The sequence below is a fragment of the Myotis myotis genome, unplaced genomic scaffold (genome assembly GCF_014108235.1).
Source record: "Myotis myotis isolate mMyoMyo1 unplaced genomic scaffold, mMyoMyo1.p scaffold_m19_p_18, whole genome shotgun sequence".
Classification (NCBI taxonomy): Eukaryota; Metazoa; Chordata; class Mammalia; order Chiroptera; family Vespertilionidae; genus Myotis; species Myotis myotis.
This window is the reverse complement of record NW_023416322.1, coordinates 16,107,499-16,251,677: the sequence shown is the minus strand read 5'-3', so window position 1 is coordinate 16,251,677 and position 144,179 is coordinate 16,107,499. Positions and strand designations below refer to the sequence as shown.

Sequence of the window (144,179 nt, the reverse complement as noted above, 5' to 3'; positions counted from 1 at the left end):
CGGAATATATACTCAAACATTTGGTTATGATTAGCTTCCACTAGCATACAATAAAAATTCATTCAAAGAACTAGGGTGCGTGCTGAGCACAAGACTGATAGTTCTTTAAAGTTCTGTTCTATTATTAAATTTCTTCTGCTTCCATATTAAACTTCAATTAAATAGTCTCATTGGTTCATTGGAGTAGGTTTCCATTCAAAATGAACATTTGTCAGCAGATGCCTTTATAAACAGCTGTGGTTTTCTTTGGGTATATACAGCGTCATTATCCAGACCATCTGGCCATTTTGCTGATGGTGTTTCTTATTTAGTCCCTCTCTCTGACATATAGTTTATTAACTTTAATCTCCTTGATTTCTTTACAGAGAACTCTCTCACACCTCATAGAACAAAAAAAGGTAAACTGACAATTAAAAAGGTTACAGAAGATGAATAGACCTTCCTAAGGGTCACTCTATAAAATGGTTACTTTTCTTCTTTCTCTTTTTATTATAAAAATGTAGCCTGGTTATAGAGAAAGGTCAACTTAATAACAGAGCAAACTGCATTAATATTTTTAAAAGAAATTCTTTCCAAATTTAAATATTTTCTGGGATTTATTTGTTTGATTTATTGTTTCTTTGATTTTAGAAACCGTGGCCACTTCTCAAATGATTAAGAAACAACAGCTTTATTTTTTCAGTGCTTATCATGCTAGCTCATGCTTTTCTTACCAGTGTTTTTATTCAGAATGGCATAACAGTGGGGAAAAAAGAGAGGAGAATGAAGGTGTTTGCTTTAAAAGCTCCATCCATGAGTAGCATAGGAACCTAAGAGTTGTACCCTTTTGAAATTCAGATAAAATAAGTAAATATTTTAAATGCAGGAAGGTATAAAGAAGTAGAATTCACCTTAATGTGAACCCAATATACAACAAGTATGTTGGTAGTCAAAGAAAAATGTGTGTGTGTGTATGGGGGGGAGGGAGAGGATGTAAGTCACATTCTTATCATCCTCTTAATATGAATACATAAATTATTATTAAATTTTTATATTAAAATATAAAGTTTTTAGCAAAATTATATTAGAAAGCAAATAACCAGCAGGGGAGGTGAATTAGACAGAGGTGGTAGTCATTCTCATTAACAAGCAACATTATGACAAGTTGGTTTGCAGCATCAAAACTGTCCACTTAAGTTTCTTTTTTCTTAATGATCAGAGGTGCCCCGTTATCTCCAGTCTTTATTGTGTTTTGTGAAGTCCATCACAGAATAAGAACTTTTTTTTTTTAATATATATTTTATTGATTTTTTACAGAGAGGAAGGGAGAGAGATAGAGAGTTAGAAACATCGATGAGAGAGAAACATCGATCAGCTGCCTCCTGCACATCTCCTACTGGGGATGTGCCTGCAACCCAGGTACATGCCCTTGACCGGAATCGAACCTGGGACCTTTCAGTCTGCAGGCCGACGCTCTATCCACTGAGCCAAACCGGTTTCGGCCACAGAATAAGAACTTTTGACTTCCAAAATCAAGTCCACAGCTTTATCTCCCCAAATCCTCCATATCAAAACCATGTGCTATCTTGGGATTGTCTTTCTAGATGTGAAGGCTCATCATAGATTTGCTGTGATGATCTCTAACATAAAATCTTTTGTAAGCCAAGCAACTATGGTATCTGCTGCGGTTTGTCCACAAAAGTATGCTGGAAATTTTACATTGAAATAGTGACAAATTCGACATGTAAAAAGTGTTATCTTGTTATTGATGTTAAAAAAAAATGAACAGAAATTTAATGAAAGATAAGGTGATATGGAGCCAATGGTAATTTATATCTTCTCTTCAGACAATAGATCTTAAGTGGAAAACTTTTCATTCATTAGGGATATTACTCTGCATGGCCCTGAATGTTCTCTAGGAAAGGCTCTCTGATAGAAGAGAAATCATGAGCTAGGGGACTAACATGCCAACTTTTCAAATGGATGGGTCCATCTAGACTCTTCGTGATACTGTGATTTAGGATAAGAAACATATACATGATCTTTGTCTGGTTTCTGGAACTGAGCTCCTAAAACCCTTGGAATTTCTTAAATGGTGAGAACGCCAACCATGTCTTTTGTTGTGTTAATGAGTGACCTTTGGAAAATACTTAAAATAGGGCTGGTTGCCAGGAGAACCAACCTGTGATTGCAAGGTTGGGACTATCGGTTCCACCCCCAAATCTCCAGGAAGTTGGAGGGGATACAGATTTGGTTTAATCACCAGTGGTCAATGATTTAATCAGTCTTGCATACATAATGAAGCCTCCATAAAGAAACCACAAGGACGGGCTTCAGGGAGTTTCTGGGCTGGTGAACACATGGAGATTTGAGGAGAGGACATAAAAAACTGTGCCCTTTCTCCAGACCTTTCCTATGCATCACTTCCATCTGGCCGTTCCTGAATTATATCCATTTATGATAAGTAACCTAGTGAGTAAACTTGCTTCCTGAGTCCTGTGAGCTGCTCTAGCAAATTAACTGAACTCAAGCAGGGGGCTCATGGGAACCGATGATTTATAGTCAGAACCATAGGAGACAACTTAGGCTTGCAACTGATTTCTGAAGTAGAGGGCAGTCCTGTGGGACTGAGCCCTTAACCAGTGGAATCAGATGCTTTCTCCAGGTAGGGTCAGAATTGAGTCAAACTGTAGGTCACCCAGCTGGTGTTGAGAATTTTTGATGGTGTAGGAAACCCTCCCACCACCAGAATTGGAGTCAGAATCGTCACTCCTTACAGATCTTTTCTAATTCCCTTATTCTGTCAGTGGCTCACAATTCTTTAGTCCTGCAGGTTTCAAATTGTGCTATAATTTTTAATCCTTTTAATTTCAGTTGCAATTAGTTAACAATTCCTAATGAATCTTGTCATTGTGTCATGCATTGCCCTTTCCTAACTTTGCTTTCCAAACCTCACATCTGAGTCCTACCTAATTGCTGAATCCTCCTCCTACTGCAATATGCGCCTCCCCCATCCACCGGTGAATGCCTGAAGCTGCAGATAGTACCACACTCTATATAGAAAGTACTATTTGTTATATACCTTTGATAAAGTTTAAACTACTCTTGTGCTTTGGGGAGCATTAATAAGTACTTGAACACAAATACTGCAATACCTTGACAGTTGATCTAATAACCGAGATAGCTATTAGGTGTCTAACAGGCAGGTAAAGTGTACAGCATGAACACGATGCACAAAGGGATGATTCACTTTGGCATGGAGCAGGACTTTATGAGATTTCATCACACTACTCAGAATAGTGCACAATTTAAAACTAGTAAATTGTTTATTTCTGGAATTTTCCACTTAATATTTTCAGTTCACAGTTGATTACAAATAACTGAAACCATGGAAAGCAAAACCGTGGATAAGGGGACTACTATGCTGATAAAATGCTAATTTATCACATCACCCTGTACTCAAGAACCTTCAATAGTCTCCTGTTGTGTGATGGCAAGTTTTATTTCTTTGCCTAGCCATCCACATTCTCCTAAATTTGTCCCCAAATAATCTACAGCCATTGCTTCCATCTCCTCACAGTGAAGTTTTGCTCTGTATTCAAGCTCCACTTGTCAGCCATTCCCACTGTGTTCTCTAAGGTGACCTCACACGATCCCTTGTTCTCTGACTGTTGGGTTTGGCCTACAGGGAGTACTATTAAGGATTTTAGTGTAAAAGACACTTGCCTTTAAAATAGATCCCAAATAAAATTGGGTTTTCTCTATCCTAACCAGAATCACAGTGAATTATATAGAATTTCAGAGTAAAAAGAGTTCATAAAATTGATATATCACAACCCTCTTCCAAAGCAAAGCACCCTTTAGAGTGTCCCTAGCTTATGTTCTCTCTTTTCCAAGAATTTCCTTGCAGCCTTCAGCAGCTTTCACTTTTAGAAAGTTCTTTTTTATATCAAACTTTCAATCTCTTCAGAGTTATATTCACTGTCCCTATCTCCTACTATAGACCTTTAAAGCTAAAAGTCCAATTTCGCTCCTTACTTCAAACATTTTATGATAGCTATTACTTTGCCTTCTCTTCCCGAAGCTGGAAATTTTTAAAGTTGTGTCTGAATGTATTTTTAAGCTCCACAGAGCATGTTGACTCAGTCTTCCTTCTGGTGCTCATATGAGAACACTAGTTTGGTAGGTGCCCTTGCTACTGTGTTAGGTGCCTGAACCCTCTGTCATTTGTGAGCTCCTTAGAATCAGGGGCTATGTCATTGATCTTTGTATTCCCAGTGCCTTGCCCAGTTATTTCATTTTATTAATTTTTAAACAAATAAATCGATGAATCCAGTTACTCCTCTTTTAATGCTTTGAGTGTACACCTTCCTCTCAGAAACAAATGCAGCAGTTCAGATGACATCTGCGCAGTGTAGAAAGGACTGAAGCCGAACTTGTTCAGGATGGAATATCATACTCCCTGTAATGCAGTTTGAGATTACATTAGCATCTTCCCGCAACCATACCCACTCTTGACTCACGTGAAATGTATCTTAAATTAAGTTCAAGTTCTTTTTTTTTTTTTTTTTTACATATTATATCCAAATGATAACCTTCCTAATATGTATTGGTGCAGGAGCTTTTCTTTTTCTTATCCAAATGTAAGAATTGATTTTATCTATGTTAAATTTATTCTTGCTGAATCTATCAAACCATTCTTTTAGATCATCTTGGATTCAGATACTATAATTCATTATATTTGTTATCCCTCCTACTTTTTTCTTTGCTAATTATGAGCAAGTCTTTATGATTCTTTCCCCAATGTATTGATAAAGGTATCAATTTATTCATTCATTTATTCAGTGACTATTAATTGAGCATTTAATAAATGCAAGCACTATTCTAAGTGCTGAGGATTCAGTGGTGAGCAAAAGATGGTCTCAGCCCTCATAAAGCTTATATTCTAAGGAGGTAGTTTTCCAATGTTAGCATATATCAGAATAACTGGGAAGGCTTATTAAAATATAGATTGTTATACATATAGATGTTAAATATAGAATGTTAAAATATAGATTATTAAAATAGTGCCCACCCCCAAGGTTTCTGACTTACTAGGTATAATGTGTGTGCGAAGTGAGATTTTGCATTTCTAATAAATTTCTAATAAATTTTTAGATGATGATGATGCTGTGGCGTCAGGGCCCACACTTTGAGAACCCCGGTTCTAAGGAGAGATATACTTTTAAATACTGGCCTGGCCAGTATGACTTAGTGGATTGAGCTGTGTACCAAGAGGGCATGGTTCAATTCCCGGTCAGGGCACTTGCCCAGGTTTCAGGTTTGATCCCCAGTAGGGGGCATGCTGAAAGCAGCCAATCAATGTTTCTCTCTCATCAGTGTTTCTATCTCTCTCTCCCTCTAACTTCTCTCTCTAAAAAAACAGCAAAAACATATTTTAAAACTGACTTACTTGTAAACAAATATGAGTTCAAGAACTGAGAATAGATCCTTGCTTATAGAATATCCCAAGGTTTCTTTCATTTTATATGGTATTTGTAAATATAACAAAAATAGTAGGTTGACAATTAATTATGGTAAAAGCAATTATCTACTACATTGGGGAGGGGTCAAGGGCATACTAATAAAATAGTCAAACTGCTCTTGGATAAATCATTCAGTTAATTTGATTGAAATTATTTAATTTTATTAACAAGAATGCTTTTTTAGAAATGACTATTGTATTAGATTAGATAATAATCTCTCAAGTGTTTTTGTTCAGAAACTAGTAAATCTCAAACATTCTACTAATATAACTATGAATAAATAAATGAGGATCAGAATGACGAGTGATTTTCAGATAAGTGATCCATTGATAAGTGGCAGAATCTGGACTTGAACTCAGATCTCCAAAGGGGTACAGATTCAGCTGTATATTTAGAGCAGTGAAGGCTTATTTCTAAGTCATTATCAGTCTCCGAGTTGAATATGTGAGTTGCCTAAAGTTTGAGCACTGGCGTTTCTTAGTTGATGAGCTTCCACCCATGAACCAAGAGGTCACTGGTTGCTTCTCGGTCAGGGCACATGCCCGGGTTTTGGGCTTGATCCCCAGTAGAGGGGGTGTGGGAGGCAGCTGATCAATTATGGTTCACTCTCATCAATGTTTCTTCTATCTATTCCTCTCCCTTCCTCTCTCTCTAAAAATTCAACAAAAACATAATTTAAAAATAAGTAAAGTTTGACCACTTACTTTCACAAGCGCAATAAGGCTTAAGCAGCTGGTGAGATATGGAGAATGATACCTCTGAATCCCTTGGGAATTTCCCTAAACCTCAGATCCTTAACTATTTTTTGTCAGAAAGCCAAAGAATTGAACAAACTCCTGTTAACAGCTGGGATTTGGCCGACTGATTTAATGAAAATTCAAGGGCTGGCCCACCCAGATAGGATCAGTTTGGCCCAGCTAAAATGTGCTCCGTCTCTGCGGACTGCCCAGCTAGAAGAGGTCACCGAAGAGATGCGTGGTGATTTTTAAAGGTTGCAACACAGGGTCCTTCCTATTGCCTGCATTTAGGTGCCATGCGTCCAAAGTGATGATATCATAGACCTACCACAATGGTTTGTTTGAACCATCCAGTGTGCTGTTCTGGGGACAAGCCTAATAATTTGTAAATCAGCTTACTAACCAATGACCTAAAACCTGCCTACACACTGTCAAAACTTCTAACATTCATTCGTTCATCAGATGACTATTTCAGTTCTCAAACACCAAATGATTTGGCTTTCTTTATGTCAATTCTCACATTTTTTTGAAGTAGAAATATTGTAAGTTTTTGTGGTTTTAGTCCTTGCCTATTTTGAGCCTGCTAATAGCTCTCCCTCCATTATTTCACAGATAATTTATCTACCTCAGTAGTCTCTTAAGTTCCACAAGGATGAGGCTACTTACTTTATATTGTTTAAATTAAAGTGAAGTGAAATCAATGTTATGTTAAAACTGTCACACACGTAACTAAATGACTGTAAGAGTCTGGATGGTTGTATACATTCAGAGGGGGAAGAAGTGGTTTATATGCGCAGTGACAAAGTAGGCTGCTATGGACTGAATTGTGTTCCCCCTAAATTCGTATATTGAAGCCTGCCTCCCACCCCCCAATGTGATAGTATTTGGAGGTGGAACCTTTGATAGATAATTAGGTTTAGATTAGTTCATGAGGGGTGAGCCCTCATGATGAGATTCGATCCCTTATAAGTGTAGACACCAGAGAATTTGCTCTCTTTCTCTCTCTCTCTCCCTGACCTGTGAGGATACAGCAAGAAGGCAACTGTCTATACGCCGGGAAGAGAGCCCTCATCAAAACTAACTATGCTGGCACCTTGATCTTGTGCTTCTAGCCTCGAGAACTGTAAGAAAATAAGTGTTTGTTTTTTAAGCCACCCAGTCTGTGACATTTTATTATGGCAGGCCAAGATGACTAAGACACAAAGTTCTTTAAATTAAACTTTTAGATGAATTAAACCAGGGTTCCTCAAACTACGGCCCGTGGGCCACATGCAGCCCGCCAAAAACATTTATCCAGCCCGCCGGGTGTTTTTGCCGCCGCTGCCTGTTCTGCTTAGCAGCCAACTCGTCTCGGGCCCGCAGTGCGCATGTGTGGAATGTCTGAGGGACAGTGAACTGGCCCCCTGTTTAAAAAGTTTGAGGACCTCTGAATTAAACCATCTCAACTAATAACACTCTTAGAATTTTTCTGCAAATAAAACAGACTTCATTTTTTTAAGAGCCTAATTGTTCTTGAACTTTGGACAGTATGAAGACATGATCTGATTGTTAATTTTTATTGTATATCATTGCAGATACAATCTTTAGAAATAAACAAGATGACTCAAAAAGCAGTGTCCAAACTCACTAGCAGTGAAAAAACAGTGGGAAAACATGCATCCCTTCTCCTTTCTTCTGCAAGAAAATCATTGACATCCAGAACAATGCCCAGAATCATAACTAATTAACTTGGACATGCCATTCTTGAAGTATATAATTGAAATGCTCTAAGTACTCCCCTGAACTACAGCTGTGTCTTGACAGAACACGATAGGAAACTAAGTTGTGTAAAAGATTCCAAGGGCTTAGGAAGATATTGATTGGCAGAGAACCAAACAAAGCCATCCTCTGAGTCAGTCAGATGTTCAGATTTCCAGTAAAGGTCCCACAAACAGCTACCCCGAGTGCATTGACAGTCAACTGCCAAAACAACAGCTCCTCTGTTTTCCAAAGCAGTACTTGTGTACAATCTATAAACAAACTCTCAGAGATGTTGTACATCTGGACAACACAGTTGCAAAGTTAAATTTGGTTGGAAAAAAAGCTATACCCCTGGTTTTAATTTGGGTGGAATTTTGATCAGGGAAAGAATCCTATTGTGGGCACTTCTAACGTTTCTGTGGACATGTGCAACAATGCTACGAACTGCCAAACAAGAGAAGGTTCTGATAAATAAAAGTGACACTTGGAATGAAGTCAAGGAAAGATAGAAGGCTTTGTTTCATGGGCTGTTTAGCAACATGGACAAGCAACATTCATTGTCACTTATAGACTTGGGGTTTTAAGATTCATCTTACAGAAATAACGTTCTTCGTATGCATGCTCCTAAAACTTAGGTAGGCTGCTACCAAGGGGGTGATGCTGCCTGGTCCATAAAAAGCACTGAGCTGTTCCTCCTGCTTCACAGAACAGTGGCCAGTTTCTCACTGTTAGAAAGGAGTAGCCACCATTTCCAAAGAAGTCCAGATCATCACAGGGGTGGGCAAACTTTTTGACTCGAGGGCCACAATGGGTTCTGAAACTGGACCGGAGGGCCGGAACAAAAGCATGGATGGAGTGTTTGTGTGAACTAATATAAATTCAAAGTAAACATCATTACATAAAAGGGTACGGTCTTTTTTTTCAATAGTTTTATTCATTTCAAACGGCCGGATCCGGCCCGCGGGCCGTAGTTTGCCCACGGCTGCACCTTCACTAATCCACAGCATCTGGAGCATGAAAACTATCCACTGAATCCTTCTCTTATTCCTCATATCGTTGAGGTCCATTTTTTTAAATCCAGTGTCTCCAAAGCAATGATATCAGAAAACCAAATATCTCTTTCCACCCCAATCCTTTCTAAGTGAAAAAATTAGCATATTCATAATGATAGGACTCACTGGGGAATATTTGTAATTGAGGAGAAAAAGGAAAGTGAATAACTTTCATGATATTGCATAAATGAACCCATATAAAAATCAGATTCTCCCTACCACGCTCTTAATCTTTCCTACTTCTCCCCTGAGTAGGCCATGGTCCACTTCATAATACAGCTGCCTTCTATTCTGTTGTTGCAATGGACTCTTGATAGTTTCCATCTGCAGTTAGGACCACCTCTGAAGTCATAAGTTCAGATTACTGTCCGGGGAAGAGTGGGAGGAACCTTTAACACTCAACTACTAGGTGTCACCCCTGAACACCTATCTTAGCAGCTTTCATCACCATTCTGACATGTGGCTAGGCTAACGTGTTTCAATAACATGGGCTCAAGATGTTGGCTTTTTAAATTTGAGTAAAGCCAACACACAAAATTCAAAGTTATAAATAGATGCATTTGAGAAACTTCATTTTTACAAGAGTTGAAATTTTGGCCAAAGAATTACCATAATTTTCCTAAATAATGACAGCTCCCAGTGTTAAATGTACTAGTGTATAGAACCTGTTTTTTTATTTGTTTGTTTGTTTTTAATTTACCTGCAACTGTACAGGAAGACAAAAATATCACCTTTTATATTACATCAATATTTCATACTCTTTAAGTATATTGATTCATGTTATTTTAATAACAATTTTATAAACAATATAGAGCAAGACTGGTGCCAATTTTGTGGTTGTATAATCTGAGAAAAAGTAAATGACTAGTATAAGTTCTCATTGATTGGGAATTAAAGTCAAAACTCAAATTTCAATTTCAAGACCTGTGTGCTTTCTGCTACATAGTGTCTACCTCTGAATATTTGCAACCTAATACCACATTGTTATTTAAAGATTAAGGATCAGAATCCCAAGTATTAAGGATTATGAATACTAACTCATACTAAAAATAATGGAGTATGTATAACCATTATATAATGGTTATACATACACCATGTTGAGTGTTAAATATCATCACACTGTCTGTTTTTTTACCTCTATATATCTTAACTAGACCTTAAGCATAAGCACTGGCTTCATCCCCATGTGGGAAATATGAAAACCTATAGATTTTCTGGTGAATTAGGAGGAAATATTTGCTGTTAATCTCACATCAACCTGGAAACCATTTCTAATAACTGGGCTTCTTAATCAGCTATAACCCTAAACCCATGTTCCAGATCTCTCGCCTCTTGTCCAAGTTTCTGTCTTACTTTAATGCCAGGCACTTTGGTTCCTACAGTTTGAGGGACTTTTCTTGTCCTGATAGGCCTGTATCTTCAAACAGCACTCATGACTCCACGGCCAAGCACTTTCACTGTGACAGCAAGACGACCTCAATGCAGGTGTTAACTGCCTGCTGGAATCAGGAGGGCTACTTGGTGAAAATACCATGGATTTTTTAGTCTGGCCATCCTGGGTTTGAATCACTCACTCCTCACTTTTAGTCATTAGCTTTAATCTCCACAACAACTCCATGAAATAGGTTTCAATTCCCAGTTTACCAATTATGAAACTAAGGTAAGTCACTTAACTTCCTGAAGTCTGTTTCCCAATTCATAAAGTACTATCATTACTATTATTATTTAACCAGGGCTACTCTAATGTTGACCAGAAAGTGAACTGCCTTCCATCATTGCTTTCTGGGCTTCATAGATTCCCTACAGGTCCCACAGCATGTATCATGTCTCCAGATCCCCTTTCTTCTTGGTCAGCTCTACTTTATGACAATCTGGACTTCCAGAGACCCCAATACAAATTGACAGAACAAAGTATAGAAGTTTTGATGAGCACTCTCTTGGCATAAGTCAGAACAGCAAGTACATGTTATATACAGTGTGAAATCTGAAACAGTTATCCACTTACATTCATTTCAGACTTCTGTATATCATTGCCTCCTCTTTGTACTTGAAATGGACACGTTTGCTTTACCTTGCCTTATTTTCTGCCATCGTACTTATCAGTCATTGCTCTCTAGCATTATGCTATAGACCTGTTTGTTTATTGTCTGATTCCTTCTCATAAACAAAGGCTCCTCCTCATGAAAGGATGGTTGTCTGTTTTGTTCACCTCTTTTCTCCTGGCATATAGAGGAGTACTTGGAACACAATAATTCCTCAATAAAGTTTGTGAATGGAGGGAGGAAGGGAGGGAGGGAGGGAGAGAGGGAAAGGGAAGGAGGGAAGGAAGGACAGATGGGGAGGAGGGAGTATGCTTGGGGTAAGGTTGGAAAGATAAACATTTTAATAATTTTGATGATAATGATATCTAAGACTTATTGAGTGCTACTCTGTTCTAGCCTAAAATTAATAAGTGTTAATTAATCTAATGATGCAAATACATATTATCAGGTAGGTCAGATTGGGAAATTGAGAGACAAAAAGGTTAAGTAACCTGTTCATGGTCACACAACTCTTAATAGTGGACTTAGCATTCAAACCCAGGAAATTTAACTCCAGATTCTGTGTTCTTCATCTCCACAATGTATTGTTTCTTTTTAGTAGTATATTATTAATTCACAGAATATTGCTATTGCTGTTAAAGCAAGTGACTTAACAAAGTGACTCTAAGACGTTCTCAGCATGGTTATTGAATTCTATAAACTCAAAAAATCCTTTTTCTTTTGGCAAATTTACAGTGAACACTTGAGATAAGAGGACTTGGAGAAAGAGAGAGAGAGATCAAGCTGAATGACACATTTCTTGTCCAGACACGATATAAACTAATAAATCACAAACAATTCAGAGGACATCCTCATGCAACTCTGAGGGTATTTCAAGGAACCTCCCCATCTGGAATCGGTGCTGATTCTTTTCATATTGTATTTCCCTAAGGATGACTCACAGGAAATTGAGGTTTCAGAAATATGTTGTGTTTTTTTATGGCATGTTTCTACCTTCACTGCAGAAGTTTTAAAGATAGTGATTTTGTGGTTGTGTTTTTCCCCATTATGTTTAAAGAAAATAACTCACTTTTTCAATTATTTTTTACAACTTCTCTAATCATAAAAACATTTACGCTTCTGTGACAATAATAATGATTGATGGTGATGATAATCCTGTTGACTGTGGTAAAAATATTCCAATAACTGAGGGTAAAAAGATTACAACAACAATAACTCCTGGATAATAGATAAAATTGCAGTTAAAAAAATAGTTTCTGGATAACTGTTTTTTATAGAGCTATGCTACATATTGTGAAGGGTATAAAGATACATGGTCTGCTGGAATAGTTGGAGGTAGACCAGTTGTCTCCAGCAGTGTGTAAAGGTGATAGTCATGAAAGCAGACACAAGGTGCAGTGATCATATATTCACTCGGAAATTATTGATTTCAACTGGAGGCTCACTAGAGCCCTATGGAAAGGCAGCATTTGAAATAGGTCTTACCAGATTGTATAGACTTTGTAAAAAAAACAAAACACAATGAAGAGTAAAGAAGATACTTGTAAAAGTGGAGAAGGTGGAGGAGGGTGCGTGGAGAAAGCAGCCAGCTTAGAGGTCTTTCTGTCCCACTTTACCCTCCCTCCCTCCCTCCCTTCCTTCCTTCCTTCCTTCCACACCTTATACACCACTAAATATGTAAAGAACCAAAGAAGAGGTTCACAGATTTCTCCTCAGTACCTAGGGTGATGCCTGGTGCATGTGATACTCAATAAATATTGTTGAAAAAATTGGGTATATTGGGTATAAATGGGAGCTGAGATAGGTGAACAATTCTAATTTGTGGATTAAGGGAAAAAATTGCTATATCACCTACCACATGGAAGTCAGTTAAAGAAACAATTACGAGCCACCTATTGTGTAACTGCAAGAGATAAAAGGATGACTCTTAATAGACTCTGAGACATCTAGGACAGGAACCATGTTTTTATTCATTGATAGACATTTTATTTAGTACCTATGCTGTGTCAAATGCTGCATTAAGGATTGTGGCACAAAAATAAGAGATACAGTCCCTGCCAATGCTGTGCTTATGATTTATGGGGAAGAAAGTTAAATTAATGGGTATGCTGCTGCTGATTATTAGATAATATCTACTGTACTATGCTAGGCAGTACAAATATATTATCTGGTGTACCCACCCTCTGAGGCAGATATTACCACCATTTTACAGAGGAGGATATGAAGCTTAGATAGGCAAAGCAACTTGCACAAGAACAGATAAATAGCTTGTATAAATGGTAGAGTTGAGATTAAAATTTTCAGACTCCCAAACATGTGCTCTTAACTGTTCATTACAAACTTTAGTGGTTGGGAACAGTCACTTCCCAGATTGGTGCCTATGTTGAGCCTTAAAAGATGATGAGGAGTTTATAAGGAAGAGAAGGAGTGCGAAGGATATTTGAGGCAAGTAAACTAGTGGTTTATAAAGACTGGGGCACATGATGATTTGGGAAAAGCTCTGAAGATATGGTTAGAGAAACAGAAATGAGCATTATATAGGAAGCTGGATAGGTAGGCTCAAGCCATGGCTCACCAACTTTGCTGAACATTAGAATCAACTGGGAAATGTCTAAAAAATATAAAAGACTGGGCACCTGTCCAGACCAGGTGAAACGAAGTCTCTAGTGGCAGGGTCGGAATCCATATTTTTGAAAGGTCCTCTGGTGATTCTAGCACAGTGCTAGGGTACAACCATTGAGCTGAAGTGGTAGGAAGCACTGAAGGACTTTAAGCAAGAAGTGTGGTAGAAGGGTTAGAAGGGCCTAGGGCACAGGCAGGGAAGTCCGATAAAAGGGGGCTAATGAGTAGTGATGAGGGCCAGTTAGGGGCTATGGAAGGAAGTGAGGGGCGTTATGTGACAGATGACTAGGGAGTAAGTAGAACACTCGGGTTTAGTAAGTATAACACTCGGGTTTTGGTATCCATTGGGATGCCCAGGCTGGATAAGGTAGGAAGGTGACTCTTCAATTTCTAGCTGGAATGACTGTGTGGAAATTAATGCCATTTATTGAAATAGCAAATACAGGAGGAAGGGCCAGTTTAGGGAAAAGATGCTGAAGCCAAAAGCCTGTGAATGAGACTAACAGGAAACAGAAAAGTTACAGAAAAGCCAGGGGATGTGACACCACAAAGGCCAGGAGAAGAGGAGCAAGTTGCCCATATGCCAAATGCCTCTGCAGTGGGGAACAACATGATTTTATAGAATTCATTGGACCTAGAATATTCTGTATGTCTAAACAGATTCCTGCTCTGGATTTATAAAAGGAATGGGGATCAGAGCAGTCTGAGAAGTGCCAGTTATACAGTCAGTGTCCCCAGCTCCAGGCTCATCCTTCTACACTCTGCTTTGTGACCCCTGGGCTGAGCTCTGCAGACCACACTGACTTTGCAGCTGCTCCGTATGAGACTCTATCAACAAGCAGCAAGCACTGGAGGGAGGCTGCAAGGCTGCAGGAGGAACAAGCCACACTGTGTTCCTCCTGAGGGCAGGCACTCTGAACATCACTTCATATTGTTCCTTCACCCCCCATAGCAGTAGCCAAAATTTGTTTCTAGGTTTTCCTACACTTGCAGAATCAGCTTTAGCAGGTCTTCTCTTAGAAACACCATCGAGAATGTTCTGATGCCCCCTCTCCAGAGTGGAGTCCCATGCCCAGAGGGCCCTTTCTCTGGGCTCAGATATACCAGCACTAGCTACGCATCATCTCCTTCTCTAATGTCTGCATTTCGGGTCCAGAGAGTCCCTCCCTATGTTTTAATAATTCCAACCTCTTCCCTTTGTTACCTCAGCCCGAGGGGTGGTAGCTACATTCTATAATAGATATCTTAGTGTTCTACTGCCAAGCTTTTCTTTACCTATGTACGAACTTTATAACTAGTTAACAGTTCTTTATATGTAATTTTCTTGGTTCAAATAGTAGTGTTGTGTCTGTTGCCTGAATGAACCCTTACATAGAAATTGGTTCTAGGAGTCAACTTAGGAATCAGATCCTCAGTTATTTTTGGATTAGTTGGTCATGTTCTTGAGCTTGAATGTAGTATTGAGTTCCTTGCCCATCGGAAATAGGACTCTGATAGCCCATGGCACGTAGTCTCATTACAGTTAATCAAGTCGCTACCTGTGATTGATTGCGATGAAGTATTTACTGAAACAAGTGCCTTGGGAAATGGGGACTCAAGTTGTTATTACACTTGACTCTTATGGGAACAAGGACACCTACAAGGAGTGTGGAATGAGAGGATTTTAGTGAGTGCATTGTTTACAGAATGGAAATGATAAACAGGTCTTTAAACTTTCATCTCAAGTCATGGTCAGAGAACACATCACATGCAAACTGTACACAAATACTCTAACTGCACCCTCCCAGGAGGGCCCAGAAGACAATCCTTTCACTAAGCTTTTGAGAAACACAGACATATAAAAAGTACCTGCAACTTTGTAAAGATCTGTGATGATTCTCTTCAGTAAGAGAATGCCTAAACTGCCAAAAGCAGAGACCAACACTCAGTATCATTAAAGCATCATTCCCAGAATACACCCAACTACCTGGTAACAGACTCATGACATTGAACTCCTTCCCACATAGCTACAGATTTGTCCTCACTGGTATAAACACATATTCTGGACATGGATTTTCTTTGCTATCCATCATGCTTTTCCTAGAACCACCACCATTCATGAACATACAGAAGGGTTGTGTTTGTTTGTTTGTTTGTTTTTCATCTGTCATGGTATTCCACACGGAATTTCTACAAAAAAAGGAAAAAAAGAAACTCAATTTTCCAAGGGGGAAAAAAAAGGTAGCAGTGAACGCATACCTATTGGATTAATTGATTTTGCAATATTCCCTCATCACTCCGAAGCACTGGCTTAATATAATGTTGGAATAGCACATGGAAAACTCAGCAGTGGCATCAGCTGGAAGGCACTGCTTTGAAAGGAATGGGGCTTTACCTTGCAGGATACAGTGTGTGATTTGTATCAGAGTCACTTTAGGGTGCCATAGCCAGAATACACAGATCTGGGAATCAAGGGATGGAAGTTGGAGTGACTCCTCTCATTGTTCCACTGAACAAGCCACTCACAGAGTTACAGAGTTTTTTTTATTCTTTTCCCTATAACTTTGAGAACTGATGGTTTAGGAATTTGGTTCCTAAGCAAAATATTCTTCCACCAGAGGAACAATGGTTCCACTGAATTGGAAGGTCAGACTGTCACTTCACCATTTTAGGTGCCTTGTGCCACTGAATCAACAGACACAAGCCAACATTACTGGCTGGGAGGCTGGGGTGATTGAACTCAATTTCTATGATGAAATTAGATTGTTCTACAAAGGGGGCATGAAAGAGTATGTCTGGGACATAGAAAATTCTTGGAACACCTCTTAGTAATTTTAAGTCCAATCATAAAAGTTAATGGAAAACTATTACAATAATGGAAGACAAATTAACTAAGGATTTAGATCTTTCAGGAATGAATTTAATCCCTTAACCAGGGAAAGAACCTTGACCAGCTGAGCTGAATCAGTGGAAATATGGAATGGATATTAGAAGAAGGAAGAATAGAGTATTTGAATGGGACCATGACTGAATTCAAGGAATGATATGTAGAGCCCCCAAATGAATACACTAGTTATTAGACTTTGTATCTTTTCCTTTTGAGGAGAGGATGATAATGTCTCCAATTGTAAGAAAGATAGTTGTGTGCTCATAGGCGGGGGGGGGGGGGGGGGGGGGGGGCATCTTTAGATGTATAAAAGTGAAAATGTGTGTAGAAGGTGGAGTGGATGCTAAGCAGCCAGAGGGGTAGACTGTGTCAGTTACTGCCCCTCAGCTCCAAATCCACACTTGCACAGTCTGCTCTGTGATGCTGGGCAAGGGCCTCCATGAACCACATTTCTGCTTTGTCATGTGGCTCTGTTAGGCTCTGCCAATAGAGGGCACCAGAGGTAAATTATGAAATTACTAGTAGGTAAAGAAATGGAAGAGAGTTGCTCTTCCTGGCCGCTTCCTGTGGGCTATTTATCTGCTTGTCATTTCCGTGAGAGTTACCCCAGAAAAACTTCCTTATCCCAGAGTGGGAGTTCCTTCAAAGAGCAGTAGCTGTCTCTTGGAGACTCACAGAACCAGCTCCCTCGTGCCTCCCCTCAGAAACTTCAACTGCCAAGCAGCTCCTCCTCAATGGAGTTTCTTTTTCAGGTTTCTAAGTTTTAAGAATTTCATCATTATCCTTTTAGGTGTCAGTGCTGGGGTGGTGGCAGTGATTCCTTATAAAGTTCTCTTTTTACACTTTCTTTTTCTTTTTCTTTTTTTACCTGATTTTGAGAATCATATAATATGTTAACTTCAACATGCAACTACATTCCAATATAATTATATTGAATGTAAAGAAACAGATCTTACAAGACCAAAATAACCCACAGGCTATGAGGTTGGTTTTACTTTTTTGTTTAAACAAATGTTTACCACGATGGTTTATCAAGTAAGGCAAATGCGTGAATATAAAAGCAGCAGTTTGCAACATAACCACACCTAGAACCCAGAGAGGGTGAATTAGACAGAAAGGTATTCATTCTAATTAAACAATACAGACAAGTTGGTTTGCAGCATCAAAAGTGTCCATTTAAGTTTCCTTTATCTTTTTTGTTTTGTTTTTAAGTATATATTTATTGATTTCAGGAAGGGAGGGGGGAGAGAGAGAAAGAAACATTAACGATGGGAAAGAATCATTGATTGCCTGCCTCCTGAATGACTCCTACTGGGGATGGAGCCTGCAACCCTGGCATGTGCCCTGACTGGGAATTGAACCGTAACGTTCTGGTTCGTAGGTCAACGCTCAGCCACTGAGCCATGCAGGCTGGAAGAAGTTTCCTTTATCTTAACGATCAGAGGTCCCACATTGTCTCCAGTCTCTTCGCTGTGTTTTGTATGAGCTGCATCATAGAATGGGAACTTTTTGGACTTCCAACAATGGCAGAGCACATTATCTTCCAGGTCAAAAGCATCTATGATGTTGGGGTTGTCTTTCTGAATGTAAAGGTTAACCATAGCTTTGCAGAGATGATCTTTAGCATAAAATCTTTTTTATCCTTTTTTTATTGTTTAAAGTATGACAAATAGTAGTACATATGTCTCCTTTTTTTCCATTTGACCTTCCCCCAGCCTCCCCTACCCCCCGGCACATGCCCTCACCCTCCTCCCAGTGTCTTGCATCCATTGGTTGTGCTTATATGCATGCATACAAGTCCTTCGGTTGATCTCTTACACCCCCCAACCCTCACCAGCCTTCCCGCTGTAGTTTGACAGTCTGTTCGATGCTTCTCTGCCTCTGTATCTATTTTTGTTCATTAGTTTATAATGTTTTTTATTATCCATAAATGAGTGAGATCATGTGGTATTTTTCTTTCACTGACTGGCTTATTTCACTTAGCATAATGCTCTCCAGTTCCATTCATGCTGTTGCAAGTGGTAAGAATTCCTTCTTTTTTATAGCTGCATAGTATTCCATCGTGTAGATGTACCACAGTTTTCTAATCCACTCATCTGCTGATGGGCATTTAGGCTGTTTCCAGATCTTAGCTATTGTAAGTTGTGGTGCTATGAACATAAGGGTGTATATATCCTTTATGATTGATGTTGGGGTTGTCTTTCTGAATGTGAAGGTTAACCATAGAGTTGCTGAGATGATCTTTAACATAAAGTCTTTTGTAAGCTAGATAACCAATTGCAGCTGTCCCAGCACAATGGTGACTGCTGTGATCCATTCAGCTGAACGCTGGAGGTTAGACTCATGGTCTCATCACTTGCAAGGCATATGGACAGGGCACTGAATACAAACAGACCAGCGGGACAGACCGAGTCAAGGTGCAAAAGCACCCTTTCATTTTCGTATTTATCCACTTTATTAGATAAAAATTTGTATTGAGTTTTCTTTGCTCTTGTTTTTTTGTCTCTTGAATGGGCCTCTACTGATATGAAACCTTAGAAAGTCTGCACTGAATTCTACTAGGAAGGGCAGGGAAATATGGAAAGGAAAATAAGATAAGGGAAGCTGAGAGCGAGGAAGACCCATATTGGGATAAATTAGAATAGCTGGGAGAGAGAAAGAAACTCGGGGCCTGGGGTAAACATTCTGTGATTTTTTTTAAAAAGACTTTGAGGAAGGAGGCAGATGTATCTAGTTTTGCTGCATGAAATCCCTCTCTGTGCCCTTTCATCCAAGACTGCAGAAGAGATTATATTACAGTTCATCTTGGCCATTTGGTTATGTATGTCGTCTCTATGCAGCACTTAGCTGAGCCGGAACAGATGAGACAGCTTTACAGTGGTTATAGTTTGGAGCTACTATGTGGGAATTGGACCTCATGTCTATTCTCTGCAGCATCCCAGGCACAATAATGACCCCAGAACTGAGCCAAGAGGGAACTTCCACTGTTATTCTGGCTCCTCCACTTTTGGAGCAAGGGGGCAGGGGTAGAGGCAGCATGGAGTGGAATGGTCCTCTGAACGCTAGAGGCACATTGCAAAAGCAGAATTATTTCAAGTCAGGGCTTCCATCGCGTGGTAATGGAGTACAGAGAATTTGACTGTTTAGTGTTATATGTGAGTTCAGTAAATTAACCAACTTCCAAAATGTGATGGAGATGTAAATTTTTCTGGTTAGTTTTTCACCCAGATTTCAACAGATTTATAATTTTCTTAAGAAATTGATCACCTCTGGAGAGAACGAGAAGGTTTTTGGCAAACATGTTTCAATTAATTAATTTCAAGATTTTCCTCCTGTTTTACCAACTGAAATGGACCTCATGAATGGGCAGCTAGTCTAACCAAACTTTGGATCCCTTAGTAGAGGACACTTGTTATAAAAAACTGACAGTCATGGAAGGAATAAAACACAGGATGTAAGTAAAGGTTGAGAAGTTCTATAATGGCAATTAAACCATGAGATTAGAAAAATACGGGAACTTCAGTAGAGTGTTGCAGTGTCCAGAGCTAGGAATTTTCCAAAGCCATAAAAATCTCAGTTTTGGGGTAGCTAGCATGACCATCTTTAAAAGAGACTATGGTTGAGTAGAGGGTTTATAATTACACATCAAAAAAGACAGCCCTGGCCGGTGTTTCTCAGTGGTTAGAGTGTTGGCCCCAGCACCAATGTTGCAGGTTCAATTCCAGGCTATCATCCAAAAGACCCTCGCATTTCTCAATATCTAAACTATGTCATGAGCTATGCTTGCTATAGGAACTGAAAAGGATTCCTGACTGCAAAGATCAAGGTGCCAAGTGCAAAGACCAAGGTGCCGAGTGCAAAGACCAAGGTGCTGAGTGCAAAGAGCAAGATGGCCATGAACCATAATGTACAGAAAGGACCATGTGCATAAAGGGCCAAGTGGAACAGAAGACTAACTATCATGTCTAAAAGGGTTTAATCACTCCAGCCACAGCCTATAAGTACAGAAGGCTCCTCCGAGTCAGGAAGAAGTCACCCTTCTCCATTCCTTGATCAAAGAATAAAGTTCCTGCTCTGCTTTTCCAAACTCAGTCTAAGGCTGAGGGTGAAAATTGGGCTCCTTCTTGATGTAGGGCCGGATTAAAGAAGCAGCAGGAAAGCTTCACTACATGGTCTGTGTTGAGTGGTCCTTATATGTCTGGAAGAGCCAGAGCTACCCTCCAACAGCTCTACTTCAGACCTGCTAAAAGAGTAGGAATTTGGGCTCTGGAAGGATCTGGGTTATTCTCCATGGGTAGTTCCCCTGAGGCATTTTTGTAAAAAAGCATTGCTGGCACCCCCTGAGACTGGTGTACCACAGGAGTACCATGACTCAGCAGCAGGGCTTTCTGGAATTAGCTTAGTATCGCGGGAAGCCAGCTGCTGTGGAGTCTGACAGATCTGACAGTGGTATGTGGCTCTCTTGGTGCATTTTAGGCATTCATTCGTTATTACTATCCTGGTGGTAGCTATTGAATGATGAGAATGTAATCCTGGGTGAGGAGAGGCAAGAATATCTGTAGACACCCAGGCTTACCAAGGAACTTGACCTGTGGAATCTGATGCTCATTTGTAAACGACTTTTGAAGAAAATATTCAACCCAACAGGCTTTGGGGACAACCTACCCTGGTGAAGGCCCCTTCCAAGCCTCTGAAGCATAACAAAAATTAATAACTGTGACAATTTTTTCCTGCACATCATTTTTAAAAATCTATATCAGCTCCTTTAAAAGTCTGCTACATCTACTTCTTCCACCTGCCTGACTCCCTCTCTTCTCTACCCCACTTCCAAATGTATATTGTTGTAGATGCACAAAGTAATACAAAGCACCTGTCTTCAAGGAACTATAATTCAACACCTGAAGAAAATATGCATTATTTAAATTATGTGTGGACTCCCAAGTAAAGAAAAACATATTCTCTGTGAGAAAATTAGAAGATATTCCTATCTCAGAGCATCATCACAGGACACATATCAGTAGACCAAGATTGTTTAAGATCTTTTCCCTTTTCTCTCTGTAGACCTCAAATATAAACATCTCTTATTTCCAGTGACCCGTGGCTTATACACAGGAAACTCAATCAATCTTGACTCTGTTCTTTGGACAAGGTTTGAGGGGTCATTACTAAGTATACTCAGCTCTTAAGGTAGACTCAAGACTGATAGAGCTTTAGGATGGAGTCACAAATATTTAATCAACTACAGTTATTTTTAGCTAGCCAATGTTTTCCATTCAACAGCATTGGATCAACCTTTGGTTTCTCCCTAAAATTTCAGAAAGATTTATGAAAGCCTTATAACTCTGGAACTCTATGAGCAAATATGAGTTGTTTCACTCAATCAGATAGATTATTAGGGATTTGCCTCTTACTCTTACCTAAACATTTATTGGACTGTGTAACTTAAGCCAGACCTGTGTGGTTGCTCTAATGTCATTTATTAAATATAAGTGCATACTTGCCAGATGCTGTACAGCTGTAATGAGCATACAGGTATTTACAGGGAGAAGAGTTAAAGCATTGAGAAGCTCTGAGAATTTAAATAAGTTAGAGCAAGCACAGAAATCAATGTAAAAATTGTGAAAGTTTGCTTTAGCTTCTGAATAAGGCCCCTGGCCATTTCATTATGACAGTCTAAGAGGAAACAAATATTGAAGTCTGGATCAGCCCAAAGCAAACCCAAAAGGAATTAATGTACCCCTGGCATCCTCCTTCCAAGATCATATCATTTTCCCCCGTAAGTCAAGATTTCTGCTGCCCCCAGGCCTTACCCCATGTGGTCTCCCACCTTGGCCAGCTCCTATCCTCTGGGCTGGAATTACTTTCCAGGCTATGACAGAATTTCTGTCTGCTCTCCCTTTCCCTTTTCCTTTTCCTTGGAATCTTAGTAGATTCTTTAATGGGCTTTTCAAGTGTTAGTGGATTATTACTATATATGTTTCTCTCTGCTCCACTCAATAGTTTTGGGGAAGTATATAATTTTTTTCTTGAATATGATATCTATAATAATAAAAGGATAATATGCTAATTAGACCAGATGTCCTTCCGGGCATCATTCTGGGCGTCATTCCAGACATCCTTCCAGATGAAGCCGGGGTTGGAGGGAAACAGCCCAGGTCCCAGGTGCTGGAGGGAAGCCGGTGCCAGCAGCCAGGGGAAGGAAGGCCTACTCTTGCATGAATTTTCATGCATCGGGCCTCTAGTAAATATAAGCACAATGCACTATGTATGTTTTTATATGGCTTGTTTTTTTTCATATAGGCTTAGTACTATAAATTTGGGGTATATGATACGTGCTTGTTAAATAATGATTTTTTATATTTAACATTCAAATGTGTACTTTCATATTTTCCCATATATTTGCAATGCTTTAATATTTATAATATTCACATCATATTTGACTGAACTTTTCTACTTATAATCTACTAAGAATATACTTTATTTCCAGTTTTTTACTAATAGCATTGTAGCAACAGTTCAACTTTGAGCCTCACCTGAAATTTAGGTGGGTCTAGTCGTGTCTTGCTCACTGGTGTTCTGTGCCCAACAGAAGCCTGTCTGGATGGGGGCCTGGAAGAGAGGTGCAGCATGATGATTTTAGCATAGCAGTAGAATGCCAGGATCAGAAAGGAATACTGACTTCAGTTCAGCTTGTTGGCTGTCACTCAAAATCTATACCCAGCTCAGCCAGTGTTGCTCAGTGGTAGAGCATTGACCCATGAACCAGGAGGTCAGCATTCGATTCCCAGTCAGGGCACATGTCCTGGTTTCAAGCTTGATTCTAAGTAAAAGCCAGGCAGAAGGCAGCTGATTGATGATTCTCTCTCATCATTGATATTTCTTTCTATCTCTCCTTTCCCTTCCTCTCTCTAAAATCAATAAAAAAGAATCCATACCCAATCAAAATGTGGACTCATTTTTGTAGATGGGAAGTAAAGGGCTGTAAGTAAAAACTAACATAATTTTTAAAAAATTCAATTTCTCAGTAAACTATTGAGGTCTTGAAGTAAAATTACTTTTTGGGATATTCTCCATTTTGCTACCAAAAAGTGTCACAACTTAAAGAAAGAGTCACAGATGAGTGTTTCATAAAAGCAGCAGAGGTAACACCTAATGAGAGAGAGTGGTGCCCAGTGAGAGACACATAAAGCAAAGACGAGGCTCTCTTGGACACTTGTTTGTGGGCACATGGGAGACACCTCTGGGAATAGCATTTGCCAGAAGGTGAAGAAAAGACCCCAAGAATTTCAAGTTCTTACTAATGATGGGACCCCATTAGCTCCTGTGGTCTAATGGTGACTGGGGAATCTGGTTACATAATCAACACTTCTAAAACATCTTTGTATTTACCTATTTTTTTTCTCCCTAAAATTATTTCCCCGGGCTAATATCCCAGAAGTGAGAAGAATGTGTAAGCCCTGGGGTCACATTATGTCTCTCATGAAAATACATTTACTTCTGGGGTTTTCAAGAGACAGTTCCTGTAGGAGACCAATGGGAAATATATTTTGGGGTAAATGAGACTTCTGAAACCACTAATATTCCACGCTATATCAATCTTCATATTCTTCATTCTCAGAGGGCTGGCACTAATTAAAGTCTCCCCTTACTAACTTTAATGGATCAAAGGAAGAAATATGGCTTCTGAATAGATGTAATTGGATATGCTGTAATTACACCAACTTATTTGAGATGGTTGCATTTAATTTCGTTTCAGAATCAGTAGACATATAGATTCACTTGAAAGATAGAGGTACATTTTATTTATAGTCAGCATCACCCTTGGGCTATCCCAGAACCTTCTCTGCCTCTGGGTCAGTCTTGACTTGTATAGTTTTTTCTTCTCTAATAATATAGTCCCTTGGGATCTGAAATGCCTTACTTGCAACTGAGCAATGAGATCAAGTAGAATATGATTCTTAGCAGCCAAAGAAAAACTCTACAAATAATCACAGAGATTTTAATCCATGCACTTTTTTAATTTAAATTCTTTATTGTTTAAAGTATTACATGAGTCTCGTTTTTCCCCCATTGACCTCTCTCTGGCCGCTGCCACTCCCCAGCACATGCCCTCATCCCCTATTGTCTGTGTCCATTGGTTTTGCTTATATGCGTGCATTCAAGTCCTTTGGTTGATCTCTTACCCTCCCTCCACCCGGTCCGCCACCAGCCACCCCTGTCTTCCCTCTGAGGTTTGAGGGTCTGTTCGATGCTTCTATGTCTCTGGATCTATTTTTGTTCGTCAGTTTATATGTTGTTCATTATATTCCACAAATTAGTGAGATTATGTGATATTTATCTTTCTCAGACTGGCTTATTTCACTTAGCATAATGCTCTCCATGTCCATCTACGCTGTTGTGAATGGTAAAAGTGCTTTCTTTTTTACAGCAGTGTAGTACTCCATTGTGTAGATGTACCGCAGGTTTTTAATCCACTCAACTGCTGATGGGCACTTGGACTGTTTTCTAATCTTAGATATTGTAAATTGTGATGCTATGAACATAGGGGTACATATATCCTTTCTGATTGGTGTTTTTGATTTCTTGGGATATATTCATAGAAGTGGGATTACTGAATCAAATGGGAGTTCCATTTTTAATTTTTTGAGGAAATGCTATACTGTTTTCCACAGTAGCTGCACCAGTCTGCTTTCCCACCAGCAATGCACGAGGGTTCCTTTTTCTCCACATCCTCGCCAGCACTTGTCATTTGTTGATTTGTTGATGATAACCATTCTGACAAGTGTAAGGTGCTTCCTCATTGTTTTGATTTGCATCTCTCAGATGATTAGTGATTTTGAGCATGTTTTCATATGTATCTTGGCCTTCTGTATGTCCACTTTTGAAAAGTGTCTATTTAGGTCCTTTGCCCATTTTTTAATTGGATTGTTTATCTTTTTGTTAAGTTGTATGAATTCCCTATAAATTTTGGAGAGTAAACGCTTATCAAATATAACATTGGCAAGTATGTTCTCCCATGCAGTAGGCTCTCTTGTTTTGTTGATGGTTTCTTTTGCTGTGCAGGAGATTTTAATTTTGATGTAGCCCCATTTGTTTACTTTCTCCTTAGTTTTCATTATCCTAGGAGCTGTATCAGTAAAGATATTGCTGTGACATATGTCTGATATTTTGCTGCCTATGGATTCTTCTGAGATTTGTATGGTATCCTGTCTTATGTTTAAGTTCTTCATCTATTTTGAGTTTATTTTTGTGTATGGTGTAAGTTGGTGATCTAGTTCCATTTTTATTGCATGTATCTGTCCAATTTTCCCAACACCATTTATTGAAGAGACTGTTTTGACTCCATTGTATGTTCTTGCCTCCTTTGTCAAATATTAATTGAATATAATTGTTTGGGTCAATCTCTGGGTTTTGTGTTCTGTTCCGTTGGTCTATATGTCTGTTCTTGTGCCAGTACCAGGCTGTTTTGAGAACAGTAGCTTTGTAATATAGCTTGATATCTGGTATTGTGATCCCTCCAACTTTGTTCTTCTTTCTCAGTATTGCTGTGGCTATTCTGGGTCTTTTTTTATTCCAGATGAATTTTTGGAGAGTTTGTTCTAGGTCTGTGAAATAGGCCATTAGTATTTTGATGGGGATTGCATTGAATCTATAGATTGTTTTGGGTAGTATGGACATTTTAATGATGTTGATTCTACAAATCCATGAATGTGTAATATTCTTCCATTTATTTATATCTTCCTCTATCTCTTTTTCAACATACTATAGTTTTCTGAGTACAAGTGTTTTATCTCCTTAGTTAAGTTTACTCCTAGATATCTTAATTTATTTGGTGCAGTGGTAAATGGGATTTTTTTGTTTGTTTGTTTCTCTTTTTGTGATTTCATTATTGGTGTATAATAAAGCCATAGATTTCTGGGGTAATTTTGTATCCTGCTACATTGCCAAATTCATTTATTAAGTCTAGTAGTTTTTGGATGGAGTCTGTAGGGTTTTCTATATACAATATCATGTCATCTGCAAATAATGACAGTTTTACTTCTTCTTTTACAATTTGGATGCCTTTTATTTCTTCTTGTCTGATCACTATAGCTAGCACTTCTAGTACTATGTCAAACAGGAGTAGTGAAAGTGGGCATCCCTGTCTTGTTCCTGTTCCTAGGGGAAATGGTTTTAGTTTTTGCCCATTGAGTATGATGTTGGCTGTAGGTTTGTCATATAAGGCTTTTATTATGTTGTGATATGACCCCTCATTCCCACTTGCTGAGAGTTTTTATCAAGAAAGGGTGCTAGATTTTGTCATGCTTTTTCTGCATCAATTGATATGATTATGTGATTTTTATCTCTCAATTTGTTTATGTGATGTATAACGTTTATTGATTTGTGGATATTGTACCAGCTTTGCATCCCCAGAATAAATCCCACTTGGTTATGTGTATGAACTTTTTAATGTAATGCTGGATCCCATTTGCAGAATTTTGTTGAGGATTTTAGCATCTGTGTTCATCAGGAATATTGGCCTGTAATTCTCTATCTTTGTAGTGTCTTTATCTGGTTTTGGGACTAGGGTAATGCTGGCTTCATAGAAAGAGCTTGGAAGTGTGCCTTCCTCTTGAATTTTTTGGAATAGCCTGAGGAGGATAGGTTTTAGTTCTTCTTTGAATGTCTGCAAAAACTTCCCTGTGAAGCCAACTGGACCAGGGCTTTTGTTTGCTGGAAGTTTTTTATTTTATTACTGCTTCAATCTCATCAGTAGTTATCTGTCTATTCAGGTTTTTTTATTCTTCCTGATTGAGTTTTGGAATATTGTATTTTTTTCAAAATATGTCCATTTCATCTATGTTGTTCGGTTTGTTGGAGTAGAATTATTCGTAGTATTCTTTTACAATCCTTTGTATGTCTGTGGGGTTGGTTGTTACTTTACCTCTGTCATTTCTACTTTTGTTTATTTGGGTCCTCTCTCTTTGTTTCTTGGTGAGCCTGACTAGAGGTTCATCAATCTTGTTCATCTTTTCAAAGAACTAGCTCTTGATTTTATTGATCTTTTGTATTGTTTTTTTGGTCTCTATATCATTTATTTCCCCTCTGATCTTTATTACTTCCTTCTGCTTACTCTGGGCTTTTCTTGTTGCTTTCTTTCTAATTCTTTAAGTTGTAGGGTTAGATAATTTATTACCAGTTTTTCTTGTTTTGTTTTGTTTGTTTTTTTAGGTAGGCCTGTAGAGCTATGCACTTCCCTCTCAGGACTGCTTTCACTGTGTTCCATAGGATTGACACTTTCCCTATCCAATCAGAGCAATGCAGCTGTATTCCCTCCCCACCATTAGCATTTTCACCCACCAATCAGAGTAGCTTCATTATGACCACTCAGGACACTGTTTTTTGGCCAACAAAGCTACAAGGATTTGGAGTGCGCATTTGCATAAGGACAACCAATCAGGGGTGAGGGCAGGGTCTTCTCTCTAAATAAGTTAGCTCCCCTGTGGCTCAGGGGGCACACTTTACCATTCCATCAAAAACTAAAGACTGTGTTTATGGGCTACAGCCATGGGCAAACTATGGCCCGCGGGCCGGATCCGGCCCGTTTGAAATGAATAAAACTATTGAAAAAAAAGACCGTACCCTTTTATGTAATGATGTTTACTTTGAATTCATATTAGTTCACACAAACACTCCATCCATGCTTTTGTTCCGGCCCTCCGGTCCAGTTTAAGAACCCACTGTGGCCCTCGAGTAAAAAAGTTTGCCCACCCCTGGCGCTAGAACATCAAAGACATCTCAGCAGAGCAGAGTTGTCTAGCAGGAGAGGAACCTTGCCCCAGGGCTCCCTCATCTCAGGGCCACCTCACAGCTATGCTGTTCCACAACACTGCTGTTTCATAATTGACCTGTAATACTAGCTGTGCCACAGCCATGCTGATGTCACAGCCATGCTGATGTCACAGCCATGCTGATGTCACAGCCATGCTGATGTCACAGCCATGCTGATGTCACAGCCATGCTGATGTCACAGCCATGCTGATGTCACAGCCATGCTGATGTCACAGCCATGCTGATGTCACAGCCATGCTGATGTCACAGCCATGCTGATGTCACAGCCATGCTGATGTCACAGCCATGCTGATGTCACAGCCATGCTGATGTCACAGCCATGCTGATGCCACAGCCATGCTGATGCCACAGCCATGCTGATGTCACAGCCATGCTGATGTCACAGCCATGCTGATGTCACAGCCATGCTGATGTCACAGCCATGCTGATGTCACAGCCATGCTGATGTCACAGCCATGCTGATGCCACAGCCATGCTGATGCCACAGCCATGCTGATGTCACAGCCATGCTGATGCCACAGCCATGCTGATGCCACAGCCATGCTGATGTCACAGCCATGCTGATGTCACAGCCATGCTGATGTCACAGCCATGCTGATGTCACAGCCATGCTGATGTCACAGCCATGCTGATGTCACAGCCATGCTGATGTCACAGCCATGCTGCTTCACAATTGAGTGTCTACACTGAATAAAGTTTCATTCTTCACCACACCCCCAATTGGGTACTCCTGTTGGCATTGAATTGATGCCAACAACCATAGTTGATATAAGTATTGTTAGAGCGTTAATGGTTTCCACTCAAAAGAAATGTTGAAGTTCTAACCCCTAGCATCCATAAATGTGACTTTATTTAGAAATTGGGTCTTTGCAAATGTAATCAAGTTAGGATAAGATCATTAGCGTAAATTCTTGACCCAATAGGACACCGCTATCCTTTATAAGAAGAGCAATTTGGAAGGCAGTCAGGTGAAGACAGAGACAGAGATTGGAGTTATTATACCACAAACCAAGGAGCACCTTGGTTTACCAGGAGCTGGAGGGGATGTGAAAGGATTTTTCCCTAGAGGCCTTGCAGGCAGCATGGCCCTGCCAACACCTTGATTTCAAGCTTCTTGCCTCCAGAATTGTGAGACAATACATTTATGTTGTTTTAAGCCACCAAGTATGTGATACTTTGTTATGGGAACCTTAGGAAACTATTACCAGTATCTCCCCAGATAATCTCTTGTACATCTAACCTCATTTTCATATTTGATTGGAGGAAAGAGGAAGAGCAATAAAATGACTCCAAATAGTTTCACCTCCTCCTTAATATAAAAATCTCATTACCCTTACTGGTTATATCGCATGTATTAGTTCTTCCATCGGTCTTCTGTGAATCTGAAGATGAAAGAGATCTGACCTCCTCCAAATCTAGCAGTTTCTTGACATCCATTGTTTTATGTCTTGCATTCTTTTTTTGGTATATATCTTAATGAAATTCCAATTAAAAACTGGTATGTATTATTTTTAAAGTGATACTAGACTATATCTGATTCCTTTTTTTTATTGATTTGACAGAGAAAGGGAGAGGGAGATAGATATTGAAACATCAATGATGAGAGAATCATTGATTGGCTGCCTCCTGCACACCCCTCACTAGGGATGGAGCCCATAATCAGGGCATATGTCCTGACTGGGAATTGAACCGTGACCTCCTGGTTGATATGTCAAACACTGCGCCACACCAGCCAGACTAGATCTGATTCTTTATAATATTTTCCATAGAACTTAATGTGTGACATCCAGCAAAAGAAAGATTTATCTGTTTTCAGGTAAATGAGAATGGCATTAATATGAGGTTCTGGGATTCTGGGATGGTAAAATGTGAGTGGAGCAGTCGGTTTAAATCTATGGTAAAATTTGGTACATTATATATATATTGGAATATGGGATGATGAATTTATAGATTCTTTAAAATAAAATTTGAGATATATATATATATATATATATATATATATGGTTAATTCTTTTGTCTTACTCAATCCAGTTATGACTTATTTTGACTTGTGGTTTTTATTGAGCTATCCACATTATTCACATAATTTCTTAATTATTTCAAGCAAATATCTTTAAAATGACTGGCCAAGAATTCTAGACTGTGCCCATGAAACAGAGGGCAACTCCCTGGCATTTACATTGTCATTATCACTATGCCTTGCCCATCTGAGCAAACTCACCCAAACAAAACTTAAACACCATTCTTGATGTGTTTTCTCTGCTAAGAGCAACTGTCACAATTTCACCTGAAAGCTAGAGAAGCATTTAACACTATAATATCTGGCTCTGCACATTTGTCAGAGTTTATGTTTAAGGTGCATACCAACCTCTCATAGTACAATTGACACACCCTTGTTTTTTTACATTGGACAAAAAGGAGTTGTAGATCTTTTTAGAATTGTATATCTAGTCATAGAAAATATTTCCTGATGATAAAGTATATGCATATAGCATGTAAGAAAGTCATACTTAAATATTGAGCAAGGCAGAATGCATTTCACTTATGGGAAATCAATATAAGCTATACCTCTAATGACCAGTTTTCCTTTCTTTTTAGAGATTTACATTTTTTAAGTACGTATAATGGTTATGAACTATCTGAGAAGATCTGTCCAAAAACTTTTTAATATATTTTCATTGATTTCAGAGAGGAAGGAAGTCGGAGAGAGAGACAGACACATCAATGATGAGAGAATCATTGATTAGCTGCTGCCTCCTGCATGCCTCTCACTGGGGACTTAACCCGCAGCCCAGGCATGTGTCCCGACCAGGAATCGAACTGTAACCTCCTGGTTCATAGGTTGATGCTCAACCACTGAGCCATGCCGGCTGGGCCAAGAATTATTTTATTAGTTCACATTGTGAAAAGCTTGAACTTCTACCTGAAACCAAAAATGATTTTCTTAAATATGCAATGACGTCCAGTTGGTTTAATCATGAGAATTGGTGTCTAACAGATCTGTGCATATATAGCCTTCTGCTTTCATTTTGAAGATTCATATACTTATAATTCCTCAACAATTGTCCCAGGGAATGCTGTCCAGAGGTTCCTCGAGGGGAAATAAAAAGAGTATAACATAGCAATTCCCCAATTATGTTTCATTCTACAGGATTATTAGCTATGGTAATAGGTATTATGCTCAAAGCTTCTGTGATCAAGTAAAGAAACTGATGGATTAAAACCATTTGTGATGGTTCAAAATATGTCCAAAAATAGCACTGTAGCTTCCTGCTTGCTCTCTTTCTCAGGCTACCCATTCTTTGGGAAGTGAGCTGCCGTGTTATGAGGACACTCAGCAGTGCTGTAGAGAGGTAGGTGTATGTCCTGAAGAACTGATTCCTCCTGCCAACAGCCATGTGATGGAGTCATCTTTGAAACAGATTCCCCTACGCCAGCCAAGCCTTTATATAACTGCAGCCCCAGCCAGCAGCTTGACTGCAACCTCTTGAAAGACCCTGAGCCAGTCTATGCAAGGCAGGTAAGTCATTCCTTGTCTTTAGAAACTTGATGAGATAACAAATGTTTGTTTTAGGTTGCTAAGTTTGGGGGTAATTACCTATCAACAATAGGACTTCTCAAAGCCTTTATAGTTTACTGATGTTAGTTGTGGATCTTTAAGTGAGTTGGATATACTCTATGATGTATCCCTTTTTGGTTTGTTTTGTTTTTTTTACCACAAAACATTCTTCCCCTCCCCCTCCTGCCCCCAAAGAATCCTGACGGGTAGTGTTTCACTAAATACTTTTGGGAAAGACTGATATAGAGCTTTGATTCTTCACAGTCATGTTAACAAGAGATCAGATTCACTTGGTTACGTAACAATTTCAGAGCAGTCAATTTAGAGAAATTTGGAAAAGCCCAGATGCACTAGACTGAGTGGTGCACCGAAGTGAAAAGCATTTCCAAATCTTTGATCTTCGGAGCATTTCCTGCAGTGTGCAGAGGGCATTGCTACACCTAATTGGCAGAAAATTATCAAGATTTGATTAAATAGATATTTTTCTGCAAAGAGCCGTTGCCAAAATAACTCATGGCAATTAGAGTCCCTCATTGTAATGCTGGTCATGTTCCACTGCCCATCGCAAGAAATTTTCAAACTATAAATGTTAAGCTTTTCTAATTCAGCCTTGCCATGTGGAGGGCATTCACAAATTAATAGGAAATGTACTTAATTCCTCCATGGAAACTCAGCCTCATTTTACTGCAGGAAATTGCTATTTGGATTTGGATGAGAATAGGACCTATTGACTACCTTATTGCAGGAAGCTTCTTCAGGGAACTAGGGGGAGAAAGGCTCAAAGAGGATTTACAGGAATCTCAGGGTAAAAGGGTTTTCAGAAAGGCTTGTTCTTAGGCCACTGACCCCCAAAATGCAGACTTAGCTAATGCAGGGTTGTGGCAAGCATAGCAGATGGAACTGCTTACTAGCTAACCACTTCCCCTGGTTATGATGGTTGCCCACAGATGGACACTGTAAGAATTTCAGACCACAATGTCAAAAATGGCTTTGATTCCATTTAATCTAATCATGGGAGCTCTCTAGTGCTTGAATTCAAGTCCATTCAGAAGGAACTGCAGGCAACTTACCTACTTCTCCTCATTCTTTGGTTTCATTTCCTTAGTTTGAACAAATTTTGGGCTAAATTGAAAAAGTTTCACTTTTCACTTTGGCTGCCTAGAAACTAAGAGCCATGGGGGGGTCCCAAAAAATGTATACACAGCTGATAGCTTTAGATTCTATTACATTTTGAAAATGAAATGTATTTTAATGAACACTGCCTTTATAATGTGTATACAATGAAATGTATTTTAATACACACTGCCTTTATAATGTGTATACATTTTTGGGGACACTGTGTGTGTGTGTGTGTGTGTGTGTGTGTGTGTGTGTGTGTGTGTGTGTGTATAATCGATTTTAGAGAGAGAGAAACATCAATGTAAGAGAGAAACATAGATCAATTGCCACCGTACCCAGGGATCGAACCTGCAGTACTTATATATGTGTCCTGACTGGGAATCAAACCAGCCACCTTTTGGTGTACAAAATGATGCTCCAACCAACTGAGCCACTTGGCCAGGGCTGCATTAACGTTTAGAATATTATTATCAACATTGACTGTGAAGACTTCACTTTGTCATTATTAATGTGCAGACTTCTAATGTCAGTAATTCCCACATTCATTTCCCTACAGGGGATTCCTGGCCTGAGTGCATTTGAGTATTCTAATTGCCCATTGAGGGTTTTCACTTGGGTGACTCCATAGGTGTCTTAAATTCAAAGTATCAATCTCCCCTTCAAACTTTCTCCTTTTTTTTCTGTAGCCCATGCCCCTAATGCTAACAAAAGGCCCCAGCATCCATCCAGTGCCCTGGTATGGTTCAGACTGAAATTCCTCTCTCAGGGACCCCACAGGTCCCCTGACTTTCTGCCATGCATCTCAGCTTTCCCCTCGGCACCTATTCCACACTTTTGCCAGAGTGATAAATCTAAAAGCACCAATCCATCCACATTATTCCCTATTTTAAAGTTGGAGATCATTACAGGCCAAGAGCTATACATGATCTTTCAGGCCCACCCATATGCAATGTCATGAGGGAAATTGGTATCATGGGGGAAACTGCCCTTCCCACAGTCGACATGCTGGGATTTTCTGGATGGAGTTGCAGGCTAGAGCTTAGCCACAGGTGCTAGCACTTGGAGGCCTCCTTACTAGGGCCTATTGAGGCACTTTTCTCCTCCCTGACTCAGCAGCTTTCTGCTGCTAGCCCCTCCCCCTTTTCTTTCTGCCTCAGCCTCCTGTCCATAAAAAGGCCAGAGCCTTTTGTTCAGGGCTCCCTGCAGTTAGCAGACTCCATGTGTGCTGCACGTCACTGCCCCACCCATGCCTGCCATCTCCTTGACAGCAGATGTTTATTTGGCTGAGTATATCTAGTGATTGGCACATTAAAGGCTCTTAAAAATACTGACTTAGTAAACCGTTTGTTTGCACATACAATGTAATCATTCAAGAGACTCATACACTTGGCTAATCTGCTTGTATATATCTAGGCCGTGGCAATATTAAAGTCAACTTTCTCAATGCATGTAGAAACCCCGAGTTGGTGCACCTGACTGAGAAACAAGATGGGTTCGTTAGATGTAACTCTGAAATATTTGGGCATGATAAAATTTGAATATGGACCAGACATTACCACTTACAGATGCCTGTTTAAAAAAAATTTTGTTGTTATAAATACTACCCTGAGGATATTTTTCTAGTGATTTTTAGAGGGAGTGGAAGGGAAAGGGAAAGACAGAGAAACATTGATGTGAGAGAAACACATCGATTGGTTGCCTCTCGCACACTCCCCCACCAGGGCTGGGGAACCTGCAAACGAGGTATGTGCCCTTGACCGGAATCGAACTCAGGACCCTTCAGTCAGCAGGCCATCCTCTACCCACTGAGCATACTAGCCGGGCTTATTTAATTTTTTAAATAAAAATACAGAAACAGCCTAAAACAGTCTAATGCCATAATATTTTAAAGTGTAAAGTGTTTTCAAAACAGTATAATACAAATCATCTACATATTACTCAGTATTAATGGGATAGTGTGAAAGGGATACTAGCTACAAAGTCAGGAATCAACTAAATGAAAACCAATGTTTATTCTATGAGTTAATTTCAAAATTATGCCATGTAAGTGACTAACATTCTCTGTTGGATACAATTCAAAATGTGCCTAATAATGGATTTCTTCCCAGACTCTTATAAATTTGTTTTAAGCGTGAAAAAGCTAAATTTTATTTGGCAAGGATAATAAATGTGCATTTTGCTCTTTACTAATAAAAGACATACATTTAGTACTATTGGCAAATTTGTTTTGCAATTAATTTCTAAACAGATTTTCAAGATTAGATTATGCTTGAAAAGCTCTGATAGTATATATTGTGAGCCAAAAGTTGGAAGTAAAAAATAATGAAACCCTTGCTCATAAGGAGTAAGAGTATATAATGACAAACTGCAAGTATGTCTAGTTAAAGAATTGGCTTTGACTTTTTTGGTCAGCTAATAGGAGAAATAATTGCTGTTTGTATCCTATTTACTACTAAGCCAGTAGAAGAGGACAGATAAATGTTTGTGGAACAGAGAAAATTTGGGATATGCATACACAAGAATTCTTCAGATGGTCACAATATTTAAATCCCTGTTTTCATCTTCATTCCTTTGTTCATCAAGTATTTTTTGATCATGTACTATATGTATTTTGCTAGTATCTGGAAATAACTTAGTAAATTAAAACCAATGAATTATATTCTAGTGGGAAAGACAGAAAAAAATCAAATAAGGAGAGTGATGAACATCTAATCGTGACCTAAGGAAAGGAGCAGAGTTTTTTAAAAGAATATTATAAAGGTACCTGAATTTATATCAGGGATGGCTTATCAGAGAAAGTGACACTTGAGCTGGGTTCTGAAGGATAAGTAGGAGTTTAAGTGAAAAAGGCTGAGGAGCAAAAGGAGAACAAGTATTCCATACAAAGCATCAGCATAACCTTGTGATAAATGAGAAATCCAGTGGGACCGCTATACAGAGGCGCTGGAGAGCAATACAAGATGAGTCTGGAAAGGATGGCATAAAGTAGACGAAAGGAAGGCCATGTGAAGGACTTTGTCTTACTCCTAAAAAAATGAAAAACTAATAGTGGACATAAAACTAAAGGGTGTCCGGCCAGTGTTGGCTCAGTGGTTAAGGGTTGACCCATGAACCAAGAGGTCACCAGTTCAATTGCTGGTCAGGGCACATGCCTGGGTTGCAGGCTCTATCCCCACTAGGGGGCATGAAGGAGGCAGCCGATCAATGATTCTCTCTCATCATCAATGTTTCTATCTCTCCCCCCTCCCTTCCTCTCTGAAATCAATAGAAATATTTTTTTAAAGAAGATCCTGCATGTATTTAGTGAGTGTAGTAATACCGCATCAAAAATATAGAAATTTTTGAATAAAGGAGCCACTCAGCATAGAAAGCAACGTCCTGCAGTTCTACTTAGTCAGAATCAGATCTCAATTCTCAGCAGCAAGCAGGAGACTCAGAAAATGCTGACTTTAATTACAAACTTTATTTGTCAATACAATTCACAGTTTATACATGGTGCAGTCCACCATATGAACTTTCAGAACAGTTACTGAGGAAATGGGTGTAGCTTTCTTTCTCAAAGAGCCTGACCTTCTAAAATTTCAGTTAGAATTTAAGTTTATAAAAGTACCTTTAACAAATTAACTGAATATTTACATTTTGTAGCTTAAATTTAAATTTTGGAAAATAAGCATCTATTAAGATTTTTTTAAAGATCCTGGGTTTATTATTAAGACTCTAATATGAATGCCAGTTATTTAGATATGCCCCCCACAATAGTAAAAGAAATGTTTTGCAATTATATTTAGGGAAATCATTTTCTTTCTGCATTTTCAAAAATTATATATACAATGTACAGCAGATCTAAGTATGAAAATAAAAGAAAGAGTAGCAATCTATTGGGTGCCTTTACCGAATTTCTTCCGAATTTTGGAAACATCCAAAAAGTTACAGGCTATGAAATGAAACTAAAAGGATTACTGGCCTTTCCTATCTAAACAAAAAGCTCTCAAGATTTAAATTGTGCTATAACAGCCTTTTCTCTAATGTCAGAGATGAATTATGCCTGCAATCTGCATTTTCCTTGTGCAAAATCACAGTGATCCCAGTTTCAACTTCAGTCACCACTCCAGAGATACACCCAGGGGAGGCCAGGCCTGTGCCCAGCCCTGCCGGCTGCTTCGCCTCCCCTTGTCTGGCAAATGTCACCCAATGAGAGAAATCATACAAGCTTTTCATACACCAAAAAGCAAATCGATACTGGCAGTATAATGTTTATTAGCAAGTGCTCATAACACATTGTTTTGCTCTCTTCATCAAAATAGTAATTCACATCAATTGTCTTAAATTGCCTCCAATAATATCCGTTTTTAACAGTTTTCTTCTGTCAGATCACATATATAGATATATATTTTTCTTCTTCCACCTTTAAAAATGCAGTTATTAATAAATGATAAATTCCAAATACTGCCAGGAAAAAAGAGACTGGGAACAGCCAAATTTACTGGCCTGGTAATCATTACACTGTGTATATGTACCACTGGTACCTGAGACAAATAAATACTCAGAGGGGCCATCTGTGCACCTCTTTTGCTGCAGTGCCTTTTACGCTAGGGTTTCTGAGTGTTGCTTCAATATCCATCTAATTTGGCATCTAGTCCTTCTTCGGGCATCACCACTTCAGTCATTTTACACGCTGTTTCCAGCAAGGAATGGCATTCAAATGGGAGTCGTGGGGTAAAGGACTGCAGGTGAGCCTAGGGGTGGGGCGGGGAAGGAGAAACCACATATTAACTAGAGAGGTTCTGTTTCTTCATAAGATAAGGCACTGACAGAAAATTTCTTAGGTAAAAGGCTGCATAAGAATTTCTTGCCATTTACAAAAAGAAACGTTGTCATCCACACATGGTCCGTATCTAGGCTCAGTTAGGTAGACCCTGAAAAGTTAAGGACTCATCCCTCGAAGCTACATTATGACCAGAAACAATTATAATTCATTCTGAAGCCTTATGGCACATTAGGAAAAAGGGAGAAAAACAGTCTGGGCACAGAAAGGCATCAGACATTGCTTGTTTTATTCCACTGGTCAAAGAAAATAGACCGTACAAGCATCATCAAAAAGATAGTGCTGGCTCGGAATTCCAAATTCTCTTGATGGTAGATGACCGTGATGGGTGTATCTATTTTCCCCCTTTTGGAGTTCATGCACAATTTTTAAAAATGCTACCAGCAACAGTCTTAAAGAGCATATAGAAGTCCTCACCTATGGCTATGCCTAAGGCTCTTCAAAGAGAGGGCTATTTAATGTTTTCAATAACGGCAATTTCCTCCCCTGCACAGTGTGGCGTCAGTCCGTTCAAATAGATGCTTTCAGTTTTCAATAAGGGAGGCAAGGCATCCCTCTCGGTGGCTAGGTGGTTCACGGACAGGGTCCTCCTACAAGGGGTCAGCTCCTGGGGGTGGTTCCCAGCCAGTTCTGCAGAGAGCTTCCGCTTAATGGAAGTGGCGCGCTGGAACTTGTCATATATCTCCACACTCAGCCGCCTCCTGGTTTCCTTGAACTCAGCCGTGACATTGGCTGTCCACTCGGCAGCATGGGCTCGGAACTCTCCCACCTGGAGCATAGAGGCAGAGACAAGACAAAGAGACACCAACATGAGGGTGAACAGTTCGTGTGCTTTATCTTCTGGCCGTTGGATCTGGAGGGAGGGTTGTTAAACAAAAGACTAGCCTGTTGTAATGCTGGAGGTCTGAGAAATGATGTTATAAGACAAGATGTGCTGACCAAAGTTTCATTTTATATAGTACGGCTCTAAAAAGGAATCTACTAGTATGAATATAAACTCTTTCAATGAAATTGTGCATGAATCCTGTCGTTGAAACTTCAGATAATGTAACAAAAACAATCTCTAACCTTTTAAAACTTCGGGAGTTTTATTTTTCTAATCTGTAATTCAGGAAGTACTTGGATGTAGAATAGGCAGTAGCAGCAGCAGGGCAGAATAAAAGCTTGGGTGTGAACCCAGGTGACCTGGCTGATTCTGAGAGCACGAAAGCTGTTTACTCGGGATACAAATTCAGGTTTTAGAGACCAGAAGTGGTGTGTGCAAAAGCTTCATATCCACCTCATACTGCTCATCTATGACATGTCTACTTCCTAAATAAGCAATAAAATATCTTATTTTTGTCTTCAGGGGAAGCGAGACTTGGCAGGGCCATTTTAGAGAAAGAGCAAGTCCAGGGAACCGTTCCTCCGTGAATGCTTGTGGAGTTGGTGAGGGTGCTCAGCCTGTCTGAGCTTGTTCCCTCAGCTGTAGAGCAGCATCGTCACGGTGCACACCTACCAGGATGCTGGGCTAATGGGCTTCACCCCTTGTAAGAGCCTGTGGAGTCATCACTGTGCACTTCTCTTTCAAGGGGTAAAGAAAAAACATTGTCCTGCTGGTCGGTGTGGCTAGTTGGTTGGAGCATATTCCCGGTCAGGGCACATACCTAGGTTGCGGTTCAATCCCCAGATGGGAGGCAACTGATTGATGTTTCTCTGACCTCTTTCTCTCTCTTCAGTAAAACATATCCTAGGGTGAGGATTAAAAAAAGAAAAATTTCCAAGGCCTAAGCTTGTGCACAACGTTTCCTCACAACTCTGTAAAATTGTCTGCACTCTTGTGACTTAAAAAGAACAGTGCCTAACCTCCTGGAAATTTTATAATCCTTTTCGTAGCCAACTAGACTTCAACAATCTAGACTACCTTCTGCAGGGACCTCCTATTGTGGAACAACCCTCCCGTCCTTCTGTTGCTGGCATCTCTGCCTTCAGCTTAAGGAGCCCCACAGAACTCATTTTCTAAGTGACATGGGCTCTTCGTTCCTTGGTGAGCACATAACTATAGCTCCGTTTTCTTTGTGTTGTTTTAGCCTCTGATGATTTTTGTCTTAAGCTTTGATATAGCTGCTGGCTTCTGCTATGGTCCGAATGTTAGTGTATGCTCCGATGGGAGGGCGGGGCCCTGCTGAATGGGATGAGTGCCCTTATAAAGGAGGCTCCGGAGAGCTCCCTAGCTCCTTCCACCTGGTGAGGACACAGCGAGGAGGCTCTGGCTATCAACTGGATCATGCTGGTGCTCTGATGCTGGACTTCCTGCCTCCAGAACTGTGAGAAATAAATGTTTGTTGTTTATAAGCTTACCCAGTCTGTGCTATTTTGCCATAGCAGCCTAGTCAAACTAAGCTGGTTTCTAAATATTTATTTACTGAAGATTTGAATTTTAAGGGAATATTCATGTGCCCTGACCAGAATGGCTCAGTTGGTTGGGTGTCATTCTGGACACCAACAGGTTGCAGGTTCAATTCCCAATTAGGGAGCACATGCAGGGGTTGCAGACTCGATCCTCCATAGGGGGCATACAGGAGGCAGCTGATCCATGTTTTGCTCTCACATGGATGTTTCTCTTTCTCCCTTTCCCTTCCTCTCTAAAAATCAAACATATTTTTAAAGAGGGGATATCCAGGTACATATATTTCAACATGATGTGTACATGCACTTGGGTAATCATAGATGTGTGTGTACACAAAAATGAAATGGAAACTGTTCAAATATCCTTAGAAGCTGGCACACAGCAGATCAGCTCTTCCTCATCTATCCATAATCACATATACACACACATTTGATGATACACTTTATTTTAAAGAGGTCTTTTATTTTCTACTTGTATTCTCTTAACAAGAAATAATTGCTTGTTGTCTGCATCTGGTTCTAAAAAGCAAAGCTGGAAAAATGAGAACTTCATGGCACACATAATTGGAAAGATCAAGGGAGCATGCAAAGAAAGAGGTGTTAAATTTATAGCAATTTAGCCTGAAGATTCTCACTGCTCCTGTAAGGGACCCTGTCCCACTGTACTTTGGCATAGAAGAGATTATTGAATGTTTTTTCCTACTTTTCAGGGACTCTGGTTAGAAAACCATAGGCAGTATCAATCAGTATTAAGAAACACTGAATCACTCCATACCCACTTATAAATACCCCCCAAACATTTGTATTGTTTTCTTGTTTACCTTGCTGTCTGCTTAGATTACCAGTTTTTGAGTCCAGAGTCTAGAGCAGTGGTTCTCAACCTTCTGGCCCTTTAAATACAGTCCCTCATGTTGTAACCCAACCATAAAATTATTTTCATTGCTACTTCATAACTGTAATGTTGCTACTGTTATGAATCGTAATGTAAATATCTGATATGCAGGATGGTCTTATGCGACCCCTGTGAAAGGGTCGTTTGACCGCCAAAGGGGTTGCGACCCACAGGTTGAGAACCGCTGGTCTGGAGCATAAGCAATGATGTGTCTGGTACTGAGAAGGCCCTTGGTAGAAAATTGTTGAATTGCACTGAATAAATAAATGCTGTCTATAGAATTTTAAAATAATACCTTTGCTATAAAAAGTTAAGTGATTCAGTTGTTTCTCTACCATAGCAGCCTGGTCAAACTAATTATTAAAGATTTATAATTGTAAATTGTGCTCAAATACCAAAAGAAAACCTGATTGATGTGGTCTTGAACAAAAGTTATCTTTGAACATGTTATTAAATTTTCCTAGTTTACTCAATAAGCAGACAGTCCTGACAGTGTGAAATTTGAAGTTTATAATTAATAATTAATGAAAAATTTTAAATCCCAACTAACCTTTATTAGCACCTTACCAATGATTTTTAAAAAAGGAATTAACCTGTTTTATTTGAAAATTCAGGATTTTCTCAATGTAAAAAGAACAAATGCTAATTATGACTATTATTTGCATTTTCTATGAACAGCTTTTCCTAATAGTAAGGTTAATATAATAAAGGGAACAGAAAAGAATATAAATTTTTGTTTAAATAGGACTCTGGCCCAGCCAGCATGGCTCAGTGGTTGAGCATCGACCTATGAATCAAGAGGTCACAGTTCAATTCCTGGTCAGGGCAGATGCCAGGGTGTCGGGCTCAATCCCCAGTGTGGGGTGTGCAGGAGGCAGCTAATCAATGATTCCCTGTCATCGTTGATGTTTCTGTCTTTCCCTCCTCCCTTCCTCTCTGAAATCAAAATATATATAAATAAATAAAATAGAGTGTGAAAAGTATAAGAACCAGCTACTATATTCAGTTTCCACCCACAAACAAGTGGTAAACCAAAAATAATCTCTGGCCTGGAAGACATCCATCTGAGTAAGCCCCTACATCAGGGCTTAAGTCCTGGGCACTATTAGACCGAAAATTAGGTCTACTGCATTGGTTTTATGTGGTTACCAGCCTTTTACCTCCATGTTCTGAAAGGCCACTGACATTCCCTGGCTCTGCCTCCCTTTTTTTTTGTTCATGGTCTCCTATCTTTTTACCTTAAATATACTTTGCTTATCCAGAATTCAAATGTGCATCTATTTATTTGAAGGTTTTCTATCTCCTCTAACTAGAATTTAAGTTTTATGTGTATCCTCAGCAACTGGAATACACCTTGTATGAAGCAGACTCATAAAATCTGTGAAATGCATAAACACATCACTGAAAATGCATGTTCTCTGTAATCTCACACCTCAATGAAAAATTAGCAACAGTGTTGGCACAATTGGTTTTCTTCTTCGTATACTAACCTTTCTTCCTCTTCAATTTTATTGTCATTATTTTTTCAAAAGTAGTCTTATAATAAACACATTGTTTTGCAAATGCTCTACTCCAACCAATTTTAGTCTTTTCCCCGTTAGTACCCATTATTCTACCTCAGAGTTGATGTCAGCGGCCTAGCATTGCACAGGATGATGGCTATAGCATGCTACTATTGGTGAACTTTTTGGTGGTTTCTGTTGTTGACATTGGGGTGTATTTATTTTTGCTATTGGTAATAAAACTTCAGTGGATATTCTTGCACCCATATCTTTGCTAACGTGTCCACGTATTACTAGAAGTAGAAATGCTGGTTCAAAAGACAGGAATATTTTCAGATTTTGAGTACACTGACATTTCTATCTAACTGTCACTGTTTTCTAACTCAGTGTTTGTAGTAGCCCCAATATTTCCTCCTTCTCTCCATGCTGATGCTTCCCACCCCTTAGTCACCTAGTAGTTGTCTCGGTTATCAGATTGACTGTTGTGATATAACAGTGCCTGTGTTCAAGTAGCCCTTATTTTACTACTAATGGTCCCAAAGGACATGAGTAGTTTAAACTTATCACAGGTATGTATATGTAGGAAAAAACTGTACATATAGGGCTCAGTCCTATCTGTGGTTCAGGCATCCACTGGGGGGTTTAAAACATATCCCTCAGGGACGAGGGAGGAGTGCTGTATTTGGTTAACACTTGAAAGAGCTTCAACTTTTCTTTAAAAAAAAATATTCTATTTTTATGCAGATCTCATCATTGTCTTTGATGTGAGCAGAATAACGTGGATAGAGTCTTTTCCCCAAGGGACATTGTCAAGAGAATCTGAAACAAAACTGAACATTTAGGATTTCATGGCTACTAAGTAATTTTCTTCACCAGAAATAAAACTAAGGAGGTTTATCTCATCTTTGACCAATGCTGTTTCCTGTACCTTTGTCAGTGGGATTTTAATTTACTTTTCTCAGATGCTTATATACCTTAATGACTTGAAGTTAAATATTAAAAGCAAGCGGGATAAATATCCCATGTTCATGGATTGGAAGAATCAACATAGTTAAAATGTCCATTTCACTCAAAACAATATACAGATTTAATGCAATCCCTAACAAAATCTCAATGTCATTTTTTAAAGAAATAGAATGAGAACTCATCAGATTTGTATGGAACCACAAAAGATTCAGAATAGCCAAAGCAATCCTGAAAGAAAAAAAAAAATGAAGCTGGAGGCATCATGCTATCTCAACTCAAAATATACTACAGAGCTGTGATAAGCAAAACATCATGGTATTGGCAGAGAAACAGATACACAGGTCAATGCAACAGAATAGTGGGCCCAGCTATAAAACCACACATATACGGACAGATAATTTTTGACAAAGGAGCCAGAAATGCACATTGGAGTCAAGATAGTCTCTTCAATAAATGGTGTTGGGAAAACTGAATTGCAGTTTGTCCCCACATACAAAAATTCAAATTAAATCAAAGACCAAAACATGAGATCCGAAACTATTAAGTCACATAGAAGAAAAAAAAAAGGTACCAAACTTATAGACCTGGGTGAGAGAGAACATTTTATGGGCTTGACCCCAAAGGCAAAGGAAGTAAAGGCAAAAATAAATGAATAGGACTATATCAAACTGAAGAGCTTCTGCAAAAGAAATGGACAACAAAACAAAAAGGCAGTCAAACAGATGGGAGATAATATTTGTGAACAGTAGCTCTGACAAAGGTTTAATTTCCAAAATATATTAAGAACTCATAAAACTCAACACCAAACAAATAATCCAATCAAAAAGTGGGCAGAGGACCTGAAAATACACCTCTCCCAAGAAGACATATAGCCAATAGATACATGAAAAGATGTTCAACCTCACTGGCAATTAGGGAAATGCAAATTAAAACTACAATGAGATACTACCTTATACCAGTTAGAGTGGCCATTATTAACAAGACAAGCAATGCAATAACAAGCATTGGAGAGGTTGTGGGGGAAAAGGAAACCCTCATTTACCCCTGGTGGCAATGTAGACTGATACAACCACTATGGAGAGGAGTCTGACAATTCCTCAAAAAAATTAAAAATAGAGCTACCATATGACCCAACAACCCCACTCCTGGGTATATACCCAGAAAACTCGAGATCATTTATACACACAGATATATGCACCCCTATGTTCATTGCAGCATTATTCACAGTGGCCAAGACACGGAAACAGCCAAAGTGCCCTGTAATAGAGGCCTGGATAAAGAAGACGTGGTACATATACACAATGGCGTACTACACGGCCCTAAGAAAGGATGAAATAGCGTCATTTACAACAACATCGATGGACCTGGAGAACATTATGCAAAGTGAAATAAGACAGAAAAGCTAAGAACTATATGATTTCACTCAGATGTGGAATATGAAACACAAACAGCGGTGTGATGTTGCCAGAGGGAGGGGATGAGGGGATACAGGGGTCCTCAAAGAGGTGACAGGAGATTTGACTTTGGGTGGTGGACACACAGTGCAATATAGAGATTTGTAACTTAGTAATCCACACATGCAACCTATATGTTCATGTTAACTAATGTCACCCCAATAAAATTTCAAAAAATTTTAAAAAATAAAAGCAAGTGATGAGTTGGAAACATTAAATCTGTACAAGTAATTTGAAGCCTACTTTGCATTCTACTTTCAGAGGTTGACTAGACTATAATTCTTGATAATTATCATTAATTCATTTTCTGAAGTATTGGCATTTCATTGTATTGTTGAACTGTGCTGTTAAAAAGAACAATTCAAACTATTCTCTTTACCGACCAGGTTAATAAAAAAACCCACTAAAATAATTACTAAGTGCCACATTATCCTGACAGAACAGTACATGATGTTTTCCTCTGGTATTCTGGAAAGTATATGTAATATTCATAAGGTCTTAATCTAAACTGCTTTTTTTAGTTAGCAATTTCTATACTTCTTAATGCCACACACAGTAACATAACTATTTAAAGATTAAGCACAATAGTTTTAATAAAAACAATACTATTAATACCATGATTTTAAATAATATCTTTTAAAATTTGAAAGTATTATGCACCATGTGGATACACAGTATGAGGCAAGGCTGCAAAATCAAACATCCACTTGTTGTAAATGCAACGTCTTAATTTTTGTCACTGTAGTAACACACTGTCATTGTGTCACTGAACATCCTTGAAATTCTCCCCACTGGTCTGGTATTGGAATTACTTTAACAATCCATTTTATGGAGCTCAGCGAACTTATACAGCAGCTTATTGTATTGTAAAGATGGGAATATTAAAATTCATGAAACAATATAAAATAATTTATATACTTTTTATGAAATTCCATGTACGCTTATGTAATTGAGTTATAGTAACTATTTGCTTGTCAGCACAATGGAAATTCTATGATTAGGGGTGGAGTTGAGGGGGTAATCATCTGTTGTTTCAGTTCTTAAATGTGTATAGCTATGAAAAATATATCACATCAAAAAGCTGAATTAAGGGGTGTGTTGACACCTTAAAACATTCTGCACAAAATATATTCATTATATATTGAATAAAATCCAAACGTTTAATGATATTTCCAAACTTACTCAGGAAACCTAGATTTAATAGTTCACCTATAACAAAAGGGCATTTTATGTTCACTGCAGGAATACATGACCTTAGCACTTAAAAAATGATTTTCTTTCCTCTCTCATTTTCCTTCCTAAACAAGTCAGCCCCACGACAGGGGGTAAGCAGAACAAGGGAGGCAGGGCTGTAGTGCCAGAGTGGACTGTCAGAGCTAGACCCGCACAGGGGCCTCCATACAGGGCATGGCAGCCCCGCCCCCCAAGAGAGGCCCAGCATATAGTGCTGAGGACCAAATGGGGGGAAGGGCATCCCTGCAGGGTAGGGGTGGTGGCAGAAGTGGCAGTTCAAGCCTGGCTACATACAAGGAGACTGAATATATATATATATATAATGAGAATAATATCAGTTACTGTAAGAGAAAGGAATTACAAATATAAAAATGCAGAAAACTAGAAGGGAATTGGAATTAGATACCAGTATGATCTCAAGGTTTTCAAGGTATGTAGATATAAATGTAGATGGAAATATTTATGTGCATGAATATAAAATATATTCCTTAGCTCTGTCTACTTGGAGTACCAGGGAGAAGTGACAACCCATTAGCAACAAGAGCCCATATCTTCATTTCTAAATACCACCATCCACTAAAAGAAACCATAATTCCTTGTAGAAACAAATAATTCCAGGGCTGGGGCAGAGAAATTGCTTGAATTGTTTCAGTTGAACCCAAAACATCATCTTGTGTCAAAAAGTAACAAATTGCCCCCCAAATTATGGGATATACCAAAAGACAGCTTGAAGGTCTCTCACTGGCGAAGCCTAGGGCAACTTGAAGATCAAAATAAATGATTATAACAGATTATAACCCATAGTTTTACAGCCAAAATCCATGAGTCTGTACTGATGAAATTAACTAAATAATAAAGTGAGAGTTCAATGAGGAAAGAATAACCATAAAATCATTAAGTACATCCCCACAAAGTATGCATTAATTTTACAGAGTATCTATACAGTGAATAAAATTAACTGCTTTTTCTTTTGAACTATTCACCCGGATTTTATCAAAGTATTTAAATCACGCATATTTATGCATAAAAATTGAGTTCAATAGGTAAACTGAAGGTGATTGTTTTCAAATTTAAAGCCATTAAGTCCAGTTTGTAATCATGAAATGTAAGCACACTGGAAATTCCATTGCAAGCAGGTGCCAGATATGTATTCTTTTATTCTATGAAAGTCAGAGGAAAAAGTCATTTTGGCACCTAAGGCTAAACCAGTCTCTGAGCAGGTGCACTCCCAGCAGTGGTGTCAGGACAAGCTACAGATGAGCAGCTGGGGAGTTCTGGAGTGTGAAGAAGAAGATGAGACATGCCTATAAGGATGTGAGAAAAGAACAAGTCTTCACTTTGTTGTTCTTTGTTGCCGTTATTTTCAGAGGTTCATGCATTGAGCTCTGGAAATGTGCTCTATCAGTTTAAAAATATCTTTATCATACTTAAACTTTGCAAATGGAATGTGGGAGAAAATATTCAATATGGTCTAAGCAGATCCAGGAAAATTAGACTTCCAACTTTGTTTTCAAAGGGGAAATTGCTTCCAGAGGTTTCTCTCAGAGTTAACTCTCCCATGTAGAATTGCACGGTTGTAGGTGGTCACCATATACAGAAAGCGTCTGAAATAATTGACAATCCACGTATAGCTGTTCACTTTGAAAAAGATGAAATGCAGGAAGGAGCAATAGCAATATAAGGGACAAAGACGTTCTCCAAGTACTGCTACAGATTGGGAAAGGAGTAAGTAATGTCAGTCTCCACATTTACTTCACTGCCTTTGCAATTAGCCTTTTACCCATCTCCTCTCTAACTCTTGGAAATGATATCAGTTAAGGACGATGAAATTCTGGGAGGAAAAACACAATCTACAGCACTAGCACATGAGCAGCAGCTTTGTTTTAAAAGATTACTGCCAGAGACTCTTAGTCTGTATTCTGTAATACAGACTATAATCTGTATTATATTCGTCTATAGCTGTGCTGCCTACTGCAGCGGCCACGGTCACACTGGCTATTAGGGACTTCAAGCGTGGCCAGTCTGATTTGAGATTTTTTTTTAAAGTGTAAAATATATTCCAGATATGGAAATTTTATTACAAAAGCAATGTAAAATATCTCAATTATAAATTTTATAGTATTCAAAATAATAGTTTAGATAGATGGGATAAAGTAAAATGCATTACTAAAATTAATTTCACCTGTTTCAGAACTTTTTTAATGGGGCTAATAAGAAAAGTTACAGACGTGGCTTGCACATTTGTGTTTTGCATTATATTTCTATTAGTTTGGTCCATAAAATGCCCTTCCATTGTACCATCTTTATTTTTATTTTTTAATCCTTACCTGAGGATATGTTTTTATTGATTTTTTTTTTATAGAGAGTAATGAGAAACATTGATCTGTTGCCTCCCATACATGATCTGACTGGAGATCAAACATATAACCTAGGAATGTGCCCTGACCGGAATCGAACCTGCAACTTTTTGGTGTATAGGATGATGCTCTAACCAATTAAGCCACCCAGCCAGGGCGTTTTTGCCATTTTTAAATTGAACCACACAGAATTATGCTTTTATGAATGTCTAATAAAAGCAACCACCAACTTACACCATACACAAAAATAAACTCAAAATGGATAAAGGACTTAAACGTAAGACAGGAAGCCATAAAAATCTTAGAAGAATCCATAGGCAGCAAAATATGATGCATATGTCATAGCAATATCTTTACCGATACAGATCCTAGGACAATGGAAATTAAGGAGAAAATAAATAAATGGGACTACATCAAAATAAAAAGCTGCATAGCAAAAGAAACCATCGACAAAACAAGAGAGGCCACTGCATGGGAGAACGTATTTGCCAATAATATATCCAATAAGGGGTTAATCTCCAAAATTTATAGGGAACTCATACAACTTAACAAAAGGAAGATAAACAATCCAATAAAAAAAAAAAAATGGGCATGGCCCTAACTGGTTTGGCTCAGTGGATAGAGCGTCGGCCTGGGAACTGAAGGGTATGTACCTTGGTTGCAGGCACATCCCCAGTAGGAGGTGTTCAGGAGGCAGCTGATGGATGTTTCTCTCTCATTCATGTTTCTAACTCTATCCCTCTCCCTTCCTCTTTAAAAAATCAATAAAATATATATTTTTAAAAAAATGGGCAAAAGACCTAAATAGACAATTTTCTAAAGTGGACATACAGAAGAGACATGAAAACATGCTCAAAGTCATTAATCATCTGAGAGAAGCAAATCAAAACGACAATGAGGTCCCATCTCACACCTGTCAGAATGGCTATCATCAACAAACAACAAGTGCTGGCGAGGATGTGAAGAAAAGGAACCCTTGTGCACTGCTGGTGTGGAAAACAGTATGGTGTTTCCTCAAAAAATTAAAAATGGAACTCCAATTTGACCCAGTCATCCCACTTCTAGGACTATATCCCAAGAAATCAGAAACACCAATCAAAAGGATATATGCACTCCTATGTTCATAGTAGCACAATTTACAATAGCTAAGATATGGAAACAGCCTAAGTGCCCATCAGCAGATGACTGGATTTAAGCAACTGATATACCTATACAATGGAATACTATGATGCTGTAAAGAAAAGATTCTTACAATTCGCAACAGCATGGATGGACCCAGAGAGCAGTATGCTAAGTTAAATAAGCCAGTCTGAAAAAGATAAATATCACATGATCTCACTCATTTTTGGAATATTATGAACACTATAAACTGATGAACAAAAATAGACCTAGAGACACAGAAGCATTGAACAGACCGTCCAACCTCAGAGAGGGTGGGGGTGGTTTAAGAGATAAAACAAAGACGTTGTATGCATGCATATAAGCATAACCAATGGGCACAGACAGTAGGGGGGTGAGGGCATGTGCTGGGAAATGGGAGTGGTCCAGGAGAGGTCAATAGGGAAAAAAGGAGACATATGTAATACTTTAAATAATAAAGAATTTAAATTATTTAAAAAAGAATAAAAGCATTATTGGAAAACAATGCGAAACCAAAAATCCCCCCCCCACACTTGATTCAACAAGTCAAAGAAGCAGAGAGGGTTCAATAATGCAATGTGTTCACTGCACACGAAGCAAGTGCTCAGGGCCACCTCTGCCAGACCCAGGAGAGCACTGCCAATTAGTTCTACAGAAACAGGACTTGCTCTGTCTTACACTCATGCCATTGAATTTCCATGAACTTGCCCAAACTCTAATGAGGCTGCCTAAGAAACAGGAAGACAAGACAGGAAATAAAAGAAGGAACGGTGGAAATACCAAGAAAGTGACAGCAAGGCAGGCTAGCTCAGCCTGGTGTCCTACAGGGGGATCAGACATGCCCTGAACCTGTCTCCCCAGCTGTGTCCAACTGATGGCTTACAGGTTTAGAATTTAGGGAAAAACAACTCCTCTAAGTGAAAGGATAAGACATAGGAGGCATCCATTGTGAGAGGAAAGTCAAAGAACTATATTTTAATATTTCTTCAGCAAATGCTTCTGACACTGTGTGGCAAGGCAGCATGACAGCAAACATGCGTCCAGCCCTCGCCTTCGGCATGGGAGCTGCCCAGAGCATCTTCTCAGATGACACAAATAATAAAGAGAGACAGCGAAATGGAACCCCTTCCCTTCCACACTCATCTCCTCAGGCAGGCTGACTTTCACATACAGCCCTTATGATATCACTTTATGCTTCAGAGGCACAATTTGGCCTACTTCTGTCTGTATCCATTTAACAGCTGTATTATAGTGGGTTTCTATTATACCTTGGTCTGGTTATTTTATGAAGCCTGTATTACACCGAGTAATAAAGTGGTAAGGAATATTCAGGAAGGTGAGAAGGCGGGGAGAAGCAATGACAAATTCAAATCCCTCTCCAGGCATCTTTCCAGAGTTACTTATTATTTTTGATATTGACTGCAAACCCAGCTTCATTATCGCTCACATTAAACCAGCGCCCACACTGGGGAGTGAGATGGAACTTTGCCTCAGTTTGATTATAACATCTTCAGGGCTCATCACAAAGCTCTCAAAGGCTGAAACTATTCCCAAGTTCCCCCCACTAGCCTCCTTATCTTCTTTTCCTCCAGAAGTAAAAGTTGGTTGCTTGTACATTTTGAATAATGGAAGGTAGAAAATTCCATGAAGAGAGATAAAAACAGTCAATTAACCAATTCATTTTTCTCTAGTTTAAAAATGTCCTCAAAGTGCTAGACTGTCCAATAGGGGACAAGCCACACATATACCCAGCTACCTGAGAGCTCTAGAAAATACGAGAACCTCATACTATTCATGGATGCCAAATGTGGATAGACAAATGGGATGTATTTTTAATAGTAAACAGGTTCCAAGAGGCAATGATGAGCCATGTACATCTAAAGTTGTTTCTGGCTCCATTGGAAATGTTAAATGAGGGATGCTTGCAAAGACTCACAAATAGACAGTAGGAGAATTAAGTTAAACATAGGACATTTTTCGAATATTAAATTCTAGAACTTTCACGTTTCTTAAGAATTTTTGAAACAACACTTTTGAGTTATGGGCTTTCAAATTATAAAACTTGTAATCAGGAGAGCCTACAGCTTATTTGTCAAGGTAGGGATTCTAGAGGCAACTTCAAAATACGTTTCCAACACTTCCTCTGTTTATGTTAAGGAAGTACTGTTTTATGAGATTCAGCTTTAGCATATTACTATGTAACAGTAACTATCATTTCTAATAATTCCATAGCGATAATGCTTATGAAATTGGGGAAGCTTTTTTGTAAAATTGAATCTGCTTATTTAAAATAAGAGCCCAGCTGGTGTGGCTCTCTCATCATTGGTGTTTCTACCTCTCTCTCCTTTTCCCTTTCTCTCTGAAATCAATAATATATATATATATATTTTAAAGCAGGTTGCTCTATTTTACTTCAACTCTCACCTGATGTTTCTATTTATATAAAACCACTAGCAATTCTTAAGATAAATGCAAATATTATTTCAAATAATATACAGGGTGTCCCAAAAAATGTATATGCACTTTAACAGCTGATAGCTCAATTTTATAAATGAAATGTATTTTAATAGCACTGTCTTTATGTGTATACATTTTTGGGACTCCTATATCTGCAGATAATATAGCTAAATTTATCAGAGATTTGGAAATTAAATTCAGCAAATATGAGCACAGTGCATAAAGTTTAAATCTCCCAGATGATGATGATGATGACAGTGATGTTAATTCTCTCCTTAAACTACAGAAACAATGTTTATGCAGTTTACTGAATTATGTGAGGACAGGAGAGATTATAATCTAGAACGGACAGCCCCTTAATCTTCGTGGTTTTAAACAAAGCTTAATTTCTCACTCCAGCTAACTGCCCATGCATGTCAGCAAGGCTACTGCTCATTGCGGTTACTGGGAGACCCAGGCTGACACAGCACCCTGATCTCCTATGGTCATTGTGCCAGAAGCAAGGAAGCTCTTGAGGGGCTCAAGGCGCAGTTCAGTTTTCTTCCCATTTTCTCATGTCAGTTCCGCCCACAAGTCATTGGCCAGAACTATTCGTATGGTGCACCAACCACAAGAGAAAGAGGAAATGCAATGCTAACAAGTCTGGAAGAAGAGAGAAATGGAAATAGTTCATGAGGAAGAACAAAGGTTCTCTGTCTTGATGAGAAGAGATTTTGTATATCTGTGTGTGTGTGTGTGTGTGTGTGTGTGTGTACATGCATATACATACACACATATTATTAATAGGAAGCTGTTCTTTGGTTCAAATCAGTTTGAGGCAGGAAGAACTAAATTTCCTTACTACAAATAGGGCGCCATCCACTGAACACTAATGAAATCCCCATACTTTGTTATAAAAGATGATCCAATAATTCCTGATTAAATGTCAATATTTCCCTCCTACTCTCAGCTCCAACTAACCACAAACAAACTAATACTCTTTTAGAAAGAGCCATCTATGAAGAGGAACTGAAAACATTCATTTTGTTGACCCATCTTTGTAAATACACTTGCTTGTGTTCTCATCAAACATAGGCTTAATTTTTTTTTTTTTTTTTTTTTGTGGTACAAAGTGATTGATTTTAGCTCAGAATATAGGCAAGCACAATACTCTGGCTTGCTGCAGAGAGTCCAAAAACAATTTTAAAAGCAAAGTTCATAGTGGCTGCTTTTTCAAACACAAATTCTCAGAACAGATGGCAGTCTCAAAACAGTCAAAAGAGAAACATAACATTATATCTTGATGTATTAACTCCCTATAATGTGCTCTCTAGCTAAAGAAAATGAAATTACTTATATAAAGTGCTTTGAGGCAAAAACTATTAACTTACTTTCCTATTATGAACAAATGAATCGAAAAAATGACTCTTGCCATTACCAAATATTGCATTCTGTGAAATACTTGAAGCAAAAAGAAGCCATAATTTATAAATAGTGAGAATTCAACTTAAAATCTAAAAGATAAGAAAGAAATCTTCCCACATGTGTTTATTTTTTTAAAGTACCAACTGAAATATTCTTTCTTGGCTTCATAAAATGAAAATACGAATGGATTCTACCTCAGTCACAATCAGACACCAGGAAATCTGTGGCTCTAATTCAGGAAAAGACTTAGGTAATCGCAATGGGTAGAGTTAAGAAACATTTCAGGCAGAAACTAGTTTTTAAGTCCACAGAACATCCAACATAATGAAAATTCCTATACCTACTTCTTTTCCTAGGCCATTCTGGACTCTCTGGGTTTGTGATGAACTTCCAGCAATAACATGCCCTAATGTTTTCTTGTTTGCATTTACTTATTTCAACCGGATAAGATTTTCAGACATGTAGGCACTCACAGCATTTGATACTCATGAAGAACAATATCCTATATAATAAAAGCCTAATATGCAAATCGGCAGACCGGCGGAATGACTGACGGAACGACCAGTCGCTCTGATGTGCATTGACCACCAGGGGGCAGATGCTCAATGCAGGAGCTGCCCCCAGCACACAGGGCAGCCAAGGTGGGTACCAGTTTGGGGGGGGGGGGCGATTACCCCGCCAAGGGAGGCGACCGGTGGTGACGGCAGAGGACGGGGCTGGCAAGCGGGCAGTGCCAGGCTCACCAAGGCGGGTGCGGGGGGGGGGGGGGGCCTGATTGCCCCACAGATCAGCCCTGATCACCAGCCAGCCTAGGGACCCTACCCATGCATGAATTTCGTGCACCGGGCCTCTAGTATGATGATATAGAGATGATAATCTTAGAACTTTACAGGATTAGGTGAACTGTGACAATATTTGATACTAATTTCTTCCGAAACCCATGAAGAAAAGAACAAGCATTTAGCACATCCCACTCCCTACCAACTGAATCTCCAAGCAGTCTCATAAAGGAGGTTCAATCTAATTTTTAAGAAAATGGAGACTCAGAAAAATTAGGTGTTTTAATGAAGTTTATAGAACTAGTAAATAGTTAAGATAGAATTATATCTCAGTGGCCTCCAAAGCCCAGGCGTTTATTCAGAAATCATAAAAATCATCTCTATTCATTTGAAAGAATATTAAAACTTTAGGTTTCAAGATTCACTGATTGTATGGTAACACAATTCGTGATCAAACTATTCATAAAGCTCTTCTTTGTAGCTACATAGTAACAGATGGGTTAGACTGGAGTACTTCTAACATGTTGATATTACTTATGTATAAAATAAAAAGAAGAAGAAAAGAATGACAATAACAACAACATGACCAATTCCTTTAGCCTTTGGAAGGCAGCATAGCAAAAAGTCTGGAAGGCTGGGCGGAGGGGTCGAGCCTTCTAGGATGATTACTGATCCTACCACTTACCACCTACCAGCTGAGTGAACTAAGCAAATCACCTGACTACCTCCTCGTGCTTCCATTTCCTTATTGGCAATTATTACTTGACCGCTGTGGACTTTACATCATTATCTCAATATTTTTAAAGAAATAAAGTCTATTCTAGAAGAAACGTATTTCTGTTTTACCGCTCTCAAATCCTATTTTTGGCGTGTATTTTGACTTTCCTAACATTTGACCCTCAGTGGTTCATAGTCCACAACATAATACTGAGACTATACAGAGACGTAACCTGGGGTCTTGGGTCTACAGAATGACGGTTCATAAAATTCACTTGGACATTAGACATGCACTCATGTGTGAGAGTTACTGTGGTCTTACAGCATAATATACGTCTTCTATATTATTTTATTTTTATTCTCCTTTCCTATTGCCTATTTACCAAATAAGTAACAACTTGCTGAGCCGAGTTTGGGACGGTAAAGGGAAGGAGCTTTCTCTTTCACCCAACACAGACCACTGGGTGAACAAAAGTCTGACTCCTCTGACCTGTTCCCCCCAGCGCAGAGGGATAGAAAACAGGGGCCCTTCCTGGGCGCTGAGCTCGCGGGTGGTGGCGGCAGCCCCCTTCCCGCCGGTGCTGCTCGCCTCCAGTTCCCCTTGGCCATCTTTCCCTGCTCTGGGGTGGGCCCGGGGCAGGCAGGTCTGAGCCTCCTGCCGCCCAGCCTTGGCCCCTCGGCCTGGCTTACGGCTCCTTCCGACCCTCCGGGCCCAGACAACTGGCCGGTCCTGGCGCAGCCGAGCCCAAAGCAATGGGAACCCCTCCGCGGTGTACCTTCGCAATGCAAGCAGCAGTGTCTTTCTGGAACCCGGAAGCCCCTGCTGGGGAACGGACCTCGGGGCCCTGCGTAGCCTGACCTGGGCTGTCATGGATACACTGGTGAAGGTGACGTCCGCATTCTAAACCACGAAAAAGCCCACCAGAGAGACACGGCGACTCCCTCTCAACACACTGAGATGAGTCTGTTGCCTCACATTTTTGCCCTTGTCACTGCACATGAAGACATCAGAAAACGACTCAAGAATTGAGAGAGAGAGAACTCTTTCCTAAAGAAAAGAGTAAGGTTTTTGGAAGAAAAGCTTACAGGCGCTCTATTAGATGAAGAAACAAGTTCTGTGGGATGGGAGCAAGTCCCAGTAAATAAGGTCTGTCGTGCATATCGAGAGGTTTGCATCGATAAAGATAATTTAAAGAGCAAATTGGATAAAATGAACAAAGACAACTCTGAATCTTGGAAAGTACTGAATGAACAGCTGCTGTCTAAGGAGGTAGAACTCCAGCTAAGAACAGCAGTGGAAACTCAGCAGGAGATGAGGCATTTAAATCCACCTTCATCAAACTGGGAGGTGGAAAAGTTGGGTTGTGACCTGAAGATCCATGGCTTGGAACAAGAACTAGAACTGATGAAGAAAGAATGTCAGTCTCAGAATCCTATCTAATAAAAGAGAAACATGGTAATTAGCGTAGACCGCTACCCTTCCCATTGGCTAATCAGGGCGATATGCAAATTAACTGCCAGCCAAGATGGCGGCTGGCAGCCAGGCAGCTTGAAGCGAACATGAGGCTTGCTTGCTTCAGTGATGGAGGAAACCAACGTTCCCCGTCTGCCTTGCTGGCCTCTGAGCTAGCAGTTTGAAACATTGTAACAAATATAGAAGCTAAACAAAACCCCAGAAACCTGCTTTCAGCCCGCCGGGATCTCAGAGCTGGAGTTATACATTGTTTTGATTATAGAACCCAAACAAACCAGATACCTGCTTTCAGCAGCAGAGGCCTCAGAGCTGGAGCCAGAGCTAAAGCTGGCCCAGAATAAAAAAGAAAAGAAAAAAAGGAGCAGTTGGGAGCTTCAGTCACCCGCCAGCCTGAAAACAGCCTTCAGCCCCTCACTCAGACTGGCCAAGCACCCCAGTGGGGACCCCCACCCTGAAGGGTGTGTGACCAGCTGCAAACAGCCATCATCCCCTCATCCAGGCTGGCCAGGCACCCCAGTGGGGACCCCCACCCTGATCCAGGACACCCTTCAGGGCAAACCAGCCAGCCCCACCCATGCATCAGGCCTCTATCCTATATAGTAAAAAGGTAATAGGCCTCCCAGCACCGGGATCAGCGGAGCCGCGAGGCCTCCCAGCACCAGGATCAGCGGAGCCAAGAGGCCTCCTGGCACCGGGATCAGCGTGACGGGGGCAGCGCCCAAACCCCCTGATCGCCCTGTGGCTCTGTGTATGACAGGGGGTGGGGCCACAACCTCCCTATCCGTCCTGCTCTGTTCGTGACAGGGGAAGGCACCCCAACCCCCTGATCAGCCCTGCTCTGTGCCTGAAACGGGGGAGCTCCCCAACCACCTGATCGCCCTGCGGCTCTGTGTGTGACAGGGTGCGGCGCCCCAATCCCGATCAGCCCTGCTCTGTGTGTGACGGGGTGCGGCGCCCCAATCCCCCCCTTCCCCCACGGGCCCTGCTCTGTGTGTGACAGGGTAGAGCCATAACCTCCCCATCGGCCCTGCCCTGAGTGTGAGAGTGGTGGTGCCCCAACCCCCCCTCCTCCCAACGGGCCCTGCTGTGTGTGTGATGGGGTAGAGCCATAACCTCCCCATCGGCCCTGCCCTGAGTGTGAGAGTGGCGGCGCCCCAATCCCCTGATCGGCCCTGCTCTGTGGGTGATAGAGGGCGGCGCCCCAACCCCCTGATCCGCCCTGCTCTGTGTGTGACAGGGGGCGGTGCCCCAACTCCCCTATCAGCCCTGCTCTGTGCATGACAGGGGGGAGCTCCCCAACCCCCTGATGGGCCCTGCTCTGTGCGTGACAGGGGGCAGCGCCCCAACCCCCTGATTGGCCCTGCTCTGTGCGTGACAGGGGGCAGCGCCCCAACCCCCTGATTGGCTCTGCTCTGTGCGTGACAGGGGGTGGCGCCACAACCTCCCCATAGACCCTGCCTTGAGTGTGACGGGGGCGGTGCCCCAACTCCCCAATCAGCCCTGCTCTGAGCCCGACTAGGGGCTGCACCTAGGGATTGGGCCTGCCCTCTGCCACCCGGGAGCAGGCCTAAGCCAGCAGGTCGTTATCTCCCGAGGGGTCCCAGACTGCGAGAGGGCACAGGCCGGGCTGAGGGACCCCCCCTCCCCCCAAGTGCACAAATTTTTGTGCACCGGGCCTCTAGCAGAGCTATAAAAAGCCAAACAAAGGGGTCAGGAAGGCAATCTGCAGAGCAGAGATCCCCAGAAACTAAGCATTTCAAGTGATGGCAAAATGTATACTGGGAGCTGGAGAGAGAAATGTCTAATTTACATCTGGTGACTCAAGTACAGGTTGAACTACTGAGAAAACTGAAAACCCCAACTGTGGTCAAGAAAGCCTGTGCCCCTGTAGGACTCAAGGAAGAGCTTGGTAAAGACAGCACAAAACTGCACTTGACGAATTTCACTGCAACATACAAATGACCCCCCCCCCCCCCCCCCCGCCGCCACACACACACACACACATCTTCCCATTTACCAGGAGACGTGAAGATTTTATCAGAGAAAGCAATTCTCCAATCACGGACAGATAACAAGACACGCATTCCTCACAACTTTTCAAACTTTCAGGAATACTACTCGTATGGCAGAAATTCTTTGGAAGACAATTCTTGGGTACTCCCAAGCCCTCATAAACCAAGTGAAACAGCATTTGGGAAGACTTTTAAAAATAAAACTTTGCCTTTACCCATCCTGCCACCCCCGCATAACTTGGATCAACGTAATCAAAACTGCCTTTATAAGAATCAATTCTGAAGAGATCTATGACTTGGTCATGGGGTTGCTGTACCTCCCACAAGGATACTCTTGAGAAATTATTTAATAAACTGAAAGCAGGTTTTGATTAAACTTTTGAAAATTTCTTCAATGTACACATTTGCACATACTGTAACATATTATGTAGTTGATTTTCCAGTATGAGAGCGCAACCCTCCAACTTCACATTTTGGCTAAGAATCAAAAATACACTCCTAATAAATTAATAAACTTGAGGTGTTTCAAAAAGACAAAAGAAAACAGAGGCCCTTTATATATGCCTTATTTTGAATAGCCCATAGTGACATGGCTTGCCTCTATTTTATTCTTACCTACTGTGCAAAAAAGAGTTATATGCATTAAAATATAAACCTGTGAAGTCTAATGATCATTGTATATTGTGCCCATAGTCCAACTCCAAATAATCATTCATGATTACTATCTCAACAAGAGAATAAGTAAATACTAAGGAAAAATTGGAACTAAAGAATAATTCTCCATCCCCCAAATATGTTAGAAATCAAAGCAACAACTACAAAGCCTGATGTGCTCTCTGAAGATTAAAGAAAAAAAGGGAGGAGGGGGAAATAAGTAAAAGCCAGCTATTTTAAGAACTAATCAAAGACTAAGTGCCTTTATATTCAAAACTCCGTTTTCCATCTCTAATGGAAAAGAAAAGCAAACGTTATAAAGATCCATACGAAAAGGAATTACCATGTAACCCTCTGATACAGAGATCAGCCCCAACTACCACAGGTGAAGACTTACTCCCAGAACCTAACACAGCACTCATGACAGAGTCCTTAGTATGTATCTTTTTAATGAATGAATAATTAGATGATTTAGGGATGAATTAGACCTTAAATAATCTCCTAACTGGCCTCCAAGCCTCCAGGCTTTCCCCTTTCCTGCTGCTTTGACACTGTCATTCCACAGCTCACCCCTCCATCTCCGCCTCACAACATCCATATGTACAATGTATTTGTGCCTAACAGTACCCTGGGTCAGGGCTGCTGCCTTGCTCAACTCCAGGGAGCACTATTCACAGCTTTCCACTTTTTGTGCTCCAAAGGATCCCACTTCCAGAAAATACACCATAAATGCTGCTCTTTGGGACTGTGCTTGATGCACTTGCCCAGAGAAGTATCTTAGGATGTACCCACTCCACTGCACAATTGCAGGGGACAACATTTACAGAAGTGACATCCCTGGAGCACAACCTCACTAAAAATTCCAATTACTTCATTTCTCTATTTTATGTTATTGTGTCAGCCTTTTCTTGGATTCCATTTCTTCCCCACAGTCTTTAGCCATTTGGATCCATTAGTTTAACTGTCTTTTCTTCAAGACCTCAACTCCTTTGACCTTCCAACAGACCCCTACTGTGAATCAATTTATTAGACAATGTTTTGCTGTAACAGTCCTTTATAGTCTCCACATTCACCCTCTTAAATGAAGGTGTTACTCCAACTTCCAAAGGTAGCTCTTTTGTGGACTTACTGTACAAATCTTCATTAGGTGAATTCATCTGTACTCACAACTTCCATTGTCATGTATGTCATGATCACCCCAGGCCCCCAAACTATTTCTCCAGCTCCCATCCTTCTGACATTCCAGGCATGCATATCCAATCATCTACACCCGAATTAGCCACCTAGACGTCCAACCATCCATCCATCAAAACATGTCCAAAATCTATCATTTTCTGTATTTTTTAATACCAGCCAAAGCTAGAATCATAAATGCCATCCTCTCTTTCTCTCTTTTTTATTGATTTCAGAGAGGAAGGGAGAGGGAGAGAGAGATAGAAACATCAATAATGAGAGTGAGTCATTGGTCAGGTGCCTCTTGCACGCCCCAAACTGCAACCCAGGCATATACCCTGACCTGGAATTGAACCTGACCTCCTGGTTCATAGGGTGACGCTCAACCACTGAGTCATGCCGGCTGTGCCTCCCTTTCTCTTTACTGCCCATAGCTAATGAATCACCAAACCCTATTCCTTCTGTCCCCCAAATACTTTGAAATCCCTACTTTCATCTCTGTGCCAGTGTGACCAGGCAACAGATCTTTATTCCATGCAATCATCTCCCAACTGATTTCCTGCATCCCGCTTTGTTTCTAAGCCATCTTCCTCACTGTTGACAAGGTCATTCATTCCTCTCACTTAAAGTCCTTCCATGACTCCCTAGGGTTTCAGAATAGTATTGTTTCAAATGACATCTAAAGCCTTTCATATTAAAAACACTTCTCCCATAAGAAATAATGATAAAGTGATGCACAACAACCTTCCCAGTGCCCAGCCACAACCGCTCCTTAACTGCCCATCTCCAGACACGATAGCCACCAAATCCTAGCTTCGTCACTGGAGTGACTTTCGGAGAAGACCAAATGCTCTCTGGCCAGGTAACTAGCGGAAGAAAACTATATCCCTCCATATTCTTGGGCTCCTTCATAGTGCAGGGGCCAAATATCAGTTCTTCAAGGCTTCTTGGCTAGTGCTTCACAAGCAAAGGGAGGTTTCCTAATATGACTGAGATAAGGCCAATGTCCTAAAGTGAGCGTCCGCATGTGCACGGACACCTCCAGACAACTGGTTAACAATTGATGCTGGGCTCGGCTGGCGTGGCTCAGTGGTTGAGCGCCAACCTATGAACCATGGTTCAATTCCCAGTTAGGACACATGCCCAGTTGCGGGCTCAATCCTCAGTGTGGGTGTGCAGGAGGCAGCCGATCAATGATTCTCTCTCATCGTTGACATTTCTCTCTCTCCCTCTCCCTTCCTCTCTGAAATCAAAAAAGCAGCGATGCTTGGCTATCCACCCACTATGGCCAGCTGTAGGGCAGGACACCAGCATGTTGTGATAGGGGCTGCGGTAGTGTTTGTCTCACAAATGGACAGGAGCATTGCAAACACTGTGGTATATGTACATCAATACAAGAACTGTACAAAAATCCAGGCCTTTCCCACGTGAGGAATGTAAATGGTAGCAAAAAGAACTATATTTATGCATAAGAAGGATGCCTGTTCCCTGCTTGCTTAGGAATTGACCTTCTGAATTTTGTGACCACATCTTACTTTTATTTCTCCTGCGTCAGATATTAGTATCACTGTATTATCCAGAATACCTAAATAATCGTTATTTTCTAAATGGAAACATCAGCTCCTCAAAAGAGGGTACATGGTTCTAGAAAAAGGTAGTCATATCAATTCTTATTGTTACACATGGACCTACTTTCCATTAGAGATTTAAAAATAATGAAACAAACACTTTACAGAAAGTCGTTTGTCTCCATGGAAAAAAAATATTGAGGTCATTACTATTTTCCTTGAGGAATGCACATCAATTGTAATTATATGTGACACTTCTAAAGCCTTGCAGTATCGTTCCCACTGATTATGTCCTCTCCAACTATGTCAGAGGGGTCAGCCACACCAACATGTTTTATTTCAGCATGTTCATCAGAAGCTATTTCTCCTTATTTCTAAACATAATATTTTCATTAAAATTAAGTCTTCATTGGAAACAATGTATTTTAACATAAAAACAGAAATAAGAGCACATATGATTGGTGCTATGTTTATACTTAAGCAATATATTATATTTGTTTTTAAACTATAACCTAACCAGATTATGCTACAAGATTATTTGTGGGGTTTTTTTTTAAATTACGTAAGACTGGGATTTATTATTTGTCAAAATCTTTTCATTCAAGGAAAGCATGTGTCTTAGCATTTTCAACTGGAGATTTAATGCTACTAGTATATATTACTTTGTATTTTCTTATGTTTTGTACTAGTTACATTTTTTAATAGGGAGGATTCCAAGTTATCAAAATGATCTGGCATTTTCATTCATCAAAATTAAAAACTAGAAATAACCTTGTTGCTTCTAAACATGTAGGGAGTATTTAAAAATTGGGGTATCTGGAACGATTTAGGTTAGAAGGTAAGAAATACAGACCAAAAGGTCATGTGGCATGGTTCATCTATGTGAAGATGACAACTAGGATGCATTTAGTTGGTTTTTATTTAATTATGCCCTTTAGTGAGTTATTTCAAAATGAAAATGATCTAATAATCTTATTTCAAGAGTTGTAGAAATTCTAGTAGTATTTCATTTATAAAACTTTGGTCCTGATGATTTATAGATAAATTATAAATTGTCATTCCCTCCCTTTCTTTACATTTTCTGTTAAATTTGTGACCTGATTTTGTCACTTCCCTAAACAGCATTTTACATTAGAAAACACGCGTCTGCCTGAATTGACAGTCCCATTTCAACTGGCTCAACTGTCTGTGCAGCTGCAGCTCCGGAGTATTCACATGAACTTGTTCATGGCCTTCACTCCCATGACCTTCCTACAGATGCAGCCACCAGAACGGATGTTACTCACAAGGCGAGGCAGAAGCCAAAAGGAAAAAACACTACTACTTTTCAGTGTTTAACAGCATGAAAACAAAGTGATACATCTCACTGGTTGCGAATCATGAAGATCACTCATAAGTAGGCACACAAACTTGTTTTTCATGTGAAATAAACCAATTTATGTAGAAATTTAAGTTTATTTCAAATAATGCTATTATGGCCTGAATTGCATTCTCCACAAATTCAGATGTTGAAGCCCAAAGTTCCAATGGGACTGTATTTGGAGATAAGGCCTTAAAGGACATGGTTAAGGTTAAATGAGGTCATAGTGTGGAGCTCCAATCCAACAGTCCTGGTGTCCTTATAAGAAGAAGAAAGCCACCCGTGCACTCTCTCCCCACGCATGTGCACAGAGGAAAGGCCGCATGAGGACACAGCAAGAAGGCACCATCTGCAAGCTGAGGAGAGAGACCTCCCAGGCACCAAACCTGCTGGCACCTCCAGCCTCCTGAATTGTGAGAAAACCCGTTTCTGACAGTTCAGCCACCCAGTCTGCGGTGTTTTGCAATGGCAGCTGGAGCACCAGTACAGATGGCTGTCTCATTACTCTGAAGAAGCTCTGTCCTATCCCCAAAGCACTGGTTTTTAACAGACAGCTTTTAAAACATTAATCAAATATTCCTGAATGTTTAATTAAACAGGGCAATGTGATGCAGATAAAATTTAGCCCTGTTCTATATGTGCCTTAGTGGCTTTCAAACTGTGATCCACAATATTATTAGTATGTACATATGTACATATGTATATAATATGTAGAAATGTATGTTTGTATATAATATGTAGAATGTTTATAATATGTGTATCAGATATATTTCACAGACTTACTTTTTCTTAACTATAAGAGATATATTTTGTACAGTTCTATTTTATTTAAAAGATAAAGGCATGTGCGTGTTTCTAAGAAACCATTTGAAAGAAAGCCAGTTTATGGCTAGATGTTTGAGAAGTTCTCCTTTTGGCTATGTCATCTAAAATAGTTCCTATTTACAATTTCTTTTTTTCCTTAGCATCTCAAGATCCTTCAAAGTACATTGAAAATACATTATAGTGAAAATAATCACAATTCATTCTCTTTCATCCTCTCTCTCTTTCTTATATTTTCTTTCTCTCTCTCACTCTCTCTCTCTCTATCTCTCTCTCTCTCTCTCTCTCACACACACACACACACACACACACACACACACAGAATGAGCTTGTCTAAGGCTAAGCCAAATAAGTTGATGTCCTATACTAGTGGTCGGCAAACTCATTCGTCAACAGAGCCAAATATCAACAGTACAACGATTGGAATTTCTTTTGCAAGCCAATTTTTTTAAACTTAAACTATATAGGTAGTTACATTGTTATTAACTTAATTAGGGTACCCCGAAGGCTTAGGAAGAGCCACACTCAAGGGGCTAAAGAGCCGCATGTGGCTCGCGAGCCGCAGTTTGCCGACCACTATAAGTAGAACTTTTCACATGATTTAAAGTAGAACGTCAAGCAAATATTGTCTTGCTGATTTGTTCCTAATAAAAAGACTGGTTTTATGGTGCAACTAAGATATAGATGAATGCATACAGACTGAACATGTGAATGCCCAACTGAGAAATGTAGCATCCATGAAGGGAACTACTGGATAACTTATATTCTTTCTAATCACCATGGGTACCTTCAGTATTTATAAGAAATCATATGACTTGAAGATTTCTAAATAAAATTGTTTTGTCTGTAGAGATTAATTAATTCTATCATATCCTATTTTATTCTATTTCTTTTGGGTGTGTGTTTAAAGATCATTGCTTGTATCAATCAAAGATTTTGACACTAATGTCTCTTGGCTTATGAACAACAGATAATGAATTGAAGGGGATAATTAAAGAAAAACAATGGGTGCACATTTTATAGACTTGTTCTCTGAAAAAAAATAGTAAAATTGGCTAACAACCAGAACAAAAAAACACAAAATTCATACTATTCTATCACATTCAAACTAACAGGACTTCTGGACCTAAAAATATTAAATCAAAATTTAATTTCAGAGCTCTGTAATTTCAAAATCAGATTGAAATTTTAAATTTTCTAAAATGTCATGAGTCAAAATTCGGATATTCATTTCTATATATACAGTTGTTCAAAATATGTAAAAGTGTATGTTTTTGAGCAGCTAAAATTAGTAATAAGAAAATTGGCCATAACACATACAACTTTGGGGCATATATGTGTTTGTATACATCTGGACTACCACACATTTATGTAGACGTAAAAAAGGAAATACTTGACTAAATTCAATATTCCACAGTACATTCACTTTTCCATGCTACTGATACCTTGACAAAAATATTTTCTATTATACTTTTCTCTTATAATTTTCTATTATACATATTTTGAGAGAAAAAAATGAAACAAACTAAAAAAAGAACTAATGAAAAAAACACTTTAATTACATCCTTTTTAGCACAAATTACCCTAAGCACCTAGATAGCATCAGGAAGATAGGAGTGTTTAGTATTTGGTAAGTGAATGAATTGTAACTCACATGATAGCTGTGTAAAACAAACTCATACCAAACATAAATGTTTAAAAATTAAATATTTAAATACTGCTTTAAAATATAAATGTAAAAAAATTGTTACCGTTTATTAAATTAGCTAAATAGAAGTTTTTTGAAAACTTCTTAATTCTTACCTCTTCCTTTGTCTTTTTCGAAATCACTCGGAGCCAGTCTCCAATCATGCTCAGGACAGCAGCAAAGTAAGCAAGTCCTACGAGGATCCAAAACCACACGACAGGCTTATAGAAGTCTAGGTATTCAATATCGGATCCGCCTGTGAGAGCGAAAACAAAGGAGAACAAAATAACTTTACATTCATAAATGTTAACAATATAGACATTTGCTAAAATATGGCTTGCAAATCAGCAATTTTCTTGTCAATTGACCCATGTTATTTCCTTCACATGAAATTCCTCCTTTCCCTCATATACAATCCTTATCTATTTTTTCAACAACCAGTTTAAATTTCATTAATTCTCCAGATCATAATATTTTCTTGTTCCTTGTTTCTTTTTTTTATTTATTACAATGTGTCTTATAATTAAGTCTAGCACTTTACTCCAAGGTCTCTTTCCACCTCAGTTTTAACAAGGAGAAGACAGAGATGATATACATTAATTCTTTGGTATACATTTAATTGAGTAAAATTACCTTATTACCAACCAATTCATACTAACCAGTCAATACATGCCAATTCAATGATAACCTGGACAGAGAGTGGTTCTTATTTTAAAAATCATCAATCCAATAGATTGATAACAAATGGCAGAGACAATGCCTTAGTAGGTTTCATTTAAACAGTAATTTGCAGGTAATGCTGTCATTCTCTGTTCTCTGACTTTTTGGAATTCCCATGTTTGTCATAAATTTATATCTCTAGCTCTCAAGAAAAAAAAAATGACAAAGGAGCGCTTTTGCTTCATTCTAATCTTTACTTCTCCATCCATTTGGTACAATAACTGCACCTATGAGAATGTGAATACATTTCAACACATCCCTCCTTCAGCACATTTTAATGGGACTCATATTAAATCCCAAACACTGAACAGTGATTTTTTTTTTCACAAGAGATGGAAAGAAAGCTCTCTCTTAAGAAATTCGTAATTTAGCCCGAGAAAGCCTCACATAGACAATTAACCATTATGGGATATATCCAGTGACAGCGAAAGAATAAAATTGTGCTAAGAGAAGACACAGAAGAAAGGATTTTTACTTCTGGAAGGAGGAAGGCGAGTAGACAGAAAATGAGTCTTAAATGATGAGGATCAAAACAGAGAAAAGTTTAGGTGGAAATGTGTGGTATATTCAAAAGATATTTAGTAGCAGCTAAATATATATATATATATATATGAGTGCCAGGGAGTAGATGGGTAGAAGAGAAGAATCTAGAAAAAGGAAGTTATGTCAGGTTGCAAGGACGGGCTCCTGACCCCAGTGGGGAGTAGGTAAAAGTGGACAGAAAGGTAAGTCCTATGTTCGTGTTTCACTATATGCACAGAAAGATCTAGTGGCAGAAAGGAAGGGCTGACAGGGAAGCCCGTTAGAAAGTTTTGTTCTAAAGGAGCTAAGAAATTACTGTGCCCCAGTTGAGGCGGGAATGGAAAAAGAGGCATTTTGGAGACAGAATCATCGGGCATTAACAACCAGTTAGTTGGTGTGATAAGTAAAAGGAAGGCTCTAGAATGACCAGAGGCCCTCACGTGGGAGATGTGCCAGCAACTGAACAGGAAACACGGGGGAAGGGAGAGTGACAAAGAAGAGAGAAGCAACCTAAACTGGGACATGATGGGTTTGATGCGCTTGAAATACACACAGGTGGAGATACCCAGTAGGGTCCTTATATTTACAGGGTCAATAGCAGAGAGACTGGGATGTTTAAACAGGGGCCCATCCAATCATGAAACAGCTAATAAGTAGCCACTATTCCAGCGATGGCGAACCTACGACACGCGTGTCAGAGGTGACACGCGAACTCATTTTTTTGGTTGATTTTTCTTTGTAAAATGGCATTTAAATATATAAAATAAATATCAAAAATATGTCTTTGTTTTACTATGGTTGCAAAGATCAAATATTTCTCTATGTGACACGGCACCAGAGTTAAGTTAGGGTTTTTCAAAATGCTGACACACCGAGCTCAAAAGGTTCGCCATCACTGCACTACTCATTAAAAAACTAACATAATGCCCTGGCTGGTGTGGCTCCATTGGTTGGAGCATTGCCCCATGCACCAAAGGGTCTGGGGTTCGATTCCTGGTCAGGGCACATACCCAGGTTGTAGTTCGATCCCTGGTTGGGGCGCATGCAGGAGGCAACCAATCAATGTTTCTCTCACATTGATGTTTCTCTCTCTCCCTCTCCCTTCTTCTCTCTCTAAAAGTCAATGGAAACATATCCTTGAGTAAGGATTTTTTTCAAATCAAGTATAAAATTTTGACTGTAACATTCCTTTATCTAAATTAAACTTTGACTTTCCTGCAATGACATTTTCAAGTATTAAAGGGTCAGAGTAAAAGGAGACCATTTTTCTATCAGGCAAATAAACTTCATTTAAGAATACATTTCAAAGTAAATAATGTTCCTTCAAAATGTTGTGAAAATTGTTTTCCTTGTGCAGTGTTTTTTTAAAAAACATCTTTTCTGGAAAGGATTATGAAGGCTAAATGCATCTCAGGATGGTTAAGACTTGGCCCTGGGGGATGCAGCTCTACGGATTCACAAAAGTGACTTAAGAAATGTGTGTGGAAACTTGTCACATGATAGGCTCACTAGCAAATTCTATTTTTCAAATGTTTCCATTTCAATAAAACCAAAATGACATTTTTTCCGAGTACTTTCTCTTTCAAAACCAGAAAATCTTCATCCAAATAGTTGTGACTCATTTAACACTTAAATTCACCAAAATGTTGATATGAGGAGTCAGATCAAGCTCAAGATGACTTTTTATAAATCTTCCTTCTTATAAACAGGATGTCACGGTTTGAAAAGAGTAAATTAGCTTAATCTCTAAAAGGTTTATATTTGGGTAAAATGTTTACCCCACATGTTTCAGCGGATTCTAAGCCACGGTCGAGGGGGCTGGAGGGGCAATGCTTTCCCATTCTTAACTGCCACGCTTAAGATGAAATACCAGCAGTCAAAAGCTCTAGGAAAAACTAATGTATATGGAGTACTGTCAAACAACTCCCAGATCCTGGCCACTTTCTGACAGCTGAGACTATGGATTAATTTCCACCTTATTCAGTTCACTTGATCCAAGAATCTTACCCAAATTAAATTATCTGCAGATAAGCTGCTTAAAAGAGCTATTGGATTTGTTTTAAATTAGAAAACATTCAAAAAATGTCTTGGCTGTTAGAAGTATTAATTTTAATCTGGCTACATTCAGGAAACCTGTCCCTGGGTCTCTTGCTAAGTAAGGATGCAGGGTAATTTCTCTGTCCTGGATTCACTCCCTGTAAGCCCCTGACCCCCAGGTCCACTCTGCCACTCCACAATTTTTTCCCCCTCTTTCCACAGACTCCCGAGACACGGCCTGCAGGATGCTACAGCCCACTGTCCACTTTTGGGATCCTCACCCACTTGGCAGGAACAGTCACCTCACTGCTGTTTTCTTTGTTGCCACCCAAAATATGCACACAGATCCTTTCCATTTTAAGAGCTTTTGGCTAATCATTATAGGAGAGTAGGCAGATGGCAATAAAAATAGCAAAGAGGGGTGGAAGCACACAGGTTTCAGGAATCTTATAAACTTTTCCAAGTAATTAAAATAACTCTCTTCCTGACTGGAATATGATATGTGACAGCCTCTTTTAAAAGTCGCCATTGCTCTCTGGACGTCTTCTCCCTGGTGCTTAGGGAAGGAAGCCAGCCACAGCCTAATCGCATCCAGCAGATTAAACTACAGGCACCAAATGTAGCCCAGGAGAGGTGTGGGCTGTCAGTAATGCTCGGGACTCATTCTCTCCCCAGATGTGTTTCCTAAAAATTTGAGGGAGGCTGCATTCCCACTCCTGACATTTCCACTGACTTAGGACAGGGCGATTAGTAAAACCATTTGTCCTCAGATTTAAGCCATAACTCCAGCTGCCTTTACAGTAATTTAAGCTAATAATTCTTTAAAAAAAAAAAATTAAATCTTTACTGTTGAAAGTCTTACATATGACCCCCTTTTTCCCCCCCATTGACCTCTTCTAGCCTGCCCCCACCGCCCACTCCAGGCTTTTACCTCCCTATTGTCTGTGTCCATGGGTTACAGATATATGCATACAAGTTCTTTTATCTTTTCCCACCCTTCCACCCTCCCCCGCCTTCCCTCTGAGGTTCCATAGTCTGTTCAATGCTTCTATGTCTCTGGATCTTTTGTTCAGTTTATTTTGTTCATTAGATTCCACATATGAATGAGATAATGTAATACTTTGTCTTTCTCTGGTTGGCTTATTTCACTTAGCATAATACTCTCCAGGTCCCCCCATGTTAAGCTAATAATTCAAGTTACCATCGTTCTCACAGTCTCGTTCAGAACTCTGAAGTGAAAGACGGGTTTGTATTGGCTCCTTGAAATCTCAACAGGAAGTGTCCCCGCTTTTCAACGGAGAAGACAGAGTCTCAGTAGGTAAAGTAGCGTGTCAGGTCTCCCAGGAAGGGAGGCAGCAGAGCTAAATTCAAACCCAGGCCCGCCTGGCTCCGTATCCCAGGCTTTTGCATTGGCCTGGCTGTCCACGTCACCTATGATGCCATCCTTTATCCACCAGCCTTGTTTGCCCACACTGAATGGTAAACACCGAGCTGGGCTGCAAACACGAAATCAAACAAGGCGTGCCTCTTCTCTTGAAGGGTCTTGCCTAGAAACCAGGTGAGTCTGAAGATAAGCATTATTTTACCAGAAGCCTCCTCACCTTGCTTCTGTCCTCATTCCAACAATTTCTAACAGTTGGCCCTATTTAAAGAACTTGCCTACACCATGCCCTCACCCCTTAAATTTAATTTTCTTTCCCTGTGATACTCCTGACTCAGAGAATACTACTTATAAAAAAATGATGATGAAAGGAGACTTGACTTGGAGTGGTGAACACACACTGTCATATACACATGATGTATTATGGAATTGTACATGTGAAACTTGTATAATTTTATTAACTAATGTCACCCCAATAAATTCAATACAAATTTTTAAAAGAAGATCTAGCCTGAGAATCATCTAGCCATTCTGGGCTAAGTTATCAACATTATTTCCAAAATGCTATCTGTATTTTATGTTTGCTTGACTTTATTTTTATTAATCAAAACCATCCTGCCTTAATATAAAGGGAGGAAAAAAAACTTCCTGCTTTAGTATATCTTTCCTTTTTTATAGTAAAGCAATTTAACTGAATAAAGTGTTTTCTCCATGCTTCAAGGACTAAGAGGCTTTCAGTAATGTTATAAATTCTATTTTCCTTTTTACAAATGGAAATATGACTTTAGTATTAAACACTAGCTCACCCACTAAACAAAGCTTCTCATAAGCCATTGAGTCAGAAAAACACAAGGTTACAAAAGATAAACCTGTCTAGCATTGGAACCTATATTTTGGGGAATTTCAATTTCAGCATTCAAGACATTGTCCATTTCCTGTTCGGCACTTGGTCTAAAATTAGGAAAACTGACATTAGAACATCTCACGACCATAAAGAAAGCAAGTCCACACACTGCCTCACTCACTCATCCTTTATGAGGACGGAAACCTACAAGGTAGACACAATTATCATCCCTAGAAATTACTGTTAAGACTCAAGATAGAGCAATTTGGATTTTTTTTATCAAGTTTAGTACAATTTACTGCCAACCTCCCTAAGCCATAACTATTAATCATTGAATGATTTCCTTTTTTTTTTTTTTGTCCATATGTTTCCACAATGCTACTAATATATCCATTCTGAATCCTGGAAGTTACATAACTTCTTCTCTACAGTCCCTAGGACTTCTGAGCCATCTGGGTCAAATCCCATTTAATTAATCATGTAGATCGCTATCAGTTCTCTCATGAGTTCTCTGAGAGCCACTAGCTGAGTCAGGGTGGACCTGACTCCTTGTAGAATTTCCTACACTATCAAACAAAATAACTACCAGGATCGGTAGCTCTTCCTGCATCTCACACATTCTATCCAAAGGAATAGGCAATCATTATCACTAAGTGCTAAGCACAGTATGGAATATACGTGTGCTCACTAAATTGCTGAATGAATGAATGATATAATGCATCTGGCAGCCACATAAACCCTCTCTTTCCAATCAAAGCAGTTTTGGGGAGCCATTGCGGTGGTGATGGTAGTACTGACTGTTCTTTATCAGAACTCTTCCTCATCAGGTACTTTCCTTGTTATCCACTGAATTCCTGGCAAACTTTTATTAGAGACCAGCTCCATAATAGCAGTTTTAATAACTGGCCTCTGACATAGTTGCAAAGCTTTTACGCATCAGCAGGAACTGTTTTCTGCAGGGTTGCTATTAGAACAAACTGTTTTAAACAAAAATTTTAAAAAAATCTTGCCGTGGTTTTTCAATAGAGATTTATATGTTTTCATGATAAAAATCCCCTTTCATTAATTAGGCAAGCTCTGAGCACTCCACTCAGTGAGTCACGTTTTCGGTTATAAGGGAAAGCAATGGTGTGGTTACTAAAACCTACTTTTTCAATAATGACTTTGAAAATACGATTCTAAGAAAACTTAATTGTTAATATGAGATAAACAAATATATTTTTCCAACTCAAAAAAAATGTGATGCCAAATGACTATACAACTGTGAAAATTTGTAAGAAATAATAAAAGTAAATGCACCAGAAGAAGAATCTGACCTGGGAAAGCCCCAAATTATATTTTCTATATAGAGGAACATAAGGTACAAAACACTAAGTGAGCTTTCAATAACTACGTGTGAGATGAAGAAAATATCATTATTCAACTAAATATACTAAATTTCATGGATCTAAATTCCCAAAAGGGTATATTTGAATAGCTAAATAAATGTATGTTCCAATGGGAAATGTGTTTTCATAATATCAACCATGAATATTTCTTAGAATATCTAAATTTTTGGCAAAAACTTCTGCTTTTTATTAATAAAATAGGTAATATGAGCTCACTGCTTTGTGAAACTATAAATTTGCATCTGGCTTTCATTCAGTCATATTATCTCTTATGAACACGCCTGGTTTACTAAAAGGAGTATTTTAAGGACTTCTTAGGACAGCTTCTAAACAATTCATGGAAATACATTCTTGTCTTGCATGATCCACTCTAACCCTAGCAGTATATATTAAAGAAGCCACTAGCTTTGAAAAATATTTTAAATTGTGTTAAGTTAGGTAATTAATTTTACTTTTCTCCAATTTTGAAGAACAACCAACTACGTTTACTCATATGTAAAAGAAAGGTCCTTTTTAGCCCTAGAACACTGCGCTCTGGAACACTGGGCAATCAGAAAGAAGCAGACAACAATCACTAAGATAGCCAACCAGCCACTAAAACACACCCCTTGCATAAATATAAAATTAAAATTAACTGGGAACACCCTTGCCAGTGTGGCTCAGTTGGTTGGGTGTCATCCATCACCAATAGGTTGCAGGTTCGATTCCCAGTCAGGGCACATGCCCAGGTTGCAGGCTTGATCTCTGGTAGGGGGCATGCAGGAGGCAGCCAATCTATGTTTCACTCTCACATCAAAGTCTCTCTCTCTCTCTCTCTCTCTCTCTCTCTCTCTCTCCTCTCTCTCTCTCTCTCTTCTCCCTTCCTCCCCTTCTAAAAATTAATAAAAAATATTTTTTTAAAAAAATTTGCTGGGAGGGCTCTTCCTGCAGAAAAATTAGTGAGTGTTGACTTCCTCTATTCAGTCACATACACAGAGAAACCTAATGCTGTGTGGTTTTGTCGTGATGCGTGGTCTCTAAATGCTTTTGATTCATTATCACCGCAATGAAAAGGTTCTGAGCATGCACATTTAAATATATTTTCTTATGAATTAGAAAACTATTATGCACTAATTTATATCATGCATTATATGACATGTAAGGAATGAGGCCTACGAATACATAGAATCAGGAGTTGTCCTGTTTTCTTCCCATGGTAGAAAGTCTTTTTGCACGGACTTCCTTGCTCATTCCCTGGGGATGAGCCCTCTGCTTCAGCGTTCTGGTCTAAAACACCACATGCTCACTTGCTGCCCTTGGGATGTTCCTAATAGTTACACCAAGGTTACAACCTGTATCCGAAACATTTATACATCACCCTCTCAAATTTACTTTTCTTTTCATAACACCACAGTTTGAATTTGTCTTCCAAGAAGTTCAATACAACAATGTAACCGATCCCTAATCCCTGTCAAAGGACTTGCAGGCTTGAGAAGAGCACCAGCCAATGAGGGTGCATCACAAGAGGTTCAACTTGCTTTTCTTTGGAGGTGAAAACCCAACAGAAAGATGAGAAGCTTTAAGTTACAGCAGTGCCTCTTGTTTTTGCCAGCAAAAAATGCCAAAACGAGGTGAAAACGCCGCCTGCAGTGACATCTCATAGCAAGAGAGAAGGTTCTAAAAAAGTAAACAGCCAATAGTCCCCGGGTGGGGTACTTGCCTTAACTCCAGGCCTAATTGTACTTTAGAGTCTCAAAGCACCCAGAAGCAAAGACTATTTTTACGTCGAACTATATGAGGCAATTCTTTCCCAAGGTCCTTTTAAAAAACTCGTAATTTTTGTTTTTCCAAAGACTTTGGCAAAGGACACACATTTCCTACCCAGCCTTTGCCACACACCTGCCCCCTCATCCACATTCTCATTCTCATTCCAAAAACGCTCCCTGGGCAGAAGGACCGAGGCTGTAAAGACTACAATACTAGGAGCAGGGCTCCAGTCTCACAAAGACCAAAATAGCTACAGCATACATCAATTAAGCAGACAGACATACATCAAAAGCTGGTGTCAATCTGCCTCTTCTCCAATTTATCTTTCTCAGCATTTGCTAATGATTAGTAAAGTGTCTTTCTACCATTTTTCGTTATTTCCTCTGTAAAATTAAAGTAATGAATTTAAAGAGGGTTACAACAAAAAGAAATCGCAGTAATAAGACGTTTACTAGACTAAACTCAATGCCATGCAAATACCATTTTGTTCCAGTTCCCCCACAAAACGGCGCCGTGGCTCTAAACTTCAGGGTCGCCACTGATCCACACACTTCACTCTGCAGGCAGCTGAGACTGAATATTAACACGCCCACATGAGCTAGCCAGGTTCAGAGTGTTTGATTTCTTAAAGTAAGTTAAAAAAAATTGTTTTTCATCTTCTACAAAACCATAAAGTAAAAATATTTGTCCTTTTTTTTCCTGGTACTCTGGTTGCAAATATCAACATTATTTTAGGATTCCACCCACATTTCTTTTATTTATAATTTTTGTTTCCTTAGAGTCTCAGACCATGTGGTCCCTATACTAGATTGACACAGTCTGCCAATTGTTGAAAATAACGCATACACTGTATTATAGCATTGAAATTTGCTAAGAGTGTAGAACTTAATTGTTCTCACCCCCCCAAAAAAAGGGACACATATGTGAGGAGATGGATGTATTAATTAACTAGGAGGCGGGAATCCTTTTACTAGTACAATGTCTATGTATATGAAAATGCCATGATGTATACTTTGAATATCTTACAATTTTATTTATCAACTGTATCTCAATAAAGCTGAAAAATAAAACAGTGCATTACCATAAAAATAAACATTAAAAATAAAATACAAATACAATGTTTTTCACCTAAAAATAGAAGATATATCACCTAATACATACGTATTCTAGTTATGAGCCCTTATTAATTATGTTTATAAAGTGGTACAAGAGCCTAAGATTAGCATGCCATGAGTGTAAGCTTTGTTAGCATCAGTGTGTCTCACTTTCTCCTGTATTCATACACTTTCCACTTCTGCTTAAGCCAAGTAAATAGCTTTGATGAGAGGTAGAAAAATGGGTGTTTTAGGACAGAAGCATGTAGTAGATGGAGGTACAAATGTCTGAGCTTCTTCTCTCCACATTAACCTGCCTCAGGGCCTCCATCCAACCCACAGATGTGTACACAGTATTTTTGACCAAAGCAAAGTGTCACTCATGAAAACATCCTCATCTTCAAAGATATACGTTCCCCAAGAAGGCAGGCTTTGCCAGGTTACTGTAATTAGCCAATCAATAAAAAACATACGAACTCTCAGCCTTCTGTGAGATTTTATAGAACACAACATGTTCTATAAACACAACATGTTCTCTTTCTGAAAACATTTAGGTGAGAAGTTTGGGTCAAGAAAGAACATTTTCTGATTTTGCATTGTTGGAGGTCTTAAGTCTTAGCAAGCATCGCCGATATTAAATGCCCAAAGTCCATTTAGACTTCTTTAAAGCTGGAGCAACTGTCTGTGTTTGAACAGATGAAATAAAAATATTAAGGACAAAACTAGGAGTGCCCAGAAGGGAAAACTCTACCAACTGCTAGTCTCTCTTGCTTAGGAGTCACGGTAGTTTTTCCAGGTGTTAATAATTAAATTAGAATGTGGCCACTTGTTAAACTTATGAGGCTACAGTTCTTTATTTTTAAAGGTTTTGACTGCTGTAAAAATGTTATTTTGAATATATTTTAAATCGTAAGATTAAAAGAAAGAATTTTTTGTGCACTTTTTTTTCATTTAATCACAATGATTTTCAAGTTTCTACAAATAGGGTAATTGTAAAGCATTACGTATTTATTTGTGAAAAAAATGTATATATTCTCATTCCAAGAAATATAATAAATGAGCGAAGTTGAATAAATGCTTTAAAGTTTACCATATTGCCAATGGTTTCACAACCATTCTCTTGCATTTATTTATTAAGTAAAATAAAAGTGATTAAGACTAAAAAAAAAAACCAAGAAAAACAACAAGAAAGAATAGTAAATAGCCAGAAAGTATAAAACTCTCCTAAAACTAAATTAGGCTGGTGAGTTTACTCTGGAAAATTTAACGGCACATTCCTACTATAACGTTCAGCATGTTTTTCTAATACTTCCAACTGATTTTTTTTAAAAGAATGGTTTAGATTTTCAGTAGCTGGTCAAAATGATCCATGACTACTTGAAATTACTTTTACCACAATTATACTTTACTTAAAACTGGAGTTAGAACAGTATTAAATAATATAACAGGAAAAAGGAGAGTGGGAATGACAGAAAGGTAAGTCCTAAGAGCTACAACAATAAAGCAAAAGCAAGGCGTCCGGAGCTGCCTCTGGCTTCAACAGTGTTTGGACGAACAGCCCCAGGGACGCCCCTTCTCCCAGCCTGGGCCACTCTCCAGCGTCTTACCCAGTCACCACCCTCAGCACCACCTCCGAGACCAGCCAGCACACCGGCTTTTTTCTACCTTAACTCCTTATGCAAACAACCATGAGCTCCCAGATTCCTCAGCATTATCCCACCTGCATGGAGGCTGCGGTCAACCACCTGCCCCCCTCCCTCCCCCTGCCTCTGCGGGCGCCCACACCTACTTCTCTCTGGGCTTCTATCTGGACCCTGAGGATGTGGCTCTCCAGGGCGGGGGCCGCTTCTTCCCCAAATTGGCAGAGAAGCTCCAGGGCTCTGAGCGCAAACCCGGCGCGGTGGCCGCACTGTCCCCCAGGACGCGCTGAGGCCTCCCCAGATGAGTGGGCAGAACTCGGGGCGCCAGGGAGGCCGCCCCGGCCTCGGGGAGGAACCTGACCAGGCCCTGGTGGACCTGCAGGCCCTGGTTCTGCCCCCGGGACGCTCAGCTTTAAAGTCCTGCAGAGCCGCTTCCGGGTGAGGAGGGGAAGCGCATCAAGAAGATGGGCCACACCTGGCTCCCTCCGCAGGCTGCGGCCCCGGGCCGGGCGGGGCCAGTGGCCCTAGGAAAGGCTCCCCCTCCAGCACCACTAGGGGCCTGTGGAGCCCCGAGGCCTGTGAGGGGCCCCTCTGCCTCCCCTGGTGTCTGCCCTGTGCCTGAGCCTCTCCCTGAAACCCCAGCCATTCTTTTAACCACCCCGAAGCCCTCTCCCATGCATTGGACTAAATGGAACAACAAAGCTTTTCGCAGCAATAAATAAATAAATAAGCAAGCAAACAGCAATTGAAATAACATATATAGAAAAGAAGACATTTTAAAATGAATAAAAAAGTGGACACTTTAACAAAGGCCTAAAATATTTTCCCGAGAACTAAAAATTAAAGACGGTAAATATTGTAGAGAAACAAGTTCTTAAGTAGCTAAGAACATCTACATTTTGCAGGTGTTTTTTAAACTAAGATATGAAAAGGCCTAAGAAAAGAGAGCAAAGATAAGTTAAACTCAAATTTTTGTACCTCTAAAAAAAAAAAAAAGAAAAATTAAGAGGCAGACATTTGGGTTTGAAAAAGAGGGTGGGAATATAAAATTCTGAATAACCTGTAATTAAATCTCTTTCTTAGAATAAAAAATAAATGTCCAGCTGCACCAATCTGCTTACCTCCACTGTCATGGAATGGCTTGCTTTTTTTTTTTTTTTTGGCTTTGTCATTGTTATGGATTAAAATGTGTCTTCCAAAAATATATGTTGAAGTCCTAACCCCTAGTACTTTGGAATGCAACCTTATTTGGAAATGAGGTCCTTAGAGATGTAATTAGTATGATGAACTCACACTAGCCTAGCATTAATCCAATATGACTGGCATCCTTCGGACACAGTGAGCGAGACACGGAGAAAGCCATGGGATGATGGAAGCAGAGATGGGTGTGATGGGGCTATAAGCCAAGAAGCAACAAGGACTGCTGGACAGAAGCAAGGCAGGATTCTGACAGTCTCGGAGGGAGCATGCCTTTGCTGGCACCTTGATTTTGAACTTCCAAGAGAGAATGGATTTCTTTTGTTTAAAGCAACCCAGTTTGTGTACCTGGTTATGGCAACCTTAGTAACGAATACAGTCACTGTGTTGTGCTGCAAACCCAAGTGAAAAGTCTAAAGAAGGGACACGGGTTAGGAGAGCAGTGGCGGTGCCAAGAAAAACTTACCTGCAACGTAGTCACCAAATCCAATGGTTGTTAAAGTGATAACCACAAAGTAAATGGCGTCCAGAGCACTCCAGCCTTCTATGTGCTTAAATATGATAGCGGGCAGAGCAACGAAGAGCACACAGCCAAACAGTATAAATATGATTGTTGAGATGATGCGAATCTTGGTCTGACTAACATTCCACTTCTAGGGAAGAGAGCAAGAGAGTGAGAGAGAAAGAGAAATTGACTGAGATTAATTGGTTATTGGCATACGCACAAAGCTAACTTATGTACACTGTTATCAACAAATTAGCAAGTGGGAATTTTATTTTATTCCCTTTTATGATTAATTTTCCATTGTCTTTATAAGTCAAATTTGGGTATAACGTAACTAGCTCAAAACATCCAATGCTAATAATGATACCACTTTAGTCTTACAGAGCTTACAACAGGTAAATTACTCTCCCAAGTAAATCACATTTGCTCTTAAAATACAAATTTCAGATTTACATCATCCTTTTGTTTACCGGAACTACTCTTAAAATATTTCCAGTCTATAGGCATACAATTGATTGTGGGGTAAACACAATCTAGAAATATATGAAAATGGAAAAAAAACTGAACTATGAATTAAATATTTACTACTGATCAAATTATTCCTTCTCACTCCTATCACATTTCCAATCAATATTCAGTTGATTAAAAGTGGATGTTCAGAGACTTAAAGTTCACATTTAATTCCCAGATGAGCCTGATGAACTATCTCTCGGCCTATGGTCTTAAACTATAAAACTAAATATATCAAAGATGACATATAAATAAGGATAAATCTTCCACACCTCTAAGCTACAGCTGCCATCAGAGTACCCACATTTTTTCACCTCCTTCTCTTCTCAGGAATCTCCACAGTGTGACTTTAAATGAAGACTGTACAGTCAGCAGTTTATCTCCAGGTCTCTTTTTGAGATGAATCACCGTGAATTATTCATCTCTAACTGAATCTGTCCTTTCTAGGTCACAGCCCCACCATAGAAGAATCACTGAATGGTAGAGCTTGAAATTTTTCTAGACATAAAGGTCAATGAAACCATAGAATGGAAAATAGAAAGAAAAGTCTCGCTAGTCCACCGTGCTTATCGCACACCTGAGAGCTACGTGACTTCACATTTGTAAAGTTCTCAGAAGTGTTTAGTGCTGAATGCGGAATCGTGACCCCTGGACTGTATCCCCTAACAGGGCACGGAATTTGTCTAGTGCGCTGATGTCGATGCAGCACAAAAGACACTGCCCAGTATCCAGTAGGTGCTTAAAACTCTGTTGAATAAATGAACAATTCGGTACTATCAAGTTCACGCCTCTCCTCCTACCTCTCAATTAATATAAATACAAGATATTTTTATATCAATATAAGAAAAGTATAATACCATACAGAGGATAAAACTCCTGTTTGGGAATAACCACACCTACTCCACTCCTAACAGTAAAAATATTTGAGAGTGAACTTTGAACTTAAATATGAAACATAATAATGCTAAAAACTAGAACTATGGTTTAAATTGAAAAACCATACTCAAGAGTCTTATTTCATCCATAGAGTTACATGTAAAATGCTCTGACAATTTTGTGAAAATATGAAAATGTCATTTAATAATAACTAAAATGTATTTGGAATAGCGGTGACAGTAGCAATAAATCATTTATAACCCCATCCTCTCACACAATCATTTTCTTTATCCAGAATTTTCTTCAAGAATAGATGTTTGTACTCATGATGTTATTGTTTTTTACTTAAAATTGTAACAGAAGCATTTTCATTTTATTTTTTTCTATTGAATGTAATGTGGCCATGAACATCTATATATATATTACTGTTGGTTCTACTGAATTATATCACTTTGATAGATTTCTATCAATGACATTACTAAATTAAGTTGTATGGTCATCTTTATTGTGTTTGTCATATATTTCTATATCCTTCATAGAAGGGTTATATGTTTACAGTGACACCAGCAATGAACAAGGGTACCAAAACAATTTTTAAATAATAAAATATAGCCAGTCTTTACTAGTTCTGTTAAACTTTAACCTATATTATCTCTAACTCTCAGAGTAATGTTTCATTGTCAGTAGTTCTACTCACATTAAATAAATTGCAAAATATAGCTAGGAGACAGTATATCTAGAATTTGAACTAGGGCTGTCAGATTTCTACTTTTTAATGCATATTTTAAGAGTTTTCTCATGCATTAATTTATTCATTCAGATAAGTATAAAAATAACTATACAGTGAGTTACATGCTAATAGGAGTACATATAAATTGTTATGGAAAATCCAATAGTGAATGTATAGCTAGCTGCTCTGAGGTAATGGAAAAAGTGTAATATTTTAATACATTAAACAATAACCACATGTAGTTAAAAGGCTATCATACTTACAATAAACGTATCTTCCACTTTTGCAATTCCTTTCCCAAATATGGTCCCTAGCTGATCTCCAACTCCAGCCAACAGAAAACCAAAGAGGGGAATTCCCAGTAAGGCATAGATGATACAGAATATTTTCCCCCCTTCTGTGCGTGGTGAGATGTTTCCAAACCCTAGATAAATTTAAGAAAAAAAAGAATCCGGTTGTTTATAAATGAGTACTAGTTTAAAACACATGACTTCAAGGTCGGTTAAAAAATTCCTAAATATTATATCAATCACAGATTTCAATTAGTTTAAGAATCCTTTTGTATTACATAAACTTTTAATATATTTTAAATATAAAATACATATAAGCAAACATTTCAACAATCTCCAAAGTAAACCCATTGTTCCAATTAAACTAGATAATGAAAACTGAGGGGGTAACACGTGTAATAAAGCAAATATTTAATTAAATGTACTTCTGTCTCTCTATACTTAAAATCCTGTTAGCTACAAGGTTTTCATTGCCATTTACTGAGAGAAGTGTATTGCTTTAATGGGCCACTATTTGGTCACGTTAACCATACATTTTTCTCCCCCTAATATTTCCATCTTTCCCTTCTTCCTACTCAGGCAGTTTGGTGTTCATTGCTAGTCAACTCATCTACTGACGTTTTTGTTTTAATGTACGTATCTAATTTTCAAGAACTTTGCCTTTTGTCATTAGCCTGTTTTTATGAAATGAAAATAATAATTATATTCATTTCTTTGTTTGTACCGTGTATTAACTCAATTCCTTGAGCGAAGTGCTACCCTTCCTTTATTTAGGTGAGTTTCTTCAAGTGTTTGCGAATTCCTGGCTGTATTTTCATACTTGTAAGCACAGTACAACACTAGATTGGTTAGTATTTGTGGCTGCAATGGATTTCCCAGTCTCAGTGAGAATCATGGTTGAGCTGGTGGTGTATGTAAGATTCTCTTTAAAGGAGCCCTGGTTGAAGTAGACTTGTGTTGGCCAAAAAGAGGGAGACTCATGTCTGGCCAGGCTCTCCTAGTGGGTGTGCACTTCACATAACTCTTGAGAGAGAAGGGTCTCCTAATTCCTCATGATCGCCACCAACTCCCAGCCACCAACTGCCCTCTAGCCTGCTGCCTGCTCTGGGAATATGTCTAAACTTAACTCTGAAATGCTTGTATTCACATCTTTATTCTGGAGGTGAAGACTGGACACAGCTACAAAATTCCACAAATGTTGGTTAATTTATAGGCTACTGGCCCTGGGCTCCCTTCTGCTTCTAATTTTGGTGCCTTCAGAAAAATTTTCTCTATGGAATCCTCTGTTTTGCTTCTATGGGGGACGTGGGCTCCCCAGTTCAAAAAGAGTTCATTGTCAATCTGAATCTATACTAATATGCTCCATATCATCCCCCAAATCCATCCTACTGTGGTTCCCTCAATCCTTCAACCTCCAGCCACCTCCCTGCCTTCAACCACACTATGGAATTCTTTTCCCATTATTTTTATATGTTTTTTTTGTCATCTCAGTGCAACTTTTTGGGTATATGAGGTAAAATGAATGTTTATATCAAACAGCTGATAAAGTAAATTCATGTTGTATCAGATAAAGAATTAGATGTGTGAATTTAATGATGTTTTTTAAGGTGGTAAATATTGATCATCTAATAAAACGTCCACAGATTTAGAGTAAGATATGCAAACATCATGATTTTTAAAGCATTTTACTTAAAAGTCTAAGATTATCTGATTGAGAGAGATATCGGGATGAACAGCCTGTAAAAATGTCACAATTTATTGTAGCCATTTCTGGATCTACGGCTCACTATATGTGACCCTGGGCAGATTATTTCCTCAGCTGGTGACAGGGTATGATTGTTATTATTATCTACTTCATCAAGCTGCAAATACTAAGTCAGCTGTTACATGAAGAGTGCTTAGAAAAATCTATTACACGGTATGCGCTCAATATACGTATGTTAGGCACGGTGATCATTATGATTATCATTATTATTGAAATAGTACCGGTAGGCGCAAAAAGTAGCCAATCGTGTATTTAACCCATGTATTTAAGAGCCAGTAGAATGGGGTCACGATTACACAACGCTCTCCACTGCGTTCTGAAATGTCCTGTCAACCGTGGGTGCCATCCTTTGGAAGGAGCATTGGCAAACAGCACGCAGAGAGGAAGGCAACTTCTCACCCTAATGGTTGAAAGGATGGAGAATGTCCATGCTGAAGAAAAGATGGAGAAGGGAAGAATGCAGACCAGCTGCTCTCAACTATCGGAATGATTAAAACATGGGAAAGGAAAGAGACCTACTGTGATGCTCAAGGCAAAGAACAAAAGGAAAGGATGCAAGCCACAGAACGTGAGCTCATGCTGGGGTAACTACAACTAAAACGGTGTAAGTGGCTGTAAGAGGCAGGCAGTGACATTTGACATTTGACATTGCTGTTTGACATTTTGGACCGAGCAGTACCACCATCACATTTTGCCACTGTCCTCTTAAAGGACACAGTTTTTCCTGTTCCAGGATCCAATCCAAGATTATGCATTACATTTAATTAAAACATCTTTTTTTACCAGTTGTTTTTGTTTTAATCTCCTGGAATAGTTTCTAAGCCTTTCTTTGTCTTTCATGACTTTGATGCTGTTTAAAGAATACAAACCAGTTATTGTTATTTAATTGTGTCTGGTACATCCTCACAAACAGATTCAAGTGATACATTTTTGGCAGGAATATCACATACGTGATACTGGGTCTTTCTCGGCGCAGCACAACCAGAGGCACATGATGGTTTGTCTTAGGTGATGATGTTGACCTTGAGTAGTTGGTTAAAAATGTGTCCACTACATTTTCCCATTGAAAAGTTACTATTTTGACCTTTGCAATTAGTAAGTCATTAAGGGGGAAACACTTTGAGAGTATGTACACATTCTGTTCCTCAGACTTTCACTAATGAGTTATAGTATCTGGAAATAAACATGTAAACAGTGCTAGAAAACAAAACGTTGAAGGTAGGTGAAGTAGTAGGATAGTAAATGAGATAATAATAATTTCACATAGAAGATGAAAGGCCCAGAATTACTAACAGATCCCAGGGTGCAGAAAAAGGAATCAGAGTGAGCAAGGTTGTTGTCCGTCCACTGTCTTGTTCTGAGTGGCTTCAGAAACCTCCATGGGTTGTAATGGACACAGAAGTCCCTATATAAGAAGGAGGAGGGACTGGGAGCTCCTGAGTCAGGATAAAGAGCCTGCCATGGCTGGCCCTCAAGACCTAGGGGAAACTGGCAGGACCATGGGCTCTGATGTAAGGAGTCCACACATTTACCTAATTTACCTCCCATCTGCACTTATCTGCTCTTGAAACGTTCTCTATCAGAACAGTATGTGCAAAGGGTCCATCCAGGGCACATGCAAAAAAGGTCCAGAAACCTTGTATTGAGGCAGGTTAGTATAAAGCTAGGAAAACTCCTTGGCAAGTGGAATGGGGAAACGGACAGTTGAAGGGAAGGCTGAATAATTTACAGCCAGCTAGTAAATCACAAGATTTTGTCTTCCCTAACCAAGGACACTCAGAAGCAAATGGTTTACATCTTCCAGACCATGCCAGGGCAGACACACCTCGGTCCTACTCCCTTTCTGGTGACATCTTTGAAGGTAAAACTGACCAGAGAATGATCCTGATCCCTCTAAATGCTCATTTTGATGCATGAGAGTGTCAAAGAACACATCTGGAAAGCTGATGAATATTCTGATTGAGACCGCCCCTAAAATTCCCCACCAGATAAAAACCCTTAAGACAAAGGACCCAGAGCAAGCTGTCCCTTGAGTATGCCTGTGCCTGTGTCTCCTCCCCTCCCCGCCCCCTTCCCCCCCCCCACCTTCTTCCCTCAGGCATGTATCTTTGCCTTCTTTCTCCTAAGCTCTAAAGCTCCCAGGAGATTTGCAACCAGGGGAGCAGTAGGCAGTGGCAGCCTGTTCCGGGCTATACCCTGAACCTGTCTCCAGAGTCCTCCTTTTGCTCATGTACCTTATTTCCTGAGTCCATGCAGCCCAGCTGGCTCATTTCTTCTGCCTCTGAAACTTTCTTTCTAAAGGGCCAAGGCAGCTGTGCCTAGGATCACTCCTATTGCTATGATCTTGCTTCTATCTTAAGCCGTCTTTTCTTTCACTGTCCCCAGCTTTAATAAATGTACCCTCAGAGTCACGTGGACTCATGTCTTTAAATCTGTCCTGCATAAAGTCAGGAACACACACATTGCAGACCACCTGGGTCCTGGTCCCTTTCTGGGGACAGCATCAAGGTTATATGGAGAAGACAAAGGCCATCCCAAAGGTTAGAAAGTGAGGGGATGTTTAACCAGAACTACTAGTATTTGGACCAGTGTACTATTTCTGTAACACTATCCAAGAATGGAACTCAACAACTTCAACCCTGTCCTATATTCTAACATCAGTAAGTGAAGCACCAAGAACAGGAAGTCCTTGGCACTTGTCAAGGTGGACTGTTTTGACATCAGTTCTCTGATTATTCCAGAGAGCCCTGCTAGGGTCCAACGCTGTTCTTGATTGCCTCTCCAGATGAATAACGATGCGGCCCTACCTCAGGTCCATTACCCTATTCCACCCCATGTCCTCTTTTTGCACAAGAGGGCAAATGTCTTCAGTTATATCCATAAGAAGTATCGTGCCTCCCAGAAGGATGGGGGTCAAATTTTTTTAAAAAATATTTTTTTAAAATTCTGACTGTGGCATTGCTATAAATAGATTCTATTGTTTAAAAAATAAAAGCCTACCTTTCAGAGGGCTCCATTTGACCTACACCATGCAAGTTCAAAGGGCGTCAGAAACCAGAGCTCTAGGTTTTCATCCATTACTGGTTCAGATTTGGCCCGGAGGCGACTGGGACATCTTCAGATAAGCTTATGGAGGATTTCCTCAGGAAGCCTGCTTACATCCCCAATACAATGGCCCCAAATCAAAAGAGAATTCTAGGTAGAAGGAAATCTACCTTTCATTGATCAAAAACTTGAGACCAGTCCCTTGTGGCATCTCCGTGCTGCATTTTTATCATCTCCCTAACAAAGTGAGCAGAAGGGCGCAGGAATGAAGGAACCTGACCTGGTTCTTCTCTGAATGTATTCTGCTCCACCTTAGAAACAGTTGCATGGCCACCATTGTGCTGAGCTCTGTGGTTGAGCCTGTGCCGCAGGGCAGGCATTCCTCATTCAATCACCTCTCCCCAGCGCACACAGAGTGGCCTAGCAGTTTTCTGATGTAAAGGGAATCCCCACACATTTCCTTGGGTGACAGAATCAAGTGGCTATTGGGGGGAGGGAGGGAGGGAAGATTTCTCGCGGTTTTCCCCCCTCTCTTCTCTGTATAAAGTAAGAGTAGACTTCCCTCCAAGTTTTACCACATGTTCTAACCAGTGAATAGCTGCTAGACACTAGTTAACTGACTTGATATGATTAATGGCTTTATGAGTCACAGATGAAAGGTATCCATTAACTCTAAGCCATAGTTTGTCAAGCTTTTAAAATATTAATCTTAGTGACTGTCTGGCCAGTAGGCCGCATCTTCATTGCCCAGAGGTTTGACAGACTATTATAACAAGATGAAAAAGAAACAGCATTAAGTGGTGGTTTCCTTTAACTCCTAAATGAATGCTGTTCCCCCTGAGAATGCAGCTCTCAGCTTATGGCATCTCACATGCATAACCAGAGAGTGAAAGGAGTGCCCGTCACCCAGCTTCCAAAGAGCTCCAGGGACTAGGGCAGAGTGAGGAATGACGGGGCCTGGCCTTGGAGGAGGTGGAGTGGAGCAGAGACCAGAGAATGAGACCTGGGGGTTTAGGGGTGGGGTTCATTGGTATACCAGGGTTGGCTTAAAAACCAATTGTTAAATTTTCAGGAATTTTTCAAGTCAGCTGACTTCACATTAGTAACTTGAAATCATTTACACTAGGAATATTTTACACTGCAGAAATTAGCATGTTCTACGATTGAGGGCTTCCCCACCCCCTTGCCACCTACTATTTACCAATACGTGACAGAACGTAACAGGGTCAAAGTTAAGAAACTGTAAGTAGTCTGTGCCATTAATTTGGATGGAAGCCCAGCCAATACCTGTAAGTCAACTCTTGGCATTTATAGGAGTACATCACACAGAATAGCTATCATCTCTTCTCTTCTTCATATCACTTTCAGGGAAGGACCTTCTGTAGGCAACTCCTGTAAGTCCATTATGGATCATCTGGCAGGAGGCCCCTACCTGCCCCTCTCTGAACAGTCCCAAGTGGATAGTTCCATTTTCTGACGGAATTTATTGATACTACAGATAAACAATGCCCTCCTTCAAGCACTGCAAGCATTGGTAATTATTTAACTTGTCCTAATTTAATTAAATAAGGAAGCCATTAGACTGAGGTAGTTCTAACTAATACCTTAGCAGCCTACTTAAGCAAACCCAAACCTAACCTAGAAAATGCTCCAAGGTTAAGAAACCAAAACCTATGGACAACCAATCACAAACAGCCAACTGGAATTTCCCAAATAAGGCCCCCCCCTTAAGCGACAGCCAATCAAAGAACTTCCTTTATAAAAATCTTTCCCTGGCTCCTGTCAGTGGGTCCCTTCTAACACTTCCTGTTTGGTATGGCCCAATTCAAATCCACTTTTGCTCAAATAGACTCTTAACATTTTTAATATGCCCCACTTTATTTTTTAGCATTTGCAACAATCCACTTAATAGCTATCTGATTTCATATGTAGATATATTTTTTTCAAGTAGCTTGCCACTTACCATAATTGACAACCAATAAATATTTCTTGACAGGCACATAAACCTCAAAATATTCTATAAAGAGGGTAAAGATAAAGAAAAATATACAGACAAATACAGTGTTTCTCTGTGGGAACTCATAAAAAATTAAAAAGTTCTCCTTCATTAATAAATAAATGTACTATCTTTGCATTCAAAATAACCCAGTTTTTACATTTTACAACTTAATGAAATGATTCTAAAATGCATCTGCAATAAAATGAATAATAATAGTCAATAAATATTTAAAAGGAAGACTAATGTAAAGTTTACTGACAAATTAAAAAAATGCTATCTATAGTTTTAATTAAAATTATGTGGCAAATTACTAAATAAAAACAATAGAAAACATAGGAAAGGTTCCCAGCATGCAAATGAATTTAATATTTTATAATATTACCAGATCGATTAAAGTATCAAATATTTTTAATATGACCCAAAAATATTATACCAAACAGATAGGAGAGTAGTTCTCTAAGCATAACTCCCAGGACAGAACAATAAAGAAAATGAAGGATAAATATGACTACACAAAAATATAAGAATGCTGTATGTGAAAGGAAGGGCAAAATCACTCTGTAAAGGCCAGACGTTTTTGCTGAGTCAGTGAAGAAAGACCCAAATGTTTCTAACTAGTCCTAGGAGGATCTCTCTTGATCAAAGAGCTAAGCTTCCATTTCATTTTTAGGGCTGAAGTGGCCTGAATTCGTCATGTTTGCACCTGTGATTTGAGATGTTCTAATTCAGTCTTTCACAACAATTACTTAAACCTTAGATTATTACTTAAGAATATACCTATTAATGGAAAACTTCAAATATCCATATTGATAAAACCAAAATACATTATTGGTTAAGTGTCCATGGGACATTTACCCTGTCAAATGGCCAAATTTCACAAATAAGTTCACTTTCGTTGAAAAATATCAGGGTAACCTTGTAATAAGCGATTATTTGGATAACAGTGGCCTTTCTACCCTCTGCGTGAGACTTACATAAAGTAAGTAACATAGTTAAACTGTTTAGACTTGCTGGCTGCAGCAACATACATACTTTGTACTGAAGGGTTCTATTTGTCTACTTTGCATTTCATGAAATGACTCTTTTAGCCAGCTTTCAATGTGGAGGTAGGAGTTTATGGTTACTTTTATTAACAATAGAAATGATAAAAGCAACAATAAATTAAAATTGCATTTACATAAACCCTTTGGAAGTTAAAGACATTTTTTAAAAATCTAAGTAATTCTGAGCAAAAATTTAGGATGTAGGACTCTAATACCCCAATTCCATGAAGAGCAGATTTGGGTAAGACAAAAAATGCATACTATTATTTTACTCAGTTCAATTCTACATCATAAAGTATGAAGCTATACATAGGAAAGAAGGAAGAAAATATCACCAGAGCAATTTGTGTGATTAAATTCGGTTCACTGAAACACTTATCAATAAATACTATTTGCCAATCCCTGTGCTAGATACTGAAAACACAAAAGATAAAGAAATCACTGCTTTAAGAAATTCCAAATCATTAATAAAATCGATTAGATATGCTCTCTACCAACTTTTCTTTAAACATTAATGAAGGTAAGCACACCAATGGAGAAAGATTTGCCACACCAAAAACCAAGGATGGCAATATGTGCGTGAAAAACAGTCCCATTAAAACACTGGGTTGGCATAATGTGGGTCCTATGTTTATTTTGATCTCTGAAACAGCCAGCCTCCTGGGCCTATTCAAATTAGGTCTATTTAAATGTCGAATCTATTCAGAGGCGAGAACTGCTCTCAAAATGCAGCATTTAAGCTCTAAAGGTAGGACAGTTTGAGTTCTGAATAGTGCTGTTCCTTTAAAAATAATCAGACTAGTTTGTTTCATGTCCCTCCCGACAGTAATTCAGGTGAGTGACGATCAGATAACTATAGTGGCAGCTCATTTTGCCTTGCCACTCTCTTTGACTGACTTTTTTCTTTAATATCTCATGGGTTGTCTTACCAAGGGTTTCTTAGTGGAGTATTTGTTTTCATAGAAGCCTGCCCCTTTCCCAGCCCCTACCTCCCCACATCAGGAGTGCTGGGGAGGCCCCTGAACGCTGTCATCTGAGAAATACCCTGTTTCAATACTCTTGGCCTCACCAACACTATCTTGTTAGGTTTACATCAATCACCACGGGGCCAGGGTTCTCAAATCTCTCCCATGCCCAGATCCAAAGGCCATACAGCTCTGAAGGCAATGAGGAGACACCCTCACCACCCTAATGCTTCGATTCTCCTTCCGGCTTCTGAAAACTTCCACTGCCACCACCCCAAGTCATCAAAATAGCCTGACTGTGGTCTTTTCCCAGCCCAATCCATCTCATAATAGTTCATTCTCCTTAAAGCACAGCTTTCGTCCTGATATTCGGTAACTTTATAAATGTCCCAAGGTCAAGTCAATGTACAAGTTACCACTTCATATTTCCCAATTGTTAGAACTTCTAGGAATATCAGACTCATCATCACCCACTGGAAAAAAAAAAAAAAAAGCTGGACTTTTCTGACTCCTTACATTTTTTATGTTGTTTGCTCCTTCTAGAATATAAAATTGGGGAGCAAACCCAAGCAAGTGATGTGTCCTGACACTCCACCCTCACTAGCCTCAAAGTAAATCTGCCTCTGCCAAATTATGATGTAGGATGACCTTGATTGGAGGACCTCTTCTGGACTGACTATGGTATTACTACTATGTTACTATACTGTCATTACTACTAATAAAATAATTCTCACTACCAGTAATAAAAGCAATGGTCAACAGGTCAACACTATTATTTATTGAACACTCCCTCTCTCTCCGTACTATAGGCCAGATATAGCGCTAATCCCTTCCTAGGCACACCTAATTTAACTTTCACAACTCTATGAGATTTAAGTACAACTAATTACTCCCACTCTCTGCATGTGGAAGCTGAGGTTTATTGAAGTAAAGTATTGTGTTCAAGATTAAACATACTAAATGCTGATGCTGAGATTTAAAGAGTAAGCATTTGGGATCAAGGCTATAGATACTGTTCCTCAAACTTAAAAGATTGTCTTAATTATATAACCACAGAGCAGGTATTCATACCTATGGCCCCACCATTCTGCCAATATCTGCTGTTTTTCCTAGTCGCACTGGGAAGGAATGTAGAGGTGCATCGAAATAAGTGTGTCCATTTATTAAAGTAACTAACTCAAAGGGTTGTTTTGATATTTTTAAAAAGAATATTTTTATGTATTTCAGAGAGGAAGTGAGAGGGAGAGAGAGAGAGAGAGACATCATGATGAGAGAGAATCATTGATTGGCTGCCTCCTGCACGCCCCCTCATTGGGGATAGAGCCCACAACCCAAGCATGTGCCCTTGACTGGAATCGAACCAGGAACCCTTCAGTCCGCCGGCGGACACTCTATCCACTGAGCCAAACCATCTAGGGTGGGTTGTTTTGATATTTTATTTTAATGTTAACATCACCAAACTTCCTCTTGGCCCAGAAGCCACTTGATTGACACAGTATTTCACAAGATGTCTCCCTTGCTATCTTTAGTTGCAACTTACATAATAAAATCCTACACCACACTTGTAAATTTGCAATTCTTTAAGAAGTGACATGTTTCTTGCCATTGTTTATTGCATGAGCTTCTAGCAAACATATTTTCCTAACAACATACAACTGCAGTTAAAGGTGGAGGGGAAATTCCCCTGCAAAGGAATTTTGCCAAAGAACAACAATAATAGTCGATCTGCATATTGTTTCCTAACTTACCCAGCTTTTTCTTCAATGCATTGGTTTACATCCTATCCCCTTTGCACCTATGCAGATATGTGCTTGGTAAGTGGGGGGAGGGAAGGAGATAATGAGAGGGGAGCAGGGAGCAGGGGTAACAGTACATTTAAATAGTATTAGACCACCACCCAGTGTTCCACTGGTGACAACAGCCTCCAGCAAACATGACCTGGGAGAAGTGAAACAGCTCATCTCAAGGCCCTTCTCGAACCCCACAGGCCACTTACTGTGAGAGCATCTCACTTTTCTGGATTTGATTGTGTTTATAGATGTGCATTTTTAATAAGATGTGACCACTAAATGACCACTATTTTATCTTCAGCTGAAGCCAATAAACAGATCTGTTCAAGATGTAATGAAATAATCCTGTAGAAATGGCTGTAAATTTACATGCTATTAAACTGCCCCTTATCTGATTCTGCTCTCATCCCAAGATAACATAAGCTTTCCCATGTATTGATAGAGATTGTAAGTCTGGAATCTAAACTTTTATGATAATGCATCTCCTGAATATCACACTTTAAAGGTTACTGTTGAAAGAATTTTCCTATAGGAACGTCAGTGTAATTTGATGTTATATTCCTGATCATACTTGGCATCAAACAATAAACCATGAAAACAATAAATAAAACTATACTGTTGATTAGCAACGATTCTCTCCTTGACCAAATTTGGGTCAGGCTCTTCTGAGCTCTCTTTTTCTCTAAGCCTTGTGATGCTATGGCCTTCCTCCTAAAGTCTACTTCTAGCAAGATTCCTGCTAAATCAGTTTAGCCAGGATTCCCCATCCTCAATATCTGATAACCCTTGATATCTAATCAGTTTTCTCATCTGCCACCACCAACCAGGTGATATCTGATCTGCCTTATAGGCCTTTAACAAGAATCCTATTAGGTTATTTTAAACAAAATCCTCCCTTATCCTAAGGCTTCCCTTTAGTAATTTTCAACCTACTGGCCCTACTTCTTGCTTCCTGGTTGTAAATTTCCACTTTGCCTGGTTGGAGAGTTAAGTCCAATTCCCCTCCCCTTTAAGAAGATTCCATGGCAGTGGTCCCTAGTCCTTCCATGATAATCCTGAATAAAATCTGCCTTACCATTCTTTAACGGTATCATTGAACACTTCTTTCTTTAACACTATGAGCAGTAAAACGATAAAACTCATCTACTATCAAATTGCCCTAAAAGTAATATAATAGCAATAATAAATGCAAAATTCCTTTTTTTTCTTCATTTTAAAAAGTTGAATCTTGGTGGATATTAACCTGAATTATCAAGAAAGCTATGCTATTTTTGATTTATAATAATTTTCCTCCATTGCAAACAGACTCATTCAAATTTATTTTCAAGAAAGTGCTATTTATTTTATAGCATAGTGGTTAGGACTGCAGGCTCTTGAGCCCAAATATATTGGTTTGAATCCTTGCTTTGCCATTCTGCCACTGAGAAAGTTACTTTAAAAAAAAAAAAAAATCTCTTGGTGGCTCAGTTCCCCCATTTTAAAAATAAAATTTTAATTCCTTCATGTGTATGTGAGACAATACACACCAAGGAATTAGCATGGTGCTGGGCACACGTGAGTCAATGAGTATTAGCCAGCTCACGGCACTTTCCTGACCGTAAATAAAGCATGGCTCGGGCACTGCCACTGATGCTCAGAATGTGTCCACTGTTGATAAAAATAATGCTGGTGATGGTGATGGTGCTGCTGATGCGGCTCCTTTTTTCCCCTGAAACATCTTTACAGTAAGGAGTTGAGCCAAATTGCTTATTCCTGCTTTTTACTTTGCCGATTATACAAGGAACAAAAACAGCTATTACTTAATACCAATCAAAAAATCCATAAGGCAAGTGCTCGAAGTTACTGTAATTCACCTTTATTGTCACAGCCAAGCAGGCATTGGCCTCCAGCAGAAGACTGCATCCTCCATCAGCAAGTGGCAAATGTAATCATTGCATCCCAGCCACACCCGCGATTTTGGAGGAATTACTTTGACATACCTCAGACGACTGCTAGACCGTATCTTATCTGAGATGACCCATTATTTTTCTATATTCATAATGCAAAGCACCAAGGATTGAGGGAGAAAAGGCACCTAAATTTTTTAAAACAAAACAGTAAAATGTAAAAGTTGAAATGGCCAATAGAATTCTAATCCCTTCATTACCCATTTATGGAAATCTGAGGCCAAGAAAAATTGAAATATTGGTGATAATTAGGTAGCATAGGTTAAGGAGATAAAATGCAAAGTTTTCAATTGTTGAGTGTCTATCCTATCTAATAAAAGAGAAACATGGTAATTGGTGTATGACGGCTACCCTTCCCATTGGCTAATCAGACTGATATGCAAATTAACTGCCAGCCAAGATGGCGGCCGGCAGCCAGGCAGCTTAAACTGAACATGAGGCTTGTTTGCTTCAGTGACGGAGGACTGGAACGTTCCCCGCCTGCCTTGCCGGCCTCTGAGCTTGCAGTTTAAAAAACACTGTAACAAATATAGAAGCTAAACAAAACCCCAGAAACCAGCTTTCAGCTAGCTGGGATCTCAGAGCTGGAGTTGATACAGAGTTTCGATTATAGAACCGAAACAAACCAGATACCTGTTTTCAGCAGCTGAGGCTAAAGCTGGCCCAGAATAAAAAAAAAAAAAGAAAGAAAGGAGCAGTTGGGAGCTTCAGTCCCAGCCTGAAAACAGCCCTCAGCCCCTCAGCCAGACTGGCCAGGCACCCCAATGGGGACCCCCACCCTGATCCAGGACACCCTTCAGGGCAAACCAGCTGGCCCCCATCCATGCACCAGGCCTCTATTCTATATAGTAAAAGGGTAATATGCCTCCCAGCACCGGGATCAGCGGAGCTGAGAGGCCTCCAGGCACCGGGATCAGCGTGACAGGGGGCAGCGCCCAAACCCCCTGATCGCCCTGAGGCTCTGTGTGTGACAGGGGGCGGGGCCACAACCTCCCTATCGGCCCTGGTCTGTTCCTGACAGGGGAAGGCGCCCCAACCCCCTGATCGGCCCTGCTCTGTGCCTGATAGGGGAGAGCTCCCCAACCCCCTGATCACCCTGCGGCTCTGTGTGTGACAGGGTGTGGTGCCCCAACCCCCCTACCCCACGGGCCCTGCTCTGTGTGTGACGGGGTAGAGCCATAACCTCCCCATCGGCCCTGCCTTGAGTGTGAGAGTGGCAGCGCCCCAACCCCCTGATCAGCCCTGCTCTGTGCGTGACAGGGGGGAGCTCCCCAACCCCCTGATTGGCCCTGCTCTGTGCGTGACAGGGGGTGGTGCCGCAACCTCCCCATCGACCCTGCCTTGAGTGTGACAGGGGGCGGTGCCCCAACCCCCAATCGGCCCTACCCTGAGTGTGACTGAGGCTGGCATCGCAACCTCCCAATCTGCCCTGCTCTGTGCATGACAGGGGGGTGGCGCCCCAACTCCCCAATCGGCCCTGCTCTGAGCCTGACCAGGGGCTGCACGTAGGGATTGGACCTGCCCTCTGCCACCCAGGAGCAGGCCTAAGCCAGCAGGTCGTTATCTCCCGAGGGTCCCAGACTGCGAGAGGGCACAGGCTGGGCTGAGGTACTCCCCCCTCCCCCCCAAGTGCACAAATTTTTGTGCACCAGGCCTCTAGTAGTTAATAAAATTTAACTTGAAATTGGGGGGTAAGGAAATATGCTTGCCCTGGCTATTACCTTGGGGCAGTAATTCAGAACTCATCAACTGTTGTCAGTGTCAGACAGGAGTGGAGAGAGTGACAGACAGCCTACCTGAAAGATGCATAATTATGCTGACACTGAACTTGATGATGACAACTGAGGTTGAGCCACCAAAGCCATTAAGGGTCATCGATTAAACTCAGTTTAAATTCAACATCCATTAGCGTCTTTCTGATTCATCTCTAGTCTGAGATTAGATCCCCATGCATTCTTTGATTTTATATCTTTGAACTAATTTATTTGTGTACCTTATTTTTTATAAGGTATGCTATAGAGGAACATTAATAATGTACATTTTACATGCTTAAAAACTATATCCTCAATAAGAGTAAGGCCATGTAGCCTCAATATCGTATAAGGTTTTCTCACACAGTGTAAAGGCAAATATACTTTGCTTAATTCAATATTTATAAGTAAAAAGAATCTTGGAGGGCACATCAGAATCCAGTGCTTTTCAAGCCAATTTGTGCAAATTACTTGTGCATTTTCCAAAAGTAACAATGGCATAGCCTCTAGAAAGGCGGAATCTTAGTAGTAAGTCTCTAACTGGCAGGAGACAGAGATGAGTAGGTATCATCAGTTCACTTAAAATTACGGTAAAACCCACATACCTACTTTTCTCAAGGTATGTTGTAATACCAGGGGTTACAAGCACCAACATGGCAGCCAGGATCTGAGGGTTTAAAACCCTATTAATGCCATGTACTCACTGCATAACTTAGGCACATTTTTTAATCTCTCAATACCTTTATTCACTTATCCCAAAATGGGAATAAAGACAGCAAGTACCTTACAGAGGTCTTGTAGGGATGAAAGCTTTAGGTATATAAAAAGCACTCAAAACAGTACCTGGAACATACTAAGAGCTACTATTAGTTTGTTATTAAGCCTGTCCACATTGAATTAAGTAGAAAGAACTTTTGTGGCTCCCGCCCACACTCTACATCCACAAATTAGAAAACCAAGTCCAAAATGGGGGAAAAAAAGCAATGTAGAAAACTCAAAAATGAATATCTTTTAGATTCCCAACTGCCACTCCCAGCCTATTTTCCTGGTCTACTTTTCCCCGAAAGCTATAGTGTAATTAACAAATAGCATGCTATATAGCTTACTTCCTTGTTAAGTCTCTCATTAGATTTTTGTCTATTTATCTGATGTACTCCAACCACCTAGAAACTATTCAATAGTCACTCAATAAATATTTGCCAAGGAAATGACTCTGAAAATGGTATTACTGCAGGGCCCAGAATATGTTTTCAAAGCACAAAGGAGAGAGTAAAACATCATATCTACAATCTGGACCCTAAAAACCAACAACAACATCAAAAAAATGAATTCACTGGGATTGAAAGACAAAATTAAGTAAAGAAAAAGAGATGTATATGAGAATAAAATATGAAAGAAAGCTAAATGTCCAATTGAAAAATTAAAATCTATGTTCTAGATAATTAAGGAGCAGAATTGAAATAATAGAAAGTCTAATTAGAGCTGTAGCTTATAGAATATAAATGATTTTCCAGAATTACAGAAAAAAATAAAGGTAGAAAGAATTTTAAGAGGCAAATGATAAAGAAAACAAAGGAACAACATAAAAATTGTCAATGTCCCTGAAGGTGGAAAAACAAAATCATTATAATCGAATAATCAGAACTATACATAAACAAGGGTTTTTCTAAAATAAAACAAAATAAATGAAACCAGACAAGATTAAAAGAAAAATCTCTCATCTAAAAAAAAGCGGGGGGTGAGGGAGGGGTTGGAAGGGGAGAGTTAAAGAGAACAGGTTACCAATTAAAGCAGAAAAATCCTCCTGTGTAACAGCAAGTGACAAAAGAACAATAGAGAAATATCTACAGTTGCGATAGGAAAAAGTTGCAATCCGAGAATTTTATACCTGACCATGTGTGCAAAAGGAAGCCAATTGCAAATATGCAAATATTTATTCCACTTGCATTGAAAAAACTGAGAATAATATAAGTCAATTGCGAGATAAATCCTCATAATAACAAGGTATTTCTACGGCATGCTGCATTCTTTCTCTCCCAGTTTAACTGACACATTTTGGATCTTACATAACAATTTAGATGACTGGATCGTGTTGTCTAGAGAATAACTGAACAGAACTTTTTTTTTCTATACAAAAGTAAAGCAGCATGATATAACTGGTAGCTGTTATAAAAGACAAGTATATTAAGTAATGACTTTCTGTATCTCTGAAGTTCAGGTTAAAAAGCCTACTTTTATTTTTAGGGTGTTTTTTTTTTTATTGAAAGACAAGTAAGGCATTTAAGGACAGATATCTTATGGCAACAAGCTCAGATTCATAAGGATCACGGGTATTATTATATTAAATATCTCTAAAAACCGGCCATCATGATAAGATACAAACTATATCAAGCATATATAGGAAAATCACGATAAGAAAACATGGGCATATCTAGTTATAGTCTTTTTTATACATTTCTGGATTTTTCTATGAATCACATATTTCCATATATAAGGAAACAATTTATATGATAAATTTTTTGATAAATAAAATTTTATAAGTAAAAGAGTAACAATCATGATTTTTTTTAAAAGCATAGGAAAAGGACTATGAAAAAGTGGTCCTGGGCCCTTGGCCAGGTGGCTCAGTTTGTTAGAGCATCATCCTGATACACTAAGGTTGCAGGTTCAATCCTCGGTCAGGGCACATACAAGTACCAACCAATTAATGCATAAATAAGCAGATCAACAAATTGACATTTATCTCTCTTTTGCTCTCTTCCTTCCTTTCTCTCTCTCTAAAAAACAAAAAATAAATAAAATGGGGTACTAGATAAAGGAAAATAAATACAAGTATATTTATTATATATGTTATATAATATTTAAATATCCAAAGAGCATTATAGTGACAAATAACTAATGATCATCAAAAAGGCTAACGATATGAAATGTTCTTTTCTTTTTACTGAATTTATTGGGGTGACATTGGTTAATAAAATTATACAGTTTTCAGTGTACAATTCTATAATACATCATCTGTATATTGTATTGTGTGTTCGCCACCCCAAGAAGATCTGACATGCTCTTAAATTGGAATAATATGCAGCTGCTAAAACAATGAAGCAAATCTTCAGGAAGTGATAAGAAAAAGAATTCCAAAATATATTATTATGTGGAAATAGTAAGATAGGGTGGGTTTCACTTGTATAAGGAAGGACCATGTATATATTAATTACACTCATATACATATATACACCAATGATTTCTTGAATAACAGCATGAAACGGTAATAGTGATTGCTTCTGTATAGAGAATGGGAGACTGGGGGTCAGCTGCAGGGGATTCTCCCTCTATATAAGGGGTCCTTAAAAGAGTATACAACATTTCAACAGCTGATAACTCAATTTTGAAAATGAACTGCATATTAATAAACACTGACTTTGTAATCATTCAAGTCTGTATACATTTTTGGGGAACAGCAAAATAAATAAGTAAATATATATACTAGAGGCCTGGTGCACAAAATTTGTGCACAGGTAGGGTCCCTAGGCCTGGTCAGAGATCAGGGCCAATCTGTGGGGTGACCGGCAGGCAATCAAGGGGCCCCTGCTGGCACCTGCCTTGGCTGGCCTGGGGCCCTTGGGCTGGGGATAGCTCCTGCATTGAGTGTCTGCCCCCTGGTGGTCAGTGCATGTCATAGCAACCAGTCATTCTACCGGTCATTCTGCTGTTTGGTCAATTTGCATGTTTGGCTTTTATTATATAGGATATAAATATACATATTTAATATTTTTATTGCATTTGAGAGAGAGAGAGAGGGGAACATCTATATGATTGGCTGCCTCCTACACACCCTGCACCAGAGACCTTGCCTGCAACCTGTGGAGTGTGCCCCCAACCAGGAATCAAACCAGCAACCTGTTTGTGCATGGGATCATACCCAACCAACTGAACCACAATGGCTAGGGCTGTCACTGTATGTTTTTTATCCTGCTTATTTGTTTCTCATTTGTTTGTTTAATTATGTAAACGTACTCCTCATTACATTTTTAAAGTAAAATTATACAGCACTTGATTTTAAGTAAGCACATCATTAATTGCTCACTATTTTCAAGCCCAATGTTGCCCTATAAAAGAATGAGATTTATTTTCTGTATTGACATAGGCAAACACCTATCCAGAGTTGCCTTGATTTATGTACCTTTCCCAAAGTTTCCATGAATTTTGAAAGGCAATTAGCACTGCACATCTTCAGACTTTTGGCAAATAATTGTACACTGGAACCAGAAAACATGGTATAAAAGACAAAAGAGTTTGTTAAATGTGATTTACAATCAGGTCTAATTTTTCTCCCTATAATTACCCATAATTAAGAATGTCTTTATCATAACAACCTGCTATTATCATAAGTCCATAATTTCCTCTCTCTAATTTATACCCCAAAGAATATGTTGACTTATTTTTCTGGCACTTAAATTTCATTTTCTTGAAATTTTTTCCCCAAAGCCTGAATTTTTTAAACCCAGAATGTCGTGGATGGAGGTTGGACTTTCATGTTCTAAACTATAACATTTCCCATCATGTTTACAGAAAACAACTCAGAATCTGCAGGAGCTTGGGACAACTGAAAGAAAATGTTTGACACTGTAATGTCACTCAGAGCTCAACAATAGGAGATTGTTTTATTTTTAGAAACAGTTTCACATGGTTTCCGTTTGAGCTCTATCCTCAGGTCTTTGTTATTATTTAATCTGCTAGCAACTACCTGAGCATATCGCAACATGATATTTTCTCTCAATTTGTGAAGTGCCACTAAAATTTCATTTTTCATCACCCTGAAAAGTAGACTTATTCCAGCCAATGGTTTTAACCCCCTTTGAGGACTGTGAACGCTTTTGAGAATCTGATACACACTGTAGACCTTCTCTCCAGAAGATATAATCTTAAGCCCTCAAAACTTATCCACATAACTTCCATGGTTTACAAAAATTAAGCCACAAAGCTGATTTCAATCTTCACTGAACAATGTCGAGAAATGGAGAAATAGAGCAAACTCTTTTAAAAAAAGAGTCAATATTATGTACATCGTAAACATTATTAAATATATTGTCCTTTTAGTTTTCATAACATCCTATGAGACAGCAAGCACGTGTATTAATATTCACCTAGTAAAAAGTTTAGACTAGCCCCATGAAGGAAACCACTCAGAAACACAGTTCAATGATGTAGTCAAAAATCACACAATGAATAAATATTAGACTCAAGACTCCAATCCACGTCTTCTATTCACAAACTGCATTCTTTTTCCTTGCTTTAAACTCTTTCCTTTAGTCCCTGGTTGGCAAACTTTTCCTGTAAAAGGCCAGATAGTAAATATTTTCAGCTTTGCAGGCCCTATGGTCTCCGTTCTAACTACTGGGCTCTGCCATTGTAGCAAGAAGATAGCCAAAGACAATACTAAAGTAGATGGGTGTGGCTGTGCTCTAATGATGACCTACCAGGTGGCAGGCTGGACTTTGCCCACTGGCCACAGCTTGCCGACCCCTGCCGTGTTTTGCCTCTACAGCAAAAAAGAAAGTCAAGTTTTTAAATGTATTTTCCTGAATGGTTTGAATGTTTTTACCATGATTTTGACCTTATTAAGTGAACGTTACTAAAATGTGAGTGAAATCCCTAACTAATACCATCAATAACAGCAAAGTCTCTGCAAAAAAGAAGCTAAGATTATAACTTTACATATTTATTTTTACTTGGAGATAGTTTCCCTGGTGAAACCACTCTATAGGAAGGTAGTTCTGGGCCACAATCTCCTTCAATAATACATAGAGCCAACATTACATGTGAAAAGTAAAAAAATATCCTATTGCAGTGATGGGATTAAGGAAACAGTTTGGAAAGCAAATTAAATATTTTCTTATAATGTTTAATCAGTTTGAATATCAAGTAACCCGGAAGGAGGGCATTCAAAGTTTTACAGAAGAATGTATTTTCTTTCTTTGTTAATACCAGTAATATAAATAAATGTGCAAAAGATAATATTGGCTTGTTTTCACAAAAGAAAAATGACTCTAATAGTAAAACCAGCTTCTCTAAATTGGTATACTGTCATTCAGTGTACAAGCTATTTTCACGTACATAATCTTATTTAACCTCCACAACAACTCTGGCTGTGAGAAACACTAGGCCCATTTGACAAGGGATAGAATTAAAGATAATGGAACTGCGATTTGCTCAAGAATACAACCCTAGCTCATAGCAAAGACACAAACCTAAACTTACATTTTCTGAAATGAAATTTGGCATTCCTTCAACTATATCACTCCTTTGAAAAAAACAAACCAGGGAGGAATATTTTCATTCTAAGCTGTGCTAAGTAATAGTAGGCTCAGTGGCTGCATGAACACATATAACACATTATTTAGGTGTAGGAGCTATTATCTACATCTATTTTTATGCATCAAAATAAGTCACAGCATACCTTCCATTAAGGTACCTACAGAAAGCACTGAAATTACCTATTAGAACATGTGCTCTTTTTGATCAGAAGCTATTTAGGCAGATTATGACTTATTCCATACCCCTTCTTTTTTTTTTTTCTTCTCTTGCTGTTTGCCTGTGGGAATTTCCCTCTGCTAGCATCTTCAATAAGGGAAAGCTAAGCAGAGAGGGGAGAAGTGTAACACTCAACTAAACTGGCCCACAGGTTGTTTCTGTTTTAAACATAAAGTTGAAAGGGGTAGAAGTGTAAGATTAGTCATTAGTAGGCATTTTTGATGACCTGTGACTTTGAATTGTTCCTCCTGTCAACATACGGTGGGGCAAAAGTAGGTTTACAGTTGTGAGTAGATGAAACACAGAGTTTATTCTATCATTATTATTATTTATTTCTTTATTATGGTATTATTTTCCATACCAACAACTGTCAACCTACTTTTGCCACATGCTGTATTTCCCCCAATGGGATGTCAGAATCAAGAGTTGGCTGCATGGAATTCCTTTCCATTTGGAGTTGGCCTACTCTGCATTCGACTTTATGTGCACACAAACCACAATACTTACACATGACCCTCATTTGGCACAGGTACTTCTTTTGTAAACATTGTGCTGTACTTACAGTACCACATACATAACAATGCCAATTTTCCAAGAGTAACATTGCACAAGTCTAAAAATTTATTTTTAAAAAGGACTGGGAAGGAAACAAATATGTAGCATAATGACTAGCTGAAAGCAAGGCAGGCCCACACAAATGTTATGACATTCCTTCCTTATCAAAGGAAATACTTGAGACAGTTACAAAAAGTATTTTTCTGATAATCATCTCACCTAGTTTTAGTCACTTCCAGAGCCATACCTGCACAGCCAATGGTCAGTTCGATGCCCTGTAAAATCTATAAGTTATGACAAATGGTGCTAGATTTCAGTGGTTAGGAAGGGGGAGAACACAAAGCAAAAATAGATTCTGTGTGTATTCAGGGCATTAACTTCATGATAATTCTTTGCTTCCAATCTTGGAGTAATTTCTTGATCACAAAATCTGACAGTGATTGCTTTCCAGAAGATTAAATATGTTACTGCAAACTTTTCAGAAGTATGCAGAAATATAGTGTGTTTTGTTTCAGAATACAAGCAATTCCTGACCTGAACACACCCAAGATGTGTATGACTACCATAGCCAGCCCTCCTCTCACTGGGAGTTCCAGTTTCTGTTAGATCTATGCTCTCTTGTTCTGTGTTCTTCTACTACAAAACAGAAGAGGAAGGAGGAGGAGGAGGGGGACAGGGAAGGAGGCAGGGAAGGTGGATGGGGAGAAAAAGAAGAGGGAGGAGGTGGGGAAGGAGGAGAAGGGGAAGGAGGAGAAGGGGAAGGTAGACGGGAAAGGGAAGGGGCAGGAGAAGGAGCAGCCACTTCCTCACTCCTGAGAAGATTATATCTCTAATCCTTCCAACCAGCACAAGATTCTGGGATTCTGAGTACCAGGTGCTCTGAACTGAACCTCTTTGTGACTGATGTGACATACATATGTAATGAGAAGAGAAGATGACTAATCTATTTCATTATTGCTTTGGAGTCTACAACACTTTAATGCAATAATTCAGTTTTATTGCCTATCAAATATAATTTTGAACTCTATAAACTTAACTACCATTCATAAGACATATTCTCTGAGAAATGCATTTTAACTTACAAAATAAGTAAACCTCTGTGAATGGCAGGAACATAGGTTGTTAATATCCTGAGATGGGTTTTTATTTCCATTAATTTAAGTGGATGGGAAGAGAAACTGGGAATGAAAAACCCAAAATGATTTCTTAATTTCAATGTCGGTATTTCAAATGCCCAACACCAGAGTCACATATTTTGGAAAAGATAAACACACACTTTAACAAACTGGCATAAAGAAAAATACAGAGATTTCAGTTGGGGTTGGAAGTCACCTCGAAAGATTATCTACGTTTTAAGCTACCTCACAGAACATTAACTTTCCTTTAAAATGGGTTTCCAAAATCCAATATGCAGTTTTCTGAGACTGGCCAAGAGACCAGTGAAATGCCACAGAATTATGAGTGTACTAAAGTAATAAGGTAACACCCACCCACCAAAGTTGCAATGACATCACCCCCTGGGAAAATGCTCACTGGCAAATTCTACACCACCGCTTCAAGTGTATTCATTTCCCAGTTCAGAGAGTGGCTCCTTGAGATCACAGAATTGAACAATTTCCCGCTCACCCTCTAAATTGTAGTTTTTTTTTACCAAATCCAACAGAAAGGTCCTGGGCTCCCTGCTGAAGAATGTATCAGGCTCTACAGCTGGCAATAACCCTCTGCATTTCCAAAACAGACCTCTTCTAAGAAGATAAAAACCCAGATAAACTGTGTGATACAGTTACTCCAAAACTTTAATTTTTTTATTTCGTCTTGTTTTTCTAATCATTAAGCATGCTAAGCTAAACAGGCAAAATAGGGGTTTGCAGTAAATCTGTGACAATTGTCATAACAGCTTTAGCAGTGCAGCCTGGGTAGAAGCAAATTAAAAGTCCCCATGGCTGGACCAGAATATAGAAACTACATAACTGAATTCAATCTCCACACTCAAGTGGTAGAAAACGAGTGCTTTGTAACTGTGAGCACAGCTGGTCCAAGGGAAAGCTTCCCATAGGACTTAATGTGATGCTTTGGGACCTTGGAGCTGCTGTACACCACGGTGGTGCCCTTGTCGTTATGCATTGTGACAATCAGAGATCATGATGGTTAAGGGATAAGTTTGGGCAGATCTCAGCCCCAGCATTCCAATTTGCTTCCCACTGGGGGAAATTTTATCATGGTTAATGCCTTACTTAATCACATTACATTTTATTTCTATCTTCAAATTGACCTCAAAATAGAATGCAGTTGTCCATTACATCATTTTGACAATAGCCTTTCCTACAGTATCAGTGATTTCCTATTAGCTTTAAAATAACAAATTTAAAACCCAATACCCCTATGGCAGTATTCTCAGAAATAAGTATATCTCCATCAGGAAACTTTCTTTTTTAAATCATGTACCTGTCCACTGTTCACCCTCCTTAGTTCAAGTCAACATCTTCTCTCCTGGTCTCCCTGCTTCCCCTTTGCCCTCCGAATGGCAGCCTGACCCAGGTTATGGCTCTCTTCTGCTTAAATCATTCATGGTTTCCCACTGAACTTACAGCGTTCCTGTGACCTTACCAGGTCCTACACACCCTGGCTCTTGTGAATCTTGCTAACCTTGCTTCTTCCGGGATCTGCCACAGGGACCCATCTGCAGTCCTTGAATATGCCCAAATCTGCCCCTCTCAAGGTCTTTGCCATTGCTGAGTCCTCTGCCTCAAATGTCTTTGCCCTCTTCTTCACCCCACTGCTTTCTGTCCATCGCCCAAGTTTCAGCCTAAATGTCACCTGCTCAGATGTCTTGAATAGTCTCCATTAGAACCCCTCCCACTCCCTACCCAGTTCCACTGTCTGCTCCCTATCGCTGCACATGAACTTCTTATGCAGTGTTTATGGCCATCGATAATGGTCTTGTTTTCCAATGTGCTAATAATTGGTTGTTGGCCTCTTCAACCAAAATGTGAGCTCCAAGAGGGAGCCTGCCCACCTGTATTCCTCGTCTGTCTGAACTAAAAAATAAACAAATAAAAACTGAGGTGGGGGGAAGCTACTAAAATGAAGCTTCATGATATAACACAACATGTAACATCCTGGCCATTGTTTTTCCTCCTTTCCCGTCACAGGATCAGGTAGTGCTCGCTCTCTACGAATAACACGCTTGCTGCCTAAATATGCACTTCAATAGTCAGCAGTTTGACTCCTTTCTCTTCATTGTATTGGCCGCCAAGGCCTGTTGATTCTTGCATCTACTTATTTTAGCATTTTGTCCTACTCTCATTCTTCAACAGCAACTCTAATCACCCCAACACTCTCCTGCTCCTTCCATCGGTCACTGAAATGACCTCCTAATTGTCCTCTCAGATGTCAGTCTCCATGGATCCTCTTTCTGACAAATGCATCTTCTAATGTCACTTTAACCTGTCCTTCCACTTGCCAAAAAAAGAAAAATCCATGTTCTGACTTATAGTAGGTCCAAAGTTCACAAAAATCAAATTATATTCAACTATATTTTTCCCCCCTGAGTCAGTCAATAATATTTCCCACTATCCCTTTAAATAATTCCTCTGGCCTGTCAAATGCTGACTTTTCTAATGCTCAAAATAAATCAAGTTCATTCCTCTCCTTGTATTTTCACTTAGCCGCATCACAGGCTCAGAGGTTCTATCCCCGCTTCATCAATCGAAACCAAAACTTTTTCTTCAAAGCAGAGTTCACATCCAATTTCTCTAGTTAAACCTTTCCTTCCAGTTCCCGCCCACATAATATTTCTTTTTTCTCAATTCTTATAGCACTTAAACCATGGTTCCGTGTACGATGTGAATATACTTGTTTCTGTTTTGCTTCAGTTATTTCATCCGTGCAAATTTTACCTTGCCCATTGGACTGCAGGAAGACCGTGTTTTTACACCCCTGGCAGTGGCAGAAGTAGCACTGATTCAACAGGAGCTACTTACACCGACTTACTAATTTACACGGTCCTGAGCATGAATCCCTTCAGTGACAAACAACAGTTCTAGATAACTTGCAATTCCCTAACAGAACATACTGTCTCTGACCCCTGATCTAGCCTACATGAACTCCCGACGCCTCAAATGTTTCCTTTCCACCTTTACTCACCTGGAAAATTCCTAGTTATCTTTCCAGTCTCAACTAGGACACTCATTAAGGAAAGTATTCCTTGCCCCTTTCCTCGTCTACCCCAATATCTCTGTAAAGTGTCACTCCTACCCACTTCCATTAAAAGTTCTGAAACATACCTGACACACTATAGGGTAAATGATTCTTGGCTCCTTTAGCCCCTCAACTGGTCCTTGTGCAACTTAAGCTGAAATAATTGATCTTTTATTGTTGCAGTAGCAGAGTGATGTTGTTTTCTTATTTGTTGAGTCAACAAATGAACAAACAAAAATTTAGTAATGAAAGCTATTGAAAGAGCTAAGAATTTAGTATCATTGGTATCACTTTAGCATTATGTCATGTCTAGTAAGCCACGCTTCATACCACTTAGAATGCCTAGTTTTTTATTCCAGAAATAATTATCAGGCACCCACTATGTGTCAGACATTGGGAATACAGAAAAGATTCAAACACATCAAATCCCTTAACCTCACAGAACTTGCATATCTGTGATGAGAGAGGCAATGAAGGATGGTTTTTGCTCCAACTGAGTTGGAAACCACGGAAGGTTCTGAGCAGAAGGTTCCTTTCTGCAAGGATCCTGACACTGAGACAATGCCGGCTGGGACCAAAACGGTAGTTAAATGGTGGGTCTCCTTTAAAGGCAGAGCCAACAGAATTGGCTGGTAGTCGGAAAGTGAGGAGGGAGAGAGAGAGAGAGGGGGAGAGAGAGCGAGGGAGAGAGAAAAGTAAAAAATGGATTTTAGTCTATACAACTTTGGAATGGAATTTGTGAAGGGTTTGGAAGGGCGTGATTTTGGAAAGAGTATATAGACATATGCAGAGATTCTCTAAAATTAGTCCTTAAATTTTAACATTCCATTTTGTGTAATTGAACTCTCCTTGGGCATATTTCCAATGAACAGTAAGGGTAACTTTGGCCTCTAAGGCAAATTGATAATATTGAATAGAAAAGTCTTGGACAATTGCAGCCAATGCAGCTCCCTGAAGCACTACCTGTACCAGGCACCTTATAAAATCCACTGCAATTTATTCTCCAAAACTGTCTCAAGTTCTAATTTTGTTTTTTTAGACAGATTATTTTTTTTTTACTTTAGAGCAGAAGAGAAAGGGAGAGAGAAAGATAGAAATATCAGTGATGAGAGTCATTGATTGGCTGCCTCCTGCATGCCCCCTACTGGGGATCAAGCCCACAACCCAGGCATATGCCCTGGACCCTTCAGTCCACAGGCTGAAGTTCTATCCACTGAGCCAAACCGGCTAAGGCTCAAGTTCTATTTTTAAATGGCTGATACAATGCAACTAGTGCTAGAGGTTACAATTTCTATGATTGTTCACACAAGGCTCACACAATTATCATTAACATTATTAGTAATTGCATTTTTTCATTTTTAATTTAGGATTGTTTTATTTAAGTTTGTTAATTCTATGCTGTGTTTCAGTAAGAACAATACAGATTCTATATATGTGGCTCCAGTCAGATATCCAGTAGTACAAATTAGCTTCAAGTTACACATACTGAAAAAAAGAGGTTGAGTGAGCCGGCGGGGGGGGGGGGGGGGGGGGAGGGAAGGAGTAATTACATTTTAAATTTTCAAAAGCCAAAATGTTCACTGAACCATAGATGATAATCTAGTCCAGGGATGGGGAACCTTTTTCCTGCCAAGGGCCATTTGGACATTTATAACATCATTCGCAGGCCATACAAAATTATCAGTTTAAAAATTAGCCTGCTATATTTGGTCAGTTAATTAATTTACCTCTAACGCCTTGGCAGGGCCAGACCAAATTATTTTGTGGGCCATATACGGCCTGCGGGCCAGACGTTCCCCACCCCTGATCTAGTGCAAGGTCAGAGGAGGTGGCCTTGACCTGGGAGTAAAAGACCATGAAATATTTCTGGATGACCTAGAATGACTTAACTCACCCAAAACTGAAGCCTGAGATAGAACAGTAGGAGATCTGGGCTGTCAGGCAGCTACCTAAACAACCTAAATAATCAGTTACTGTGCTTAATGGCTATCATTTGGGGGAAGGCTGGTAATAATGGCTTATTTTTTTCATGTGTTGAAGGATATGTCTGCAAAACTTACTGAATTTGGGATTCAAAAAATGAGACTGTTTATAAACATACCCTGCAACAGGAAGGCTGCATAATGACCGAGTCTCCTGTGGAATAATTTAGTGGTGGTCACGATGAGTTATAACTTGGACTTTTGAGTTGTCACTGGGCAGAAACAAACCATTCTCACTCAGTCTGTGAGTTTTTTTCCCTTCCAGACTCTAAGTAGTTTACACAATAAACAGTCATTTCCATAGTAGAAATGACCAAGATGCCTACGCGCCAAAGTTAACCTGTTATTATGGTTAGAAATCAAGGTTGCTATTCTTCCAGATTTTCACAGCCACACAACTTTTGACTTAGCTAATGGAAAAGCAAGAGTAAACATAGTTCCTTGACCTCTTGACGAAGGCAAAAATCAACATGCTAAGGTATTTATTTCACTGGCAAGTGCCCCAGCACAAAGAGGCATTCCAGTGGATTCATAATGACAGGTCACTACAGATTCCTCTCAAAGGGAAATTTTAAGCGAGAGTTCGTCCATAAACTGTCCGTGCTTTCTTCTTTAGGGCTTTGATATAAAGTACTGATTTGAAACCTTATATACTTGATTTGTCATTTGTCAATGACACCAAAGAAGAAAATGACAATTTTTAGAAGTTTAATTCACACCCTAAAATCAGAGATCAAGCCCAGGAGAGGCATTCTCATCACACGCATAAGTGGACGGGCAGAACTCGGTTTTGCACATATATTTTCTTTCACTTAAAATTCCTTCTTAACTGTGATGGCTCAGTTTCCTTCCTTACCTTGAATATTATGCTTTAAAATGACCTCTTTCCATTAAACCAGACAGCTACAACTCCTCCTGGTCCCCAAGCCGGGCATTTATGTCCTCTGGGTATTTCTTGGGCACTGAATGACTAACAGAAAAGAAGTCATCCACACGTACCCATTCTGCTGCCTAGAAGGTGCTGGGTGTATGCACCCTCAAGCTGAGGAAGAGATCACATTCCACTATGTGACCCTTTATCACTGTAACAGGTGACATGATTAAGAGGCAAAACAGCAAGGGTTTAAACTTTAATTCTTTTTTGTAATCCTCACAGTTCAGTGTTAATTATATATATACTAGAAGCCCGGTGTACGAAATTCATGCGGGGGAGGAGGTCCCTCAACCTGGCCTGCACCCTCTCGCAATCCGGGACCCCTCGGGGGAATTCTGACTGCTGGTTTAGGCCTGATCCTACAGGGATCCCACAGGGATTAGGCCTAAATCGCAGTCAGACATCCCTCTCACAATCCGGGACAGCTGGCTCCTAACCGCTCACCTGCCTGCCTACCTGATCACCCCTAACCACTCTGCCTGCCTGCCTGATTGCCCCTAACTGCTTGCCTGTCTGCCTGATCGCCCCTAACTGCCGCTGCCTCGGCCCCCACCACGACGGCTTCATCTGGAAGGATGTCCGGAATGATGTCCAGAAGGTCGTTTGGCTGTCTGGTCTAATTAGCATATTATGTTTTTATTATTATAGATACTAGAGGCCCGGTGCACAAAATTCATGCATGGGTAGGGTCCCTAAGCCTGGCCAGCAATCAGGGCCAATCTGTGGGGCAACCAGCATGATTGGGAGGGCCCCCCACTGGCACCCACCTTTGCTGGCCTGGCGCCGCCCACTGGCTGGTCCCGCCCCCCCACTGCTGCCAGTCGCCTCCCTCTGTGAGGTGACTGGTGGGGCGATTAGGGGGCCCACACTGGCACCTGCCTTGGCTGGCCTGGGGCCTGTGGGCTGAGGGAAGCTCCTGCATTGAGTATCTGCCCCCTGGTGTTCAGTGTGCATCATAGCAACCAGTCGTTCAGCTGTTTGGTCGATTTGCATATTAGGCTTTTATTATATAGGATACTAGAGGCCTGGTGCATGGATTCATGCACCAGAGGGGTCCCTAGGCCTGGCCTGTATCCTCCTGCAACCCAGGACCCCTCGGGGGATGTCAGAGAGCTGGTTTTGGCCTGATCCCCGCAGGCCAGGCCAAGGGACCCCATTGGTGCACGAATCCATGCACTGGGCCTCTAGTAAGCATGTAAGATCTTTGGTTAATCTCGTTCTGCCCTCCCCCCCCTCCCCTTTCCTCTGAGATTCATCAGTATGTCCCATGTTTCCATGCCTGTGCATTGAGTGTCTGTCTCCGGGTGGTCATTGCGTGTCATAGCTACTGGCCGGTCAGCCGGTCGCTTAGGCTTCTATATATATATATTTATATATACTATTGGAAACACAATGTAGGAAAAGAAAGCCCTGAAGTAGTTAAAATAGACATGCATGTCAGAACAGGAATAACCTGTTAAAATGTAGAGTTAAAATCTATAAATTGAAAACGCTGATATCAAATCATTTTAAAAAGTCAAAATTGTACTCCAATCCTTTGTTTCTAAAACCAAAGAATCAAAGATGCAGGAAAATTTAAAACTATTTGCCCTCCCCCACCACACACACACACACAGACACACACACGCACATAATTTCAAGCCATTGCATGAAGTTCCTACCCATTAGTTGAATGACAACTGCACTGCCCTGGAGTTCCAGTGTATTGTAAATTTAACTCAGGGTTCTGAAACAATAACTAATTCATTTCCATCATTCCTTTGTTCAAACCTTTAAACCTTCTTTCCAAAATTAATTCACTAAAATCTAGTTTTCTACCTTACAAAGACCATTTTGATCAACTGTAAAAAATAAAAAATTCAAACAAATGAATTTTAGCTCACAAGCTGTACCAAAATTAAAAAACAAAATAAGTTGTCTCCTACCTATGGTGGTAATAACAGTGCCAGCAAAGAAGAAGGAACTTCCCAAGTCCCAGTGACTGATTTGATTGGAGGTGTTTCCTAACGGTATAATCCCTGCATTTATTGCTGCCACTATTTGCTGCAAGTTTAAAAAGAAATTCATCAGTACACATGAATCACATGGAGGCATCAAACAGCATATATTCCACCCCAGATGACTAATTAGACAAGGAGTTTCAATTCTAAGGTTTGCTTTTCCACTTAAAGTATACAATATAGATTACAACTTTATACTAAAGAATTTAATAAATTCGATTCTATTTGATAGTAAGTGAGTAGATCTGCAGGAAGCTTATCATATTGTATCAATATGCATTCATATCATCCATTAACATATATAGTGACTTATTTACCTTAGCAACTAACTGTAGCAATGCATTTTTAGTAAACATCACAGAATTAAAATATCAGATGGTAAACTACAATTTAAATAATATATATAGCTTCATCAAAAACACAAATATTTCCAAAGTTCTAATCATTTTGAATGTTAAACATAAGTAGCAAAGCCTGGGAAGTGTGAAACTATAGAGAACATATATCAATGAGGTCCAACAAAACAGGCTAAGATGAGATGGAAAATGCAACCACAATTCACTACTCTCTAAGTAAGTCCATCTATACTTGGGATTCTTAGAATCCATGGATCACGAGGATCTAGATGCTGCCTTGAGTAGTGCAGATAGACAGACAGATGATGACATTTTAAGCCCTTCTTCAATCATCAGATGTTGGGGAGGGAATGGGGAGTTCCACAAACACTAAACATAGAAGGGAATATGAGCCCGACCCCACATAGCTCAGCGGTTGAGCATTGACTATGAACCAGAAGGTCACAGTCCCATCAAGCTTGATCCCCAGTAGGGGGCATGCACAAGGCAGCCGATCAATAATTCTCTCTCATCATTGATGTTTTTATCTCTCTCTCTCCCTCTCCCCTCTTCTCTGAAATGAATAAAAATAAATAAAATAAAAATAAGGGGAATGTGTTAAGAGAAAATGTGCAGTAAAAGAAAAACATAGAGATTGTTCAGATAAGACATTTCTGTTGGAAATATAGTCTTAGAAATCTTCATCACTTGACTTACAGATTTTAAAATTAGAGGAAACTTCATTTGATAGGCAAAAAAAATTAAAGACTTAAGAGGTAAAGTGATTTATTGAAGGTTATATAGTTTACTGGTGAATGGGCAAACACTACATTGTAGTAATATTTGGAGGCACTATCCAAGAAATTACTGTCAAATGTGATAAAGCAAGTAATCCAGAGCTGAAATACAGAATAAAGTCTCATTCATCTAATTTATTTTCATCTATAAATTAAAACTACAGTAGTTGTATGTAAAGTTAATTGAATTATAATTGTTTACATTAACTATGACATATGTTCACTGCAAAAAATTAGAAAAATACAGAAAGTTATAAAGGTATATTATGAATAAAAACTATTCATAATTCTAGAATCCAGAATCCAGAGATAACCACTATTAATTTATTAAGGTATCTTCTCCTGGTATTTTGTAACCCTTTTTACATAATTGGATTTATGAAATATATGAAATGTATTTTCTATTTTTAATCATTATTCTAGATGCAGTTTTTCCTTGACATTACCATATTTGTTATGGAAATGTCATTTCTCAATATGTAGACATTCTAAAATGTGTCTTATTATAAAAATGGTGCCATGAACATTTTTGTGTATAAATACTTTTGCATTTCTGCATATTCCTTGAGAGAGATTTCTAGAAATAAAGTTGCCACATTAAAGATTATGAATATTGTAAGCACTTGATGTATAGCTATCCAAGAAGGTTATTACAATTTACCATTTCTTTCCCCAACAATTTATAAATGCTTAGCAATATTATTACCTCTAATATTAATATTTTATCTTCACCAAACTGATAAGAATTATTTCATTTATGTATATATCCTTTATGATGAGTGAGGTTGAACACTAATACTTCCTTTATCATATATTCAATGCACACAAATATACACATATCCACGTATATTCACAGTATAATGAAACTAGTTTTGAGTTAATTGATTTTCCTTATCTGACTCTATATTGTAACTTTAATATCAGATAAGACAGGTCTACCTGATTATGCTTCTTTTAAAAATATTTTTTTGCAGTTGCTACCTATTATTCTTGCACAAACTTTGGGACTCTTTAGTTAAATTTTATACAAATTTTCATTTCCACAGGCTTACCAAATCCATTGTTTGGATATATGTGAAATCTATAAATTAATTAAGGAGAATGAACACTAGTATAATAATAACACTTCCCATCAAAGAACATGGTATAAATCTCCATTTACTGAGTCCTCTTTAATATCCTAAACTAGAGTATTTTTATATACTTCACATAGGTCTGTAAGGTTCTTCTTAGGTATATTATTATTTCCATTTTAAATTATAACTGGGTTAATGCAGTATATTGCTCATTCTCTGCACCAGCAGGTCTCAATTTTTTAAAATCTCAAAACCACTTTACAGTCTCAAAAACTATTGAAGACATCAATGAGCTTTTGTACATGTAGTTATAACTATTGATATTTACTGCATTTGTTTGAATTTATAATTCTTGAAATGTTTTTATTAATTCATGCAAAAAAGAATAATAATCCCATTATATATGAACATAAGTAACCAACTTTTATGAAAAATAATTGTTTTCCAAAACAAACATTTAGTGACAAGAGGGGCATTATTCTATACTTTTATAAATCTCTTAAATATCTGGCTTAATAGAAAACAGATTCTAATATATATTTCTTCTTTCAATATGCTGAGAGAGAACAACACATTGCCTGCGGAAAACTCATGAGATAATCAGACTGGAAGGCAAAAAAGATCTTAGTACTACTAAGAAAATAGCTTTGAGCTCATCAATATTCTGAGATGGTCCTGGGACCACATCTTGAGAATCACTGCTCTATACTACTTCAACTCACTGCTATTATTATTTCTTTTGTTTTATTGCTTTTGTTTTCTACCAAAGTAAGCAAACTTATAGTTTACAAATAAGACATTTTATCTCAGCATCTTTCAATAACTATGTTTTATTACTTTGCATCTCTTATTACATTGCCTAGTATTTCTAAAGCATTGTTAAATAAAAATGATAACAGACTTCTTTGGGGTTTTTTTGTCACATAAATTTCTCAATGACGTCAGCGTTTTATCATTAAATATACTGATCATTCGCAAGAAAATGGTATTTAATTAAATAATTATGAGCAGACAAAAAAATTAGAAGGACAGATACACTTAAAAAATGTAAAATGGTAGTGTTTAGGCCAGATAGCATCTCCCCCACCCCTCAATCCCCACCCCCACAAAAAAAAATGTAAAATGGTAGTGTTTAGGCCAGATAGCATCTCCCCCACCCCTCAATCCCCACCCCCACAAAAAAAAATGTAAAATGTCTTTGGAAATATCTTAAGGTAGGGACACACACTTTGTAAGCACAGGCTCCGTGACCTCTAGCCTTATGATTCCCAGGAAAAACGAACATTTCCAGTAAAAATCAAGGAAGAGGGCTGGGATTTAGATTATAATTGCATCCAAAGTATATTTTTATATTTTACATTCATTTATTCAAAAAGATAATCAATTGCTTAAGGTATTAGGCAATGGGGAAGCAAGAGAAGTAAAAGCATGGGCGATATAGATGAGAAAAAATAAGGCATATCTTTAGACTCCACCCCACTAAGTAAATTATTTTATTGACTAGAAGCAAGCTAATTCCTCCAACAATTGACTTAATATAGTTTTCATGACCAGCACCATCAACTTTTAGCCTGTTCTTTTACTTGTCTATGATGAGGTGCGACATTAACCAGACACTTGGATAAGGGCCACAAATTATTTAAATGCAAAATAAGCAAAAGTAGACTTATAAACAGTATGCCTGGCAATGTGTGGGTTGTAAATAGTTATCACAGAGCTGTGATTATTGCAACAGAAGCTTGAGATGGAACTGAGAATATGTCAAATCACTATGAGAATGAATCTACCATGAGGTCCTTTTTCTGGAATATTCTTGTAAATTTATTTTATATTTTTGTACAAGTTCTCTTGGTCACCACCCACAGGAAATTGAATGCCCTTGGCAAGTGCACTGTCATAGATCTAAGAGTCTGCAGTTTCAACATAAATTCAGGCCATTAGATCATTTAACAAATACCTTCATTAGAACTGTTTCTGTATATGCCATATAATGTGACCAATCACTTCATCAATAATAAAAATTCACTTTTCCATGAAAGGCAACTTTTGTGGAACTGAAGTCACGTTGACAACGGATGACTAAGTTGAATTGTTTAGGTTAGGGTGAAGTAATGTTGGGTCCTATGCATTTAATCCTAATATATTATGATTACCTGAAGGGCTTCCAAACTTAAAATCTACAAAAGACATAGTAGATCTTGGTTGGATTTTCACTCAATTTTGCTCTTCAGTTTATAGTCAATAATAGAATGCGCACAGGGAAAGGAAGTTGAATCACAGTCAAGATTATGAGCTTATACTTAGAGTTCTAAGAGGCTTATACTCATAGAGATGATAAAAGTAATTACTCAAAATTATGAAAATCTTAGTTTCCACAACAACGGCTTTAGAATCAAAGTTCACAGCATTCTACTGTAAATTTGTGCATTCTTGAATTATAAAAAGTTGATGTCTCAATGTCATATGTCTTTCTAGAACTATAATCAGCTTTAACACCAAATATTGTTAAGACCCTTGCTTGTAATCATATGAAACTAGCACAGGCTTGGAACTCAAGAAAATTACTGACAATCATAAAAATGTTCCCATGAGTTCAATGCATGAGGTAATATTTCTGGGACTACTGATAATCCAACAAGAGAGCAAACAAATTCTCGAAAGCTACACCATATTAGCATAATATTCCACAAGTATACTCAAGTGCAGTTCTCAGCTAATGATAATACTGGGTTGAACCATATAATATTACCAATATCTAAGAACTTTTTGGCAAACAAAATGACAATTTCATATTAACATGCAAAATAATAGTACTGATATTTTCATGACTAGTGTGTTAAACATGCTACATTTCATTGCAGTGTGATATTTATTACTGGAGCATTAAAGCTAATTCCCATAAGCAGGAAACTTCATAGCAAAACAACCATGACCTTAGAGTTCTACTGTGAAGAATATATACCTATTAGTTTAAGTAAGACCCTATATGGCTGAGAATGCTATTCTAGGAAAGCATGGATTACCTAATCCTTATGGGATATTCCAGTTGTGTCCAACTTTGCATATATATGAGAAATCAAGGGATATTATCTAATATTTAAGATGATTACATTTTACAGAAGTAACTTTGTATATTCCTCTTTTGATATCAAATATTCTATACTAATATACATTCTAGTCTCCAATTTGATAAATGAACTTGAGACACATTCCATATAACTTTGTTTGTCAGAAATTCTGTAGTTATATGAAGATGGCATTTATGGTTTTTATTTGTTTATTTTGGCCTAGAAAAAACAGAGGCATCTACATAAATACAAAAAGAAATTCCACAATTATATCCCATAGTTAAATGGACTATTGTAAGAATTGAAAAAGGTGAGATTTTTCCAAATCTAACATCAGTAATCTTTTTCTTTCTACAATATATATTTCTCATTTCATGCAGAAAAAAAGATGAAGTAGTACATTTGCATATTTTATACAGAACACAGGGGATTAAATATGCTATATTTAGAGTCTACTAAAGGAGCACATTTTCAAGGTTTTCCCAGAGTATATCTTTTAAGTGATCAAGACAACATGCAATAACATTTTTAATCTATCATTTTTTTCATAGTTTCTTTAAAAGACTTTCAAAGTCCTGGACCATGTTTCCAAGTAATAGATGACCTAAGTTTAACCACACATTAACTAGAAATTCTTATAAGGCACCCTTTTTATTTATTTTTTAAGGCACCCTTTAAAAAAAAACAAAACTCAAAAGCCTTAATTCTTATAACGTAGAAAGGGTAGCATTTCCAACAGGAAGCAGTATCTGCACAACCATCTTTGGAAAGCAACTCAAAACGTCAACATCTCGATTACCTTCCCAGGTCTCTCCTCCTATTGGGGATTATGCATTGCATGTCAAAGCTATTTTTATACAGACTAATGAAGTGCACACCCTTTTTCTTGCTCTTTTGAAAGTGCAAATTGATTTCCCATTAATAAAAACAAAAGCTTAAAGTCCAAAACACGGAACCACAGAATTAGTTGGAGGTGGACCGGAAGCAGGAGGCGTACTGCTGGGTGTAGGGCTGTATCCCTTGGTTACATCCACCTTGGAAGATTTTTTTCAATCATAAAAGTAATATACATAGTACTGAACATTTGGAAAAAGAAGAATTACAAAATCACCCACAGTCTGTAAAAGAGATTTTTTTTTTGCAACCTGCATGTATTTTAGTTTTGTTAAAGGTTATAATCATCAAACCTGCTTTCAACTATTTTCATAAAACATAAGCATGTTCCAAGGCATTTTGAAGTCATCCATATCTCACTTCATAGACATCTCATTGAGTAGCTACAGGTAACAGTTTACTTAACCACTTCTCTATCACTGAGTGAATTTGTTTAACGGCATCCAAGGGTCATCAGTGACCATCTTCCAAGTTGTTATAGAGATGGTTTATATATCAAACGAGGACTGAACTTGAAACATTCAAACTCTGCTGTTCTGTGAGCCCTGCATGGAATGACACTGTGGTGCAGCAGGCTAGCACGTGGTTGGGACCCCCGAGTCACTGCAACACGGAAAGAGCCAGAAAAATACATGTGAAGCCAGCATACCGAGGCCTGCATTTCCCCAGCTGTATGTGCTTTCATGAGTTTTCCTAGATCCCATATTATTGTATGGTATACTAATAGTCTATCAGAATATTAATCTCTATCTTTCTGGCCCCTTTCATCTCAGCATAAGTTGGGGGATAAGATTAATAAAAGAAAAGAAAAATATGAAGAGAGGAGGTTGAGTGAGAAGTCAGAAAGAAACAAAAGGGCATAGAGAAGGGAGAAAGATAAAGGTTGCTGAGATAACAAAGAAGAGACAGTTCTACAAGCATAAGCTAGGAACTAATACGACTCACAGTCACTCTATCTAGGAAGTTCTATAAAAGAGGTTGTCCTTAAAATAGGATTTGTGTGGGCAGAAGACTGAGATCAAGGAGACACAGCATCGAAGAACACGGTACATTTTTATACCATTTAGCCTAAGGCCAACCACACTAACCAGCATTTATTCATGCACTGTGTCTAAGGCCTGACATTCTAAACTGATGGAAAAAAATAGCCCAAAATGGAACAAGGGAGTTTTACTGTCAATTACATGTATCCATAGAGTCCCCAAATTTGGAGATTCTGTTGGCTTTTTCAATAGAAAGCCACTGATTTTTGCTCATCTGATTTTCCAGTACACATAAGCATATATTTCCACAATAGCTACAAGTTTAAACAGGTTTCATGGGTTTTAAAAACAAATGATTTTTTCCTGCCCTTCCTAAATATGCAACTAAAAGATCATAACTAATCTCAGCCTCTGTACACACACACACACACACACACACACACACACACACACACACACACACCAGAGACCAGTTAATCTGAGTTGTATTTGAGTACATCTAACTTTTCACAACCCAAATTAGTCATTGATAAAGGTCAAATATCACAATACTAAAACATTCCAATACTATTCTAATAGACACTTCCTCTGCTTCAAGCCCTGTAAAATTTATGTATTTCTCACTTCCACGGAGTTGACTCATTGCCATTAAATAAGCCTACAAGAAATGTCTATGCTTTCAGGTTCCAGGTAAAATTTCCTCATACACTACAGATAAATGTACTGATGACTTGCTAACATTATGCAGAGAAAAGGAAGTCTTACAAAACTGTTTAATATGTTTATATTTCTTGGTTCAATGTCACCCAATCAAGACAGCAAAAATAGCATATGAATTACTTCCTAAAATGTAGTGATTCATACTCTTTCTGTCTTAGCTTCTTAGCTTTCCTCCAAGTTTCCCCATCGTTCTCAATTACACACCCATACACTCCCCAGTTAAAATAAATACTGAATTAGCTGAAATCTACTTTGTTGAGAAACAGGAACAGGATAGAATTTCTTATACTTCTTCAAGCCGAATGGAATGACAGGGCTACCTCTTGACAAGTGTCCAATAGCTATTGCACAAAAATGCAATTAAACCCTTCCCTCGGGCACCTCTCAGACTGACTTAAGAGTGTCACACCACAACCATCAGCACCGAAAACGAGCCTGGCATCTCTCCCCATGTTTTCTGCATTAGTCATTCACAGATGCTGTATTATTCATCTTTATTCACACAAGGATACCAGTCCCAAGAGCATTTCAGGGCACAGCAACCAACCTATGAAGATGCCATTACTAGAGCCATCTTTTTTTGGTATTGATTTCCTGCCCTTCCTAAATATGTAACTAAAAGGACATAACAAGGATTGAAGATCTCAGCTTCTGTACACACACGCACAATAAGCAAAGAGACCAGTTAATCAGATTTGTATTTGAGTAAATCAAACATTTCACAGCCCAAATTAGTTATCAATAAAGGTCAAACCCAAAACCTGGCTATGTGCTCTGACAAGGAATCGAACCAGCTACCTTTTGATGTACTGGACAACACTCCAACCAACTGAGCCACACAGGCCATCCCTTTAAGGGATGATGGATCTCATGACTGGAGAAGTATCAAGTTGGACCAAACATCCTCAGTGATATTCACTTCTCTCCTGCCCTCAGACTCCCTCGAAACAACAATATATTTATGCTGGTGGAACGAGCAGGATACATTTAAACTGGGCAGAGAGAGAGAGAGGAATGAAAAGTCACAGTGAGCAACATGGAGTTTCTTGAGGACCCGGGAGATGCATGAAGGGGGAAGAGTGTGCGCATCAGGAGGTGACTGAAAGCATTTGAACTTCACTCACTGTTTCACTTTTACTCACCACTGTGCTTCTATTGAGTGTCCTCTAGAGTCTACTTGGAACCAGCACTGGAAGACTGAGGTGCTTCACCATCTCATAAAAACAACCCAGTGACCATTATCAATATGGTATCACATAACAGAAATCAGGTACATAGTATTTATCTTCCACCAAAGCTGAGGCACACAGGGGTTAAATGGATCACTAGTTCCAAGAAAGTAAAAATAATAAAACCAAAATAAATGAAAGCAGTAACATTTAAAAAAAATTTTTTTTATGGTTTCAGTCTCAGGTCTTGGTGTTACAGTTCAGTTATATCATAGCCTTGGTTGCCTAGCTTGAGGCATAGCTATTGCTTGTAATTTATTTCTGTGTGAAAACACTTTAAAGGCTCCAAGTAATGCATAAATGTATAATTAAATTTTTTAAAAGAATCCATGCATAAGTTTGAAAGTGGGTGAACATCCTGTTTATTTTATCCACATGTGTATAATGTGTCCCAAATGGTCACAGGACTTATCTTTTATGACTGTGTCGTATACAGCCTGTGTGTTTAGTGTTTGAGCTAACTGCTCAAAAATTATTTGTGTCATGTTTGGGCTTAATGATTTCTAATTATATATAAAATTACTATCATGAATTTATAGACTACAGTACCAATTGACTATTACAGAGCATGGTAAAGAGAGGAAGACTTGGCAGTGGCATTTGACAGAGCTGGTCTCCCCCACTTTGTGACATGTCCTCACTTGGCTCATAGAACACCATGCTCTCTGATTTCCTCTAATCTCCCTGACCACTGTCTCACCACCTTCACCTCTGAGTGCCTGGTCCTGTCCTTCTCCATCCATGCACACTCCTAGGTGATTTCATGTAGCATCACCAAGATGCTCATAACTCCCAAATGTATTCTTCACTCTGGACCGCTCCCCTGCCTGAGTGTCTGAAAAGCAACTCAAACCAATCATCTGCCAACTTGGACTCCTGAGCTCACCCCTGAAACTTGCTCCATTTGAGTTGTCCCCATCTCATTAACTGGCATCTTCATTTTTCTAGTTCTTCATCCTTGATTTCTTTCTCTCACACCTCACCTCAAATCCTGCCAAGTTTATTTTTAAAATCTCCCAATTTGATCACATCTCATCACATCCACTGCTTCTGTCCTCACCCAGACCATCCACCATCTCCCCACAGGGTTCTTGAGTGGATCCCCAACTGCATTCTAGTCTCCCAGGACAGACACTGTGATTCTTTTTTTAAAAAAAAATATGTTTTTAATGATTTCAGAGAGAGGAAGGGAGAGAGAGAGGGAGAGAGATAGAAACATCAAAAATGAGAGCCCGGCTGGTGTGGCTCAGTAATTGAGCATCAACCTATGAACCAGGAGGTCACAGTTCGATTCCAGGTCTAGGCACATGCCCAGGTTGCAGGCAGGATCCCCAGTAGGGAGTGTGCAGGAGGCAGCCGATCCATGATTCTCGCTCATCATTGATGTTTCTATCTCTTTCTCCCTTTCCCTTCCTCTCTGAAATCAATAAAGATATTTTTTTTTAAGAAAAAAATGAGAATCATTGATTGGCCACCGCCTACTGGTTGAAAGCCAAGATCAGCCCAAAGGGATGCCTCCTGCACCAATTAGCCAAGTTGTGAATGCAAAGAAAAAGTTCTTAAGGAAATTAAAAGTGCTACTCCAGTGCGCACATGAATAAGAAAGTGAAAGAACCTTATTGCTGATGTGTAGAAACTTTTAGTGGTCTGGATAGATCAAACCAACAATCTTCCCTTAAGCTAAAGGCTAATCCAGAACAAGGCTGTAACTCTGCTCAATTCTATGAAGACTGAGAGAGGTGAGGAAGCTGCAGAAGAAAATTGTGAAGCTATTTTGGTTCATGAGGAATAAGGAAAGAAGCTGTCTCCACAACATAAAAGTGCAAGGTGAAGTCAAATAATGACGATACAGAAGCCACAGAAAATTAGCTAGAAGACCCTGCTAAGATAATTAATGAAGCTGGTTACAGTAAACAACGGATTTTCAATGTAGACAAAACAGCTTCCTATTTGAAAAAGATGCCATCTAGAACTTTCATAACTAGAGAGAATTAGTCAATGGCTAATGGCTGGCTTCAAAGCTTCAAAGAACTTGCTGACTCTCTTGTTAGGGGTTAAATGCAACTGGTGACTCTAAGTTGAAGCCATTGTTCATTTACCATTCTGAAAATCCTAGGGCCGTTAAGAATTATGCGAAATCTACTCTGCCTGTGCTCTATAAATGGAACAACAAAGTCTCAATTATAGCACATCTGTTTACAACATGGTTTAAAGAATATTTTAAGCCCACCGTTGAGACCTGCTGCTCAAAAACACAAAATCTTTTCAAAATATTACTGTTCATTGGCAATATACCTGGTCACACAAAAGCTCTGATGGACATGTACAGTGAGATGAATGTTGTTTTCATGTCTTCTAACACAACATCCATTCTGCAGCCCATGGATGTAATGTCCACATTCAAGTCTTATTATTTAAGAAATAGATTTCGTAAGGCTTTTGCTGCCATAGATATTGATTTCTCTGATGGATCTGAGGAAAGTAAATTGAAAGCATTGGAAAGGATCCACCATTCTAGATGCCATTAAGAATATTCATTTGTGGTCCATGAGAAGAGGTCAAAATATCAACGTTAATAGGAATTTGGAAGAAATTGATTCCAACCCACATGGACGACTTTGAAGGGAGACTTCAGTGAAGGAAGTCACGGCAGATGTGGTGGAAATAGCAAAAGAACTAGAGTTAGAAGAGGAGCCTGAGAGGTGACTGAATTGCTACATCTCATGGCCAAACTTGAATGGATGAGAAGTTGCTTCTTATGGATGAGCAAAGAGTGGTTTCTTGAGACAGAACAAACTGATGGGGAAGATGCTGTGAAGATGGCTGAGATGACAACAAAGAACTTAGACTACTACATGAACTCAGCTGAGAAAGCAGCAGCAGGTTATGAGGGGACTGATTCCAATTGAGAAAGAATTTCCACTGTGGGTAAAATGCTGTCAAACGGCACCACATGCTACAGAGAAAGCAGTCATGGAAGGCAGGGTCCACTGATGTGGCCACCTTCAGAAACCACCACCCTGTTCAGTCAGCAGACCTCAACATCCTGGCAAGACCCTCCACCAGCAAAAAGATGGTGACTCACTGAAGGCCCAGATGATGGCTATCATTTTTTAGCAATAAAGTGTTTTTTAATTAAGGTATTTATGATGTATTAAGACATGATGCTATTGTTTTAAGACACTAGTCTATAGTATATTGTAAACAGAACGTTTACATGCACTGGAAAATAAAAAAATTGTGACTTGCTGGTGGATCCTTTTATATATATACTAGGGGCCCAGTGCACGAAATTCGTGCACTGGGTGTGTGTGTGGGGGAGAGGGGGAGTGTCCCTCAGCCCAGCCTGCCCCCTCTCACATACTGGGAGCCCTCAGGCGTTGACCCCCATCACCCTCCAATCGCAGGATCGGGCCCTGGGCCCGAAAGAGGCGTCAGGCCTGGGCAGGGGACCCTCATTTCCCCCCATCACTGGTTCTGCCCCCAGCCCAGGCCTGATGCCTCTGGCCCAGGCGTCAGGCCTGGGCAGGGGACCCCCAGACCCCTCCGATTGCTGGCTCTGCCCCTTGCCCAGGCCTGATGCCTCGGCCAGAGGCGTAGACCCCCATCACCCTCCGATCGCCTGATCGGCCCCTTGCCCAGGCCTGAGGCCTCCAGCAGAGGTGTCAGGCCTGGGCAGGAGATCCCCAGCTCCCCGTGGTTGTAGGCTCCGCCCCTGCCCAGGCCTAACGCCTCTGGCCTAGGCGTCCGGCCCGGGCAGCGGGGACCTGCAGTGGCAGCGGGGGGTGCCGCGATCACCCAGGCTCCGCCCCTGCCCCTGCAGGACGCCTCTGGCTCAGGCGTCCGGCTCGGGCAGCGGGGACCCGCAGCTGCAGCAGCCCCGCGATCGTGGGCTCTGCTTTAGGCCCAGGCAAGGGACCCCTAGCTCCTGGGACTGCCAGCTTCAACCGTGCCCAGCTTCCATCGCTGGCTCCACCCCTACTTCCTGCTATCACTGGCCAGGGTGGAAAAGGCGCCTGATTCTCAGATCATGGCTGGGGGGCAGGGCAAAGGCAGCCCCAGGGCCGCCTTTGCCCTGCCCCCCAGCTCTTAGCTCCCCCCTGGGTTTCCGATCACTGTCAGTGGCAGGGGGCTTCTTCCTGCTTTCCCTTTCACCTCTCTGCATTGTGCCTACATATGCAAATTAGCCGCCATCTTGTTGGCAGTTAATTTGCATATAGCCCTGATTAGCCAATGAAAAGGGTAGCGTCGTACGCCAATTACCATTTTTCTCTTTTATTAGTGTAGATATATATAAAATTTCAGAGAGGAAGCGGGGGGTGGGGGGAGAGATAGAAACATCAATGATGAGAGAGAATCATTGATCGGCTGCCTCCAGCATGCCCCACACTGGAGATCAAGCCCAATACCCAGTTATGTGCCCTGACAGAGAATCGAACCATGACCTCCTGGTTCATAGCTTGATGCTCAACCACTGAGCCACGCTGGCTGGGCGGGACTGGTTTCCATCTTGCCTGTTTCAGAGAACTGATGGGACCCGGCACAGTCTAGTTGCCTGGGGGACACTAAGAACAAAAGTGAGCTGGACTTCTTGCCTCTGCTCCAGAGGGCCCATGGTACAACAGACAGAGGCCAACACAGCTTGGCAGCCTGTCCATCGTGGGGCAAGAAAAGAGTGGAGCGTGCGTCCAACATTCTGGCTTTTGGGGGGCTACCCAAAGAGATGGTTTCTGTCTTGCCCAACACAGAGTACGGACAGGATGCAGCACCCTCTGCAAACCTGGGGACCACTGAGAATAAAAGTGACTTGAATGGCTTCCAGCAGCTCCAGAAAACCTGCAGTACTGCGGACAGACACCAGAGGTAGCAAGAGATTACAAGCCCCTAAAAAAAAAGAGAAACTGGCAAATCCATGTAATTGGGAATTGACATGCACAAGTCCAGAGAAGATGAATCTATGGCAAAGGTTTGAGAGGCCTCTCAAGCTCGGCTAATTGGTGGAAGTCTTTCCCTACACATAGTCAGTCGGTAAAGATTGGAGAGGTGGCTGTTTTTTCAAATGGATAGATCACAACAGAAAGAGACAGGGAAGCATGGCTCAATGAAAGGAACAGAATAAATCTCCAGAAACAAAGTTATAATAATGTATGTATTAGTGAGGTTTTAAAGGATAATTAACTAGGAAAATAAATGCGTAAAACACTTTGAAATTTATGAAAATCAGATGAGTGAAATGTAATTCTAATATATGATTACTGGCTCATTTGCCTTCCTCCCTATTAAAACACTGATCTTGGTCCTTGAAGCCACGCCATCATAAAGATTTATTTTATCAAAAAGAGAGAGAAAATAATTTATTAAAGCCAGATGCTTATAAAGGTGAGTGATGTAACAATAAATAATGGGCAACTTCTGCGTTGAAAAAATACTAAATAAGCACAAAAATCCTCAGCCAGCAGTGAATCTTAATGAAGCTAAAGTGGATTGCCTCTGTGGGGCAGAAAGAAAAGAATTAGGTCATATATTGAGCTCTGTTTGTTGGCTTCCAAAAGCAATGTAGCAGAAATGACCAGTCTCCACCTCCAGATGGTCTCCACCTGCCATGACCTTCAAATTGTTTGCACGATCCTAAGTACTAAATCTGGGTGGTGCTGACGAGTGGGATCATCGGAATCACAGTTTCCTCCAGCAGTGCCCCGAAACCCCAGGCCTTGTTCTCCTGTCCACGACCAAACACATCTCAATTCAGAGTCTAAGAATCAGATATTTCAACCCCCAAAATGGGATGGAGTAGGAGTATGGGATAAGGGGATAACAACAGCAAACAAAGCCAACATTCTTTAAGCACTTAAATGCTTTACTTGAATTACCTCTTTATTCTTCACAGCAACCCTATTTTATAGGTATTCTTTCCTCAGTCCAGAGAGATCACTTGAAGTTTAGAGAGAAAAATTACTTCCTCAAGTTGGCACCTCTAAAAAAGGACTCAACTGCAGTTTAAAACACATCTATCCCAAAGTTCAGGCTTTTACCACTACTCTGAGCTACCTCCAAGACAACCTAGGGCTCTTCTTCTTCTTCTTCTATTTTTTTTTTTAAATTAGAGCTCTTCTTCTAACACCCAAGGGACATGGGGATTCTTCAGAGATTTTTAGTACCTCTTAAGATTATGAGGCACAAAGAGAGTGAAGTGATCGAGATCTTATGTAGGAACAGGCAACGGAATGAGTGGAACAATGATATTAGCTGTCAGGTGTACTGTCTACCGAAAACATTGCTATCATCTAAAAATAATAGAGAATTCAGTATATAAGTATATGAGGAGCCTTTTCAAAATTTAAGTCAAATAAGTGAGATGCAGAAGTGTCTGAATGTGGTAGGAGCTAAATGAGGGTCAGAGAATATTAACTTTGATAATTTTGAATAAAACTTGAATAATAACTTGTATGTGTATTCTACAAATACAAAGGACTACGAAGGGCAGAGGTAGCGTTTGGGAATCCATGGCCAAAGGAAATGAGAGAGGAAAGGTCTTAGAACACGAAACTGGATTAAAACCAATAATAATTTCTTCCCTCGGTCTGTTTCAATTCATTCAAATGATGTAAAACCAACTATAAGATGAGGAAGAGTGTTTTCAACAATCATTCAGATCTCTCCTTAAAAGAAAGTTCTAGGACTTTCTTTTTGACCAGGATTCTTGGTATGGCTTATTTTTCATGCAAAAAAAAATCTACAACAAAAATATAGCTATCTCCAAGGAGCCTAACTGAAACTTGTAAATCACTTTGGGATTATATTTTAAAACAAAGTGTTTTTCCATAAAGATACTATTCTGCTTTTATAGAGTAAATTAAAACTAAATTCGTTTTTATTCAAGAATTCTATTTTTCCATACAGTGTACATTGCTTTTAGTTGGGGTTTAGAGAAGCAATGATTAATCACTTGTCCCTAGGTACTTAGAAAAGGCAGTTATCAGTTATATTGGGCTAGATGAAAGATGGGAGTTACAACTTGTTAACCTCGAGGGGTGCCAAGCTCAGAGGATCGCACCACAAACTCCTCTTTTTTATCTTACGATGGCCACTGCCACAATGAACACGGCTCTCCTGCCTTATGTTTTCCTCTCATTTGCCACAGCAAATTTTCTCAGGCGGCAATGTCCACTTAGCCAGAAGGACGTCCAGCAAGTAACCCCAGGTCCACAGGGGTCCACTGGCAGTTCTAAGGCAGGGCAAAGGGACAGAGAGCTGGGAGAGGCCAGGACAGGAATAACAGAAGAGCAGGAACAGAAGAGGGTGAGAAGGAAGAATGGGAGGGAGGCATAAAGGAAAAGGAGAAGAAAAGGTGGCAGAAGTAAGAAAAGAGGGAAGACGTATCGAAAGGAGACCGTCCGCAGAGAAGAATTCTATGCAAAGGAGGAAAGTGGACCAGGGGCCCGCACAGGCAAATCAGGACAGCTTTGTGCTATGAGTTGCCTCCTCTCACTCTGAGTCTTTCTCCCCCCATGGAGGAAGCAGAGCAACAACCCCTCTGTGCCATTACCTGGATGAGCTCGTCCAGCTCAGTCGAGTTGACACAGGAGTGCTGGGAAATGAAGGTTTGCTTCTGGATCACGATGGTGGTCCTCTGGGAAATCTCGTGAGGCTGCTCCAATGCTTTGAACACGGTGGCTCCGATGATCAAGTAGAGGACAACCACCAGGAAAATCGTGGAGACCGTCTTCCATTTCATAACATTAATGGTCGTGTCACTCTCCACCCGGGAAGCAAGCACGGTGGGTTTCGTGGAAAACGAGAGCCTGGGCTTGGAGTTCTGAGCGGCAGATTTTGGATCCAGCAAGTCAGGTGCCGCCACTGATAAGAGAGAAGGAGGGTTAGGCTGGAGGAGGTCAGTGGGGTAACGGCTGGGCTTGTCTAAGGGGTGGCAAAGGTTGAGGGAATTCTGCTCTCCTGGTGGAAGCTCTGGAACCAGAAAGGCACCCAGGAGCATATAAATGGGTTCAAGGGAAAGGGGCTGGGCCTTCGCTCTCTGCTGCTATTGGGGATCCAGATGGGAGGGGGAAGAAAAACAAACAGGAGTTGGACCGAGAAACTTAAAAAAATAAAAGCACGCTCGCCCAGCTAGTGTGGCTCAGTGGTTGAGCATTGACCTATGAACCAGGAGGTCATGGTTCAATTCCCGGTCAGGGCACATGCCTGGGCTGCTGGCTCCATGCCCAGTGGAGGGCGTGCAGGAGGCAGCCAATCAATGATTCCCTCTAATTGTTGATGTTTCTATCTCTCTGTCCCTCTCTCCCTTCCTCTCTGACATGTCTGAAGTCTTCCTAACGAATTTCAAAATTTGCATCTGTCCACCATGAGTCAACAAAGACTTACTGAACTGCTAAGAGTTGCTGATGCTAAAGTAGATATTTGAATACTCATATGAAGAAGGTTCCTGGATACTCCCCTTCTCTAGCACGTAACACTCTATACCACAGCAATCAACGTAAATAACGTTCTCTACTTTTGCCTTAAAAAATTCATTATAATAAAGGAATTGTATTATAAGTGAATTTATGACCCAGATCCTATTGCTCAAAGTAAAACATTAGTAATTTTCTGGTAATACATGATGATGGTAAATAAACCACAGTAGCCCAATCATTTCTTTTTGCTTAAGCATTCTCTATGTTTTGTTATTCAATCTCTGACATGTGTATAAAAACAAGAATATCGCTACCCATTGTGGCAAAATCCTTGGTGCAGCCAAGACATGACAAGTTCCTTCCATTTCAACAGTGAACATTATCAAGAAAAAAAAGTTTAAAGCCTTGTCTCACACCTTGGGCCCTACATGCTCTGTACAAAGCTAATTGCTCCATTAGCATGAATTTCTGTGTTCCCTTACAAATTCCCATATACTCTGAGGTGACTCTAAACCCATTTATTATTCATCTGAGCTGTTCAAAAATATCATTAATGGATTCCTTTTTAGCTAATACAAGAGATACTAGCCTTCTACTTGCTAAGGGGAAAATAAGCCATCTATTACAATATATTTGATTGGAAAAATAACATTGAACAAAAAGGGGTAATAGAATGGCCAACAAAGAGGAAATTTTTAAAAGCCACCAACTCAACTAGAATAATCAACTTGTTGTCTGTAATTGTTATAGAAACAAGTAAAAATAGTATCTGTCATACAGGTCTAATAAAATGATAACCTAATCTAAAAGACACTTTGGGGTAAGTATTGGGGAAATCCCAATGGAATTGCCCCCAAATGCCCTACAGGAACCTGAAATTACTTGAGGAGGAGAAGGAAATACAGCAGAGAGTGTCAATTTTCACATGGCTACATACCTTGCCCTCTTGACTACCGCTGAGTTAAATTTAGGACGACCACAGTCTGAATTCATAAACTAAGTCTTCAGTTGCCCATCAAAAAAGAAGCTTTGCAAACAAAGCTATTTGGAGCACCAGTGCTAGGCAGTGTTGTAAAATGATGGCAGATAACAGAGGGATCCTCAACCAGCAAAGCTCTGAGTGGTTCTGACTTGGAAGAGAGGAAGCCAGCGCTCTGACGGGGTAACAGTGCCTGTACATACGTGGGATCGCCACATCCGGTCCTGACAGCAGTGAAGTATAGGTATGTACACGTTTCTCCCCTGGGACACTCCTCTGCTCCAGAAAGCCCCGAACTAATAGGCACTTTTAACATCTCATGTTCGTAAAGGCAACTTCACTCAAAATTCACACTGGCTATGTGTTTAGAATTTTCATTTTTTTTAAAAAAAAAAACCCACTTTTTAAATAGAAATGCTGATAATAGCTAAAATCAGTCATCTGCTGTCTAACCGCCCCACCAGGCCTCCACGCTGCCTTATGAGTTTGAGGGAAAAATAAAGGTCATAACCTAAAATGTAGCCATTTTTGGAATAAAAATTAACAAGATCACATAGAAGCTCAACATTATGTCTCTCTTGCGGAAGCTCCCCGAGCCTTTCTCGGCAGTGCCCTGTTCTCTCCTGTTTCTGACTGTTCACATCAGTGGTGTCCAGTCTGCGGACTATGTACCTGGATGCTCCCCAAATCCCGTCCCTAAATCCCCACGCCACACTAAACATCATTATAAGCTTTCGGAGGAAGGGGACAGGTATATTTTTAAAAGTGTGTGTGTGTGTGTGTGTGTGTGTGTGTGTGTGTGTGTGTGTGTTAAGCTAATACCTTTCCTGACGGAGTTTATTTTAAGCTATTGCCGTATCTTTTAATTAGCAGAAATACATATGATGCACATTTGGCAGACCGAATGGGCAGGAACTGGTGAGATAGCAAAATGGAAAAACAACAAACAGCCTTTCCTCTCCGTCTAATATGAGAAACCCTCCGGTTTCCATCTCCAGTCCTTTGGGGTATGATCAGCACGAGAAGCTACTCAGCACAAGGAGTCAGGGGCTGGCCCCCTCCACATGCTCCGGGCACCACCACTGCCTCCCTCCTCTGCCCCCAGCCATCAGCCTCCTCTCAATCCTGCTCTCCCATCCTCACCCAGGTATGCCTTCTTCGCTCTGCTCCCGGATTCAATGGGCGACCCAACACCAGGAGAAACGAGCTTTTTTTCAGCACCACCGCCTGTCCCACCACGCAATGGGCAATGGACAACGGGCAACAAGTGTGCCCAGGGTCACCACGCGTCCTGCCTGTAGGTTGTTCCCTAGGGTTGACCCTCCTCCTTCGGAAACTAGCCACCCCCCACCCCCCAACACACACACACACAGACAAGGTGTCTCAAACCCATTCCCAAGGCAGATGCAAAACCTCCAGGCACCTGCAGGAGACATGGGAGAAGCAGCAGGAGAGGAGCAGGGGATAGGTTTGCCTCCAACCCCAGATTATGACCCAACACCTAGGACGGGAAATGAGGGTGGAAAACGTCCGCTTGCAGCCAGCGGGGCATCAGCAACCCTCCCGGACCAGCTGGGGCGGGAAAGCACGGGGCGGGCGGGCGGCGGAGGGGGTCCCCAGGGTCTCACCTCCTGCGCTAGAGCCGGCTTTCTCCGGCGAGGCTCTGGGCAGCATGAGGCATGCAGCATTCAAAATGCTTTTTTTTTTTTTTTTTTTTTGGCAAAAGATGGACTTGAACCTTTTACGCACACGCCAGGGTACTCACTTCTTATTCAGAGACGGGCTGCGCGCTCCGAGCTGCACGGGCAGGCATTTTCCCCGGCTTTGTTTTACAAGGTGGGGAGCGCGGGGCTGGACGCGGGAGGGGGTGGGGGCAGCGTGAGAAGCCACGAAATCGCGGGAAGGAGGGGACACCCGCGGGCTGGGCAGAGGGCGAGGCCGAGGCCAAGTTGGGCTCGGGCGCCGCCGCCCCCGCGCGCCCCCGCGGACGGGCCCGGGTCACCCGGAGAGCGCGGGCGACCCGGGTCCCGCCGGCCCGCCGCCGCCGCCGCGCGCTCCGCCCCGGGCTCGGCGCTGGCCCGGCCCCGGCGCGGCGCGGGGGCGGTCGGTGCAGCCCCAGCGGCCGTGCGCCCCGGCGTCTTTGTGCGCGAGCCTCGCTCAGCCCCTCTTCGCATGTCTTTGTGCGTCTCCCCCCCCCCAACCCCCCCGCGAGCCCTCGGTGCCCCGCGCGAGCTGCGGCACCGGCTCGGCTCGGTTGCCCTCCTCCGCGGCTCTCCCCTCCGGCTCGCTCTCTCGCCCCTCGCCAGCGCTTCTCCCTCCTTTCGGAACTCCCTCCCCTCCGCCCCTTCCCCACTCCCTCTCCCGCCGCCCCGGGCTCGCCTCCCCGCACCCCTTCTCGCCCAACCCTCGCCTGCGTCGCCCCAGCCTGGGGCTCCCTTCCCCAGCCCCGCTCGGCCCGCCTCCCCGCCTGGGGACGCAGCCCCGGGACTCACCTGCCGCCTCTGCTCCTCTCGGGCCCTGGCTCTAACCCTGCCCCCTCCCGGATCCTCACTCTCGCTCTCCGGCCCGCGGGGCTCCACCGCTCTCCTGCCCGGTCGGGGTGCGGGATGTAGAACCCAGCGACGGGCGGGAGTCCCCGGAGCCCTTGGCCCCCAAGGGTTGTAGGGAGAAGTACCCCCTTTGGCGCCCTGAGACCCCTGGATCGGGGGCTGTCAGGAGGGTGCTGGCTACCTCTCGTCTACGCCTGGGGAAGGGTTAAGTCACCAGCCACCCCCTCCTCGTCTCTAAGGTGCTTGAGCTGGGGAAGGGGCTCTGCGCAGAAGGTTCCGAACCAAAAGGATGGGGAACGCACCGGGAGCCAGGGTGAAAACATCGAGGGACGCAGAGGGGATGGAAGAGAAATCGGTTAGGCTCTCAGGAGCAAGACCCCTTTGCTGGGGACAGGGGCTGCGAATGTTCTCGGCGGAGCAGCGGGGTGGGCGACCCGGGACTTCAGTCTGACCGGCGCGCCCGCACACCTCCCCAGCGAGAGGCAGACCCCGCCCCGGCGCAGACCGCCGCGCGCGGGGGCAGCTGAACTCTTGGGGACGCGGCGCGCGCGGGGAGCGAACCTGCAGAGGAGGGATCCGCAGAGTTGAGGCTGCAGCGGTGGCAGGCGAGTCTTCTCCCCACACTCAAGAAGCGGCGGAGCTTCTGGCCCTTGGTGAACTCTTCCTTTCCACTTGGGCAGCCGGAATCCCCGGCTGACCTCCGCCCTCCCACCTCCACGGCTGGGTGAGACCGTTTATCTCGCAGAAAGGCTGGCTGCGCGGCCAGACTGGAATCTTTACCCGGTTACAGGGGAGGCTCCTAGCGACAGCTACAGACGTGAGAAACCTGTGAAAGCTCCAAGCCCCGAAGGAGGTCAGGTAGAGCAGACAGACTCCTGGTTGGGAAAAGAACACTGTCATTCTTTTGCAAGACTGTGCCCACCAGTGACTAAAAACGTCGTTATGTTTTTCGATTCCCAAATAGAGTCAGCACCTCTTTCTGCTTGTAAAAAGGCCTTGTTTGTGAGGAATGCCTTCGTGCTGGAATTGAAACACGTTTTTCCTCACTTCTGCTCTCAAGAGTAATATAATCGGACGTGCTTTCTAAAATGTGGATCTGGTCCTCTCACTCCCAGTCCCAAAACCCTTTTCAGACGCTCTAGGTCACATATAATGTGCTTCCTGATCACTTCGATTCCTGGGTACTGTCACTCCCCCCCACACCTTCCCCATCCTTTACCCAAGCTTACATGACTAAGACACTATCAGTGCAGTTCTTCAGAGAAAACAGCTCAACAGGGTGTGTGTATAAGAGATTTATTTTAAGGAATTGGCTCACAGGACTGTGGGACTGGCAAATCCATCCGAAACCCCTAGGGCAACTCTGGAAACTCAGTTGAGTTGATACTTCAGGCTTGAATTTCATCCTTTCTGGGAAACCTCCGCTTTTGCTCTTAAGACCTTCAACTGATTATATAGGGCAGTGGTTCTCAACCTTCTGGCCCTTTAAATACAGTTCCTCACGTTGGGACCCAACCATAAAATTATTTCGTTGCTACTGCATAACTGTAATGTTGCTACTGTTAGGAATCGTAATGTAAATATCTGATATGCAGGATGGTCTTAGGCGACCCCTGTGAAAGGGTTGTTCGACCGCCAAAAGGTCGCGACCCACAGGTTGAGAACCACTGCAAAGCTCAGGGAGGGCATTAACCATGTCTCTCTATCCCCCATAGTACCCACAAGAACCAGTGACTGACACCAGAAAGGTGTTTAATAGACATCTCAATGAAAGTGTGATTGTTGACATCACTCACCTGGTCTCCCTCCAGGTGCTTAGAACCGGAGTGTCCTACAGGTAGAGGACAGGAGATGAACTTACCACCTCAGCGTTGTTTTCTACCTTGCTACAGGCTTTTTGTTCCCTCGGTGAAATGATCCCAAACACTGTGGGTATTCTGTTTGGGGATGTGTATTTTGGTTGTTTGGTTGTTTGTTTTACTTTTGCCCTTTTGTTCAACAACTTGGTGATTCTTTTTATGTTCCCTCGGGGTCTTTTGCAAGTTTAACCACGCCTTGCCAAGCTCTGGTCCTCGGTCAAACTGGCTAGTGCTTACTGCAGTGGGGGGTTAATTCTGAGTGTGTACAGTGAGTACTTCTCTTTTCCCAGACTCATGGGATGCAGGACTTGCCACCAATCCCCATGCTGAAATGCCACGTTCCCTCCTTTTCTTCATCAATTCGTATGTAGCAGTTGTCTTCCATGTTCCATTTGCGTTATTCTCACATTAAGCACATACGTAGGCAGTGTGGGGAGGGGTGGATTTACTTTACAGAAACATTAAAACAAGATTTTAAAAACAAATTTCAAAAAAGTGTAACATTAACAGGGATCACTCCACCAAGCCAGCCTCAGCCTCGCAGATAATTCAAAAGAACCAAGAAACCAGTCATCTAGCCCTGCTTTCCCCTGCAGTCCAGTCCCTGCACAGGCCCCTCAAGTAAGTACTCCTACCCCTTTAAGAGCCCCTGTGCCAAACACATATTTACTCATGGTCTTTGGAGTAAGAGTCAAAAAAGGAAGTAGACTAGTTTGCATATCATTGTAACTGGAGAAACAAGGAAATGGGATGGTTTATCCTGTTTAATTTTATGCCTGCATTACTCAATACATGTAAATTCCATCAAACGTGGAACAGAAAGACTGGGTAGACTCCATTTCTTTTCTGCTGTAGGACACTCAACACCCCTGAACTTTATTTCATATGCTGCCCTCATTCCAGTGCCCTCAGGGCTGTTCATTTTGATTTCTGACTTTGGCCTGCTCAAAATTTCATAGTTTAAAAAAAAAAAATGAGCATGCCACAGTCTTCCCCATAATTCCAATCAGATCCGGAATTTTGACATCTGAGTGACTTCTGTGGTATCCTAACTCTACCATTTCTGAGCCATGTGAGTTTGAGGGAGTCCCTTTAGATCTCTGGCCATCAGTTTCCTCATCTACAAAATAAAGATAATACACTGTCCTCACAAGCGATTGTTGTAAAAAGTAAAGTGAAACAATATATATGTCTAATATTGTAGATACTCAAAATAGTTTTATTCTCTCCTGTGCTTGACCTAACCCATGAACCAGGGGGCTCCTGGCCAAGCAAGACCACCAACAAATTCCAAGTCTATAATAAATCTTGCCATTTCTTTGATATTCTGGATAACAGAATTGCACAGGTCTAAGATAAGGAATAATAAATCACACTCATCACCTATTTGTTGAATGCCAACTAGGTGCCAAGCAGGAGTTCTGTGGCTAAAATAAGGTTGCTGCCTTTAGTAAGAGGGAAGCTGCTGGGCCTTGCTGTTTTTTCTCAGTGGTTAGAGCACCAGCTGGCAGACTGAGGGGTCCCAGCTTTGATTCCTGGTCAAGGGCACATACTTCAGTTTCAAGTTCAATCCTTGGCCCCAGTCAGGGCAACCAATCTGTGTGTCTCTCTCACGTTGATGTTTCTCTCTCTCTCCCTCCACTCTCTTCCCTTCCTTTCACTCTGTCTGAAAATCAATGGGAAAAATATCCTCAGGTGAGGATTAAAAAAAAAAGGTGATAAATGAATACAAATTTCAAACTTGAATACAAGCAATAGAGAATACAGGGTACTGTGATAGACTCTAATGTTGGAGGGTAGGGAAAGACCTGGCTAAGAGGTTCTAGTTGCCTGCAAACTCGGGGAGGGGGGGGCCGGGGGCGCAGGAGGGACAACAGGACAGGCAGTACTTTAGTGAAACCTTGCCTGATGTGGTCTGAGGGCACTTACCTTCCCCCTCACAGCTTGTGGAACCCTTCCCTGATTGTGGGTGCAGTGTGTGTCCTGGGTCTGAACCAATGCAGTCATGATTCCTCAGTCTCTCAGTTGGTTTAGGCAAGGATCTGTGAACCATGGAGCCAATGGAATTTATGTCAGAGTTTCTGGGAAAAGAGACTTTCATGCTATGCCACTGACTTTGCACCGAGAGCCTTGCAGGTTTTTATGCCAATAACAGAGAAGAAGCTATCTGAAAATGGAGCTGATACAGAGCAAGCAGAACCAAGATGAGCAGATCCAGGTGACAGCATTTGCTCAGTCCCCTATATCACACCACACCATAAGGTGCACACATTTCTGTCTGGATAGCCAGTTTGTGTTGAGATTTCTGACACTAGAAATCAAGAGTCCTATTCGAAACATTGCAATGCATAGAATTGGACAAGGTGAGAAATAATTTGCCTATAAGTTAACCCGCAATGATTCCTGCCTCGTGATATTCATGCCCTTAGGTTATGCCCTCCCCTTGAATGTGGGCTGCTAATGAATAGAATACACCACCAGTGATAGGGACATCCTTCCTTCCCATGATTTGGTTATAAGAAGACCTTGGCTTCATTCCTGAGTGCGCTCTCACTCCCCCTTGGATGGATACCTCCGATGGAAGTCAGCCACCATGTCGTAGGCAGCCCTGAGGAGGGGCTCACCTCAGTAAGCCTGAAAGTGGATCTCCTGAGGTCTCCCAATAGCCCTGTAAGAGAACATGGAAGTGGATCCTCCCCAGCTGAGCCATGAGATGACTGCAGTCTTAGACAATACCCTGAGTGCAGTCCCTGAGCTAGAACCACCCAACTAAGCCTCAAAAACTGTGAGATCATAAATAGTTCTAGTTTTCAGCTGCTAAGGTTTGGGGTCATTTGTTATGTAGCAATCCTACATAATAAAAGGCTAATATGCAAATAGACCAAACAGTGGAACAACCAAACAACCGGTCACTATGGCGTGTGCTGACCACCAGGGGGTGCATGCGGAATATGGCGGGCATCAGCAGCAGGTGACAGAGTGCGGAACATGGCAGGCATCAGCAGCAGGTGACAGAGTGCGGAATATGGCGGGCATCAGCAGCAGGTGACAGAGTGCGGAACATGGCGGGCGGGCGTTGGCCGCGTCAGGATGGTGGAGCAGGTGAGTGGGGTGCCAGACCAAGGCAGGGCTCTGGTCACTGTCATCGGGGCGAGCCTCTGGTAGTTACTGAAAATTCGTTGCTCCTGCACACCGCGGTTCCGCACCGTGGCCCCACCCAGCGCTTGCACCTGCAGCCAGCACCAGAGCCACTGCTCACACCCGCTGCCCGCGGCAGGTCCTGATCACTCGGCACCGTCAGCGGGTGTGAGCGGTGGCTGCCAGCACCGATCCCCCCTGAGGGCTTCTCCACCTCCCCCTGCTCCTGAGGGGCCATCGGGGCAGTAGCCACCAGCTGCACCTGCTGACGGAGCCAGCCCTGCTTACACCTGTTGGTGCTGGCCCCAATCACTCTGTGCCGTCAGCAGGTGCGAGCAAGGTCTACACCAGTGATGGCGAACCTATGACATGCGTGTCAGTGGTGACACGCAAACTCATTTTTTGGTTGATTTTTCTTTGTTAAATGGCATTTAAATATATAAAATAAATATCAAAATATAAGTCTTTGTTTTACTATGGTTGCAAATATCAAAACATTTCTATATGTGACACGGCACCAGATTAAGTTAGGGTTTTTCAAAATGCTGACACGCCGAGCTCAAAAGATTCGCCATCACTGGTCTACACCATCAACGCCGAGGAGCAGTGGCGGCTGGAGTGGGGCTGCCAGCAAACAGGGGAACAGGGGCCACAGAGGGAGGTGCCAGGCTGGGGCACGGAGGATGGGCCGAGACCCGCCCCTGTGCCCACCACAGCCTCATGGCCCACGGTTCCTTTCGAGGTGCACAAATTCGTGCACTGGGCCCTAGTAGATAACAACTTCTAAGAGTTAAATTCCAATCAAGCTTATAAAGATTTTGGCCTGAGCTATGCAAATTACTTTAAGAAGGCATTCCTCAAAGTATTCATGTCCCTAAAATTAGATTGTGCCAATTAGAAGGGAAGTCGGACATCACTGGAAGAACAGAAAAGGAAAATAAGAGGTAGATGATAGCCATGCCTATCCAACCATGGTCTCTAGAGCAACGGGTCGTAAACTTGAGCCTGCATCAGAATCGCCTGGAGGGTTTGTCTGACATGGGTTACTGAGCCCATGCTCAGAGTTTTTGATGAATCCTCTTTAGGTTGAGACCTGAGGGTTGACATGAATAACAAGTTCCCATGTGGTGCTGTATCGCAGGGAGCACACTTGGAGAATCCTGGATGAACAACAGAATTTTGGTTCATTGTGCTCTGATATCTCACAGTTACAGAGGCCAGTTAGGCACTGATGAGAAACTGGGCCACTGGGCAACTCAGGTCCCCTGCCAACTAGTTTGGCATATCATGGCAGGCACTCGCACGTATCAAAGGGCCACAGTTCAGAAGTTCTCTCCATTCACAGTACCACCTACCTGCAGTAAGTCACTGATGGTACAGGAAATGTATTTCCTCATTCATTCAACTAGCACTTATTAGGCACCTTCTGTGTACAAGGAAGCATTTTTTTCTAGCACTTAAGGATGTACACAAGCAACAAAGATATACTGAATTTCTGTAATCATGGGGTTACAATGAGGGAAGAATGACACTGGTAAAATTATGTCTATGTCTATTTGGCAAACATCTTTGAGCTGCTGAGAAGATTTCTAATTAAAGCACCTCACCTTGAAATATTAAAAAATGCCATTTGAAAACTTAGCAAAATTTATCATAGTTGAGCAGTTCATTTTGTAAAAAATAAAGTCACCCTAAAATACACAACTTAGCAATGTCATTTTAAATGGTCTTGTGCATTGATCCCTTTCAAATAAGTGCATATAAGAAAATATGAAGAAAGATAAGGTTTTTCAATGTAAACAAGAACCTCTTTTATAATGGTATTTCTTAGTCCCCCTGTGATTTCTTTTTCGTTTTGAAAACTCATGTAAGTCAAAAATCCTGTCTTTTACATATAAACATGGGTGCTTTAATCAGTGCACACACAAGAGTTTATTAAAAATAAGCTAATATTCATATATAATTTTGTTCAACAAGGAATAAGATAATGAATAAGGGCATTGTAAAAAAAAAAGAAATTCTTATAAAATGGCACTCTATTATAATAGAGTAAGTTCAGGAAAGATTAGAATTTTCTTAGTTTACAGAGAGGAAATTTGGCTCCAAATTTCCTTTTCCCTTTCAAAGCGGAGTATCATAAACTGTCACTTGGAAATGAATATTTTGCTTATATGTTTTTAGACTTTAGACATTTTCCACCTCTGGCATCACAGGTAAATTCTCCACTAACAATGAACTAAATCATTAGATAATTTTTTAAGTCTGCCAATATTAGTCTGCCAATTATATCAAATTGATACTTTGTATTAAAGTCAACCATAAATCCAGAGAGAATTAGAGAATTTTCCATTTTTCTTGATTGCTTTCATTACCTAATGAATTTTCAGCACATCCAGTACTTTATTTAAAACATATTTGTTGTGAACATTTGCCAGTCCAGCATTTTGCCTTCACCGAAGACCACAAATTCTGATAGCAATGAATGTGGCTTTGTAAAGAACAAGTCAATTCAATTTCTCTTCTAAAATGAAGGCACAATACATAAAAGCAATAAAAAAGCAAATAGAGAATGAGAGTATTTTAGAAGCAACTAAAGACATTTTTGGATGGGTTCAACAACCAAGGATCTTAATTTCACCATGTATTAATCTGGATTTCCTTTATATCTGTTTTGTATCTATAATTAAATGAGCACTTGCAAGTGCTAAGTTTTTGGAAGAATTGAGATAAAAATCCATGTATCACCCAGGGCGTATTTGTTCTAGAAGAAAACCCTAAGATATAGAAGAAAGCAGAATTTTGTGGAATTCCAAATTTTCTTAAGATGGATGTGTGATCTCCAAATTCTATGAAGTGATCAAGGCCGAACTGCCACCACCAACACCCATCCCCAGGAACTTTCTCCAGTGGCCTCGTCTCCACTGATCTCCATTCTTCACACTGGGGCTAGATGGATCTTTTAAAAGTAAAATCTGGCTAAATTGAAGTCCTGATGAAAAACACACACACGCTTCCCAATGCCTTAAGGATAGAGATCAACATGCTAAGGGCAGCCCAGGGCCCTGCATATCATTGTCCTGTTAATACTGATGGTAACAACATGAACAGCAGGAATCAAACAATAGATAGAATCAAACATCTATGGAACCATATGTGCCAGCCATTCTTTTAAGACTCTTTCATTTACTATCTCACTTAATCCTCATAATCACCATGTAAGAACTATTATTATTCTCAAAAAGTTATATAATTTCCCCAAAGTAAGTCAGTACACTCCACTATAGAGGGCCCACTTCATCAGGTTCCACAATTTCCTGCCTGTAGTTCAGCCACCAGCTGGGTTCCAGTTTCTTGAATACACCCTACTCTTTCTTTCCTTCGAGCCTTCGCACATTATCGCACATTATCAATCCCCCTCATTGTGGCTGTGCCTGTTTCCCTCACTACTAGAGAGTAGCTCCTGCTCATTTTTTTCAGACCTCAGCTAAAACACACCTTCCTCAGAAAAGACCCCAGAACCTCCTAACTTCCTAAAAAGACCAGCCATCCCGCCCACATGCACTCTCACTGCATTCTGTACTTGCCCTTCACGACTCTGGCCACAATTGTCATTAAATTGACTTGTTCAAATCATTATTTAGTAACTGCCTGTTAGGGCTGCTGAAACAAAATACCAAATACTTGTGTGCCTAAAAACACCAGCCTCGGTTCTGGAGGCTGGAAGTCGAGGTGTCAGCAGGGCCAGGCTGTCTCAGACAGCTCTAGGTGAGAATCCTTCCTGGTGGCTTCTAGCTTCTGGTGTTTGCCAGCAGTCCTTGGCATTCTTGGCTGGCAGATGCATCACTCCAGGCCCATGGCCATCTTCTGCCTGTGTGCCTGCACATTGTTTCCCCTCTATTTGTGTCTGTCTCTGAGTCCCAGTTTCTCCCCTTTTAAAGACACCAGTCATATTGGCTTAGGGCTCATTCTAATGCCTCATTTTAACTTGATTACCTCTGTAAAGACCCAATAAGGTCAGATTGCGAGGTACTGGGGCTAGGACTTCAGTGCACCTTTTTGGGGAGATACAGTGCAACCTATAACATTGCCTAAGAGATTAAAACAAGTTCCAAGAGAAAAAGTACCATGTCATCTTGTTCCTTAGCCACATATTATACATAATAGGCACAAAACTAGATAGTTATTAAATGAATGAAAGCCCATATTTAAGAGGTATTATTGAAAGACTCCTGCAGTTAATCAGGACTCAGAAGCTCAATGCCGCCAGCACCAGGCAATAGCATAAGCTTATGAAATGGGCCCAGTGAACTTGAAGAGGCGGTCTAGTCAGCTTTGGTTGATAATTGCCATGAAAAAGCATAGGCCCAAATGTTCATGAGAAGTCAGATATCCACATTGTTTTAGGAGGCACCTTTCCATTTCAAAATGAAGGCAGCTCAGTGTTCAAAAATAAACAATGTTGGTGGCAATAATACATGTCTACAGGATGAACATGGTCCCAAAGGCCCCTGATGGCAGCCTCTGGGTTAAGGTCACATCAGAAGCCCTGTGAGGTCACATCTACAATACAATGCAATGACTCTCTTGGGCAATGATATGTGTGCAAACCTCTCACCTCAAGTACAATCTAGGGCTAGGGGGCCGAAGCACTCTCCTCAGCGCAATATTCAAGATGTCGAAAACACCATAATCAAGATAAACATTCTAACACAATCTTTTAAACATTGATATTAATGCAAAAAAAATCCACAATGAACAAAAGTTCAAAGTTTGAAATAAAGACGGGGCTGATCTTACCCTACACTTGCATGTGTTGGTCTCACTCACTTTACCCCACCCCTCACCTTGCTGCCCTATTTCAGGAATACTTACCTTCCCTACTCCACCACACATGGGAGCTCCCCCTGCATCAGCTCCCCTTCCTTGGAGCTCCAAATCCTGGGCTACGTTACATAAGAAGCAGCCCTTCACCACTCAGAATGCTGTGCCCACACATTCCCTGCACTGCCAATGTAATGAATTAACTTACACTTCCTGTGGGTTCTCCAGGATCACAGGGAGCACCTGAGACTTTTCCTAAGCAGCCACTGAAAATACAGACCTTTTCACCCACCATCACCACAGACTCCCCCATGCGATGAATAACGTGCGTGATTAGGTAACAGCAGAGGGCAAAATGTTAACTCGTGGTTGTCACAATCTCTCCAGGCTTTCATAGACCTTAAGAGTCACAAGACACATCTACATCACAGCAGGACTGACATAACCAATTCTGCAAGTAATTCTATGAACTGTCAAAGCGCCCATTGGGAAAACAATTCGAACTAGCATAGGACCTGCAATACTACATAATCCCTGAAACTGTAATTTAAATTAAAAGCAGGATATGATGAGGAAAGTTAAGCTTGGCCCCAAGTTCCTGTGAAATCTGCTCCTTTATACTCTTTTAGAAGATAAAAACACACGATTAGACAATTAATGTATTTTGATCAGGACAGTTACCTGATCATATATTCTGACAGCACTCCTCTGTGAACCTTCCCTGTTCTTTACTTCTGAGAAATTTGATCACACAGCAATTGTGATCAAATTGCTGTGTGTCCTGATTTCAGCTCATAACACTTTTTACATTTGTCTCTATGTCTGGCTTCCTCTACTAGACTGAAAGCTCTCAGAGGGCAGGTAGTCCATCTGAGTTCGTTTTTATTTCTTAGAACACATATTAGGTATTAAAATGTCTGAATAAAATACCACCACTATCACAACACACAAAATCACCAGCTTTTATGACGGTCAAAGGATTTCATGGTAACTCTGACATTTATCATCAAAAAGTATTTAAATCACATCAAGGTATTTTTGTTACAATGAAAGTCACCATATTTCTTCCAGGCCCTTCATTACCCAGGTCATCCTATCATCATGAAAGTCAGCATAGTCATTGGTGAAGATTACCAGCTGCCTAGTTTCGGGTCCAGGCCTAGTCACTTCTTAGCTGTTCCTTGTTTCCTAATCTGTGAAATAGGGATGAAAAAAATAACAACCTCAACTTGTTAATGGGACCTCAAAGAGTTAATATTTGAAAACTGTTCAGAACAGTTCCTGCAATATAGTAAGAACTCAATAAACATCAGTCCCCATTAATACTCTCATTCCCATTGATAGCTCCGAATCATGGAGAGAAGGGAAAGGAAATTGGGTCTGAGATAAGAAGGGAA

The 144,179-nt window shown here is 40.2% G+C and overlaps 1 protein-coding gene and 1 pseudogene across 3 annotated transcripts; one reads left to right on the top strand and one right to left on the bottom strand.

Moving 5' to 3' along the window:
* Positions 1-37,310: 37,310 nt before the first annotated feature.
* On the bottom strand, positions 37,311-132,454 carry KCNK2 (potassium two pore domain channel subfamily K member 2). 3 transcript variants are annotated; one of them, XM_036344570.1, is made up of 8 exons: positions 132,044-132,127; positions 128,572-128,882; positions 111,849-111,966; positions 81,391-81,551; positions 78,973-79,159; positions 66,054-66,193; positions 38,316-38,667; positions 37,311-37,809 (listed from the first exon to the last, which is right to left on the bottom strand). In XM_036344570.1, exons 1-7 carry the CDS (start codon positions 132,087-132,089, stop codon positions 38,350-38,352), a joined length of 1,281 nt encoding a protein of 426 aa, XP_036200463.1. In that variant the 5' UTR covers positions 132,090-132,127; the 3' UTR covers positions 37,311-37,809; positions 38,316-38,349. The 3 variants fall into 3 exon arrangements, with proteins under 3 accessions (XP_036200463.1, XP_036200464.1, XP_036200462.1); XM_036344571.1 differs by lacking the exon at positions 132,044-132,127 and adding an exon at positions 132,181-132,454 and having other exon boundaries at positions 37,311-38,667; XM_036344569.1 differs by having other exon boundaries at positions 37,311-38,667.
* LOC118673178 lies at positions 53,951-58,956 on the top strand (annotated as a pseudogene).
* Positions 132,455-144,179: the final 11,725 nt, after the last annotated feature.

Excerpts from the sequence above, each read along its gene's own strand:
- KCNK2 (XM_036344569.1), bottom strand. The coding sequence starts at position 132,089 with ATGCTGCCCAGAGCCTCGCCGGAGAAAGCCGGCTCTAGCGCAGGAG. Across the intron at positions 128,883-132,043 it reads AGCCGGCTCTAGCGCAGGAG|TGGCGGCACCTGACTTGCTG; the intron begins GTGAGACCCTGG and ends CTCTCTTATCAG. Across the intron at positions 111,967-128,571 it reads AGCTGGACGAGCTCATCCAG|CAAATAGTGGCAGCAATAAA; the intron begins GTAATGGCACAG and ends TTAAACTTGCAG.